Raw genomic sequence first — 144179 nt, 5'->3', positions numbered from 1 at the left:
GTGATAACAGAAAACATATAAAGAGCTATAACTAAGCCATAAATTAAGCTGTGAAAGTAAAATTTGGTACGACGGATCGCATTATGAAGGGGCATATTTGGATGTAATGTGAAATCGGGTTATAACCACGCTCACCTCCCATACAAAGGTTATGTTGAAAAGTACTGAAAATGTTTTATTTCAGTTATTTAAACCACCAGAAACCTTAAATTTCATTATAAATATGGTGCATAAGAGCTGCACTCACAATGGTATACCAAATTTTCAATAGGCGTGGTTCCGCCCACTTATGGGTCAAAAACCATGTCTCTTCGGTTCATAATATCTTCCTGGCTTCCCAATGATATGTTATGAAAATAGTCCAAATCCGTTCACAACTTCCCATATACCAGAACTTTGAAGACGTTCTGAATCGTTTATTTTACAATATATGAAGTAAGCACTAGTGAAAATATCGGACAATATCCTTGCACAAACTCTTCATTTATAGTGTGGCATCGCCCTTAAAAAAATCGCAGAAATCGGACCATAAGTATTCGAACATGAGGAGCTCAGACATTCGAATTAATTTTTACCGAAAATATGCAGATTCTGAGCTCAACATTGAAACAACTTGCGAAACATTCCTTTTTCCAGCCTTGTAAAGACTTACGCGCACCGCTACGATTAATTGGTCGTGCGAGGTTTTATCAACAACTGATGATTTTTTTTTGTTTGAGTCTTAGTACCGCACTATGAAAAAAAGCTCTTCAGGCAATACCATGATCCTATGAATCGTTTTCCACAACTCCACCAATTTACTAACAAGATTTCTTAATTGTTTTTCAATTATTTGGCATTGCTCTTCCATAAATTGTATGGGATCAATAACATTAGAAAATAGATGATTTTCAACAGCTGATAATTGTTTTGTTGGTACTAGTTCGCTGTGCCAGATTAAAAAAGGTGCGTTTCGACACTGACATTGTATTTAAAAACATACACAATTGATCATACTAACACACAAACTAAACACTAGGGTGAATCCGGTCGAATCCCACCAACTTTTATTTCAGCGAAAATTAGGTTACTTGTGCTAAAACACTTTAATTCAAAGCAAATGTTTACGGCTATTAAGCACTAAAACTAATAATCACAGATCACAACAAACATTTTTTTTTAATTTGTACATACCTAATTGTTTCAATTAGATCCAAATACAAAATTATCAAAATAATATTTTTTTGTGTAAACAAACTTTGCACTGAAAAAAGTGAGAAAAATTTGGTGCACTTACTGATATACAAGTTATGTTGGAAAGCTCACAGGAGGACAAATATTGGAGCAAAACAAAACAAAGAAAACCAGTAATCCATTGATTTGTTAGTTGTCTCAAAAAAAAAATTATGGGGATTCGAAAATTTAAAATTTTGCTAAAGACTGGCCATTTTTCCCACTGTGCAATGTTCGCACTTAAAAAACTGGCCTGTACTTTGATAATATCAAAAGTGTATTAAAAATTTTATTTGGCTATTTCGCACATATATAAATAATGAAGCAATAATCAACTATTTGGCGAGTAATACTTGGAAGCGAATCACTTTTATTAGTTCCCAATAATTTAGATAATTTCATAAAAAAATATATCTATTACTTAGCATCTAGTATTACATTGTACGAACTAGTAGGTCGATTACTGTTGAGATCATTGACGCCTTAAAGCTTCAAATATTGATCTTTTCACACCACCTTCTCTCGCTTTTATTCGGTTATTGCTTTTTTATACTCTCGCAACAAAGTTGCTAAGAGACACATAACGGTTGTTTGTAACACCCCAAGCTAAACGAGTTAGATATAGGGTTATATATACCAAAGCGATCAGGGTGAAGGGTGGAGTTCGAATCCGAATGTCTGTCTGTCCGACCGTCTGTCCGTGCAAGCTGTAACTTGAGTAAAAATTGAGATATCTTGAAGAAACTTGGTACACTCCCAAAAAATGGCGGAAACCGAAAACACATAAAGTGCCATAACTAAGCCATAAATAAAGCTATGGAAGTAAAATTTGGTACAAAGGATCACAGTATGAAGGGGCATATTTGGATGTATTTTTTTTGGAGAAGTGGGAGTGGCCCCGCCCCCTACTAAGATTTTTGTACATATCTCGTAAACTACTTAAGCTATATCAACCAAACTTTCTAGAGTCGTTTTTTTTAGGTACTGCCTTATACAGTCCGAAACTGGATTATCTGAATCGGATTATTACCACGCCCTCCTCCCATACAACGGTTATGTTGAAAACTAATGAAACTGCTTTAATTCAGTAGGGGAAAACACTAGATACCTTAAATTTCATTATAAAGAAGGTACGAAAGAGCTGCACTCAAATTGGCACACAAAATTTTAAATGGGTGTGGCTCCGCCCACTTATGGGACAAAAACCATCTCTCCGAAACTACTCGACCAATATCAATGAAATTTGGTTTGTAATATTTTCCTTGCATCCCAAGGCCCCATATATCGAACATGAGGACCTCAGTGCTTCTAATTTTGATTTACCGAAAATATAGATACACCTCTCAGATATTTCGAAGAAATTCAGAGGAAATATCTTTCTTTTAATAATATGTCTCCGTGCTTAAAATGCGTGAAATCGAGTCATAACTTCACCTAACTCACATATCCCTTATATTAGAGTTTCCAACCATATATATGACGAATATGTTAGTCAAATTGTGTGTTATATTAATGAAATTAAATAAATAAATTGCGAGAGTATAAAATGTTCGGTAACACACGAACTTAGCTCTTCCTTACTTGTTTCTTGTACCTATTTTACCCGCGAGCCACTGAAAGTGAATCCGCCCAAAGATTTTGATCGTCTGATAATGCGCGAATTGAAAAATGAACACGCTCCCATAATCATGTTAACACTTTGTCAGGCAGATAAAATCACAGATCAGTTACCGAATAAGTACCTGACATTAAATGGTATCTAAAACCGAATAAGTATCGTGGAGTGACTAAATAGAGATCCCCGCCGCTTCTATGGAAGTCAGATTAGATACATATGTACATATGTGCTTTTTTAACATCACCTTAAGTTTAAAAGATACTTTGCTAGCAACGTTACGGTATGCCCTATAACATCATTAAAATATGTTATATATTAGTTAAGAAGTTTGGATCATAGTATACGGTGGAACATATTTTGTATGGACTGAAGTATTGATATTGTTTTCACGAAAAACTTAGTAGTTGAATTTTGAAAACATCAGAAACATTAAATTTTACAGGAGAAGTGGCAGAAAGAAGCTACCAATTTGACGGTTTACAAAATGAAAAATGGGCGTGGCATCGCCCAATTATGGGTCAAAAACCACATATCTCAGGAACTACTCGACCGATTTCAATGAAATATAATATTTTCTTGACACCCTGATGACACCTGTGCAAAATTGATGAAATCGGTTCACAACCACGACAACTTCCCATATATTTATTATTTCTTCACTTTATAATATAGCGAAATAAAACTCTGCACAAATACTGTATATGATGGCATCACTTGTGGAAAAAAATTTCGAAATCGGACTATAACTTTTCAAAGTCACGGATTCGGTTAATTTTTCACCGAAAATATCGGTAAATCTCTCAGATATCTCAATTTAATTCAGAGGAAGTCATTTTCTTCTAATAGTGTGTCTCTGTACCAGGAATTGTTAAAATTGGGTCATAACTTCCCCTAGCTCTCATATACCTAATTATAGGATTTTCAAAAATACGATGGACTTAATAGTGTGGCAGCTTTATAAAATATGTAAATTATATATCTAAATAATGTGGCAGCTTTATAAAATATGTAAATTATATATCTAAATAATTAAAGATAAATAGTGGGTGGCAGCACGATCGGCGGCCATGTTGTAGAAAAAGTAAAGCGAGTGCGGAATCGTTTTGGGAGCGTCAAATATTGGTTAAAACATCAGAAGTGGCCGTGGTTTACCCAAAATGTCGTCAAGTGAGGATTTGTTAAACACTAAAACCGTTGAGCAACTGAAATCATGGTTGCGTATCCTCGGGCGCAAAACAACAGGCAATAAAGCCGAACTAATTGTTCGCTTACAACAAATTCCTGAGGAGCTTCGAGGAAATTTTCGGAATTCGACAGAAGACGTTGACGTTGACGCTGACGCCGACTTTACGCAAGCTACCATTCCTGACGAAATCAACGAAAGAGCGAGTAGTACAAACATCACCGGCGAGTGTGGTGAGTTTGACAATGGTGTTGTACCACAAAATGACGCAAATATTCAAACGAGTGCTGCCAAGAAACAAAAAGAGAGTGATACAAATGAGTGGCGACTTTTAAAAGTCGAATTGGAATTATTGAAGCGTGAAAATGAACTTCTAAAGAGAGACATTTCCAATAAGCAAAAGTTCACAGATGTGAAAGATCTTATTTCGGACTTTTCCGGTAGTGGTGAATGCTTTAAACTATGGCAAACACAACTAAAAAATATTCCGGGTGTTTACCAACTTAACGATAACAACACAAGAGCACTAATTGCAACTAAATTAAAAGGCAATGCGCTAAAGTGGTTGCATTCCCGAAGTGATTTGATTTTAATGCCTATAGACAAGTTTTTAATAGAAATGAGCTCCCTCTTTGAAGAAAAAACAAGCAATTTGATGCTAAAGAAAAAATTTGAAACCAGGCAGTGGTTGACTACCGAATCGTTTCGAGAATATTTCCATGAAAAGCTGATTCTGGCAAATAGAATTCTAATTGGAGAAGATGAACTGGTTGAATATCTAATTGAGGGTATTCCGGATAACACTTTACGTTCACAAGCTAAAATGCAACGATTTCTTGACAAATATGAATTGTTAGAAGCATTTAGAAATATTCAATTGCCACGGTACATATCAAAGAGAATTACAGCAGATAATCAACATGAGCAGTCGAATAATGGACAACAAACAACAAAAGTCGTGAGATGCTACAATTGTAACTCTGTTGGACATTTAGAGCTTGGTGCTTGCCATGTATGCACAGAAGTTGGCCATTTTGCAGCAAATTGTCCTCAAAGGAAGAGCCTCCCTGTACAACATGTTACCGAATTGACGGAAGACGATGAATTTGTAAGGTTTTTAAATTATTTGTTTATTAATTCAAAATTTAGTTATAAAACTTTATTATGATCGTTGATTGATACGGGAAGCCCCATTAGTTTTGTTCGCCAACAGTTCGTACCAGATGCTGTAATAAACAGAAAAAACAATGAATTCTTAAAATATAGTGGAATAAACAAAAGTCCATTATCTATTGTCGGAAATGTAAACAGTTTTATTTTATTCAAAAATAAAAAAAATTGAATTAACAATGTTAGTTGTAACAAATGAAACAATGACTTATCCAATCATTTTAGGAAGAGATTTTTTAAGTAAGTCTAATTTAAAATTAGAATGTAAAGTGGATGATTCGAATTTCAAAGTCGGAAATAATACATTTGATGAAGAATGTAAAAGATTAATGAAAATTGAATTTGATAATACAAAAATGTTTGTGAATTGCACTGAAGTAATGGAAATTAAAGCAAAAAACCCTAATGTTTATATAAAAAATGATAAAATAAGTGTCTATACAAAACAAAAATTTGTACAAATATTTCAAGATTATTATATGTGCTGTAAGCGTCCCGATACACCAAAAATTAGATGTGAGATGAAACTGTTGTTAAGTACAGAAAAACCTTTTAATTGTCCTCCGAGAAGACTGTCATACAGTGAAAAACAACAAGTCAGAGTTGTTTTAGATGACTTAATGCAAAATAAGATAATTAGGCCGAGTAAGTCAGAATATTCTTCCCCCATTGTTTTAGTAAGGAAAAAGACAGGTGATATACGGTTATGTGTAGATTTTCGTAGTTTGAATAAGATAACATTGAAAGATAACTATCCTTTGCCTCTTATTGATGATCTGCTAGACAGATTAGCAAATAAATGTATTTTTTCGTTATTAGATTTAAAGAGTGCGTTCTATCACGTAGACATGGTTGAAGAATCAATTAAATACACTTCTTTTGTGACACCAATGGGGCAGTACGAGTTTTTGAAAATGCCTTTCGGTCTGAAAAATGCCCCTTCAACTTTCCAGCGGTTTGTTAGCCATGTTTTCGATGATCTGATTCGGGCAGAGAAAATTGCTATTTATTTAGACGATATCATGATAGCTACAAGTAATGAAGAAGAGCATTTAAGTATTTTGCAGGAAGTTTTTGATAAGTTAGTACAAAACAAATTAGAATTGAGATTAGATAAATGTCATTTTATGGAGTCAGAAATACGCTATTTAGGATATAACATTTCGAGTGAAGGTATTCGACCGGATGAAAAGAATGTAGAAGCTATAGTGAACTTTCCTATACCAAGCAACACAAAAGCTGTACATAGTTTTTTGGGCTTATGCTCATACTTTAGAAGATTCGTTAAGGATTTTTCGCGAGAAGCTCAGCCTCTATACAAACTTATAAAAAAAATGTTAAATTTACATTTGGAGAAGACGAGTTACAGTGTTTTGAGAAACTTAAAAATAAATTAATTGGGTCTCCTATCTTAGCGATTTACGACCCAAGGGACGATACAGAGCTGCATTGTGATGCCAGATCTCGGGGATTTGGTGCAATATTATTACAAAAAAAGAGAGATGGCAAATTTCATTTATTTTTCTAAACGTACCAGCGAGCCTGAATCTAAATACCACAGCTTTGAGCTGGAAACACTTGCAATTATTTATGCACTTCGGAGATTTCGGGTATATCTGCAAGGATTGAAGTTTAAGATAGTCACTGATTGCAATTCACTCACATTAACTTTAAATAAGAAGGAAGTAAATCCTAGAATAGCCAGATGGGCACTTGAATTGCAAAATTTTCAATATGTTCTCGAACATCGTAATGGAGATAGAATGCTCCATGTGGACGCACTTAGTCGCACTTCAAATATCCTAGTTCTCGAAGAAAACACATTTGAGCAAAATCTGTCAATTTGCCAAAATCGGGATAAAAAAATTATTGAGATGCGGGGAGAGTTGAAAAATAAGGAACATGTTTTTTTTGAAATGCGGAATGGCTTAGTTTATAGAAAAAACGGGCAAAATATACTATTTTATATACCAAATGAGATGGAAGAACATTTATTGAGAAAGTATCACGATGAAATGGGTCACATGAGAAGTGACAAAGTTTTCAGTGCCATAATAAAATCATATTGGTTTCCCAAAATGAAGGAAAAAATTAAACAATATATCTCAAATTGCTTGAAGTGTATTGCATTTTCCCCGAAGAGTGAAAAACATGAGGGCCTCTTACATAATATACCCAAAGGAAACGTACCTTTCGAAACTATTCACGTGGATCACTTCGGTCCAGTGTCATTTAAACATTCAAAGAAAAAATATGTTTTTTTGATTATAGATGGGTTCACTAAGTTTGTTAAGTTGTATGCGGTGTGTTCAGCAGGCACGAGGGAGGTCCTGAGCTGTTTAAAATTGTATTTTAGTAGTGACAGTCGTCCAAGGGTATTGATATCTGATCGGGGCAGTGCGTTTACATCAAAAGATTTTGAAAATGTTTTGGAAAGAAATAACGTAAAACATGTAAAAATTGCGACAGGATCGCCACAAGCCAATGGACAGGTGGAGCGCGTTAATCGTAGTCTTGCACCAATGATAGCAAAACTAACTAGCGGTGGCTCTAATTTTAGCTTAGACAAAATTTTACCGGACATAGAGTATGCTTTAAACAATACGATACAACGTAGTATAGGCACAACTCCAAGCGAACTACTTTTCGGAGTTTCACAAAGGGGAACTGTCGTTGACTTTCTTAGAGAAAAACTAGAAGAATATGTATTGAACAAAAATGAACGTAACTTAGCAGAAATTAGATATAAGGCAGCAGAGAATATTTCAAAATCCCAAAATTATAATAAATTGCTGAAAGATAAAAACCGGACACAGAGAAAGTATATGGAAGGAGATTATGTCATGGTAAAAAATTATATAAGTACTCCAGGTGTATGTATGTAAAAAGATTGCCCCCAAGTTTAAAGGTCCCTATAGAGTTTGCAAAACACTTCCTAATGACAGGTATTTACTCAGAGACGTCGAGGGATTTCAACTTAGTCAAATTCCATATGAAAGAATATGGGAAGTAGCAAATATGAAGCCTTGGTTAAACCATAGTCTCTCTAATGAAAGCGTAATCGGGACGATTACAAGTCAGGATGGTCGAACTGTGGCAGCTTTATAAAATATGTAAATTATATATCTAAATAATGTGGCAGCTTTATAAAATATGTAAATTATATATCTAAATAATTAAAAATAAATAGTGGGTGGCAGCACGATCGGCGGCCATGTTGTAGAAAAAGTAAAGCGAGTGCGGAATCGTTTTGGGAGCGTTAATATGTGAAATATCTTAGCCAAATTAAGTAAGCATATACTCTCAGATATAGTGTATCTTGGTGGTGAAAATGAGTAAAATCGATTCAGAAATTACCTCAGCCTATATACTATATATGATGATTTTCGTTTTTCTATTGGATTAAATTGCTAAAAATATAGTAATAAATTGCGAGAGTATAAAATGTTCGGTTGCACCCGCCTTAGCCTTTCCTTACTTGTTTTAATATCAATTTTCGAGTACGATTTGTCTTTTGTTCCAAAATAAGTTTTAGTTCAGCGCTTTACTTTTGTTCAATATCTTCTTTCTAGTAAACATTATCTTGTGGTCTGAGAAAATGGGACTAATCCAGAGAAAACGTTGGTTGCAGAAGCATTTTGAAGACCAGTCTACTCGGCCTACTTAGCGTAGTATTCGCAACACCATCACCCATCATGTAACCCAGCATTCATTATTGGATAATATTCGGCCGAATAGACCACGTCCAGCAAGCAATGGAGAAAACATACATAGCAGTAGTAGCTGAGAGTGTACACGAAGACCGTAGAGAGTCAATTCGCAGTTCGCAGCAATACAAACTGAAAGCGTACCAAATACATCTTGTGCAAGAACAGAAGCCGCTCGACCTTCCCAAGTGTCATCGCTTCTCTCTATGGGCTCTTGAAAAGTAAGAAGTATTCAAGAGCTGCCATTTCATCCAGAAAAAACAACGGTTTGGTGTGGTTTGTGGGCCGGTGGAATCATTGGTCCATATTTCTTCAAAAATGATGCCGGTGAGAACGTAACCGTCAATGTCGAACATCGCGCCATGATAACCGACTGAAGCAACCAATATTTGAAAGCGATAATCCTACAAAAAAAAAATGTGCCAAATTATGTCCTTTCGAATGCTAAGAAAAATTCTCCATCAAATTAAAATTTTTTTCTTTTTTTTTTCTTTAAAAAAGTAGCTAACCTCGAAATGGATTACCATTTATTTCAAATCGGTAAAGCTATCTCATTTAATATCGCTCATAAAGTTTGTTGATCGAAAACCCGTTGTAAGCATTGTCGAATTTTCGGAGACATTCCCAAAATAATAAGTAAAGAACTTAGTATGTTAAGTTGATTACAGGCAGATTTCAGGCTTTACTTTAATAACCAAAGAACTTTTATACATCAATCTATATGGAATTTTAAAGTTATGACTCATAACGACTTTTTATATACATAAGTATTTATGTAGCTTCAACTGAAAAATTAACCATTAAACCAGCTAATTAAAATATGTGCCCCAATATGAACTTAGTCATAATTAACGAAATTCCGAAATTGCATGAATAACACATATCGATATAAACATATCTAGCCGATATTATGCAATCATCAATGATTTGCAGAAGCTAGCCAAGAATCATCCAAGGTCTTCGTGTATTTCACAAAATTGTATGTGACTCCCAGCAGAATAAGAAAATAAAAATTTTACCACTCACTTCGCAACGCTGTCCTTTAAATAAACAAATGAATTGCAAAAATAAGAGCAAAAAAAGAACTGAAGCAGAAAAGAATACACAACATCCATGCAGAAAAGCCGAAAGGGCGTTCAGTGACCCCAAACAAAAACAAACGAGATAAAAAGCAACAGTAGCAAATAAAAACAAGAAAAACCATAATGATAATACAACAACAAATTGAGAATGTCAGTGTCAACTTTGGTGGAAAAAATCCAACGCACCGCAAAAATTACAAACTTAAAACGGAAGTTGATGAATCAATAAAAACGCGACGGTATTTTGATTGAGTTTGAAAAATAAAAACCGAAGACTAAACAAATGAAAACAAAAGTACAAAAATACCTATTTAAGCCTTTAAAGATAAACAAGTCCGCGCTGTACGCAAGGTAAATAACTAAAGCTAGATTTTTGGACAGCAAAGTGATACTAAATTTATGTGTTGGCCATACACACCTGTACTAATGCATGCTTGTGCTATGTATGTGACAGTGACTTCAACCAAATTTCGTGCGACAAGTCATGTGCACACATACATACTTATGTATATAATACATACCTATGTATATACATTCAAATGTAGAATTATAGTAGTAACTATTTTTAAATACGGCATCAATTTTTATGTACATACACCTGAGTAGGGATGGCAACGATTAATCATTTGATTAAATTAATCGATTATTTTCATTTAATTTACGATTTAATTGCATCGAAACACCTTTTCAAATTACTCGACTATTACTCGAGTAATTGCAAAATAATCGCAAACAGCATTTTCAAATTTAATACATTTTATATTCATCTAAGTTAGCTTACAAGGGTCGAAATTGGTCACATCAGTCATTAATGAGTGCAAACGTTGTAAACATAGTTAAATTCTAATATGTCAACGTAGTTTAATATCAAAAAATGAATATCTGGTAACACTGCATTTACAGGTAAGTCAAACGCATTTTACGTTCAGTTGTTTGAAGTGCAATGGCGCCAGTTAAAAGCGAAGTATGGAAATTTTTTAATAAAATAAGCAATAACTACGTTAAATATCAACTCAAATATCAAAAGCGGGTGCAACTGCGACCGAAAAACGCAATCGTTTGACAACAAAACGTTTATCGAAATTGCTTTTTCTTCAAACTTGGTTGAACAGACTTCTAAATTTTCTTGACTTCATGAATATATTTTCCTTTTAAGACAAATGAATTTTTAATACGATATTTTAATTTTATTTACGTTTTTGTTTTTGTGTATATACCAACACAATTTGAATGTCTGAAATAAGAATATAGTCTCCTATTTACTGCTACTTTGGACTGAGTAGGCAATTGAAAAGTAAAGTCCTCTCTCGACGAACCAAAATCAAACTCTACAAGTCGCTTATCATTCCCGTCCTGCTTTATGGTGCAGAAGCTTGGACGATGTCAACATCAGATGAGACGACACTAGGAGTTTTCGAAAGGAATTTTGCGCAAGATTTACGGACCTCAGAACATTTGCAACGACGAATACCGCAGACGATTGGAAGAGTTCAGCGAATAAAAAGACAGCGGCTACGCTGGCTAGGTCATGTTGTCCGAATGGACGAAAACACTCCAGCTCTGAAAGTGTTCGATGCAGTACCCGCCGGAGGAAGCCGAGGAAGGAGAAGGCCTCCACTCCGTTGGAGGGACCAGGTGGAGAGTGACCTGGTTACACTTGGAATCTCCAACTGGCGCCGAACTTCGAAGGAAAGAGAGGAGTGGCGCTCATCTCATCGATTCGGCTATAACCGTCTAAACGGTTGAACGCCAATCACATACATACATACATATTTTATTGGTTTTATTTTTACGCAAAGTTGCAAAACATAGCCTTTCAAGCAAGAGGCAATTGTTTTACTTTAAGAATGCTGTGCATATTTTGAAAAATTTAATGTCATTGTGCTACTTAACTTCAAATGTAGGCCATTTTCTCTTTTTGGATATGTCTGGGACTCTGTGATAGAGCATTATAATACAAGATTCGGCGCTGAAACTGATGGTGGTCTTTATGCAATTTTGTATTATTTGAAAACATTGGAATTAATCGATTAATCGAGAACATTAATTGCAATTAATTGCAATTATTTTTTTATATCTTTCAATTAATCATTTGATTATTTAATCGATTAAAAAAAATTTTTTGCCATCCCTACACCTGAGCCTCATATTTATTTAACGATATCGGTGTCTAGTCGTACTTTGCTAGACGCCAGGTTTTGCGAAATTTATTGAATCATTTCTTCTTTTTAACAATCATGGAAAAAAACAACAATGATACAACAAAAACCGTAATTTTATTTATATGTATCGCAATTATTTGCTTAATTTTAATTTCATTTACTCATTACTCGAAAGGCATAAACATAATTGCATTGCCTTTAAGAGAGCCATTGAATAGAATTGAGGCATTGAAAAAATACTATGACGCCCAAGCGAGTAACATGTCAACGACTTGATAGAAAAAATGTGGCAGCAATCAACTCGACAAAAGCTCTGAAACTCAACAACAATTACGCCAAAAGCGAATTGTCTAATGTCAATTTAAACTCTATCAAATACTATTGGCAGCGCTCAGTAGTCGCAGTCACGCGTTAAACCTTGCCGGCGGTCAAGAATGTCGTACTCGTATAAGCACAAGCCATTTACGATGAGTGCATATACGAGTACAGCCGAAGACTGCGACGGAGGAAGTTCATTGCTAGCTACAGCTATGGTGAGAATTGAAGCACTATTGCTATATCTATCTGCGATTTTATATAGGCAATGTAGACAGGCTTTTGTTGTCTTAATAATTATACAAAAATCAATTTTTTAACTCGGTGGACACGATTTCTCGAAAAGTTATGAAGCGATTGTTCAAATTTTGCCCACGTCTTTGAAATAACATTATCGAGTTAATGAAATAAGGGTTTTTTGTATTATTATTACAACTATTTTTTCGAACCAATATATGAGGAAAATTTTACCAAAAAGTGATTTTTTTCTGCCAAAAATTCAAATTTCAATATATTATTTTTTCCTTCGTTCATTAACTCGATTACGTACTTTCTAAATATTTTTCGAGATGGGGTACAATTGTATGATTGTATATATCCATACAAAATTAAAAAAATACCCTTGTTTTCACCCCCTGAAATCCACTTAACACCTTCAATGATATAGAGCGATATTGACAAGTATATTTTCGAAATTATATTATCGTACCCATCGGAAGTTTGAGTTCGAGCGACTAACAAACCGCCGCAGTAATATTGAAGAAGCTACTGGCATAACTCGAGTCTCAAAAATCTCGTCGAATTTCGGATTCAGAATTCCATTGTTTTGGTGCCAATTTTTTTAACACAAGTGTATGGAAAAATGTATAACATAGCACAACCGCCTGTCTATATAAAATGTTTCATTTATAATTGAAACGCTAATTTCACAATTGTTTTGGGAATTTTCGCCACTATTTCGAATTCGAAAATGTAACAGTCGCCAGCAGAGGCACGTAGTTCCTCCGTTGCATTACTCCATATTCAAACACGCATATACATATGATCGCACTATTCCTATGTGAATATATAAAATACTTATACGCAACTGTTAGCTTCGGTGGCCCTCTGCGAGTGTCGGCTGCTTGCACGAATGCACGAAATTGGTTATTCACCTCATACACCAACAGTAGCTTGCGTATGTCAAATTGACCACCAATGAAACGCAACGTTCATTGGCGTGCATATGTGTGCTTGTGTGAATGACTAAATAATCATACTATTTGTATGGGCACAGTTCACTGGGTATCCGTGTGTCTCTCTGTCTGTTTGTCTGTCTGTACGTTTGGTGACCTTCAGCTTACGCTACACTTTACCACATCGGCCAATTGGCCACGCAAATTTTACCAATTCATGCGTATTAATTGCCAAAGCGCCATTGACTTCGCACACTATCAGCAAAAGAATGCAACAACAACAAATACGTTTCTACTTAAGTCTCATTAGGTATCAGATATTTATTAAACACATTTGTATTGCTTTGTTTTGTTGTGGTGTTGTGGATAGCATCAATTCAATTAATATGAATATTGTTTGTTGAGGAAACGTGAGCAGCAAAACAAACACACTTACATTCGTTGATACGTGGGCATATATGTACATATGTATGCACATATGTATATAGAAACATGGGTACATATCTTTGAATCCAAAATTTGCATTTCTATTACTTAAATCTATTAAACAACTTCTTATACTTGCTACAATGTGCTCAGTTTCAGTGAGGAAATTTTTCTTGCAATTCTCCAATTTCATTTAGTCGTATATCAAATCGCTTGATTATTCACCTTTACTAATAAAGGTATGTGAACAACCCATATTCAATGAGCCAAAAGTGGGTCTAACATCTCCCAAAACAAACTGGTTAAAATATAAAAAATATGTGAGTAGCCACAATAATATTCATTTAAAAATAGATACAGAAAGGATATTGATGAAAGTATAATAGAATATAATGATGTAATAACAAATGCTCCTGTCATAGCAACACCAAACTGAAACAATAAACCGATTAGCTGTAGAAAAATCACTAATAATGAAATAGAAAAGCTTGAAAATGAAAAAAGCGCTTTGACGCGAGGAAGAATACTAAACTCACAATTATATAAAGAAACTGTATCCAAATTCAGATAAACGAAACTCCCTTTGGAAAGGCTAAAAGTCAATGAAGCCTCCAGTCGACTCCAACTTGCCTATAAGAGGCTTGGGTGGAAACTGGGCACGAAGTGACGAGGATGAAGCAAATTGATATTCTAATCACCTAGAAAAGGTATTTCAATCTACTTGCCCAAAGGACAACTTTAAGCTGCCAATCATCCCCAATACCGCTAACAAGTCGTTGGGTCTATTCAGACTGCATCTTCTGAAATTATTAAAATCATAAAAGAGCTTAATACAAAGAAGTCATCAAGACACGATAATATTACGCCAAAAATGCTTATTGAGTTACCAAATATTGCTTTTGCAGTGCTCTCCTGTCTCTTTAACGCTATTCTCAGTTTTGGATAATATCCAATTTCATGGAAGAAGTCGCAGATCATAATGATAGACAAGCGTGGGAAAGACTTAACTCAGCCGTCTTCATACAGACCAATCAGTTTTCTACCCTGTCTTTCTAAAATATTTGAAAAAGTGTTACTATCACCAATTCGGTTTTCGTGCAAAACATGTAGAACAAGTAAATAGAATTACTAACGAAATCAGAAGAGCATTCGAGTATAGAGAGTACTGTTCTGCTATATTTCTAGATGTAAATCAGGCGTTCGATAAAGTGTGGCATGAAGGGCTTTTATACAAGATTAAAAAAAGTTTACCTCTCGAAATGCATTAAACCTTGGAATTTTATTTAAAAAATAGGAAATTTACTGTCAAAGTAGGAGACTTCATATCTGAAGAACGACCAAAGAGGGGTGGTGTACCGCAGGGCAGTGTTTTAGAGCAAACTCTATACATAATACAGTAGTTTTCCGAAATAACGAACAGATTAATTGTAAGGCCTATTCGTTACATCGATTTTTTTGTTAATTCAAGCTATGTTATTTCAATAAAACTTACTTAAATACGAGTTGTTCACTTTTCGTAGCGGCAGCTCATATTTTTCGAAAGGTTTGCCTTAATTTTTAATATATTCGAAACGGTAGACACTTAAAATTATTTTAATTTAATATTTTTCAATTTACACTTTTTGTTAAATTTTTTAATTTTTTTTTAAGTACAGGCATGTTACATGTTCCCTAAGACCAAAAAAGTGCTCAGCACTTAAAATGAACAATATTTTAGTACCCCAAGAGAATGAAGTAAAATATCTTGTTATTCACTTGAAGATCTCCATAACTTGAACTCTTGAAGAGGCAATAGAGAACGTTTGAATTGGCAATAGCGTTTAGAAGCCAATTTTCATACAAATTTCCTTCCTTAACTCGAAGTTCTCCATAACTCGAACTCTTGAAGAGGCAATAGAGTGCAACTTTCATACAAATTTCCTTCCATAAATCGAACTTTTTGGTCAGGACATAATACAAAATTTAAAATTTTACTATCGAGGCAGAATTTTAAAAGAGTCCCTCTATATTGTACGGAGGCGAACAAAAAATATAATATAACACTTATGGATTTCATAAATCGTGTAACAAAGGCATGAGATATAGATGTCAAGAGTCAAACAATAGCAAACTGCAACAAACAAAATTACAGAATACATGTTTTAACGCATATACATAAAACTTTATGCGAAGTCAATAAATAAAACAGTGAATAAATCTATATTTTACAGCTTTTTGAAAATTTATATGCTTTAATGAAAATTCTATAAATCGAAGTTTTTTTGTGGATTATGGTGATTCGAGTTAGAGAAGTTCCACTGTATATATGTATCTAAACTCCGAGATCACCCAAACCCATTGGCTAATGCTTTAGTTCATTCCTGTAATCAATCACGTCTTAAAAGAAGAGATATGCGTGCATACTAAAGAGCAACATTTCACCAAATCAACTCAATAACTCGGTTGAGCAGGTCTAGATTTAAGATTTAATTAGATTTCAAACTTATTGTTAGGCTTCGAAGAGCAGATTCAATAAATAAATAAATATTGAAGAAACAAGTAAGGAAGGGCTAAGTTCGGGTGTAACCGAACATTTTATACTCTCGCAATTTATTTATTTAACTTTATTTATATTATATAATACACAATTTGACTCACATATTCGTCATATATTTGGTATAAAATCCATTGAAAGTTGGAAACACTAATATTAGGTTAGAAGCACCGAGGTCCTCGTGTATATGGGGCCTTAAAAACCTATGGTCCGATTTCGGCGATTTTTAGAATGGGGCTACCACACTATTAACATAGTATTTATGCAAAGTTCTGCACCGATATCCTCACTAGTGCTTACTTTATATATTGTAAAGTAAACGATTCAGATCATCTTCAAAGTTCTGGTATATAGGAAGTAGGCGTGGTTGTGAAGCGATTTGGCCTATTTTCACAACATATCATGGGGATGTAAGGTAACTATTACGAACCAAGTTTCATTGAAATCGGTCGAGTAGTTCCTGAGATATGGTTTTTGACCCATAAGTGGTCGATGCCACGCTCATTTTCCATTTTGTAAAAAAATCTGAGTGCAGCTTTCATCTGCCATTTCTTATGTGAAATTTAGTGTTTCTGACGTTTTTCTTTAGTGAGTTTTCAACCTAAGTAATTTTCAACTTAACTTTTGTATGGGAGGTGGGCGTGGTTATAATCCGATTTCTTTCATTTTTAGACTGTATTAGGAAGTGGCTAAAAAGCGACTGCAGAAAGTTTGGTTTATATAGCTTTATTGGTTTGCGAGATATGTACAAAAAACTTAGTAGGGGGCGGGACCACGCCCACTTCAACAAAAAAAATTACATTCAAATATGCCCCTTCATAGAGCGATCCTTCATACCAAATTTTATTTCCATAGCTTTATTTATGGCTTAGTTATGGCACTTTATGTGTTTTCGGTTTTCGCCATTTTGAAAAGAAATAAGTGTGCCAAGTTTCATCAAGATATCTTAATTTTTACTCAAGTTACAGCTTGCACAGACGGACGGACGGACAGACAGACATTCGGATTTGAACTCCACTCTTCACCCTGATCACTTTGGTATATATAACCCTATATCTAACTCGTTTAGTTTTGGGTGTTACAAACAACCGTTATGTGAAAAAAAACTATAATACTCTCTTTAGCAACTTTTGTGGCGAGAGTATAAAAATATATATATATATCTATGTATATACTAAGATGTCACATATTTTTCTTATCTAGTTCATATGCATTATATGTGAATTGAGGAGGAAGTTAACACTACTGATGTTATTCTTCAGCATTATCGGATAAACAGGTATTACTTTTAAATATCAGAAGCATTATCATTGTATAAGCAACATAGCTAGAAAATTTAATGCAAGGAGAACTATTTATACGAGGCGATTCTTAGAGGCAAACCTTTTGAAGATTTTACATGGCCTCACCATTTTCGGTGTAACAAGACTTCAAACCAAACACTCTTGAAACAAATTCTTTGACTACATTCCTCTGACCGTATGCTACTGTACGAAACTCTTTTTCTAATATAACAACATCCATTTCCCATATAACGGTTTTATTTAAACCAAACGCTAATTCATCGAAAACCCGGGGTTTTTATGATAAATATTCACAATCTCGAAAAAATTCCGTCCAAGTCGATCAAAATTTGGACATTCCCTTATCACCTCTTAAAAATAGTTTCGAAATTAAAAAAAAAACACCTGCAACTACCATTAGGACTACCCTGCACTTTATAATGAAAACTTCCCAGAAATAAATATAAATATACATACTTAAAATTTCAACGCAGAATCACTCTTGCCAACAGGTGCTACTATGGACTAAGTAGGCAATTGAAAAGTAAAGTCCTCTCTCGACGAACAAAAACCTAACTCTACAAGTCTCTCATCATTTCCATCCTACTTTACGGTGCAGAAGCGTGGACGATGTCAACATCCGATGAGACGGCACTAGGAGTTTTCTAGAGAAAGGTTTTGCGGAAGATTTATGGTCCCTTAAACATTGGCAACGGCGAATACCGCAGACGATGGAACGATGAGCTGTATGTGTTACTCGACGACATAGGCATAGTCCAGCGAATAAAAAAACAGCGGCTACGCTGGCTAGGTCATGTTGTTCGAATGGATGAAAGTGCTTCAGCTCTGAAAGTATTCGATGCAGTACCCGCTGGTGGAAGCCGAGGAAGAGGGAGACCTCCACTCCGATGGAAGGACCAGGTGGAGAGGGTCCTGGCTTCGCTTGGTATAACCAATTGGCGTTAAACTACCAGAAGGAGGGATACGTGGCGCGCTGTTTTGGACTCGGCTATAACCGCGTAAGCGGTGTCTACTCCAGTCAAGAAGAAGAAGAAGTATGATGATTGGAGTTAGGGAGGTTATTTATAATAGATGTTTATATACATATTTGAAGGGTTGGACAAATATTTTTATTATCTTTACGTTTCTCTCACATACGTGTCATATTTTAGTTCATTTTGCTATCTAGCTTGTTTTGTCATATGTCGTGCCGAGTTGAGCGCAACTTTACGAATGTATCTAATAAACATAGCAACTTCAAACACCAAAATGTATTTAGGCAATTGTTCGGAAACTGCCATTTATAACATGGTCTACACTACACCTGTTGCAACATTTTTCATGTAGTAGTAACAGTGTTACGAGTTTAGAAGTACCATAAAACTATATTTTGTTACTTTTTTTCAATATTTGATGAATTATCTTCAGTGAATTGTGAACGTTTTTCTTTATTTGTAAAGGTTCCGCTGTCCATTAACAACGCCCCCAATAAAGGTCAAGCACATTTGCAAATATTAGCGTTTTGCATTTTGGCAAATTGATATAGATGTGTTTCTCTGTGCCTACTTACGAATATGCCTGTATTGTGTACCTTTCACCTTTTGTGATGTGTATATACTTCGCTGCCTAGATGGCAATAGACTAATTGCTGGTAAATAACAACATTTAGCCGAAAAGGTTAAATTGTTTGATGGTTCATACATGTTTTTAACACACACATATTAGAGTATGGTTCATGTATGAAGTTGCCTTTGATAGTATTGCTAAATTTTCTATAAACGCTTCGCAAAATGTGAGGGAATGGTTTTAAATAGTGGCAAGTACGCTCAAGTTTGATTTTAATGTCGTTTGTTTTAACAAATGCTTTTACATAAATATTTCGATGAATCTTCACCTCTCTCTGGCCTCAATATTTCTCTCCATACTCTTGCAAAAAATAGCACGTAAAGTAGTAAAAGAAGATTTCGTATTATAATTTCTTTCATTATAAGTTCATTATAATCTTTACATTAATTGATAATGACAGTGTTTTTATTTTATGATAGTTGTTTGTTCGATTCGCTAGTCTCCGAGCAGTTTCGTATAAAAAATATTAATTAATTCTAAAATTCATAGAATCTGTTTTTTCTTCCATTTAGAAATTTAAATATTGTCTTGAAAAAATATAATACCCTACAGTCAACAATACTCCTCACTACGGTTACACAATGTAAGTAATCCAAAGATTTTTGCATCCGGAAGTGTGGTTTCTTCTACACATGAACACACACACGGAAGAGATCCAAAAAAACGAGGAGTGGGCTACAACTCTAAAAGCTGCGTTTTGCAATGACTAACCAAATATTTTTAGCACACATTACACATATACATACTTGGATATGTATGTACTGCGCGTCGATAATCCATTCCACAGATTTTTTAATGGCGAAAAAACACTTTTCGAAAACTATTCGAATGAAGAATTCATTCACATTTTCTGTTTCGTTTGTTGTGATGTTAATTGATAGGGGTCTGTATAAATGTTTACCCAAAAAAAGCGCGAACTAGCGTTGTTATTTTGACGGTCTTTTCCTACAATTTGTTAAAGTAAAAACAAAAACAAAAGCAGTGTACATAAAAATGGTCTTGTAGTCATGATTTTTACATTCGTCTTATCCGCATAAGATCGTGTAATTGGTTGTGTATCGGCGGCACTAAGCCAAACAATCACAACACTTAATAACTTAATTCCACTTAAAGACAATGTTCAACAACAGCACTAACAACAACAACAAAAACATTAGTGCAAAAACAAAAGCGACTTAGCTGCAAACACTTGTTCCAAATTGAACTTGACTTATGAAAATATAGCGCCAACGGCAAAGAAAGCAACAACAACAGCAGAAGAAACAGTAAGAAGAAATACTCTCAAGCATACTACTGCCAACCTACTAATATGTATTTGAATACATGAGTTGCGCACGACTTGTTGCAAACAGTGCGTGCTGTAGCAATAGTAATATGTATAAGCAACTGCAAAGGAGCAACAAGAAGTGTAACCGATAATTATGAAATCTATTGGTAATTCAAAATCGCAAAGAAAATTATATTCAATACAAAATGTTTTAGTTGCGTTTTCGTGGACGTTTTGGATCACTTGAAAAGTTATTCCTCTTCCGATTTGGTAGAACGTCGGAATTTCAACTCACAACTGACTCATTCAATTGAATCTGGAGTTATATTAAAAAGTAGTGTCATATAGTGTCAATAATAACATTTTTAGTAGTAGCCGTATTCTTATTGAGCTCGTAGAAATCCCATTATGAAAATACCATTATTACAGAGAAATATTGGAAGAAGACTACTTAATTTTTATATTTATCCATCACATTAATGGCAATAAATCAATGACTGGCGTATCTAAATTTCCACAGCAAAGAATATCTGCGTACCTATGGTACTCCACCTCAGTCATGGTCTGACGCATCGTCTAGCCTGTCGCCGGCAATGACTCGGCGTAATCGTTAGCATATCATTTACATGAATTATTGTGTGAAAATATGCATATATTCCAGTATCTATTTACTTTTATTTATAATACGCGTGCATTCTAATTGAAAGGCGATTAGCAATTAACTGCGACTTATAAGGGCAGCGTAATTAAAGTGTTATCCATACCCAATGCCTGTCAACAACATTTCATCTTCGATATTTTCAACCACACACTCACCTACATGAATGTACTGTTAGTTTTCAGAAGACATCAGCACATACTTATTCTAATACCACTCGGTGCTCTTTTTAGATGTTTTCTACCAAAGCTTATGATGGTGGTTATGTTGTTGAATGAATTTATATCGTACAGACTATGCCTAAAAGCATATATGATTTTTAATGTGAAACATACATAACTTAAATCCATTTTGTATACTCTAGCGACAAAGTTGCTGAAGAGAGTAGTATAGTTTTGTTTACATAACGGTTGGTTGTAAGTTCTAAAATTAAACGAGTTAGATATGTACAGTATGTCAAGAAACAGTTTACACATAGAAAATAAATACACTTTTTCACTTTCCGCAGCCAAATTTTTTACTTTTTACTTCAATTCAACATATTTTTTGAATCAGGGATGGTTACTTACAGTATTTAAGCTGCGAAAGCAATGCAAAAACCAACCAAGAACAACAAAAAACAAAAATCATTCAATTTTGTTAGTGTCAAGAAAAACTTTACACACTTCGATTATTTGACTTGTTAAGCACGTGTTATACAGTTAACCGTACTTTACCGTTACCTATTCTTCGTAAAGGCATTTACAATGAATTTGTCAATTAGTTGGTGATTAATTTTTGCTTTTTTTCATATCTGAATTACCCATTATTGTCTTTTTAATATTTCATGCAAAGGGTTTAGTTTAAAGAGGTCCAACTATTGCCCCATAATCCCCAATGGGGTAAAAACGTTTGAGATCTAACAGCAATGTTTTCTTTAACCCTCTAAATAGTGTAAAACGGCTAAAATTGATCGGAAAATATGGAAATACAAGAACCAAAGCCAGAAAAAGGCCCTAAATTATAAATAAGTGGGCATGTACAGTGCTTAATGTCTCGAAAATTTGACCAAATTCCAAAAATTTCGATCAGTGTTCTTACGAAAGAGTTCTAGGAAGAGTTCAACATTCAGATTTCTCATGAAACTGCGCGACAAAACATGCTACGACATGCTACATATGTATCAAGATGTGCTATAAAAAATAATCGAAATGATGTTGTGTCTTTCTAATGAAAATAATGCCTTGTGTCGTACTCTAGTTAGCCAGTTGTTGAAATATAACATCTTCTTGTTCTCGTCCCATTATATGACATCATCCCAGTAGTTCCCAGGTTCAGAAATATACTTAATAATAGCAAACAAAAAACGTTTCTCTACATTTGGTGCATACAGCATTTTTTTTTTTGGCACATCTTCGTGCATGTTCATGTCGTAGCATGTTTTGTCGCGCAGTTTCATGAGAAATCTGAATGTTGCACTCTTCCTAGAACTCTTTCGTAAGAACACTGATCGAAATTTTTAGAATTTGGTCAAATTTTCGAGACATTAAGCACTGTACATGCCCACTTATTTATAATTTAGGGCCTTTTTCTGGCTTTGGTTCTTGTATTTCGATATTTTCCGATCAATTTTAGCCATTTTACACTATTTAGAGGTTTAAAGAAAACATTTCTGTTAGATCTCAAACGTTTTTACCCCATTGGGGATTATGGGGCAATAGTTGGACCTCTTCAAACTAAACCCTTTGCATGGAATATTAAAAAGACAATAATGGGTAATTCAGATATGAAAAAAAGCAAAAATTAATCACCAACTAATTGACAAATTCATTGTAAATGCCTTTACGAAGAATAGGTAACGGTAAAGTACGGTTAACTGTATAACACGTGCTTAACAAGTCAAATAATCGAAGTGTGTAAAGTTTTTCTTGACACTAACAAAATTGAATGATTTTTGTTTTTTGTTGTTCTTGGTTGGTTTTTGCATTGCTTTCGCAGCTTTTTTTGCATCACATCTCTTGAAATACTGTAAGTAACCATCCCTGATTCAAAAAATATGTTGAATTGAAGTAAAAAGTAAAAAATTTGGCTGCGGAAAGTGAAAAAGTGTATTTATTTTCTATGTGTAAACTGTTTCTTGACATACTGTATGTATGTGATTGCCGTTCAACCGTTTAGCCGGTTATAGCCGAATCGATGAGAGCGCGCCACTTCTCGCTTTCCTTCGCAGTTCGGCGCCAGTTTGAGATCCCAAGTGTAACCAGGTCGCTCTCCACCTGGTCCCTCCAACGGAGTGGAGGCCTTCCCCTTCCTCGGCTTCCTCCGACGGGTACTGCATCGAACACTTTCAGGGCTGGAGTGTTTTCGTCCATTCTACAACTTCGAAGTTATGACTGTCAACAGTGACGTGGGAGCTAAAACGCGAGTGCGCCGGCTTTTTGCTTGATGACAGGAGATATTTCGTCTTGTCCTCATTCACCTCCAGACCCATTCGCTTTGCCTCCTTATCCATGCGGGAAAAAGCAGAACAAACAGCGCGGTTGTTGCTTCCGATGATATCAATATCATCGGCATACGCCAGGAGATGTACACTCTTGTAGAAGATTGTACCTTCTCTATTTAGCTCTGCAACTCGTATTATTTTTTCCAACATCAAGTTAAAGAAGTCGCACGATAGTCACCTTGTCTGAAACCTCGTTTGGTAACGGCTCTGAGAGGTCCTTTTCAATCATGGCGAAGCTTTTGGTGTTGCTCAACGTCAACTTACACAACCGTATTAGTTTTGCGGGGATACCAAATTCGTACTGTCGAAAGCAGCTTTAAAATCGACAAAAAGGTGGTGTGTGTCGATCCTCTTTTCACGGGTCTTCTCCTAGATTTGGCGCATGGTGAATATCTGGTCCATGGTGGACTTTCCAGGTCTAAAGCCACACTGATAAGGTCCAATCAGTTTGTTGACGGTGCTTAAGTCTTTCACACAGTACGCTCGATAAAACCTTATAGGCGATATTTAGCAGGCTTATCCCACGGAAATTGGCACAGTTTGTGGGATCTCCTTTTTTATGGATTCGGCAGAACACACTGAGATTCCAATTGTCAGGCATGCTTTCTTCCGACCATATTTTGCAAAGAAGCTGATGCATGCACCTTATCAATTCTTCGCCGCCGTATTTGAATAGCTCAGCCGGTAATCTATCGGCCCCTGCCGCTTTTTTGTTCTTCAGGCGGGTAGGTAAACGAGTTAGATTAGGGTTATGTATATCAAAATGATCAGGGTGACGAGTAAAGTTCAAATCTGGATGTCTGTCTGTCCGTCTGTCCGTCCGTCCGTGCAAGCTGTAACTTGAGTAAAATATGAGATATCTTGAAGAAACTTGGTATACGTATTTTTTGGTGCCATAAGAAGGTTAAGTTCAAAGATGGGAATAATAGGATGACTGCCACGCCCACAAAATGGCAATTACCGAAAACATATAAAGAGCTATAACTAAACCATAAATTAAGCTATGGGAGTATAATGTGGTATGAAGGATCGCACTATGATAGGGCATTTGTGAATGTAATTTTTTTGGGGAAGTGGGCGTCCCCTACTAAGTTTTTTGTACATATGTCGTAAATTACTGAAGCTATATCAAGTCAACTTTCTAGAGTGCTTTCTTTTAGGTACTACGTTATACATTCTAAAAATGGAGGAAATCGGATTATAACCACTCCCACTTCCCATACAAAGGTTACTTTGAAAACTACTAAAAATGTTTTAATTCAGTAGGGAAAACCACCATAAACCTTAAATTTCATTATAAAGATGGTATAGAAGAACTTTACGTAAAATGTTATAGAGAATTTTAAATGGGCCGGAACCCCCTTGATATGTTATGAAAATAGTTCAAATCAGTTAACAACCACGCATACTTCCCATATACCAGAACTTTGTAAAAATACTGCATTCATAGTGATTTCACTCATTTCACTCATTATTATTAGAAAAAAAATTCCCTCCGAATTTCTTCAAAATATTTGAAAGACTTACTTATATTTTCTTTGAAAAATGTATTAGAAGCACTGAGATCCTGTTCGGTATATGGGGCCTTAAAAACTTATGGTTCCATTTCGACGATTTTTAGAAGGGCGATTCCAGGGCGAAAATTAAATCAAATTTACCTATCTCCCATATACCTAATGTTAGGGTTTCCAACTTTCAATGGACTTTGTACCATATATTATATATGACGAATACGTGGGTCAAATTGTGTGTTATATTAATAAAAAATAAATAAATAAATAGCGAGAGTATAAAATGTTCGGTTACACCCGAACTTAGGCCTTTCTTACTTGTTTAATTTGATTTTATACGCCACTCAATTCATGGTGCATATGAGTATATCAATCAAACGAAGCCACCACTCACAAAAAAACAATTTAATCTGGTATCATTTTTTATTGAACCACACGAATTATTTCGGCTATAACCGGCTAAACGGTTGCAACGCCAATCACATCACACACTAATTATTATTGGTTTTAAATCTAACTACCTTTTTATGGAGGATGGAATCATGTGTAGAAGTTCACGTAAGTGAGGAAAGTTTTTGATTGTCATTCACTTGGGAGTGGCCAGACACGATTCTTCTCCACATGATGGGTTTGGGACCCACCACATAAAAACGGAGTACCAATGAAAAATCGAAAAAGAAAGCCTTGGATGATACACCACCCTTTTGATGACGACCCCGGCAAACGTTTTAAGGATAATGATATAAGGGCATGCACCTGGAATGTCCGGACCCTTAATTGAGAAGGTGCCTCTGCCCAGCTGGTTGATGTCCTCATACGACTCAAGGCTGACATCACCGCCATCCAAGAAGTGCGATGGACGGGACAAGGACGGAAGAAGGTGGGTCCTTGTGACATCTACTACAGCGACCATATAAAGGAGCGCAAATTTGGTGTTGGATTTGTGGTGGGAGAGAGACTCCGTCGCAGAGTCCTGGCATACACCCCGGTGGATGAACGTCTTGCCACAATCCGCATCAAAGCGAGGTTCTTCAACATATCGCTGATTTGCGCCCACGCCCCAACGGAAGAGAAGGACGATGTGACCAAAGATGCTTTCTATGAGCGCCTAGAACGCACCTATGAGCGCTGCCCCCGCCACGATGTAAAAGTCGTGCTTGGCGATTTCAACGCCAGGGTGGGTAAAGAAGGTGTCTTTGGCACAACAGTCGGAAAATTCAGCCTCCATGACGAAACATCGCCAAACGGTCTGAGGCTGATCGACTTCGCTGGGGCCCGAAATATGGTCGTCTGTAGTACCAGATTCCAGCATAAGAAAATACATCAAGCTACTTGGCTGTCTCCTGATCGAAACACGCGGAACCAAATCGATCACGTTGTGATAGACGGAAGACATGTCTCCTGTGTTTTAGACGTGCGTACGCTCCGAGGACCAAATATAGACTCGGACCATTATCTGGTCGCAGCGAAGATACGCACCCGCCTCTGTGCAGCAAAGAATGCCCGTCAACAAACACAAGGAAGGTTCGACGTCGAAAAGCTGCAATCGCAACAAACAGCCACGAAATACTCTATTCGACTTGCACTCCTGCTCTCTGAGAGCACTCATCAGCATCTCGGTATAAGGGAACTGTGGAACGGCATCTCAAACTCACTGCGTACCGCTGCAGCCGAAACAATTGGATTTCGGCGACGACAAAAAACAAGCTGGTACGATGAGAAATGCCGTCTCGCAGCGGAGAGAAAACAGACTGCCTACCTCGCAACGTTGCAAACAACCACAACACGTGCGGGATGGGATAGATACCGAGAGCTGAAGAGGGAAGCGAGACGCATCTGCAGACAAAAAAAGAAAGAGTCCGAAATGCGTGAGTACGAAGAGCTTGAGAAGCTGGCAGACAGAGGTAATGCTCGAAAATTTTACGAAAAAAATTAAGCGACTTAACAAAGGTTTCAAGACCCGAGCATCCTCATGTAGAGACCAAGGAGCGAACACTTCTCCGACCTGCTGAATGGCAGTGAAAGTACAACACCAGGAGATGGCGAACCCGATTCCCCAATCGATGACGATGGAATAGATACTCCATTACCCGACCATGAAGAAATTCGAATAGCAATTACTCGCCTGAAGAACAACAAAGCAGCGGGGGCCGATAGATTATCGGCAGAACTATTCAAATACGGCGGCGAAGAACTGATGAGGTGCATGCATCAGCTTCTTTGCAGAATATGGTCGGAAGAAAGCATGCCTGACGATTGGAACCTCAGTGTGCTCTGCCCAATCCATAAAAAGGGAGATCCCACAATCTGCGCCAATTACCATTGGATCAGCCTCCTAAATATCGCATACAAGGTTCTATCGAGTGTACTGTGTGAAAGACTAAAGCCCACCGTTAACAAAATGATTGGACCTTATCAGTGTGGCTTTAGACAAAAAAAATCGACAACTGACCAGATATTCACCATGCGCCAAATCTTGGAGAAGACCCGTGAAAAGAGGATCGACACACATCACCTTTTTGTCGATTTTAAAGCTGCTTTCGACAGCACGAAAAGGTGCTGCCTTTACACCGCGATGTCTGAATTTGGTATCCTCGCAAAACTAATACGGCTGTGTAAGTTGACGTTGAGCAACACTAAAAGCTCCGTCATGATTGGGAAGGACCTCTCCGAGTCGTTCGATACCAGACGAGGTTTCAGACAAGGTGACTCACTATCGTGTGATTTCTTTAACCTGATGCTGGAAAAAATTATAAGAGCTGCAGAGCTAAATAGAGAAGGTACAATCTTCTACAAGAGTGTACAGCTCCTGGCGTATGCCGATGATATTGATATCATCGGAAGCAACAACCGCGCCGTTTGTTCTGCTTTTTCCCGCATGGATAAGGAGGCGAAGCGAATGGGTCTGGAGGTGAATGAGGACAAGACGAAATATCTCCTGTTATCAAGCAAACAGTCAGCGCATTCACGTCTTGGCTCCCACGTCACTGTTGACAGTCATAACTTCGAGGTCGTAGATAATTTCGTATACCTGGGAACCAGCATCAACAACACGAACACAGGTGTTACTTTGGACTGAGTAGGCAATTGAACAGTAAAGTCCTTTCTCGACGAACCAAAATCAAGTTCTACAAGCCGCTTATTATTCCCGTCCTGCTTTACGGTGCAGAAGCTTGGACGATGTCAACATCAGATGAGACGACAATACCCAGTAAAAAATCCGATCATCCAAAGATCATGGATTACTCCGCATTGCTCAGAGACCCACGCATTTATTACTCCTTTTTAACATAGCATGTCCTTACGAGGGATCACTCCTTTTAAACTCCAAATGGAGTACAAACCGAGCATTTTTTTAGCTCTTTTTGACCTCCGAAACGAGAGCAGAGGGAGTAATCATCTATGTCTCCAGAAAGAGTACGAAAAAGAGCAGAAATCCGACACACAAAAATATAAACAGTGTTGTAAATAGTTGAACATTTTTATTATTTTTTTTTTTTCATTTTTAAGATATAAGAAATAGTATTTCACTTAACAAAAATAGTTATGATAATTCAAAATAATGTTAATAGTGGGTAAATAGTAGACGTAATTTTAATATTTACGAAGAGTTGAAGTCGGAGCAGATTTTAGTGAATTTCACGGTTTCGATTTTAAAGTCCCCAAATGATGTAAAATTTTCTTTAACGGATTCTGCAAAATATGAAAAAGTTAGTTACTTAAACGAAATATAAACAACTCAGATCTTACCGAAAAACAAAAGTTTTTGTTTTTAATCAGCTCTTCTGGTAAGTAAAGCGCTTACGTCTGGAGGCTTTGATGGTCCAATATACTCAGTTTTAGCAGTATTATTATAAATTCAACTTTTTTATGTACAATTATTAAAAATAGGAGTTTCACTCTGATTTTTCAAATGCTTTAATATCACAATTTCTTTTTGCTTCAAAGCCTTTTCATAAGAAGCTTCTCTGGGTAACTGGTAGACTTCTTTTAAATTTATTTTTTCACTAATTGTCTTAAGAATAAATATATTCACACATTTTTTATAAATTATTACATACATTTATACTATAATTTATCACGATTTACGAATTCACGAATTTACGGATTCACGAATTTAAACGATTTTTGCAAAAACTAACGAAAATGGCTTTATTGCTCACTTAATGCTCGAAATGGATAAACAAGTCATTACTCCTTTATTACTCGATTTTGGTATTAATCCAAAGATTTTTTACTGGGTAGGAGTTTTCAAGAGGAAAATTTTGCGCAAGATTTATGGTCCTCAGAACATTGGCAACGGCGAATACCGCAGAAGATGGAACGATGTGCTGTACGAGTTATACGACGACATTGACATAGTTCAGCGAATAAAAAGACAGCGGCTACGCTGGCTAGGTCATGTTGTCCGAATGGAGGAAAACAATCCAGCCCTGAAAGTGTTCGATGCAGTACCCGCCGGAGGAAGCCGAGGAAGGGGAAGGCCTCCACTCCTTTGGAGGGACCAGGTGGAGAGCGACGCGCTCTCATCGATACGGCTATAACCGGCTAAAGGGTTGAACGCCAATAACATACATACATACCTTTTTATTAACTTCAATTCTATATACATTTTCTAATAATTTGAAGCAATAAAGCTGCTGAAAATCTATAAATCTGAGTGGCACTGCATTCTCATCCGTATTCCTTAGGTTATAAAGCAGCTACTGATTTCATTACATAAGTGGACGTTTGATCAACCCTGTACTTTCTTTCTTTCTGTACAATTTATATATCTTTTTTGTGCTAGAAATATATAGTGATTAGTTAGGTCATTATTATCAAGAAATCCCAAGCATTAATTCGGCTCGATTTATTTGCACTATATGTACTCCCATATCCAATCCATCACGTCTATAAATGGAACCCAGTATAAACACTACCAAATGAAATAAGCATTAAAAACGGTAAACATAAAATAAATTCCATACAATACATATATTTGGTGCTAATTAATTAATTAAACCCACTGCTTTCAATGTGAGTATCGCAAAACATCAAGTTTAATATTTTATTCCGATTTCGTAGAATAGAAAACTCATAAAACATTTCGTAATGCGTTGACTTTTTATTTAGATATTTCACTTTTTAGAAATTATTTATTGATTTCTATATGTCACCCATATTGATTAGCTTCTCTCAAAATAAAAGGGTTAATAACCTCAGTGTAAAATCATTAAGTTTTGTTTTAAGATTTTAAGTACCATAAAAATTAATGTAGCACAACACATATAATGAGATTCGTTTTTGTACCGTATGGTTTCTAAATAGAAATCAAATCTGCAGGATAAATATAACATCGCAGCGTAACAATAGAAATAAATATATTTGTAAGTTCTTTAAAATCTCTATACCTTATATCTGATAACACTAGACTTTTAATGGTGTAACTTCAAAACAGTGGTGGAAAATTTTTATAGGTAACTTTGTACTAAAGGGAATACTTCTTATAGAATATATTAAAAACGTTTATAAAAGGATAATAGTACGACGCTAATGCTTCACTATAATTACAGAATAGAAAATCTTACAAATAGTTTTTAAGTAATAAGTTTGGATTTTTTTTAAACAAAATGTATTGTTTGAAAAACTAAATAATCACGTAAAAATTTTACGATTTTTTGGATTTCTAGGTATGGAACATAACATTATTTACATTTATCACTAGCTGCTATCAATTGGTGAAGCCTTGGAGAATGACAAGTAGAAATTAAGTCTTTTGTATTAAATTTAACCGCGTATATTTTTAATATAACCTCACAAAAACTATGATGAGACTTCAAGCAATTATCTATATATGTTCCCAAAACGAGGTAAAATTTCTTAGTCGTCTGATAAGATCAATCGAGATCATAACCCTTCCTTACTTTTATCTACTTCAATATGATATAATTTCGAATAAAAACCGTTATTTGAAATGAATAAAGTTATACAGTAGTTTTCCGAAATAACGAATATTCGTTTTAACCGCTTATAACGAACAAGCAAATTTGTTACATTGAGTACCTTAAATAACGAATATCGGGGATTTGAAAGTACTGGGTTTAACGGAACGTAGAACGTAGATACGTAGGAACCTCTTTAATCGATTACATATTTACATAAATATGTAGGAAGATTTAAAAATCAAATAAAATCGAGGTAAAAAAATAATTAAAAATAAAATTGAAAAAATTCAAAAGAAATGTGCAAATTGAAAAATTTAGTACGAGAAAAATATTGAATTTGATAGAAAAGCTTAAAATTATTGATCAGCACCAAACAGAAGTATAAGTATCGGAATTGGCCCATTTTGGAAGTATTTAGCTGATAAAATATGTATATGTATACTCTGCGGAGCGCCTGGGGAAAAAATATCCAAGGAAGGAGTGGCTGTCCTCTTAAGCAGTAGCACAAAATATCTAAGAGCAGCAAAGAAGAACAAAATGAATTTCACAAAACTTATTGTATTGATTTAACTTCAGGAAGAAGCCATCAAATATAATATGCGTAAAAAAATGTTTGATATCGTATAACGTGAATTTGCTTTTTAAGCACAATACTGCATTTAAGACAGCATTTGAATTGTTCTGCAAAGTTTTTCTATTTTTTTAAATAATTTGATAAAACAAATTCTTAAACTTCATTTAACAAAAATTCGATGCAACAAACGAACAATTAATGTGTTCGTTATTTCGGAAAACTACTGTATATCTAAAATATTAATGTTATGAATGTTATAAAATCATAACAACTGATTAAACGTAAAATGAAAAACAATCACTAAATTTATATAATTTAGAGCAATTTAACCAAAAAAAATTACACATGCATACGTAGTCAGAAACACGTAATGCCTTAAAACACAAGCGATTATATTTACATATTTGCACAGACATGCTAATTTGACTGCTACATATTCACTGGAACATGTAGATATATTTGTAAATATGTATTGTTAGCTACCCACTTGCGAGTAATAAATTAGGGAACATTCTGAGCAAATTCTCGACGTGTTTACTCCGCTGTGCGACTTTTTATTAATTCCTTTTTTTGGCTTTGTGTTTTCGGGTTATGTAAATTTGACGTGTGTGTGGCGTTAGAATTCACGCACACTCTGTTGTTAGACGAGATCCGCTTTTGATGATAAAATCTGTCGCCAACAAGTGATGGCTTGATTTGAAATGAGAAATTAAATTTTCTTAGATTACAACTGGGAATAAAACGAAGTAATGAAAAAAAAAATTTGCATTTGATCATTAATGAAATGAGCCATATTCTGAGCAATATACTCGAACAAGTATAAATGCAACAAAGTTTAGAAAACATTTTTCTATTTAAAGCTAATTTTGCAAATATATATATATATTTGGCGTAGGAACCGCTTTAAGCGAGTATAGCCGAATCCACCAGAGCGCGCCACTCATTCCTCCTTTTTGCTTTTTGGCGCCAACTGGAAACACCAAGTGAAGCCAGGTCACTTTGCACTTGGTCTTTCCACCGGAGTGGAGGTCGTCCTCTTCCGCGGCTTCCTCCAGCGGGTACTGCATCGAATACTTTCAGAGCTGGAGTGTTTTCTTCCATCCGTACAACATGACCTAGCCATTGTAGCCGCTGTCTTTTTATTCGCTGAACTATGTCAATGTCGTCGTATAAATCGTACAGCTCATCGTTCCATCGTCTGCGGTATTCGCCGTTGCCAATGTTTAGAGGACCATAAATCTTGCGCAAAACCTTTCTCTCGAAAACCCCAAGAGTCGTCTCATCGGATGTTGTCATCGTCCACGCTTCAGCGCCATACATCAGGACGGGAATAATGAGCGACTTATAGAGTTTGATTTTGGTTCGTCGAGAGAGGACTTTACTTTTCAATTGCCTACTCAGTCCAAAGTAGCACCTGTTGGCAAGAGTGATTCTGCGTTGGATTTCAAGGCTGACATTGTTGGTGTTGTTAATGCTGGTTCCCAGATAAACGAAATTATCTACAACTTCAAAGTTATGACTGTCAACAGTGATTTGCAAATAGTTTATTTAAATAATATAATAATTCATTTCTATTAATTCAAATCCAGGGCCAAAATTATTTATGTAATCTGACATTTTGACATACAGAAAATAAATTAAAAATCAAAATTAATTGAAAACAAAAAAACAAAATTTGAAAAAATGATGTGAAAAATTTGTAATATGTAATATGTAATAATTATATTGGACAATAATATTTTAAGAATGCTTGAAGTTATAACTAAGTCAGGATCAAATTTTCTGCCTGTTATTCATAATTATATTTTGCTTGAATTTATTTGTATCAGCTGATGGATGTAAACATAGTACAATACTACATGTGTGTTACTATGCTGGTATATGGTTTCTTGAGCTTTTATTGTAGTACACATCGTAGTACAGAAACCTTATGTCTGTCTTAGGCATTACTAGCATTAAAGCAATTACATTTAAGTAAATAGTATATAGTAGATCTTGTCTCCATGGAATATATTACTTTTTGATCTCTTATACCTCTATTTTGAGGCTAGAATGGAAACAACAAATGTTAGAAGTACAAATCTACTAAATCTGTTAGACATATTGTAATGATATAAAAATAAGTATAAATAAATTGAAGGATTATTTGAATGAAACTGCTAAAAAATTCAATTTATTAACTTATACAATTTTTTCTCAATCTTTGAATAATTCGATTAATTTGCCAGTATCATCGTATCTGCGTATGCAACGAATTGGCTCAATGACCACCCAGATTTCTAAAAACTTATTGTATGGTTTGATACATGTATCTATGTCTATTACTCTTCTCTTTAAATAAAGCTTTTGTCTTCACTTAAAACCTATAGTAAATTATACACCAGTATCAACAATCGGGTATCTGAGGGAGACAAATGTCTAAAACAAACAATGTCTCCAAACAAATATGGCATAATTAATCAAAACATTTACAACATAAAAGCGCAACAAACCATAACAGCAACAAAACCAAGAATTAGGCAAACTAATTAAAAAGAACGGCAACAACAGTATACATACGAATATACTTTAACCGCTGACGTGACAACTGTAATTTACGTCTGATTGGATTTGTCGCCTACACAATTGAGAGAAATGTTAACACCGACCCGAACACATATACACACACACATGCAAACTATGGGCGAACGGTGCTGGGGAATTCCGTGCTTCGTCACAGATGCACAACAATGGCAGCAGCATCACAGCAGGGGGTGAGGGGACTGGGAATACAATGCGCATAAAAATTCACCCAATTGGCGTGAACACAAAAATTACCGCAAAATTAGTTGAGCTAATTTAGAAAAATACAAAATGACGACGCGGTAAAATCTTTGATTCAGTCTACACAGAACATTTGAAATCTAATTGTTGGACACAACTCGGATGAGATCATTAATGGAAAGGTAAAGCGACAACGGCTTGAAGCGACGCGCATATGAAAGAGCTTTTGCGTCGATTCGCTGAGAAAATAGCCAGGCGAAGATGGGCGATTGGCTGCGTGGAAATGCGTCATCAAATAAAGCAATAAATGTGCTAAGAATAAACTGTCAAGGTAGGCAGGTAGGCCAAGCTCCGCTTCACAAATTAACAAAAACTTTGGTCAAAGCAACAATAAACCTCACGTTGTTGTTGTGTATACTTATAAAGCTGAGCAAGAAACGTGTGCAGCGCAGCGTTCGGCACGCGGGACGTGCAGGAAGTGGTGCGCAACAAAGTTAACGAAGTAGAGGAAAAGCAAAACAAACGACTTAAGATACGAACTTGCCGTGGAGAACTAGAAGCTTTTGCAGCTGAGAGCACAGAGCATGGAGTAACACAGAAATTGAGATGGAAAGAATTGGCCGCGAAGCACAGCAAAAAGAAATATGACTGGAGCGTAAGCTGAGAGCTTTTGAGCTATAAACATTTGTACCAAACACTGTCGGTGTTATTACGATCAGCTGATTGCTGGGAACGATTGGAGAGCGCATGTTAGTGTTTATGATTTGAATGAGAAATAGCGCTGGACAAGCTTGGTACTTGCTGCCGCGCCAGCTCGCTCTCAACACTTCAACCTTCACACAGCTTCAACGACTCCACAACACACCAATGCGCAAATCAGAGTGCTCTGAATTCACCACAGCTGGCCTAATGATTGGGAGTTGCTTAGCGCGCTTTAGATTCTACGCGGATTTGTAAGTGGTGTCTTGATCGCGGACGCACCGTTACTTTGTTAGTTAATTTTGATAGCTGTTGGCGAGCGGTTGCGCGCGCTCCACACAGGTAACAACAAGATCAAAACTAAAACGACTTAGCTTCTGATTAGCAATTAACGTTGTAGACCCCGCCACGAGAAACTACTAACAGTGGGTGACAATTGAGCGAAAACAATAACCAAATCAAGCCGAAAATAAAAAAACAAAAACGCTAACACAATCTAAACAAATAAGTTTGCGCTAACTTACTGTAAACGCTTACGGGCGCTCAGTCGTAAAGGTGAAAAAAACTGTCGATTGCGAAACCGAAAATTATTTGTTATAATTGGAAAACACTGGAAAATTTCGCAGCTGTCACAAGAAAAAATCCAACGGTGTTTGTGCAAAAGTGAGTGTCAGTGATTTTCGCGAAATAACAGAAAAATAAAACAACAACAACAAAGTGCTGGCCAAGGTATGACGGAACGTTGTAGTGAAGTAAAGTGCTTTTCGCAATCAAAAAACGTCGCAATTTAGACACACAAAGTGACCACAATAATAAAATTAGACTGCAAGTGTGTGCAAACAGTGGACGTGAGTTTACAACTTCAAAGCAATATTTCGCAAATATTTGAAATTGGCATAGTGCAAAGTGCGCTGAGTACAAAATTTAACTAAATAATTGGCGGAAACTCTGCACCAAAAGTATACTCAATCATTTTTGCAAAGAAATCGCAAAAGTTCTGTGAGCATTGATTTATTAAACGGCTTAGCTAAGCGTTACGCGCCATCAAAAAAACAACAATCAGCACAAGTAAGTTTGACATCTTATAAGATATAGTTCTCTAGCATTAAAAAAAAATCGAAATAACTTTAATTTTTTATCATTTAAATAATTAATTTTGAATATTTTTTTATTTTTAATTCACAATATACTATTTTTTGTTCTTTTGTAACAATTTAAAAATACTGATCGCCTTAAAATATTTTTTCGATATTTCACAAAAAGACTAAGAAACTGATTTTTGATCATGTAACTTCGAAATTTGGGCGTTCTTTTCGACATTCAAAACTAAATGTAACAGAATATCACCCAAAGGCATGTATAAATATTATATATGTTAGCTTTTGAATCAATTCTATAAATTATATCAAATATTTTCGAATAATTCTACCAAGTCACGACCTTGGAATTTTTCAAATATTTTCTTGAACTAAAAAATAAATTTAATTTGCCATCTATAATAAACTCAAGCCAAAAAAATGTCTGGTTCATAAAACTTAAAAAATGAATATTTTTTATTTAAAAAAAATTCGTTAACCATTTGTAGAAAACTATCATTTTTTGCAAATTAATGGTTATTCCATTTTACATCACATTAATTGATTGATTTTTTTCTAAATTATATACAAATTTTTTTTATATAACTATTTGTTGTCTCTCGTTTTGTGCCAGTATTTTCTGATGCATATTAAGTTCAAGATTTTAACTTTTTTTCTGAGATTCAATATTCTAATATATTGTTTTCTTCTATAATCATGATTATTATATGCGTTGGATCGACTTTTTTCATGCAAATTTGTTACAAACTTTGTCTCCAATAAATAACCATTTTCAAAAATAAATAATCACTTTGAATCACCGGCAATTTGAAACGAACTACTTCATACGCAAATAAATATATAAGAATTTGCAATGATAATACCGTCAAAGAAAATCTACGCCCCAAGTAAGGTCAATTTTTCCCCTATTCCCTAGCGACACTAGCTGGAGAAGCTGCTTGGAGTAGGATGAGGTAGAATCTTACCAACCTTTTCGAAATCTATAAAGTTTATTGGATCTCAATGTTTTGTGCATCTTTGCGGATTAGCTGATTTAGAAGTAAAAACCCTATACAGCTTTGTGGTAGGTTCTAGGCGATTTGTCGTTTCTTCAATTTAAATAAAGAGATAAATTTGTTGGGCATCAAAAAGTAGACAGTCCTCAACAATGGCGGGCAACAGTCCTTGAACATAAGCTAACGTAACCTAACCAAAAAATAATAATTAGAATTCAAAAATATAAATCAAAACCTAAGAATTTAAACAATTCCAATATAATTACGATAATATTACTTCTCAAAATAGTATCGGCCCGCCTTCACATTAAATATTTAGCTGGAACACCTTTTCAAATTAAAGTCAGTAATAAGCTTTGAACAATTCTTGCTCTCTACCGAATGTAAATCCGAATTGTTTACACTTTTTCTTTTGATTGGAATCAGAGGGTTCGATTGAATTTGTTATTAAACGCTTCAACGCCACCAAGTGCCTTGTATTGTGTCACCTAAAAACCCAGTAAGCCATTGTATGTGCTTTGCATTTGATTAAGAAAAAAGAAGAAGAAGCAGCCAATAAAACACTGAAGAGTAAAGAAGGCAATGCATGCTAAACAAACGCTAACCGCAACTCAATTACAGCTATATTGCATGACTTTTGAGCTTTTGCTATGCTTTCAAAAAAAAAATAATAATTGTAAAATATGTTGGATAAATATGTATATTTTTGTTTAATTTATTTTTCATGCTTCTTACACATACACATACACACAAGTTATTTCACTTTTTATTTGTTTCGCTCGTTAGAGGAGACACTGTTAGGAGCGCACTTATGCCCGAGTGGTTAGTGTGCGGCGGTCAGCGCCAGCGACCTTGACTTTATGCGAAAAAGCGAAGAAGTAACAACAATAAACAAGCTTATTGATTTGCGCTTGTTAATTAAAAATTCTTAAACGATGAACAAATGGCTTGAATTTGCGCTATTTTTATCCAGACACTTCAATCAAATACTTACACTTGTATGAACATACCACACAAATACATGTGTATACAAAAAGTACTTCACACTGACGACCACAAATCGCAATTGCCAGTTATAAAAAGCAAAGCAATGTGGTATCGCACAAGTACAAATAAATAAATAAATTATTAGCAATAAATTAGCGGGCATTCATAACAGCTGCTTCGGCAGCGGGAAGAAGCGGCAACGCGTTTGATTTGATTTCATGTGTAAAAAGAAGATATTGAATCAGCTCTGCTTTGGCAGCGAGGCTGCGTCGCGTTTGTCGCTTAAATCTTTGGTTTTCGCATGCAAACCAGCTACATGAATGTGTACTCTTTGAACTAGCACAGCACTTGTTGTGTGTAATTAATTTGCTCGCATGCACACAATTAGTCGCTAATTCGCATTGAACGTGTTACCTGGCGTCCGTAGAATTTACATTGAAATTAAATTGAAGATCGGCATGTGCACGCCCACTTTAAATTGCGACCACTGATGGCACAGTTAGAGACAAGTTTTTCTGCTGGAGTTTCGATGATTTTACTGGCAAATGTTGCTTAATTGATGGCTGTGTGAATTGTGGGACTTAAACTTATACAAGATATCTGTTGAAATATGTTCTTGGGAAAATATGGCAACGCTTGACAATCATATTCGAATGACTACAGTTTTATTATTGTTCAAAAAGAAAAAGAATGATACAATTTACTAACACTAGAGTTAAAATAATCAATATATCTCGTCAAATTGTTAAAAAACATAGAGAAAAAAATTAAATTCATTAATATGATTTTTATATTATATATGGAACGTTTCAATACAAAGTTAGACATTTTTCAAAATCAGCTAAAAATATTTTACTGAATAAATCGCTCATTTACTTGAATAGTGTCACAACTCAAAAAAGTCGATTTTTCAGGAGAGCGATTTAAAGTTTTCAATTGCCTCTTATTTAGCAAATATAGAAAAATGCCATCAGTTTATTGACAAATCTAGTGGCCTGTAATATATTAAATACAATGTTGAGCATAAATGGACCAAATAGAGTATACTAAGGCTTTTTCTTGGGCATAAACGTGACCCATTTTGAATTGTGTCGTTATTTGTGAAAAAATAATTCAATTTCACCGTCATAAGTCAAATGTGTCGTTTTTGCTGAAAAAAATCAATACGAAAAATTTAATTACTTTTCACCAATATCGTTATAATACAAAATATGTCGTTCTTTCTGAAAAGGAAACCAAATTCACTCTATGACAATATGTGTTGTAACACAAAATATGCCTATCTTTCAGATAAAAGTCCATGCCTCATTCTGGCACAACTGAGAAGTGTCGTTATTGTGGTTAAAAAATAATGCAACATAACAAGTTTAATAACGGCACATTCTTATTTCACGGTTTATTTTTCTACACATCGGAATGAAATTTTTATACAATATGGACGCTGAAATTGCGCACATTTCTGCATACTCAACTTAAAAATCGTGTTTTTTGAGTTGTGACACTATTCAAGTAAATGAGCGAAATGTAAAACTATCATTTAAGCTTAAAAATTTATAAGTACTGTTTGAAGTTTAGTTCGCGATTTGTATGTTATATTTAGATTAAGTTTAATCCAAATATAAAATTCCTCCGAGCTTCACATGCTTAAACTATACGCCTTTTAACACTCAAAACCTATTGCCGATACCAATAACATATTCCAGACTTTTAACAACCACCTTACGATTTTGATGTTAATTCATTCGCTTCGTCACACTAAAATCGAAACACCATAAAATATTCAGCATGTCAATGCCAACGACTTACAACAGAGCAAAAAATCGAATTAAATTGAGTAAAAAAATCCAAATGGTCAAGTCTGACATTAAAGAACTGCCACGGCGAGCGTAAATTAGCAATAAAAATATGAAGCGAACGGAAACAAGGAGGACAAGAGGGAGCTTCCACAAATTTTGTATATTTTTTTCGTATATGTGCGTGTGCGAAGAGCTCAAACAAACCTGTAATCGAAATCTGAAATTTGAGGAGATAAAAATTATGAAAATAAAACATCAGACTTTGAAGATTTTGCAGTTACTTTAGTTAAATTAGTATTTTTATGAGATTATAAATGTAAAGCTAAATTTAAACTGAAACTTGATGCTCAAACAAAACTAAATAGTTAAACAAAGTAAATTTCACTAAGTGGTTGTTAATATTTTGAGTTTAAAGGTCCAACTCTGACAGTATGGTATTATACAAAACATCCCGAAACCCTCTCATGCCCGAATTAAAATGGACAGATATATATTAGTCTTAACTCAAATATGAATTGATAAAAATTTCAAAGTCCTTTGTATCCTGGATCATTAGTTATAGGGTGTTGCCTATAGGCCACAATTAAATTATTATAAATAAACTAAACACTTCTCTCATAACTATTTTTTTTAATACTCTCTTATCTATATTTATTATACTTTCGCAATAAAGTTGCTAAAGAGAGTATTATAGTTTTGTTCACATAACGGTTGGTTGTAAGTCCTAAAACTAAACGAGTTAGATATAGTATAGATATAGTGTTATATATATCAAAATGATCAGGGTGACGAGTAAAGTTTAAATCCGGATGTCCATCTGTCCGTCTGTCCGTCAGCCCACAAAATGGCGAAAACCGAAAACACATAAAGAGCTATAACTAAGCCATAAATTAAACTATTGAAGTAAAATTTGGTATGAAGGATCGCACTATGAAGGGGCAAATGTAATTGTTTAGGAAAGTGGGCGTGGGCCCGCCCCCTAATAAGTTTTTTGTACATATCTCGTAAACTACTAAAGATATATCAAGGAGTTTCTTCTAGATACTACCTTATACAGTCCAAATGGAAATCGGATTATAACCACTCCCACTTCCCATACAAAGGCTACGTTGAAAACTACTAAATATGTTTTAATTCAGTATGGAAAACCACCAGAAACCTTAAATTTCATTATAAAGATAGTACAGAAGAGCTGCACTCAAAATGGTATACAAACTTTCCGCCCACTTATGGGTCAAAAACCATATCTCCGAAAATACTCGACCAATTTCAATGAAATTCGGTTCATAATATCTTCCTAGCTTTCCAATGATATGTTGTGAAAATAGTCTAAATCGGTTCACACCACTTCCCATATACCAGAACTATGAAGTCGATCTGAATCGTTTACTTTACAATATATAAAGTAAGCCCTAGTGAAGATATCGGAACAGAACTTTGCAAAAATACTACATTTAAATTCTAAAAATCCATATGTTTTCAAGACCCTATATGTCGAATTTCAGTGCTTCTAACAAATTTTTTACCGAAAATATAGGTAAGTCTCTCAGATATTTTGAAGAAATTCAGAGGGAATATGTTTCTTCTAATAATATGTCTTCGTTCCAAAAATGAGTGAAATCGTGACATAACTTCCCTATCTCCCATATACTTAATATTAGGGTTTTCAAACTTTCAATGGAATTTATACCATATATATGCCAAATATGTGGTCAAATTGTTTGTTATATTAATAAAATTAAATAAATAAATTGCGAGAGTATAAAATGTAAGGTTACACACGAACTTAGCCATTCCTTACTTGTCTACATAAATCACTTTGTTTTTAAATAAAACAATTATTTTTATGTTTTTGAACACTTTTTGTATAACCACTTTAGTACAACTTTTTTCGCGAAACCGATTTTGACAATTTCACTCTGCGTAGAACTCGTACTGAATGAATAGGTGCACAGCTCATAACATAAAATGTAACTGTAAGCCTACACAACACATAAATCCACATAATTGAAAAAACCGCTGGGCAAAAAAATATAAATAACAAGAATTAGAAGCCGGTAAGTACAATGTTGTCTATAGGCAACATTGGGCATGAAAGGGTTAAGAAGCCAATTTCTATTTGAAACATACTCTTTACTTAACTTTCGTACTCGTGTGGGGTACTAATTCAAAAATTATTCATTAAAACGACAAACGAGTGCAAAGTTAACATGTTTATGTAATGCTAGAATTTTTTTTATAAACTTGCAACAAAAAATCGCAAAAACAAAGCTTTAAATGGCAACAGACACAAAAAACTATTTTATGTGACACACAAATAAAAAAAAAAATTACTGAAAGTAAAGCATCAAATAAGAATATAATTCATATATGCCTGTGATTCATTTCGCCAAAAACTACAAAAAGTAAAATTTATCTATGTTTTTAATTTGCATTCATTCAATTACTTATGCAAATTCTGACATTAGAAGTTTACATCAATTTCTTGTCAGAATCTATTTAGCATTATAAAAAAACTTTGAATGCCAATTAACTGTACTGCGCTTGAGGCCTCGACTCCACGGTGCGCCCGCTGACTCACACGCTCCTCGAATGACAGCCAAACGAAACGAAAATTTGGCACCAGTCACGTTTACCTACTTGCCTACGCCAATGTTTGTCAGCGCTTAGCAGTCACTTTTATCAGACAGTTTAATTTTTCCCGCAATAAAATCATTAGCCAAAGGTAAGCTAAGCCGTCACCGCCGTCGCAGCTGTCGCCGACTACAGCCATTAATGAATGACAGAAATGATGTACGCACTGTAATGTCAGGCCGCCACCGCTGCAGACAGCAACAACAACAATTAGTGGTGTAAGTCATGCCAACAATATGTGAATTCCCAGATTAATCTACATATGTATCTACCTGCTGCGAAACGCCAATCACCGTGGAAGGGCAGAGAAAATCAAACGCATGTACGCATTGCCACTCCACATACATAACTGAATATATGTAATATGCAGAAGACCGTAAAACACCGAAGGCACGCACAAAGACAGATTAAAAATAGAAGAAATCAAACGAATGTGAAAAATGCGCGAAAAAAGCGCAGAAAAACCGTCTCATTTTATATTGTCCATTATTTGGGGTCTTTGGCCCCACGCACAATAACAACAACAGCAAACAGTATCTGTGGATAGAAATAGTTAAATGATGAGATACTTTTGTTTTTAGTTTGGCTTTCTAATTTGCATTTCTTCGGCCAATTCGCACTGCTTTATATTTCGCTGTCTTCTTGTATTGTTTTTGTTTTCGCTTATAGCGCAAAGTGGCGTATATATGTACCTTCCGTTAGTCGCGTATTAATGCAGTCGATTCCATGACAGACACACACCCACACGTATCACACGTATAGAACACAAATGTGTAATAGCACCGCCCGCAGTTTGTTTTGCCTGGGAAAAAATATAACCGAGAGAAATTCAAATTCATGTCTTCCACCGCCAGAACATTCGCAGACATATATGTTTAGAAATTTTAGAGAATTCATAAATTCGACCATTATATTGCAGATAGGTGGGTTCACTGATTTATTGACGGTAGAAAAGAACTGCTATATGCTAAATGTGTATGTAGGTGTAACATAAATTAGTTAATTCATTTGAATATTAATTATGAAATATTAAGAAAGTAATCGACAGTTTTGGTTTGAGTTGGGTATTGAAACGCCTCTTGTCATTTGAGTTTTTCTCACGATTGTTTATTTATTTTCGGCCCATTTTTAAATTACTATCTTCCTCTTTTATTTTCCTTTTCTTCAATATAAAACAAATTTGATTATTTCCTCGACATTTTCATCCCTTTGACTCAATAACGGCGCTGGCTCAGCTAAACTCTTTTTAAAAAGTCATCAGGAGTAGTAGTAGGAGTGATCAGAAGTAAATACCTCTGCATTGACCCATCTTCCGATGCATTAATGCCCCAGTGGGTTTCAGAACATGAAAACAATAGCATTTTTAAAATTTTTTTAATATATACAACCATATATTTCATTTAAACAATACAAAAAAATTTTTTTCTAAAAAAAAAAAAAATTCTTCATTCATTAACTAGAGTGTTATTCCAAAGGTGTATGCAAAATCGCTTCATAAATTTCCGAGATATCGTGTCCACCGATTTAAAAAAAACGAGTTTATCTCAAATACATTCTCGTTTTATATTCATATTGACGTGGGCGGAACTTCTGAAGGGTATATCTTTTAGAATTTTAGTCGGATAGATCTGATATTTTTGGATAATATTTTAAGCATATTGTACTATTTAGTAAAAAAAATCAAAATTTTAAAACCCACTTTACCCCTTAATAGAATAGAAAAATGTTCTATATACTGCCCACCACTGACTTAGAGTATAATTTTCCCACACTTCTATAAATCCTTTCATCAGTGCTATCAGTAAACTAATTTTCAAAATAGTAATCAAAATAAGCAAATCGGATATTTCTAACGAACAGAAAGTAAGCTCATTATTTTCTCTAAATTTGTAAAAGTAAAGCAATGTCATTAAGAGCGAAACGAACGCTAATCATTGACATTACTTTCTGTAGAGCAGTGAATGCCAGCTGAATCGGTCAACGCGCTTAGACACAGTGGCTATATATGCAAGTAACTCAATTAGTGTGTACGACAATTTCATCAAGTAATTATGTATTGCTTTTTTGAATTAAAAATGAAGCAGTCGTTTGTGCCATTTCCTTTTCGTGTACTTGTCAAATTCCAGTCCCACTAACGCGATGGCAGCGAATGCAACCGTGCATTTATACATACATATATGCGTGAGTTTCGTAAAAAATATGCCACTCGCATATGTTTCAGTGGCTGTTTTTAAGCCGTTTATTACTAAGAGATTTATTACAGCGTAACAAAATATTTATTATTATGTACTTGCATTAATTTTCGTTTTTTTTTCCATTGGCGATTTTAATTTTCATCTTAATTTCATATAGGTGGGTGTGTGTATAACTATTTATTAGCCCATTTGCTTGAATGTCGACTTTTTATACCCGGTTTTCTTCGTTTTTTTATTAATTTACTTTTTTCTCACCAACAACAACAACACATTCGCATTTGATTCGGCACTAATTTCGAATTTCTCTTGCTTCTTTCTGCGCCGTCCTCTATTTCATGTCAGCGTTTATTATGTAATATTATAACTAAATAATAATGATAATTTGTGATTGCATACCGAAAAAAGTTGCTTGTAATGGTTGAAAAGTTTGTCAGGCGCGAAGTAGTAACTGTAATCGTCTGCACACGCACTTTAATACATGTATACAAGTATATCTTGTATAAGTGAGTTATATATTTAAATGAAAGGTGGTCGGTTTGGTTATACCGAATAACGTCTAAAATAAATAATTGAAATATTATTTTCCAATTTGATTATAATTTTTAAGTAAGGAAAGGCTAAGTTCGGGTGCATCCGAACATTTTATACTCTCGGAATTTATTGGTATTTTTATTAAGATAACACACAATTTGACCCATATATTCAGCATAAAGTCCAATAGAAAAACGAAAATCATATATAGTGTATAGACTGAGGTAATTCCTGAACCGATTTCACTCATTTTCATTGGCTATTTCAAATATTATTTCAAATATTAACCGATTTATAAGCTATTAAGCCATCGTATTTTTGAAAATCCTATAATTAGGTATATGAGAGCTAGGGGAAGTTGACCTAATTCTAACCATTTCTGGTACAGAGACACACTATAAGAAGAAAAAGATTTCCTCTGAATTTAATTAGGATGAGTTCTTCATATTCGATATCCGGGGCATTGAAAAGTTATAGTCCGATTTCGACAATTTTTTCACAAGTGAGGCCATCTTCATTAGTTCCTTATGTATATCTTATAAAGTGAAGGAATAAGTTGGAATTCAAAATTGAGTTATATGGGAAGTTGTCGTGGATGTGAACCGATTTCATCCATTTTAAACACGTGTCATCAGGGTGTAGTCGAGCAGTTCCTGAGATATGGTTTTTGACCCATAAGTGGACGATGCCACGCCCATTTTCCATTTTTTTAAATATCTGAGTGGAGCTTCCTTTTGCTATTTCTTCTGTAAAATTTAGTGTTTCTGTCGTTTATCATAGTGAGTCAACGCACTTTTAGTTATTTTCAACCTAACCTTTGTATGGGAGGTGGGGTGGTTATTATCTGATTTCAACTATTTACATGGTGTGTGGTGGGGTACGTAAGGGAAACGACTGCAGAAAGTTTGATTTATATAGCATTATTGGTTTGCGAGATATATACACTAAACCTATATGGCGATACAAGTGCGATCTTTTGTACCTTTTATAACTTTATTTATATCTTAATTATGACACTTTATGTGTTTTCGGTTTTCGTTATTTTGTGGGCGTTGCAGTGGTCTTCGAAACCAACCCTCTCATGGTCCCAAGCAACATGAGTACCAAGTTTCGTCAATATATCTCAATTTTTACTCAAGTTATCCGTTGCACGGACGGACGGGCAGACAGACAGACATTCGGATTTCAACTCGTCTCATCACCCTGATCATTTTAATATGTATAACCCTATATCTAACTCGTTTAGTTTCATGACTTACAAACAGCCGTTCTGTGAACAAAACTATTATACTCTCTTAGCAACTTTGTTGCGAGAGTATAAAAAAGTATGTTGAAATATGTATCTTTGATATTCCGAATTCTTTAAATGAAATATACATATGACAGCATACATTTAGGAATTTTTTTGTCAACCTCTGACCCTATTTTGACACATTTAATATGTAATAAAAAAAATTAAATGAATTACCATTTCTTCTTATCAATATTTTTATAGATAATTACATTATAACTAAAAGTCCACTGCATGCCCACCCTAGTAATAATTTGTATGTTTGTATTCTCTTGCAAATAAAAATAGTTCGAAATCAAAATTATTTCATAATGGCTTCAATTTAATAATAACACAAAGGAAATGAGTGAGTGGAGTTGATTGTGTTGATGACTTCAAGTGCACAGGTTTGTCGCTACAGTCTTTTGTTGTGAATGGTTTCAGACTCAGCGTAAATTTACAGAAGCGGCAAGCACGCCACTTAAACCTATAAAATTGTGTGTTAATATATATTTACATTTTCGCTTTGTCGATCGACATAAGTTGTGTCGTATTGTACGATGACCTGTACTGAGTTTTAAGTTATTATTTTATTTTTTGTTTTTCTATATATTTTTTATATTTTTTTTTTTTATTTTGAAATTTAGTTTTGTAATTTTTTTCGCTGTAGTACTAGTTTATTTAAATTTGTTTCACATTAGAATACCTTTGTTTATCTCCTTACCAAATAGTAACTTGATCAAAGGGGCGCTTTAGTTTTGTCCAATGGGCTTTTGAAGACTGTGGAATATTTTCGGTGAAACTTATTATTTTATTAAGAAACTCCTAAATGCCTAAATGAATGAGACACACCGTAAACACTGCGCGGCATCAATTCGGTCTAAAATCAAAAAATGGAAAAAAACATCAAAGCGACAGCGGTAAATCTGTCAGCAGACAGCATCACTCACTCAGCAATTATGAAGGTGCCAACACCGAAGGCAAATGACCATACAATCTCAATCAATAAATGGCGATTTCAGCGGCGGGAGATGAGTGTCAGCGTATACAAATTGATGCTGAACGTGCACACGTGACGCGCAAAAGTGTGAAGCTAACGAATCGAGCAAGCGATGAACCCGCAAATACTTTGACAGCACACCTCGAAGCGCTTCAAAGTGGCAAGCAAAGAAAAATCGACATTCCAATAAAAACAAAGCGATGCTAGCAATTAAAGTAAAGCGTGGAACGCAAAACACTCAGTCGCTCACTCGCTGCTACCATAAAAGTGAAGAAGCGGAAGTGTACGATATAACCATAAAAGTAACTCATACGCCCGGCTTGACGAGTGCCAACAGCCATACACATTTGCACCATTGCCCACATACATACTTACATATACTATACATAGGTGAATGTGTTGCACAGCTGTTTCGCGCTTGTCTCACATATGCCATTACTTTGTCCATTTTCCGTTAGATTAACTAGCTATAATAACAAAACAAGCTAAGTGTTGCAGCGAGGCCTAATTAATTTCCCCATGAGCTGAGAATTTGTGTTGGCTATCAGTCGTCAACCGTGCGCGTCTCCTCGCTTTAGCGCATCACATTGCAGTTTTCCAACGCTTGCGTGCTGGTTGCAAGTCGGTCTATTGGGGAGCAAACGCTACCTACAAGATTACGAACCAGCATACATTGCAGGCAAGCTGATGCAGATATTATTGCGAAATTTTTATTACCATACAAAAGCAAAAAGAGAGAAGCAAAGGCGTGCGCGCACTTTATTGCGCAACACACATACATGCGAGCGCGACTCATTTGGTGGCATTCATCCAATATAGTATATGTGTCTGCATGTGTGCAACTTGAAATTTTCTTGTGCTTAACTGCACGCTCGGCACCACAAATTTCGCTTCCTGTCAGCCTATAAATCCAAAGGCGTCTAAGCGAACGAAAACAAAAGTGGACACGGATAACAGTTCGTCGGTTGGTGTTTACATGCAGTTATGGTAATTTATTTATATGGATGAAGAAGTGTTTGGTACACACCAGTATTTGACATAGTTTCTGCAACTAAAATCAAACAGCAACACGTTTATATTTTACTCCACTTTTCACTGAGTTCGAGATATAGACGAGAAAAGTCTTTAGCAATTAGTGTCGCAGTTATTATTTATAACCTGGTGAAAAAAGGTTTTAAAATAATACTCCCTCTCATATGCCGTGGTAAAACAGTTAAGCAGTTATGTATTAATTAAAAATTCAATCAATACAGTTATTATACATAACATTGTTGATTTTACAATAATTTTTTTTTTGTAGGTTAGGTCAAGGGGTAGATCTCCGCAAATGCAGAGAGCTTAGAAAGCTTCGACTTTTCTTTGTGGCATCCACATACTCCCTAACGGATTCGACAAAACGCTTGGACTCTATTATCTAGTCGGCTATTTCAGTCACTTCGCTGGGTTCGCCGAAGGTTTGATTACCGTGGTGTTTTAACTTTTGTCTGGTGGTGTTTTGTGCTTGAGTGATTCATATTCGCCTTCCTTCAATTAGCTTTGGCAACTAGCATCTAGCTTGATCCCTAATCTCACCGCATGTGTACCTATTGGAGAGTGACCAGTAGAGTGTTGGTTGCTATTCAGCGTTTGGCGAGCTAATTCGAAGCCAGTGTGTCCAGCATTCTAGCACAAATGGACCACAGACTACCCACCCGCTTTCCCTCCGACGTCAATGTTTCTAGGTACCCTTTCTTGCAAGTTGGTCCGCTCTGCAGTTTCCAACGATTCCACACAAGTCAGATTACAAAGTAGTTCGAACCTACCAGTAGTATCTGAATCGTCTTAAAATTAACAAAATTAGATAATTTCTTATACATATATGTATTTATGAAAGACTTTGAAAATCTTATTAGGACTTTTGTTGCTTACAAGGACGTTTCTAAAAGCATAAACATTAAACGACCGAGGTCCATTCCCAAACAACCAATATAGCGGACAACTTTTGTAAAAATGCATCGGATTCACTCGATACTCGGGTTTTTCGGAGTCACGGTTTGCGAATATGGTGTCGGGTTTTTTTTTTTTCAAAATATAAAAATATTCATATTGGTCCACCACTTTGAATTTTTTAAAAGTAACGTCAATGATCTGATGGGATTAAATGGACATCGGATTCTTCAGCGACTCCAAAAACGTAAGGTAACATAGTAAGACCCCAAGGACAGAAAAAATTTGTTTTTGTGGTTGTGTAATTACGGTCTATAACTTATTTCGACAGTTTTATCAAAACAATTTGTTAATAATAAATTTACCCAATGAAAATTAAAAACATTCAAACACATATTAGTAATTTTGTTCATTCGGATAAATTTTTCGATCATTACTTTTTAATAAACTAGAAAGGACACACTGCAGATTTAAATAAATATCTACTCAAATAATCAGTAAATACTTTTTATAAATTATGTCATACATATCTTTCATGTCAATATTTGCAGGCAATATGATCCTAATTTTATGTAAACACTAACTAATTTCTATGTTATATTTTAGTAACGGATTTTAATTATTCATGGCCAAATAAGGGCAAAACACACCCAATAAGTTTGAGAGCATTGTCAGCTCGCTAAGCGATTTTTATATGTGAAGTGTTCACATTCGTACATACCTAAATACGAAGCTGCACACCATTCGTTTTCAATTAGAATCGCTTAAAAAAACAATTTTATTTTCAATTGATTGTTATATACCAACATTAATTGATATGTTTTTTTTTTCAAATACCGCTGTGTGCATAGTTTTCCAACAACTAAGCATTTACGCTGACTGTTTTTCGATTACTGCATTTACTGTGCAAATACTTGAAACAACCTCTACAACCATTGATATGAATAAAATAATTACAGGCAAATGTAATAAATGTACTTAATGCTTATAATTAGTATTGCGACCTTCACATATTCGCCTATATCATAGCGATATGCAGACTCCTTAATGATATTTTGTTAACATTCTGTTTTATTGTCTTTCATTCGCCACAGAATTGTTTAAGATTCAATTGCTTTGTGTTAAACAGATCTATTGGTTTGCACGTAAGCAATTTAGTTCAATATTTTCATAATACTTTTGTATTTGGCATTATTGAAGGTAATTGCGGTGCCTGCCACAGTATGTAACGGCAATCTGAACGTTCATTGAACAAATCAATTGCTCTACAGAGGCGGCGAGTGTTGTTGTTGTTGTTGTTGAGAGTTAATGACGTAAGCACGCACTCTTGGCACGCTCGGCCTATATGTTGGCGTTATTTCTGCCGCTGCTCTGCAAATATGCCTCTGATGCTATTTTATTTACATTTTCATAGAATTGCCGGATTTGTTTGGGGTTTATTGCATGTGTCATAAAGGTTTTGGGTTTGTGTGCCCTGAGGAAATTAAATCTATAACTATTCCGAAACAAAGATGGATTCTCAAAATATTTTCAAGATTTGAAAACAGTTTTCTACTTTACTTACTCAAATCAAAGTGCCGCCATAAACTCGAGTTTAGTCGTAAAACGCAAAATAATATGAATCTGAAGAACATGACTTCATGCATAACAAATATTAATTATAAATAATAGTTCTTATTCCACACTTTTAGTGTTGCATTTAGTGTTGCCATTAGTGTCATTATTACCACAAAAAGTGCTTTGGGTAAATAAATCATTTTGTTGCAGCATATTCAAATTAACAACACAGCGTTTGTGTGCCATATGCGAGTCTATAGCAGCCACCGTTCAGCTTAGTTGGCGCCGCCGTTGGCAGGGTGGGGAGCTGTCAAATGAGGTCGACTTAAAGCATTTGTATTATGTGCACTTTTGCATTGCTTGAATAGCTGCTGTAGAGTGATTTTTTCTGCTTCTAGTTGCCATGTTATGCGGACTTGTTGCTATTTCGTTTTGTTTGCACCAAAATAAGTTGTTCGCAAACTTTGTATTGCTTCTCCGCTGACGGTATGGTATTATCTTACAGGCTTACACATGTGACTATGACTACTTATAGTTGTAGAGCTAGTATTTGCATTTATATACAAACAAATAAATTAAATTTTATTTACAACCATGTACATGTGGTATGTATGGATGCGCTTATCAACTTCTGTATCTCAACAAGTATTATACATATGTAAGTAAGTAGTACGAGCATGGAATTTTTTTCGTGACTTACTTTTTCACTATTTTATTTTTGTTTTAATCGAATTTTTACTCCGGTGCTCAGTTGCAAAATTGCGACATTTGGCTTGCAATTCTTTTATTGTTTGTTATTTTATTCATTTTTTTTAAGATTTTCAAGATTTTCTTGGTTTTTAGAGCGCCGTCTAGCTTAAAGTTGCTGGAAAACAACACAAATATTTATTGCAAGCCACATGACGATGTTATTATTGTTTTTGTTGCTACTTGCTGGTCATTAAAATTTAAAATTTTATCAGTTCCATTCCATTATAATTAAAAATAACACAGTTTTTGTGTAAATTATTCATTTCATATTCATTCAGTACTTGCCACTGACTTTGGTATAATATATGCAAGTAATGTAATTGCAATTCAAATTTTACACCAATTTGATGATTCATTCCATGCCGAAATGAGAGCAAGTACCATGCATTATTAAATAATATATAATCGAGTAATTTTCAGTCCTTGAACTGCTATGAGCTCTTTTCAATTCCATATTTCATAAATGTGCATTGTATTGAAAATAAGTAACAAAATAATAATAATTTATGGCTAGTTGCCAAAACTGCTTGGCATTCGTCAGACTAAGGTTTAAACACTTCGGTAGGCACATCTTCGGTGAACCTAGAGAAGTGAATGGAATCGACATTAGCCAACTTAAGAATTTTATAATAGAGTCTAAGCGCTTTGTCGAAACATAAGGGTCTTGGTGATCCGTCAGGAGTATTTGGGTGTCACAAAGGACAGTCTAAGTAACACTCTCTGCAGTTGTGGAGATCTATCCCTTTGCAAGAAAAGAAGTGCGTTGCAAAAATCATTCCTAATGAGGCACTTAATCTCACATATTTTAAGCAATTTGCTAAATTCTAAGTAAATAGGAAAGTTGAATGATTAAACTGTGAACATATTTCATGTTCTACAGGTGTGTTATATACTTGCGAATTTATAAATTAAAAATTGAGTGTTCTTGGAGTGCTGCGCATGACCGTTTGTTACTGCCACTCATAAGCTAGTGCTGGCTGTCAGTTCGTCAAGTGTTGCGACAGACAGTTGTACAAATTGCTGTTTTCATTCCATTGACGAGTAAACGAAAGGTGATAAAATTAATTTAAATCACACTGTGGTTATGAAGGGCGCAAGAAAATTGCTGCAGCTTGCTAGTTTACTCTGCATTAAGAACACTCTTGTATAGTTATCTATTTATAAACATTGCTGTTGATCTTTGTGAACTCTGAAGGCTGTGAGCGTGTTTAAAAAAGAAATTGCTTTGTGAGAAATTTGAGACTTATGAAATGATCTTTACTTTTCTCTATTAACTATTTACTAATGTTTATGTAATGGCCATAACGCCTTTGCTAACCACTGGTCTACCGTTAAATCTCCTTCTTTTGTGGGCTTCTCTACTATGACAGCCGAACGTTTATGTATAATGTATTTATCTTTAGAAACCACATACTACTCACTACTTACACTCATATTACTCCTACTTATATACAGTTACTGAAAATACATACATACATGTCTACATATTGTTTACTCATTTTTCGCTTGCCATTAATATTGTGTATTTGCTTTGAGTTGGCGTAAGCGGATCTGTGCGGTTCTAATCCCATGAAACACATACTCTTTTCAAATTACATTGCTCAAATAGAACGTAATTTTTGAAAGCATGGCGTCTATTGGTAAATTGATACAAATAAGTACGTTATGACGCGTTAGGCATACACGCTCGTTATTCATAAAAATTGAGGTTAAAGGTTTACTTGCAAAATAAATTCGAGTATTGTATGTAGATATGTGTTTGAGGTCCGCCTTATGTTGAAAAACTGGTTCTAATGCTGTGTGTTTATGAATGTACATATGTTCGAGGTAAGGCCATATTTTTGGCGACTGGTGACTAAGGATTATTATTTCGTTTTGATTTTATGATTATTATTTTTGTTTTTTGCAATGGCTTGCGGTAAAATTGATTAACTCATTTAGCTTTAAGTGCTGAACAATTGTGCTTTTCATTGCTGTTGTTTTGTTACATTTGTGAGTAATGGTTTAAATGGATTTAATTTGATAACTTAATCTATGGCGGTTCTGTTGCCCTTAAAATCCATATACTTACAAATAAGTGAGGTCGAAATATCACGCGTGCCAGCTATTATGAAAGTTAATAACTTCAAATGGGCTACTAAAGTTTTATTGAACGTTTTACGGCTTAAGTGGAAGGCACCCGAGGGCTTTTAGGAACAGATTTCAAATAAATACCGAATAAAAGAAAATAAGGTAATGATTGTAAATATTATGGAAAGTATATTTTTTTACTGATAGCATTTTATTAAAACAGTCGAAGAATTCACATGATATTCCAAGGGTTAGAAGCTACTATTCATATACTTTAAGGATTTGTCAATACTAAGTGAAACTAAGCAAGTGATGAGGTGAAAAACTCTGCTAAGGAGTAAAAACGATTATACCGTGAGAGTCTTAAAATAGCTTAAAACATGTATGAAGGACACTAACCCACCTCAATTCGCCAACTAACATTATTCTGATTGTAATTCAAAATCAGCTAATATCTCGACGCTTGTAACTTATTATAGAATCCTTCGCTGAGTTTCCAGTATGTTTATACCGTGGTACTTTATGATTTTAATTCTTCTTTAAGGAATTATTAAATAAGAATATAATTTAGTTTAAATAGTCATTATACCGATTCTATACTATTTTTTTATATTCATGTAGTCTGCATTTCCATAATTGTAAAATATTAAACAATTTTCTTAGCGGCCAATTTAGATTTCCATCTTTTACTATTGTCATGAGAGACATCTTGTGATCACCTATTAAAAATCCATCAACACGTACAAGTCTCCAAACTGTATGCCAATCTCACACTGTTGATTCTATTTATAGACAAGGTTATGCTCGTAAACCTAGGTGGCCTGATGGGCAGAGTGCCAACAAATTCCATACGTCTACCCACTTACCCAGTTTTAATGCGATTTTTTTCCTCAATCTTAAGAATCGCCATTGTTGTATGGTTTACAGACCTGGCGAATTGTGATATCCATAAAATTAAAGTGGAATTAAAGTGTTTTGTGCTGCCACAACCGATTTCGTGGGAATATGATTTTGTTGTTTAAATTAAAGTTGTGGCCACTTTTAATCAACTAATTGACATGACTCAGCAGCAGCAGCAGCAGCAGAATAGCACGGGATACTACGCTTGTGTCAAATCGAAAGTCTGGCAGGCGTGACGATGGAGAATATTTAATCTGCGCATGCTCACTCCTCTTTAGTGCAATTCTCATCACCTGCCAACTGCCAAGTTATCCTACTGCCTGACGGTTGGCAATAAAAAAGAATAAGAACTGCCACAGAGTAGGTGCTAAGAAGAAATACATACAAACACATAAGTAGTGTGCCCGTATGCTCACCGTTAACTGTGTCAGTGCATAGCGGTTGAAATGAAAATGAAACTGTGGCGTAAGTGAATGAGGCAAACGTAAGCAAATTGAAAGAGAAAAAATTGTATAAAAAGCGAAAGGAATCTGTGTGCGTAAATAAACTGAGTTGGCATTTAACCATTCAACGACCTTGCTACAGCGCGCAAAGTGGTGTAAACAAGCGAAACACACTTGCTTCATAGTTGTTTTATGTCTGTGCTTATGTGCGGTAAATGAGTGCGGTCATTTGTAAGCACGGGTACATTTTAAGCTTGTGCGTAAAACAGCTGTTTTAACACATACAATTTTCGCACTCAATAGCTCCACTCAATAAACAATTCCCACATTCACCGAGTAGCGCATTGGTTAATAAAAGTCGATTGGTGCGCAAACGTTGTTAATTGAATTTTATACCTATCAAGGTTAAGCTTATCCGAAGTTAAACATTATTTAATTTTATTAATATAAACATCGCAGTTTTTCAAGAACTGAAAACTTTTGGTTTTAAAAATTATTGAACTATTTCTCTTTACTTGCGCTATTTTTAGCTAGTCCAACCATTCATACATATTTTCCCATATTAAAATGTCCACACTTCCAATAATATGTCCACTCCCTGCGACCTCATTGATGGCTGGTAAGACTTTGCGGCGACACTCAGGCATTCGACGTGTGTCGGCATAACTGCACATTGCGTGGCGAAACACGCGCCCAACCAACTCGTTCAGTTCAGCAACGGCATTGGTGACCAATAGCTACATATGTGGACTCACGCGCAAACGAGCGGCCGACTGGCCGACTGATGTAGCCACGCGAATTACTTGTACGAATATTATAGTGTTTAGCAGCGCAAATGAACGCATGAACGCAGACCAGCCGGTTCACCGCGAATCCAGCGTATACACGCATTATTGTACACATATAAGCACATGTTTGTTATGTGTAGCGCGGTATATTATTGCAACAACTCACTAACCTTGAAAAAGCTTATATAATTACACAAATATATAGCAGCCATAATAAGCTAGTGAGTGAAGGGAAAATTGACCTGAAACGAGGTAAAACTGCAACAAAATTCAAACATAAATCATGCAAGATATAGAAACATTGCAAAAAGGAAAAAATACTCACAAAAAAATCGCAATTAGTATATCACAATTTACATAGTATATACGAGTATTTGGGATTTTAAGGCATAAAATATAAATTGTTTAATCATGGACTTGTCTATATATAGTAGAGGAGTTACCACTTTTAGAAGTCAAGTTATCCGAACACACAGACTTGATCAAATCCACAACAATTTATCAACTTTTGAAAATCTTGTATTATTTTCAAAGGGCTACATCAGATGAGAATTTTATTACGGCTATAGATTTTCCTTTGTTTTTTCCTTTGTTCCGACTCAGATTTAAACTTAGAGTTCCCCTTCATTATAAACTTACTGACCCTTTTTCCTTGTACTCATTTTAAAATTCGTGCCACTTCGTCTTCTGTCTGCAGCTTTACCTCCCTCTTTCTCGGGCATCCTCTTGCGCCTGCGTCAGTAGCGGTACATTGACCTGAACTTACTACCAACAGTGACTTCCTGCATTCGATTGGTTTGTTTACTAAGCATGTTATTTGCTCTGTTAAAAATGCTTTCAGGAAAAAAATCAGGCAAAAATTGCGGACCATTGGTCCGCACTATATGCGTGCGTGTGTTGAGTTCGTAAGCAGCGCAAGGTCATTGGGCTAACCAACTGTCAGTGGTGAACAAAACGAACGTGAGCTGACAACACAAAACTCCACTTCATTTTCCATTTATTTTGCCCAACGAAACAAAAGACTGAAACTGTGCACTAAATATAGTTTTTATAATGTCATTGCATACGTGTAAAAGCTGTGCATCGGTGTGTCCGCGTGCATTCGCGCCCCTGAAACACCTGGCATTGCACAATGCATTTAAAGAAAACAAAAGAATTAAGCAGCAAACTTGAAGGCATTTTATACGATTTTAATGCAAGCATGTTATCCAGTTTTTAATTCACGAGTTCATTTAAGAACTAATACGTTTCCTGAATTCTCGCTTATCAGCCCCTAAAGTAAATTATGTGATAAAATCACTGTTTTGGTTAGTTGAAAAGACGATACATGTCGGGGATGACACATACTTGTATATGGAAAATAAATTAAAATTAAAAAAATACTATTTTTACTTAAGAAGTGTGCCATAAAAAATATAAATAAAAATACATGTTTTATAAATTTATGCATATACATATATTACATCTAGTATAAATATACATTCATAGAATCTATGGAAAATAAATTTTTATTTTATTAATTTTCATTCCATATACATACATACAAACTTATAAACAATCATTTTTTTCAACACTGACAACGAATTTTGGACTGTGTGAATTTTGTTTGCAACTTTTTTGAACGACTTTACTGCCGCTTTGCCACTTTTTTTTACTATTGTATGCAACGCTGTCATTAGTAAATTACAAAACGGCACTTAGCACTTAAATTGGTGTATGTACTTTCATTTTTTATGTACATGAGTTTTATTTCTTTTTTCATTCAAAAATTAACAAAAAATAATAATAAAAATAAAATTGTGTTGACATTTGTCATTTCAGTTTTTATACGCGTACTTTTCATACAACCCAATTATAGTATATTATAGTTGACCATGAGATTGATAAATATGAAAATCACTCACAACTTGAGTTGTTCACTGATCCTTAGACAGCAAAACTTTAGAAAATAAACCAAGTTTCTCCAAAAACATTAATGATTAACAATTATTTAATTTACAACAACAGGTTTTATTTTTGCAAAAATATGTATAATACACATATATATTATAAATATATATAAATTTCCAAAAAACTAATCCATTAAAGATCAAAAGTATCATTAAAGAGTTGAAATGCTAATCTGCTCTTGTGACCGATATATGTGTCTCTACTTTTTCTTTTTCGCCTGACAAAACACCATTAATTGAGAGCGGATAATGCGCTGTGTAATCATGTGTTTAGTTATGAATATGTATGTTTGCTTACATAATGCTTTATTTCCACTCATTCTGCCCATTCAATAATTCTACACCGCTCCGCATTCATAAAATTGCCGTTACAACTTCTGCTTAGTGCCATTGTTGGCAGTCACACGCTACTTCGCCCGGCCGTTACGATTACCAATTGGCGTTATTCATCTTTTGATTACTGCTCTCGCTTTTGGTTCGTTGGTGCCAACAGTTCACACCAAAATCCATAGCATCCATAACTTCTTCGTTTGTAATTATGTGTGCGTCTGTGTCGCTGTTGGTTAGTAAGCAAAAAAAAAACATTTGCTATTTTCACCATAGCACGCTCGGCCACACACACATAATGCTATTGTACACGAATTGTACACTAATAGAGTTATAGCAGAAATATGCTTGAGGCTAGTGAGAAGCTTGTAAACCAGCAGTCACATAAAAATCGTTAGTTTGTACTGCGTATTGCGAATAAATTATAACGAAATTCGCTATTTTTATTTATACATATATATTTTACTACATATGTGATGCCTTGTTCATACATGTATCTGCTTCACAGCATGCATTTCCTAGTCTCAAGTGTGGCATTTTTGCACACAAGTTACTAACGGTTCCACTATCCTTCAATACTACTCAGAAGTAAGATTTCAATCAGAAATAACTCAGAGTCTTGGTTGAAATGCCGTAAATATTTTATTTTTAATTTTCGAAATAGGCCATTAGTTAGCAACAACGATCTGGTACGAATCAAACTAGTTCCGAACTGCACTAACTAGACAATTAGCAGCTGGGCCGCTTCACAATTGTGGCACCATCACAACAACAAAAAATATTGTTATTGTAAACATAACCTCTGTAGGCTGAGCGCACTCACACACATTGATCACATTCGTGTTTAATGTATAATTGTAATTGAATATCGTAATTTGTAATTAATAATTGGTAAATTGTAATTGCGATTGTTCACCGTCATTCGGCATTGTAATTGGCATTAAGCAGTGCTAATTGTGCGCGTAGCGTCGATTTGCTACTGAGCCATTTGCTCTGTGCTTTCAATTGAATGTGTTTGAATGGCTCTGCCTTACAGCAGCATTAAAATGTACACACACGCACACTTGCGCACAACTGCATGGTCTTTAGTGATTATTCATTTATTTCTCATTTGTATGCTCTTTTTTCTGATTTACGCGTTTGCCAATGCTCTTGGCCACTCATCGCATTGGCACAATTACGAGCGTTGCACACACCTCACAGTACGCGATTTAAATTGGGACTGTGCACTGTTTTGATTCCTTGAATTGCTTGCCAATTTTCGTTGCTTAATTTATTGCTATTTACGCTAAGGCAAAGAATGCATACATGTGTTTACAGTGGCGCGGCTTAGCGAATACAAAATGTTTTAATTTTTTGGTAAAAAGTTGCAATCACCTTGAACGCGCACTGGGTAGCGTTAAAAAAGCTGTCTGATTGATATTAATGAGTGAGCACATATTTTTTGACTGATATGCATACATACATTCCTCAACATTATTTCCTCCACTCTTTATTTTATTTTATTTTATTTTATTTTATTTTATTTTATTTTATTTTATTTTATTTTATTTTATTTTATTTTATTTTATTTTATTTTATTTTATTTTATTTTATTTTATTTTATTTTATTTTATTTTATTTTATTTTATTTTATTTTATTTTATTTTATTTTATTTTATTTTATTTTATTTTATTTTATTTTATTTTATTTTATTTTATTTTATTTTATTTTATTTTATTTTATTTTATTTTATTTTATTTTATTTTATTTTATTTTATTTTATTTTATTTTATTTTATTTTATTTTATTTTATTTTATTTTATTTTATTTTATTTTATTTTATTTTATTTTATTTTATTTTGTTTTATTTTATTTTATTTTATTTTATTTTATTTTATTTTATTTTATTTTATTTTATTTTATTTTATTTTATTTTATTTTATTTTATTTTATTTTATTTTATTTTATTTTATTTTATTTTAACAATCTTAATCGCCTAAAAGTCTTAAAGAACACCAAAATATAATATTTAAATTAAAAAAGAAGCGACAAAGGCCAGCCACTTAATTTAATTTCAGCAGCGAGTTTAGTCGAAACGATCGCACTCTCTCTTCATAGGTGCGATTGTTGTTGTTGTGAAATGTTCGTTGCGCTTAGTCATCCTTTCGCAGATTCTAGTTGTTCGCTTGGGTTGTTGTTGTGTTAATCTGCACACCCACTCTACCGAAGAATGCGGTTAGTGCGAAATTTCAAATCATCATAGCTTTCGCCTAGAAATATCTAAAAGCATATTCTAAAATGTATCTAAAACCATTTTCGTCATTCTCTTATTTTATTATTATGTTAACTTAACTTATGTTGTAACTTAACTCTTTCATTTAAAGTATTTATTTATATAAGTTAAGTTATTTTTACCCCACCCAGAATGCTATCCGATAATACTGATACCTACATACATATATTCATCTTATGCATTTATTTATTTATTTTTTATGTGGAACACGTAGCATGGCACCCGTTGCCGCAAATATTATTCTTACATACTCGTATTTAGAACACTTTTGTGGAATCCATAAATGTTCTATATTTCCTTAAATTTGAAAATCATAAGTTCATTTTAATTAATAAAAATAAAAGAATGCGTCTCACAATAAAAAAAAATCTCACTTACGCATGCGCGGTTAAAGTCGCATTGCGCATGCGCCACACGATCTCCTCTTACAGCAGTGCATACAAATTTCCCGCCCAAGTTTTTGGTGCACCTTCACAAATTTGTCTGCCATTGTGGGAGTGTGACAACTAATCCCACAAAATCGCTATGCTCACTATGCGTTTTGTCAATGCTTGTAAGGTGTTTCTAATTCCTGTAATGTCTTGGGGCTACAAAGCATATGATTTCTTTTTGTCAATGTGTTTATGGAATTCGTGATTTGCGTGTTGAAATATACATATCTCTAATATACTATACATGGAATGCTGAATGTAACGGCAGGAACCGTTTGGGGAAATAGTCACTACATATTTTGGATATTCAGATGCGAAATGTGACTTTTTTTATGGAACTGTGGCAAAAATATCCAATTCAGTTTGAAAATGCATACCTCAATTTGTTTCGCTCGGTACACATAGGTGAATTGGCTTTGAATAAGATTTATATAAGATCGCCATTGACAATACTCATTAGTGGTGTGTTGCCTATCACAGATCCGACTTCCACTATACCTACTATCACAATAAAATTATACTCATAAACTTTTTAGTATGCAGAATTACTGGTCAATAATTTAAAGTCGATTGATTGCGATTATAAGCACTTTAACTTATACAATTTGGACGTACCACAATATATAAATATTTACATAGTAAAACACCTTGTTTGACAAGCTCAACTGAAAAACGAATAAGTTTGCGCTGGTATTTCTGATTTGTCCATTTACAAGTACAAAGTAGAAACTTGTCTTTGTTAGTCAGCTTATAGTGTAGTTGACAGCTTAGGAAGTGCTATGATTTCATCCCAATGACACACTTAAGCAGCTATTGAACTACTTACACAGTTACTTCTATACACATTGCTATTTACTTGCTATGGTTGAATGATTATAAACATTAATTACTTTTTACATGTAATGCTTGTAAATGAATTAATTAATTCACCGAACTAAAAAAAAAACAAAAAAAAATTGCAAAAATACTTTGAGGTTGTTACCGTTATAATATTTGTTGTTTCGTTGAAAAAATTTGCAAGTATCCAATCGAACAAACAACTAGTATAAATTACCTGTACTGGTATAATCAAATAGTCCACACAGAATAGTTTCTAGTTTTGACATGAAAGTTTCTTACAAGAAATTTGAACCGTAAAGTGGTGTAAAACAAACATAAAATATTCCGTAAATCAACAAGTACGCTTTGGCATTTCAATGCCACTTCGTTTGTATACCAGTAGAGCTACGGCATGCCGTTGCTTTCAAAGGGCCAGCCCACTGTACATACAACGTCCGCGACTTGGAAATGCCTTTGTCACAGAAAATTCAATTAAAAAGCCAACTATCTAATCTATTGGCGAGTTTATTTCCAGCGCTTAACAATCGCTGGTGACAAAGCCGAAATAAACCACGCACTTTTGCTCTGATTACGTGCGCTGCAAGCGAATTTTATGCACAAAACATTTCGATCGAAATTGTATTTCGTGTACGTGAATAAACTATTTTTGCTGTTGTTGGGTTGCGTAGCAAATCGCTATTCAATTGAAAGTACCTTTTGAAAAACGACACTTTGACACAATTAACAAAAAGTAGCGAAATCAACGAATTAACCACAAAACCAGATGCAGTTAGTTAGAGTTCAGGCTCTTTTAGAAACATGTTTATAAAAAAAAGTAGAAATAAAGTCTCCATGTAAAACTACGAATACTTTCCTTCAAATTAATATTCTGTTTGATTTTCAATGTTAAACACTCAAAAATTGTTAGAAATTTTATTTGTCTCGTGTTGGCGCACGATTTGTGCCAGAAATACGGCAAATTAGTTGAATGTTTAGGGAATTGTCGTGAGTTGTGTGGAATTTTGAGTTACTCGTATTTCTGAATTAAAGTTTAACACAAATTCTGATATTTGTGAGTCACAAGTTTAGCTCCTACGAAGCCATCTTATGCATTCTGAATTTAATTGATTTTTTTCGTTGCTATCACTTTTTATCATCTTCATTTAATTTTTAAAATTCAGTGCCCTTCGAGTTAATAGTATATATGAAAAATCTACTCACTTTTCATTACTAACGATTTCCGATCTTATTCCCATCGCTTTTCAATCCATACGAAATATCTTTTACCAAAATACTTGTATTCAAGAACTAATGATTAGTCCCAAACATTAACATATCGAAGTTTTTCACACGTAAAAATAGCCAAACTTTTAAGATAACTCAAAAACCGACTGCTTACGAATAGGCTGGCATAAATGCGTTTGCGTAAAAAGTGATTACGTCAAATAGCATGACGCTAAAGCCTACCCTAGAAGAATTAATATTTAATTTCAACATATTTGCATAGCGTTTATAATTTAAATTTATTCTGTTATTTTATAAACCCATTTTATACATTTTATGTCAAAAAAATATTGCCAAACTAGTCAAACTTGATGTGCAAATCTGAGAAGTATACTTATGCCACGCATTTGCACAACCAACTCGTTTTGGAAGTTATTGCGCAACCAGTTCTAACACAAGGTACCAATTATGGTTTGCCGTTGCAATTTGTATCGAACGTTAATTACTTGATTTATGACATTAAAATTGAAAAATTCAAGAAAGAAGTAAGGTATGTCAAATAGCTAATACTGATTAGTCCAAATATTAAAATCCATTGTCTTTTTATTATGATTTATTAAGATATTTTATAATTAGTTAGATATATTATTATAATATGGTTTATTCGTATCACAAGGAACAGTGCTCAAAACTGTCAAGTAAGATCTGCCTACTAACCTAACCTAACTTAGATATATCCAGCAATTGATATATTATTCACACAGGGAATAAAGAAAATTCAAACCCGATTTAATTCATTTTTGGCCACTCAAATTATTTTTAAGCAGCAATTATTCTAACAATTAGGTAGGTTCTGCTAGACTACAGAATCCATTTTATATTTAATTAAGCTGAACAAACTACTTAGCTACCAACATGGCTCCCATAATCTTCAACTCTAGTAATTCCTATATTTATTTCAACGAACGAAGAGTTTTTAAAAATATTATTATCTATGCAACATTTTGCAAATTAAAAAAAAATCAAAGATTTAAAATTATAGGTTTATAATACATTTTGTACTTTAATATGAAGACATAGACGTGAACGCCATCGTAAAGAAGAATGCGCGGCATAGAAGCGATAAACATGCAATGCAACTGAATGATTAGCAACGGCTGATGGGCTCTTAATTCTAAGCGCGTAGCTCGTGTGCAAATTAATTGTTGCACTGAGCTCCAAACTCGCACACATACACATACAGATAATTCAAAAAGGGGTTTGGAATTCCACAGCTGGGTTTTAATGCGAAAGCGTAAAGCGTTGTCTGAAACCAAAAACAATTTTATGAGCTTTACATTGCATTCTCTCCCATACACTTCGCCCTTCTGCAAGGAAGGGTATATGCATATACGAGTGTTTTTGTATTTATAGTGAGAAGTGACAATCTACAAACACCTTCTTCAGCAGCTGGCATTGTTTCATGCACCACTCGATGCATGATCAATATTCCGGCGCGTAAATGCCTGACAGGACTGTTACAATTCTCATGCCACAGTGCCCGGTGTGCGCCCGCAACAAAAGACTTAAGCGACAAACTGGCATAACTGTCTGCACACAATTCTGCACGTAATTTGTTATTTTTAGCATAAGCGTAAGATTTCGCTTTTTGTAGTGCCGGCCGTTTTTTGTCGCGGATATAATTTACAAACACAAAAAATAATCGAAATATCAATTCGAGTTCAATAACCCAAAATCGACAGCTGATTATTTGGTAGTCATAAGTTCTGTAATTTAATGCGTGTATGCCTTCGCCGCTGGCATGTTGCCACGAACGGACATTGATTGCTGCTTACTTTGTGGCGCTTTTTCCAAGTTGTTGTTATTTGTTAATATTGTCTTTTGCATTTGTCATTTGTGTTTACCTTGCTTTAATTATCATTTTTTGCTTTTGTTTCCCTTTGCTTATTTCGCCTTGATTCATTTGTGTGTAGGCGTTTTGCATGTAAAACTTTGCGGCTAATGCTTCTTGTTTTTGTACACATTTTCGGCTGAAACTGCCAATTTGTGTAAGTAATTATTTGTGTTTCGCAAATGAGTTCAACGCAGAAGAAATATGACCCCAATACACGTTTACATTCCTCTTTTGGATGTAGAACTTTCATTTGTCCTTAAAAAAGTGGGAATGGAAGTTTGAGTTAAATTTTAATAGTACTTACAGTTTGGTGGAATTTAATTAAGAATTTATGAAAATTTTGATAAAAGAATTTAATCGGACAAAAAATTAAATTTTAGTTGCTTTAACACACTGTGAGGATAATGGATATATTCAGTTTAAGTTATTGTAAGTAGAGTTTGAAAAATATGTATAACGAAATATTTTTTCATTCTAAGCACTTTACAGTTCCTATTTTCATTAGCTATCGACATCGTCGACTGAAATTTTATATACAAATTCGCCATGAGGTCATTTATTTGTATATCTTATAATATTATATTACTTATAATTCATATTTTATCAAGTATTTATTTTGTTGTGCCATAGTTTTTTATCCTTTGCATTTATTTATTTTTTAATATTATATATCATATAATTAAATAATAAATAATATATTATGGGATCTTAACTTCTGTACTTCTCTCTTTTCAGATATTTTGTGATTTAATTTACTCCTTTGATAAGACTGAAAAGCTTCGGCTTTCACAAACGGCCACAAAATACTGCCAACACGCAAACGTAGTTCACAACAACAAAGTGTTAACAAAATGATTTCGCGTCGAAAAATTATATCACGCTCCCTCGACAATCTAGATATGATACCAAATGTCGAAGAGGAAGAGGATGTGTGGTATAACAAGGAGAAACTCTTTAGGGTAAGAAAAAATGCATACAAATACTTACTTACATAGAAATTATTCCCATTAAAACAACAAATTACGTGCCTGGTATTGGTAGTGCTTTTACGTCTCACAAACCACTTGCAAATTCTCAAAGCTACTATTAATTTATTTTATTTTTTCAAAAATTATCTCGTAAACCACTTACTTTCTTAATCTATTCATTTAGGATCACATCAACGAAGTGCTCAGCAAATGGGAACAAATCGATGATGAGATTTGGGCGAAGATAATAGTATTCGAAAAGAATCGACGAGTGGCCAAAGCGTATGCCCGATCTTCGGTCATCACCATAAATGGAGGAAAGAATGGCTTTGACGGCGTGAGGTGAGTATTTTAAAATATTTTAGCAGTAAATGGCAATGAAAAACTAAACTATATACGAAAACTGCATTTCTTTTACTTTTTTAAGAATTGGGTTGAGCGGTTTCGAGAACCCCATGCGAGACGCGGATACAAAACTTGTAAAAAAATCGGTCGGTGAAGGTTTCAAAATTAAAATGGACGATATTGGAAACATACTGGTCAAGCGTTATGGCAAGAGTAATGTCTTCGTGCACAATACCTCAATGGTCAACGAGGAGACAGTCATTGGCGGCGACATACTTCAAATGCCGAATCTGGCGCTGACGGCAGGCACATCCGCTAAGGTAAAAAATCCGCTTAACCATTAATGAATGAAATGTAATTCTTATGACTGCTTTTGTTTGCAGCTTTTTGACATGCGCAAATATACAACCAACATAAATCGCGAGTTCTCACGTTCATATCCAGAGAGTAGACGTCTGGAACGTCAATGCTTGTCGGCCATATCATTAGTCAAATCGAATAACAATCTAATCAATAACCCGCTTTGGATTCTGGTCATAAATGTAGTCGCAATTGATATGCTGAAGAATCGTCTGCAGGCACTGCCCAAATCGGTGGATGCGGTGGGTACGCGTATACCAATAGCGGGCAGCGAAGATCCATATTCGACCATTGAGAGTCAGGTCGGCCTTATTTATCCCACTCCTGCCGCGTCCGATGACTCGAATAATTCGAATAACTCGAACAATTCAAGCCAGTCGAGCAAAGGACGCCGCAGCGTTTACAATACAGGATTCATTGATGACAGTCCATATGTGCCAAAGGTAATTTTAAAACAGATTTCCAGATTACTATTAACAAACTTCAATTGTGTGCTTTTTGAGGCAGGGCTTACATATTTTTAATTAAGCATTGTATATACAGACTCAAGGCAGTAAAGCGAGAACAAAACAGAACAAAAATTTGCAAACAAATCGCGTCATCAGGATAGCGCCCCCCAAATACAATGTTAATTATCTCGAAAAATGTGACAACCACAAGCAACAAATTTTTTTTGGTACTTAATTGATTAGTTTTCTTCGAAGTGTTGTAAAATATGGGAAGAAGAATTGTTTTATCTGTGGAGGAAAAATCGAAACAGTTCATGAATGTGGACTGTTTTTGCATAAAATTGCAGAAAAAGTGGAAAGTCATCAAAAAATAATTTTCAATTTTCTTCGTAATAAAGAAACATATGAAAAGAGCTTCAACTGTGGCAATAATCGTCGATTTACGGAAGCAGTCCGGCGGTGTATGCACAGAGAAGCTTGTAATTATGACAACTCCTCCGTCAAAATAAAAAAAATTAATAATACTATAGTAATCAAATCAACTACTAAAAGGGTTATTAAGGAAGGTGACTGTTTAATAAGGCAGAATCTAAAGATAAATCCGAATATTATATTGGCATCATCTCATATTTTCGGAAGAGAAAAAATTTATTTCCATGACGTGAGCCATGGATGGACCCCATTAGAATCGCAAATACCCTCGGATCAAAGGTGTAACGGAATAGGGAGCCATATGATATTATGGTACCCGCGAAATGTAGTTTTTAACACCAACTAAGAATGCAAATAAATATAATCGTTGCTAAGAGAGTATTCTAGTTTTGTTCACATAACGGTTGTTTGTAACACCTAAAACTTAAAAAGTTAGATATAAAGTCATATATACCAAAGTGATCAGGTTGACGAATAGATTTGAAATCCGGATGTCTGTCGGCATGTCCGTCTGTACAAGCTGTAACTTGAGTAAAAATTAAGATATCTTGACGAAACTTGGCACAAATATTCCTTGGGACCGTGAGAGGGTTGCTTTCGATGGGCGGCGAAATAGCACCATTGCCACGTCCACAAATGGCGAAAACCAAAAACACATAAAGTGTCATAACTAAGCCATAAATGAAGTTATAAAAGTAAAATTTGGAATAAAGGATCGCACTAGGAAGGGGCATATTTGGGTGTAATTTTTTTGAAATTTCAATGAAATTCGGTATATAATATTTTCTTGACACCCTGATAATACGAAATCGGTTCACAACCACGGGTGGGTAAATTTGTATGTTATCTTAATAAAATTTCTTCAATACATTGCGAGAGTATAAAATGTTCGGTTGCACCCGAACTTAACATTTCCTTACTTATTAAAAATATGTTTGGGAATCTAGAATGGTATTTACAGCACGACATCTGACATTTTGTACTGTTTTGGTTTTAAATTCATTAAAATTTTATAAATAATCGCATTGTGTCCTTTTATACCTCATTTTGAGGCAAATTGTTTCTAGTATGTTAGAAAAGAGTATATGGTTTCATTTTTGTTGCCGAGGAAAATACTAACTCGAAAGTCTCTGAAATAGACCATAGTCGTTTCGTCTTCAAAGAAATTCGCACATTTGCACAATTGAACCCATTAACTGCAATTGATAAGCTTTAAATCCCTCCTATTTGAAATTTTATGTATGCCATAGTTGCAGTTCGGCCGGTTTGTATGTGCGACTTATCGCATTGAAATCTTTTTTTTTTTTTAAGAATACACATTTCATTTAACAAATTATTTTATGTCTTTCCGGCACGCTCCAACTGCACTCTCGTCTCGCACACACACACTTATCTACACTACACACACACATATATACATACAGTATAAAGTTGCATATTGGGAAATCAAAAATGTACTCTCCGGTTAAGGTCAAGATTTGATTATCACAACTAATGCTAACAAAGGTGACACTTTACTTAACTCTATCTATATACCACATAAGTGTAATGTTATTAAATTTGTTTGCATTCCGACTTTCGTTGCAGCCCGATTATGAAGTATACAACCAATCAGTGCCAATGCTCACATCAAAACCGAAAAGCAAACCTGAACTACGTAAGAAACAAGATGACCCCTACTATTGCGGTTTGCTTGCCCGTATACCGAATTTTATCAAATCCTCAAAGAAGTGTCCCAATAAGAAGGAGGCGAAAATATCGCGTAAGATTTCTGCATCACAACAACAAATAGTCGAACCACAGCCAGCACAGCCGCTGCCCATTGCCACATTCCACCAGTATCCGGCTCACCAACCACCATATTACCCATACAAACTACTGCATGCGCGACATCATAGACTCTCCCAATCGCAGCTGTCATTGTGGGATGCGCGCAGCATGATTAGCGCACATGAGTAGGGATGGCAGTGCGCTGGCGCGAGGCGGACGCATTGGGATTATGGCAAATAAAACTGGGAAATTTGCGTCGTTACAACTTTCAACGAAAGCATTTTCTGTAGAGATGCATGTGATTTCTTCTTAAATCAGTAAACATAAGTAAATATGTATTTGTTAGTAATCAAGCAACGCCAGAACGGTTCCAATTTGTGATTACTTGTCTGCAGTCCCATTCTGTTGCATGCATGCTTGTTTATGTGTACACTACAAGCAATATTAGTAAAAGTTGCAAATTTATTTATTTATAAGAATCATTTTAGTGAAGCGGTTGCGTGGATGTGTAGCACCATACGATATTGCCATAATTGTTTGATTTTTTCTAGCCCTTGACATATCAAACCTCCTTACGTAACGTACATACATGCATATAGCATGAGTAGATATCTTTTTTCTAAAATGAAGACTGAAATATGTCCTAGCATTATTCACACTACAAATACAATGCAAAGTTCAATTTTATAATGTGTATGAAATGTATGAGTAATTGCATTATGATTAAATTCAAAGTACTCGTAATCAAACAAGTACGTTTATATAATTGTGTGAGACTCTATCAAAGTAATGAATATTTATGTTTAAGTTAAGATTACGTTCTTAGTATAACATTTAAGTATCCATACAAGTTGATATGTAGATGCATATAAATGTGTCATTTTTAAGTGTCAGTGGTAATTTAATATTAATTTCGTTGTATATATGGTATTTCCTAATCTATTTTCTAATGATATTTGAAATATTTTTAATTTATTGTTTAAGAACAGTTTCAATAAATTACAGAACATAATACTCCAATCGAATTTCACAAATATTATATTTTTATTTAATTTACCAAAAAACTGTATACTTAAATTTAAATAAAAGATATTCTGGAAGATAATTCCTAAAATTGAAATAAGCTTATTTTATGTTTTATAGCCACAAAGGCGGAGAAATATTTTCAGGTGTTAGCTAAGTTTTGTATTCAAAAATGTAGCAAATAATTCAATATTCGTTGTTTTCTCAGTTTATTGGTGACACATGGGGTTATATACATATGTATATGTATAAATGATCAGGATGACGAGTGGAGTTGAAATCCGGATGTCTCTCCGTGCAAGCGATAACTTGAGTAAAAATTAAGATATCTTGACGAAACTTGGCACAAATATTCCTTGGGACCATGAGAGGGTTGCTTTCGATGGGCGAAATAGCACCATTGCCACGCCCACAAAATGGCAAAAACCAAAAACACATAAAGTGTCATAACTAAGCCATAAACAAAGTTATAACAGTAAAATGTGGAATAAAGGAACGCACTAGAAAGAGGCATATTTGGATGTATTTTTTTTTTTTGGGAAGCTGGGCGTGGCCCCGCCCCATATGGGTTATTTGTATATATCTCGCAAACCAATTAAGCTATATAAACCAAACTTTCTGCAGTCGAGTTTCTTACGTACCCCACCACACACCATGAAAATAGTTGAAATCGGATAATAACCACGCCCACCTCCCATACAAAGGTTACATTGAAAATTACTAAAAGTAAGTTAACTCAATAACGAAAAACGTCAGAAACACTAAATTTTACAGAAGAAATAGCAGAAGGAAGCTGCATTCAGATTTTTTTACAAAATGGAAAATGGGCGTGGCATCGCCCACTTATGGGTCAAAAACCATATCTCAGGAAGTACTCGACAGATTTCAATGAAACTCGGTATATAATATTTTCTTGACACCCTGATGACACGTGTGGAAAATTGATGAAATCGGTTCACAACCACGACAACTTCCCATATAACTCAATTTTGAATTCCATCTGATTCCTTCACTCTGTAATATATACATAAGGAACCAATGAAGATAGCAAAATAAAACTTTACACATCGGACTCTAACTTTTCAAAGCCCCGGATATCGAATATGTTGAACTCAGCGCCTAAGGGTAAATTTTAAGCGAAAATATGGGTAAATCTCTTAGATAATTTAATGTAATTCAGAGAAAATTGTTTTCTTCTAATAGTGTTCTGTTCCAAAATGTATTAAAATAGGGTCATAATATCTCCTAGCTCCCATATACCTATTTATATGTTTATCAAAATTATCTTCTCCTAGCTCCCATATGCCTAATTATAGGTTTTTAAAAAATACGGTGGGCTTTATTCCGCATATGTGTATTGGTTAATATGTGAGATATCTTAGCAAAATTAAGTGAGCGTATAGTCTTGGATATAGTGTACCTTGCTGGCGAAAATGAATGAAATCGGTTCAGGAATTACCTCAGCCCTCATATACTATATATGACGATTACTTCTGAGGCATAGATATTAATATACAGATGTTGTAGTTCTTTTTTAGGTGCTGAAATGTGCACATGTATTCCATTCTTACATTGGATTACATCAGGAAATTCTGTTTGATTGCTTATTATTTATTATTTTATTATGTGGTCACTTATGTAAAAATCACAGACATCGTCGTTTTTAAGCTGTGGAATTCCGAAGTCATTTCCTTCACCTTTTTGATAGCTATCTTCAGGAAAGAATCGTAGCGCTGCTGAAATCTTCAGAATTGGAGAGACAGCAGTTGATCGGTTGATGGATTTAGAAATGCTTTGTTTGTGTTGTTTGTTGTTGTTTGTTCTATTTGAAAATATACAAAATATAGTAAACATAACAAATAATAACATTTTGCACAATTTGTTACTCACATTTGAACAATGCTGCCAAATACTTTCAAAATAATTGTCAAAAACGTAAACTCAGCAGGGCTTTTAACTGCTTATTATTGGCAACTGAAATAAATAGCTTATTGTAATAAAAAATCTAGTCTCAGTAGCCAAGGGTACTAAAATGGCGATTATTCGCCAGTAGCCTTACACTTTATCTCTGCTTACACAATTGAGGTGTAAGAAAAAAATCGCGCAAAAAATAGAAATCGTGTAAAAAAGATCTAATTTTACATGAAAATCTATCTATTCGTACAGTGAGAATTTACACTGTTATTGTTGTTTTATACTTTTCTGGTATTATATGTATGTATTTTTACATATTACTGTTAGAAAGAACAAACAACAACTAGTCTGGGAATAGTAAAAAAATAAAACACAAAAAAAAATCCGTGTAAAAAAAGTAAAGCTGTGTAAAAATGGTAACTGTGCAGTGTACAAAAACACCGTGTAAAAAAACCGTGTAAAAAGGAGATCAACTGTATGTCTAAAAACTCCCATTCTGAATTTTAAAACTGAAAATGTTTAATAATAAGATATATCATTGGTCAAAATAATAAGGATAAAATATTTGAGGGCATGCACCTGGAATGTCCGGACCCTTAATTGGGAAGTTGCCTCTGCCCAGCTGGTTGATGTCCTCATACAACTAAGGGCTGACATCACCGCCATCCAAGAAGTGCGATTGTGGTGGGAGAGAGACTCCGTCGCCGAGTTCTGGCATTCACCCCGTTGGATGAACCTCTTGTCACAATCCGCATCAAAGTGAGGTTCTTCAACATATGGCAAATTTGCGCCCACGCCTCAATGAAAGATAAGGACGATGTGACCAAAGATGCATTCTATGAGCGCCTAGAACACATCTATGAGCGCTGCCCCCGCCACGATGTCAAAATCGTGCTTGGCGATTTTAACGCCAGAGTGGGTAAAAAAGGTGTCTTTGGCACAACAGTCACATCGCCAAACGATCGACTTCGCTGAGGATCGAAATATGGTTGTCTGTAGTACCAGAATCCAGCACAAGAAAATTCATCAAGCAACGTGGCTGTCCCCTGATCGAAACACGCGCAATCAAATCGATCACGCTGTGTTAGATGGAAGACATTTCTCCTGTGTTTTAGACGTGCGTACGATGCGAGGACCAAATATTGACTCAGACCATTATCTAGTAGCTGCAAAGATACGCACTCGCCTCTGTACAAAAGAACGCTCGTCAACAAACACAAAACACACGTCGAAAAGCTGCAATCATAACCGAAAGCCAAACGATTTTCTACTTGACTTGCGCTCCTGCTCTCTGAGAGCACTCATCTGCATCTGTGGAGCTGTGAAACGGCATCTCAAACTCATTGCATACCGCTGCAGCCGAAAGATATGTAAAGATTTTTCTAAAATGGAAGTTCTAATAATAACGTATTTTTGTATATTTATTAGTAATTAGGGATTTTGTATTAATTGTGCGGGTAACAACCGCAATATTTGCTTTCTATCCAATTTTATTTTACCAAAATGAAAATATTATTGCCAATCAGCTGTTATGGGAGTTTATAACTCGCTTTGCTGTCGTCTGTCACCTACATATTTGGAACTGATTAAAAGCGCAGTTAATCCGAATTAACTATGCCGTCTGTCTATTCTATAACGCTCGAAAATTTTATAAAAAGAAAGCGATTTACAGAAGGTTTCAAGTCCGGAGCATTATCATGTAGGGATCGAGGAGGTAATCTGGTAACGGATGTCCAGAGCATACTGGGATTATGGAGTGAACACTTCTCCGAACTGCTAAATGGCAGTGAAAGTACAACACCAGGAGATGGCGTATCCGATTCCCCAATCGATGACGATGGAATAGATGTTCCATTATCCGACCATGAAGAAATTCGAATAGCAATTACCCGCTTGAAGAACAACAAAGCAGCGGGGGCCGATAGATTACCGGCCGAGCTATTCAAATACGGCGGCGAAGAACTGATAAGGTGCTTGCATCAGCTTCTTTGTAGAATATGGTCGGAAGAAAGCATGCCTGACGATTGGAATCTCAGTGTGCTCTGCCCAATCAGTAAAAAGGGAGACCCCACAATCTGCGCCAATTACCGTGGGATAAACCTCCACAACATTGCATACAAGGTCCTGTCGAGCGTATTGTGTGAAAGACTAAAGCCCACCGTCAACGAACTGTTGGGCCTTATCAGTGTGGCTTTAGACCTGGAAAATCCACCATGGACCAGATATTCACCATGCGCCAAATCTTGGAAAAGACCCGAGAGAGAAGAATCGACACTCACCACCTATTCATCGGTTTTAAAGCTGCCTTCGCCAGCATGAAAAGGAGCTGCCGCGATGTCTGAATTTGGTATCCCCTCAAAACTAATACGGCTATGTAAACTGACGTTGAACAACACCAAAAGCTTCGTTAGGATCGAGAAGGACTTCTCCGAGCCGTTCGATACCAAAAGAGGTTTAAGACAGGGTGACTCACTATCGTGCGACTTCTTCAATTTATTGCTGGAAAAATAATACGAGCTGCAGAGCTAAATAGAGAAGGTACAATCTTCTATAAGAGTGTATAGCTGCTGGCGTACGCCGATAATATTGATATCATCGGAAGCAACAACCGCGCCGTTTGTTCTGCTTTTCCAGACTTGATAAGGAAGCGAAGCGTATGGGTATGGTGGTGAATGAGAACAAGACGAAATATCTCCTGTCCTCAAACAAACAGTCAGCGCACTCGCGTCACTGTTGACAGTCATAACTTTGAAGTTGTAAATAATTTCGTATACCCAGGAACCAGCATCAACACCGATAATAATGTCAGCCTCGAAATCCAACGCAGAATCACTCTTGCCAACGGGTGCTACTTTGGACTGAGTAGACAATTGAAAAGTAAAGTCCTCTCTCGACGAACCAAAATCAAACTCTATAAGTCGCTCATTATTCCTCCTCGCTCATTAGTCCTGATGTATGGCGCTGAAGCTTGAACGATGACAACATCCGATGAGACGAATCTTGGGGTTGGTAACCGCGAATACCGCAGACGATGGAACGATGAGCTGTACGATTTATACGACGACATTGACATAGTTAATCGAATAAAAGGACAGCAGCTACGCTGGCTAGATCATGTTGTACGGATGGATGAAAACACTCCAGCTCTGAAAGTGTTCGATGCAGTACCCGTTGGAGGAAGCCACGGAAGAGGACGACCTCCAATCCGATGGAAGGATCAGATGGAAAGTGACCTGGCTTCACTTGGTATTTCCAGTTGGCGCCAAAAAGCAAAAAGGAGAAACGAGTGGCGTGCTCTGGTGGATTCAGCTATAATCGCTTAAAGCGGTTCCTACGCCAAATTTATATATATACATATATATATATCCTCCATAGTTTTATATTATTTCTCCAATTCTATTCTGCATGGATTGTATTAAGGGTTTCAATTGGAAGATTCCCACAGTTCCTAGTGGGATTGCACAACTTTGTGTGTTCAGCGACAATAACTTTCCTCTTCTGTATGTCGACTCTCCGTATAAGAGGAATTTTTCTGAACATGAGTCCCGCGTTAGACCCCGTACTAAATTTTAGTTTCAACTTCAGCGATTTGTCGTCAAGTCACAAAAGAGTCCTTTCTTCTTATGAGAAGTATGCGACGATCATAAATCAAACAAGTTTTTCTTATATGAGCCGAAAGTTTTTTCTAATATATTTGCTGTGGAGCATTAGTTACATGATTTTACGATCGCCCTAACATACTGGTAATTAATCTGTGGGTTTCCCTTCAACACCGAATTTTTTGATCAGCCGATGATGTCTACGACCAATTCAAAATAATTTCTGTGTTCAAAGCGAAATAAAATTGCGAATACTCCAATGATACATTGATATGAAAAAAATACTTCGAAATAACCATTTATTTTATACATAAATATTTTACTTGCAACTATTTTATTGGCCCCACTTATTTTATGAATCAATGATAACTTGTCCCTAAAATACAAAATTAAGAAATGAGTAGTGCAAGTTGTTTATACTACTACGCCTTTATCATAAAAACATATAGCTATAAACAAAATTAACATTTACAACCAGCTAAACGCACCATGATTATTTTGTCCGTAAATGTATATATACATATGTATATGTAAGTAGATATGTACATAGAGCCGATTGCTCAAAGGAAGACAACTCTTGATATCATACTTAACAATTTCACAAATTGAAGAAGTACCATACAACATTTAAATTCAGTGATATTGATTCTTCTCGTCCTTCTCGAATACCACGTGTCTAAAAAACACTAATTCAATTTATTTTTTTCTTTTTTAATACATTTTGTGTTATTCTCCAAATAATGCTAAAGGATATGAAATTATAGTATAAATAAGAAATAACACTACTTGGTTGAGTTCCTTGCGACTATTCATATTCTATATTGACATGGTCATCCAATTAGAAAGTCGGTATTTTAATGAAGTTGTGATTAAATAGTAAAGTAATATTATTATTAAAGCATATAATGTGATACAAAATGTTATAAGAAACGTGGTAGTTTAGGAAAAATTGGAAACTTATTTTTATTTAAATGTTTGTTTCTTAATATTCTTTCAATAATGAAAGTGTTTCATAATACAGTTAGTTCTAAAAAATTAACTTGGTGTATGAATAAATGTCCTCTCAAAGGAGATGTCTGTTAGGAGAGGTTTCACTGTATTCTATTGTGTGGAGAAATTGCGAAAATAAAGTAAGAGTTGATTGTGATAGAAAAATCATTTCTACATTTTGTGAAGTTTGCAATTTTGTTATCTATAAGAAGTTGAACGGATAAATTTAATGTTAGGTAAGAAATGCAACCCTGACACTTCAACCCATTTCCAAACATTTCCTATTGTGTACTTTCAGCCTGCACTCCACATTCCACTACCAACGAATGTCATTTTCAAAATGTTCATGAAATTGTACTGGTGCTTTTAAAATCTCATTTGTAGTATATTAAATTAAAATTTAGTTGGTTACTTCAAATCAATTACAACAATAAATTCTGTATAAATGGTTGTTGTTGAAATTTAGAGAATTTAATATGGATAAATTTGTTAATCGCGTGTCAACCTGGCAAACGGTAACCTACTCAAGTACGCTGCATCGCTCCAGAAAGGGTCCGCAAAATATAAATAAAATTGTAAAGAAGAAACCATTGTGTGAAAACCAACAACAAGGCGAAAGCGATTTAAATGCTCCTCTAAAAAATAATCGGCGATTAAGTATTCGAGACGAACAATTATTAAAAATCTTTGCCAGTAAACCTGATCAGCCCCTAGTACCTACAAATGAAGACAGTGGGTTGAGCAGTAGTTCGCATGGTTCTTTTGATAATTGCAATGACATAGTCAAACCTACTGATGACAATAAGTTATTGCTTATGGAAAAGCACAACTTGCGTAAGTACATTACAGTAAAAATAGATGTAAGCAATGATTTTGTTCTCAATATTCTGAAAATTAAGAAATTGACAAACTTATTTTTTCACACACAAAAAAATCTCAAAAAGCTTAAAAACCAAATTTCATGTGTACTAAATTATTTATAATAAATGGTAAGTTACGCGGTTTGTATTCCGTTTCATTATACGTTATCAAAGATGTTAAGCTTTTAATGGGTAACACTGCTGAAATTTCGCGCTGTCATTTTGTGACAACGCGAATGATAACAGAAAATGAAAAGAAAAAGTGAAAATATACTTAAAGTTCCTTAGTTTATTGATCTCATTAAGTGTTTGTAATATACATTTATCCTTTCTTTTGTTTCCTGTGCGCGCTCTTCAACATGCGCACGCATATTGTGGAATTTTAAACCGGCATACAGGCAAATTGAGCGACTATGTGAGCAGTCCTGATGCTATGCGTTCACAAGAAAGACTCCTTATTTCCCAATTGCCTCCAGTAACACTCAATGAAGTATTTTATGAAAATATCGAAAACAATCCCATAAAACCTACAGCTGATAACACTATTACTGCTCACTCAAATATTGAACACATAATCAACACGCAAATACACACTAATATCACCCCCACTAAAGAACCTGCCATACAAACAACACTAAGTAAAAATCCTCAAATGGCACGCATACAACGTGATCTCAACAGTCCATCAGCATCTTTACGTGTACGCGCGATCAGAGCTCTAAAGTAAATAATTCAAGAAAGAATTAACTTATATATATTTTAAACAATATTTATCTTTAGCAATCCTGTAAGTGGTGGCTACGCTAATTTTGACATCCCACATGAGGAACAAAACATTATCACCTTAGAAGAATACAATCCATCTCCACCACCATCAATAGAGGAACTCATGCACGACATTGTAGTATATGTTGAAGTACGTACTGGCGAAGATAATCGATCAGAAGGTGTGAAGAAGGTTATTTCACAACTAGGTGCACGCGTAAATGACAAATTACTAAGGTATTTATAAGTTGTTTTAGACTTATACGATTCTTTCAATTAGTGCAATCTTTCAATTTTTACAGAGGTACAACACATGTGATATTTAAAGATGGTTTGCTGTCCACTTACAAAAAAGCTAAAAACTGGAATATACCGGTTGTTTCGATTTTGTGGGTTGAAGCTTGCAAAAAAAAGCGGATGATATGTGATCCAAACGAGTTTCCAATATCAAATATAGATCGCTACGAAAATCCGGAACTTTACGAAAAAATGAAGGTAAGTTAATGTTTATTTCTCTAAACACTGAATATAAATGATTTAGTATTCAAGTAAATATGGTATTCATTTGTGGGGAATACTTTGTATAATAGGTTTAAGTGCAAACCGGTTTACTAGTATTAATTAAATGTATTAATAATCAGCTGTGAATAGTTGTTGCTACCGGTATCGGATTATGTGTAATTGCATTTAAATGTAATATGGAGAGGATTGGAAAAGCTATTAATTTGTTGAATTAGCATGAAAAGCATCACCGGGCACTAAAATGAATTGACTATGCTACAAACGTATTATTTTTCTCTAACCCGTTTCTAAAATTATCTAATTAGTTCTAATGCAATACGAGTATTGTGTGTGTATGTGAATATTTGTAAACTGTTCTTGAAAACATCAATTTACCACTTGTGATCTGTATATAATACTTTATACCGATGTCATTAAGAATATATTATATTAAAATCAATTTCTCATATTACAATATTATTTCCATGACCATCAAGTTTCATGTCAAGATAAGATATTTTGAAAATTTGGCCAACTTGAATACTGATATTATAACGTAACAGATTTTAAACTGTAACAAGTTAAAAATATTTGTTGTAAATGGTTTCGCGGCCTTGTACGTACATATTTCTTATACTATAATAACATAATTAAAAGCTGACAATGAAGTGTCAAAATGACAACATGTAAGCATAATTTAGCCATTCATATTTCGTAGCATTATATTTTAAAATAAATAAATTAATCTGCCTAAAATAATTCAAATAACTACTAACAGCATTGCTATATCAAAAATAGCTAAAGCACATTATTACAACAATATTAGTGGTTGTATAGTGTAATATTCGTAATTAGATATTTTATGGTGAAGCTATGGCAATTACATGTAACATGTACATTCATGGAAATAAAGAGAAAACCAAAAAGTAATAACGTGTAGTCCATTGGATTTCCTGAAACTAATAATACTAAATCAAATTTTTGACCGATATCATTAAGACTTACTAGCTCATTTCGCGAATAAGTAATAAGTTTCACGATATATATAACTTTTTATATAGATGATTGTCGTTCCAACTCAAACTCTTAAACACATTTAAATTTGTGCACTGATGTGTCTGTATGATGCTACTGTAAGTTGGTGATGCTTTAAACAGCTATAGTAAACAATTATACTAAGGTTACTTTTGTCTCGAGAAACTGCTTTACCAATAGACGTTGATTAATCTTCCAGAAAGAAAGAAAAGAAATGTGTGGGTAGTACTTTGTAAAGGTGTTAGTTGCCCTCTGCGAATAACGTCGACTGTCTGTTTGTAAGATTATTCGTTGTTTGTCGACTTAAGCACTACGGTGTATATCTACAATGCCCATTTGATTTACCCGATAGGATCTCTGTTTCTAGTTCTATCGTATTTCAATATTTAAAGCGCTGCTAAATAACTACGAACATTCTGGTGGTTTGTAATTGTAATAGTTCACGTTCATTCATTGGAAATCATATGGCATATTACAAATATCAATCAAACACATCAAAAATTTTATTATTTTGTCCCAATAATTATACCTACATATAATCGATAGTTCCAAGGGTTGACAAATTTCAAATATGAGACAAAAAATTGTGTCGTCAGAAAGCAATATTTAAATATAATACAATCGAATAATGTAATAAACAGTATCTAACATTCGGTTGAGGCCGAAGTTTGCACGTGTTCATTGCAAAATTCAGTATTTAACAATATTATTTTACTCTTTGCAACAAGTTGCGAGGGTATAACAAGTACGATGTTTATATCAGTTATTATTGCAACAGTTGCAGGGCAGCATTCCTGTTATCATGTTAACAATATGTTAACATTAAAATATACGTAAATGTTTATGGGGAAGAAATTCGCCTGGTACAACAACCAAATATATGTCTCTTTATAATTGTCCAAAAAGAGAATGAAATAATAGTCATTATGCTTATAATTTATCTTTTAAAGTATCAAATCTTGAAAGATAACAGTTAGACAGATTCATATATATTCAACTGAAAAGCATCTGCAATGTATTTTAAAGAAATTTGTATGAAATATAATTGAAGAAGCCCAATAACCATAAAATACTTTTAAAATACTAGAAACTGCAAAGAGATATACATATTCGTACGCAGGATTAGATAGATCTTGTGTAGTCACCGCAGTGTTCACACACGATAACTAGAAGCTTGTACACGTTTATTTATCTTTTTAAAGATACCTACATGCACGTATCTGTTGTTATTAGTGTACATCACAAATTATCGTGACATTTTATATTTATCAGAATTTAATTTAGCTATCTTAACTATTGTTGTTGTTATACGGAGCTAACGACTTGCGTATAGTAACCATTGAAAATGTGCTTTGATTGATTACCAACGTCTTGTTTGGCTACCTGCGGAAATTGTTTACTACAATATTTCATCGCTACTGTGTATACACTCACAAAATATTTACGCTCACAATTAAGTATGCCACCTTCACTTTAGTTAAATATTCATATATATTATTTTATTATTCATTAAATTATTTCGTTTTTTCTGTTCTCAAAACATAAAACATACTTAAAAACTAATTAAGTTATACTGTGTCTATTGATCAGTATTTAAATGAGATACATTAAAATATTCCATTTATGTAATATTATAGTATTCACAAATTTTTATGAAACGGCGGTTTCTAAAGGAGTAGTGTTTACAAAAATTCTTATTTTCCGTAAATATTTACAAAAGTAATACTCAATTGTCCGTGTTACGAGATTTTTAAAAAGTACAAATTATTAATGCGTTCACCTTTTTTGTGCTAAACTATCGTGCATATATCCAAACATAATCGCAATTTTCACATTTAAGTGGATTCGTTACAAACACTAAATACACGTTAAAGTACATATATCCAACAATTCACCTTTTCATACACATAATTTGTATGCACAATTACATCAGGACACACACATTTACTTCAGTAAATAGTAGTTAATCACTTAAACAAAACAGAATAGCTTTTGTACCAAATTTACGCGGCTGGTCAAGTGATCGTTGTAGCTTTGGAAACGCAAAATCTTATGCTTGTAGTTAATTATATAACAAATAAAACAATGGCAGTAGTTGTAACATCAAGATAGGGTAACTTCAAGGCACATCATTATAAGGAACCCCGCTACCGTGCCCCAAGTGGCAATCGTTCCATTGCCACTGGCATGAGCCTCTGGCAATATGTCATCCGCAACAATGTATATCATTGCGCCGGCCGCAAATGACAATGCATAAGGTAATATGAGATTGGCAAATGTCACTGCTACTGCACCCAGAATACCAAATATCGGTTCCACCATACCGGAGAGTTGACCATACCACAGTGCGCGTGCCACACTAAAACCAGCGGCATGTAAAGGCAGGCTTACCGCCAGGCCTTCTGGAAAATTTTGTATGCCAATACCAATTGCCAAATTTCGAGCAGCTTCAAATGTGGAAGATTCAGTGCTGCCTATAGCGCCGAAGCTGACACCGACCGCCAGACCCTCGGGAATGTTATGCACAGTTATTGCAACCACCAGTAACATAATACGTTTCCACTGTGCCACTGCGCTTTCAAGGTTTCGTTGACTATCAGTTATGTATGTACGCTGAGCTTCTAATTCGGCTGCACTGTGTTTTTTACGACGTCGCGGTTCAAGGTTGCCGTGCTGTGTACTCAAGCAATCAGAAAAGCTATCCATGCTTTTAGTTACTGTGCGATCTAAAACGCCTTGACTATTGCGTATATCATCGATAGCAATATCAGCCTTGTCTTTATTCGTTTGTGTCATCGAAATCATCATATTTGTGCTGTTGAGTCCAAGATACGACATAAGCCTATCACAACCATACACAAAGATGGCACCTAGCAGAAAACCACCCGACACTGGCATAAAGGCGTAAACACCATACAGATGTGAACTCTCTGCCATTTCTATGGCGGGATTTAAAAGAGACCAGAACGAAGCAGCAATCATGACACCAGCGGCGAAACCTAATGCAGCATCAAGTGACTTGCGCTGATTGCCCCGCACGAATATCACACAAGCTGCACCCGCAGCTGTTAGTCCCCAAGTAAACAGTGTGCCTAAAAGGGCCTGCATGACCGGTCCGTAGCCAGGAATCATTATGTCTTCTTGATATTGACCTCAGTTTTTCTCTCTATAACACCAATCAAATAACTATATACGCTGATCTTTTGCTTATCTATAAAAAGCGGAAAACAAAGTTTTTTAATTATTGCTTGTCAATGAAAAAAAAGATACTCACATACATACATATGTACGTGTTTATAAACAGTAAACATTTGATTAGTAATAGAAACATTCATATTGCTTACCGAACAGAATTCACACGTAAGCCAGATCACAACTTCTACTTAATGTTTACCTCCCTTGATTTCTATAGAAAATGCCACGTTCTAAGCGCTAATAGCCTTCAGAAGTAAATGCAGCTTTGGAAAATCACCAAATCGACGTTTTTGCAATGAACTCAGTGATTTATATTGAGATTTGCCCAGAATTGTAGCTAATAAATTTTGTATCTTTCTGTTGTACTATCGAATTCATTAAAGCATTTTGTTGTGCAAAAACAAAAACAGTTTGCCGATATGATACCAACGAGCGCTCCACAAATTGTTGCTCCAACTTCAAGCTACAACAATTGAATACAACACAAACCGAGAGCGTTGGCGATTGTCAACTGTCAGAAGTCAGCTTGTTCTCTTGCCGCTTTTTATTTCTGCTGCGTCCATATGCTGAAAGAGGCAGCAGATAAAACAGATCTACGCATGGTTGCATTTAAACGGCAACATATTTGGTATTCCTGCAATACATGTGTACCAGTAGAGAACAACAAATAATAATAACAGTTTTATGAAATCAAATCTATAATAATGGGGTTGGTCACTTATGTATACAAAAATCCATCGCGGGAGTATAACGGGAAGGGAAAATAGTATTAATGTTTTTTTAATTTGTTTAAAAAAGTCATTAAAGCTCAAATAATTTCCAATTTTTTTCCATTTTAATCAGTTTTTTTGCCTTCTTTTTTATTTATTTTTTTTTTTTATAGACATTTAACAAATGAATGCCTACAAACAAGAAAGATTTTCTATATTAGATTACACATATACATGATTCCAAATTTCAGCTAAGAAATATGTACAATTATGCATTCTTCACGGCAACCCCTACACACATCCGCAGCACAACGATGAATGGAGGCAAAACAAAGTAGAATATCTTACGCGTTATAACGATAAATAATTTAAATTTGATAATGTCACGCAAAACGGCTTGTACTGCACGTACTTATATGTAAATAAATACAAGCAAGAAGCGCTAGTTTGAATAGTACTTTTAAGATCCATGGGCATGAATCAAAGTTGGCAACAGAAATAACACCAACTTGACGAATTCTTAGGTTTAAAATATGACCATTAACAAAAAAGGAACAAGACTATTATATACTTAATACATAAGGTTTTATATATATGTATATGTTTGTATATGTATATGTATATCTTTTTGAAGTTATCTCATATAATGAGTAGCCCCGATATAAATAGCTACGAATACTTAAGTATCACGAGCATGAATCAAAGTTGACATAAGTGTAAAATATGACTCTCAATCTCCGTGGCTGGGCTTCCATTGAGCAAAGGAGTGTATACACACAGTGTTTGTTGTAGCAACCGCAAGCATACGTCATTGTAGAATTAAGTCGACTTCTTCAAAACCCATTACCATAATAACTGCACAAACCCTAATAATTCTTATGTAAGGAGCAAACTTATATAAGATTGGTTCATTTCCGCAATAATTTATCAATAAGTGAAAAATTTGTTGAAATTCCGCTTATTAGTTATATACAGTTCTCGATAACTCCGTACCATTGGGAATATAAGTCAAATTTAATACAAATTACCTTCCGTAACTCGAAGTTTTTTGTGGATTATGGTGATTCGAGTTAGGAAAGTTCAACTGAGTGTTTATTCAATACCTTTAGAAAATTAAATTTGATAAATTTGTGTAATTTTATCTGATAATAAAAAATTATTGGAAAATTTCTTAAATTCATCCAACATTTTTAAACTACATAAATATGTTGATTTGTGAAGTTCATTTATTATTATTATTATAATACTATATATGTATATATGTACATATATATCAACATAAAAGGACCACGAAAGTGTCAAGTGGTTAATGGTAATACGGACGGAGTTTTGCCATTGACTGTCGAAGGTCTATCGACATTAGAGAAAAATGTTTTATTGTCTATAACAACGTAGTCATAGACTTTTGATTAAACGCACTTTAATTTTTATACTCTCGCAACAAAAATTGCTAAGATAGTATTATAGTTTTGTTCACATAACGGTTGTTTGTAAGTCATAAAACTAAACGAGTTAGATATAGGGTTAGATATATCAAAATGATCAGGATGACGAGATGAATTGAAGTCCGTCTGTCCGTGCAGCGGATAACTTGAGTAAAAATTGAGATATCTTAAAGAAACTTGGAACACGTATTCCTTGGCACACTGGGGAGGTAAAATCGGTCCATTGCCACCCCCACAAATTGGCGAAAACCAAAAAGCTATAAAGTGTCATAACTAAGCCATAAATAAAGTTATAAAAGTCAAATATGGAATAAAGGATCGCACTAGGAAGGGACATATTTGGATGTATTTTTTTTTGGGGAAGTGGATGTGGCCTCACCCCAAAATCGGTTATTTGTATATATCTCGCAAACCAATGAAGCTATATAAACCAAACTTTCTGCAAAAAATTTTTGAAATCGGATAATAACAGAAGAAAGCTGCACTCAGATTTTTTTACAAAATGAAAAATGGGCGTGGCATCGCCCACTTATGGGTCAAAACCCATATCTCAGAAACTTCTCGACCGATCTCAATGAAATTCGGTATATAATATTTTCTTGACATCCTGATAACACGAATAAAAAATGATAACAAAAATAAAAAATAACGAAATTGGTTCACAACCACGACTACTTTCCTTATAATTCAATTTTGAATTCCATCTGATTCCTTCACTTTATAATGTATACATAAGGAACCAATGAATATAGCGGAATAAAACTTTACACAAGTAGTGCATATCATCTCTGACTTCACTTGTGAAAAAAATTGTCGAAAACAGACTATAACTTTTCAAGGCCCCAGATATCGAACATGTTGAACTCAGCGCCTAATGGTAAATTTTAACCGAAAATATGGGTAAATCTCTCAGATAATTTAATGTAATTCAGAGGAAATTGTTTTGTATGTATTGGTTAATATGTGAGATATCTTAGCAAAATTAAGAGAGCTTATAGTCCTGGATATAGTGTACCTTGCTGGTGAAAATGAATGAAATCGGTTCAGGAATTACCTCAGCCCTCATATCTACATATATATGGGCATTTCCGCCAGAAGGTCTACCACAGACAAAATATTAAACATTATTAGAATTACACAGTTTTTGCATATTTTCATAGGAAAATATCTAAATTTATTGATATTAAATTAATTTTAAATTAATTCATAACCAATTACGAGATATACGAAAGCCAAGTCGCATAGAAGCTACTTTTCTCATTTCGATTTTTCTACTGTATTTGTTTTTTCGTCAAAATTGTTAAAGAAACATATCATGTATAATTTTTTGTTTTGTGTAAAACCTTTATAAGGATACAAAGATCCAAATAAAATGCATAAGAAAGCATGCGATTGCAAATAACTGTAAATTTTTGCTTTCTTATTATCCTATATTTTAATGTCCCGTGCGACATCAAAAAACAACACTTGTTCCCACATCATCGCAAATAAAAGCAGCAAGCTCGCCAAATTTTGGGTATAAACAGTAAATTTTTATACAATTCAAAAAAAAAAAAACCTTGTTTAAAAATCAGAAGATTTGTGGTTTTGGTAACTACTTAAAATTGGTCCCGTGCGACATCGTAGGTGTGGAATTTAAAAATTTAAATTTATTTTTTGTCTTATAAAATTTACTTAAGTATGTAAATAGATACATTTACATTAATTATTTACATATGAGCAAAAACCGCACTGTAAATTCCACTGAAATAGCTATTCAATTAGATTTTGGCGAAAATTATAGACTTACAAATCAAAATAAGAGTGCTCATTTTAACAAGGTTGTCAGGAGAAAATCGTTTGCTTTTAAAAGTGGCAAGTTAACGCATGACATATTATTTTCTTGATAAATCTCTTAACTAAAATTAAGAAATCCTTTAGTTGCTTTTCTAAAATATTTATTTTTTTTAAGATAATTGCTCTCAGTTCAAAAACAAATTTATATTATCAAGCCTGGTCGATTTTATAAAATAATTAAAATACTCTTCATTAGAATAGAATTTTTTTGCAAGGAGCCGTCGATGGAGTGGGAGCAGTTATCAAAAGGAAAGTCTGGTAGATAACGAAATCCAAAAAATTTTATACCCGAAGACAGCATTTTCTGAAAAAAAAAATGTATTTCACATTCATAATACCATTTTCATTTCATACTATAGAATTTTTGTTGTGTTTCTCGTTGAATATTAGTTAAAATAAATGAATAAATACATTTACTACTTTTTTAAGCCATTTTATTGGACTTGTTGTTAAATAATTCCGTATTATAACAAAAAAAAACAACATAAATATTATGATGGAAAAAAATGTCCCGTGCGACATGTCCCGTGCGAATGTGATTAATAATTAATTAAAAATAAACTATAAATTATTTTTGGATGAAATTCATACCACCTATAAAGGCCATCAATGCTCAACATTTTACAATCATAAACATTTGAATATTGCCTCACAATTCGCTGAAATCGCTGTTTGAATCGTTGTTCCCAAAAACGACTTCCATTTTTTGTCTCGTGCGAATGCCTTGGTTTTTTGCAATTATCTTGAAAATGAAAACCGTTCCAAAATCAACCTTAACACTAAATGTAGAGCTAATGAAGGGCTATTAAAAAATTCTACTGTCAAAATTAAAAAACATTTTTGTTCATACTTTTTTTTAGTTGAAAGGTGTACGGGACAATCCGTTCGATATGGCGGAAATGCCCATATATATTTTCGTTATTCTATTAAACTTTATGACGAATTTATGGGTAAATTTTGTGTGTTATCTTAATAAAATTTCTTCAAATAATTGCAAGAGTATAAAATGTTGTTTGCACCCGAACTTAGCCTTTCCTTACTTGTTGTTATTATTTTTAAAATTTTCAATCTTCCATTAATTTTTTTTTTTAAGTAGCACTCAGAACTAATTTATAAATCATTTTAAAAATAGTTTTTTTGACATTTGACTTTTTGTAAAGAATGAGAATGGAAATTTATTTTTCTGCTGAATATTCAATAGTTTAATAATTAATTGCACTTCTTTGGATGTTTTGGGGTTTGTCTCTACCTATTTTGTAACGGCCACAGGGTCAATTACTATCCAGCAAGCTTTTATTCGTTTCTTAAGCTCAGACGCTGTTTTAAATTGCACACAATTTGCTCATACTTTTAATGCCAGTATCTCCCATAAATTTTCAATGGGATTACAATATGAACAACATGCGGGACTTATTTGTCTTGAAACCACTGTTTCGCTTGTTTCGACACATATATGGCGACATTGTCTTGCTGAAAATCGAATTCGGCCTTTACCATACAAGCTCAGCTTTTTATTACCTTGTGACTTTGGTCTCTTACCACAATATTTGCGTTTTTTTAACATATTTTCAACAACGATCTCCCAATTTTGAGTGCAATTTGTCGATTCGACAAGTGTTATTCGTTAAAAAAATTATTTTTTTACAATTTGCAAAAATTTTAAGTGCGTTTAATCAAATTGCTATGACTGTATAAATTGCGCATAATCAAGTGGACTAGCAAATAATTATGTTATTGTTTTTTAGTAGACTATCTTAAAGTATGCAACATTTCAAAATCATGGGAATATTTTATTTCAGCGCCACAAGTCGATGCAACCGGACTCAGAATGCAATAAACGTATTCGACTGAAACAGGGTACACCTAAAGACTCTACACCTAAGACTGTAACGCTTACCAAAACACCGTCAACTATAAACAATACGCCGAAATCTAGTAGAAAACAGGTAAAATACAATTAATTTATAGAAGCTATCCCATGTACTCTTCAATAAAGCAATGGTTAATTATTATTTAATGTTTGATTTCTTTTTGTTTATGTCATAACTCAACAGAGTGATATAAGTCAATACTTCCGAAAATTAACTAATGCTAACAACACACCCATGACTGATAACAATAGTTTACCTGGGTCAACAATATCGATAACGAAATCTGATATTCCTGAGTCACCTGCTACGCAACTATTAAATAGGTAAGTTTTATTGTTGCAATTTGTATATGTATTGTGTATGCATGTACACACCTGCTCAATATAATGGGTACACCAAACTTTTTCAATTAAAACACATCAAATCAAAATCATTTATTTTTGAGATATTTACAAGTATAATTAAAAAAATAAATAAATAAATAAAAAATGAGGATCCAAACATGTGTCATAGCCGAAATCACCAAAATAATAGGTACACTTTTGATGAGACATTTGCTATTTAAAAATAAATTATGATACAAATGTTTTCTTATACATTTAACATTATCTAGTTAATAGCCAGTATATCCACCATCATTCCGGATTGGTTTACATATTATTTTAGGGTGCTTTTCTGATTAGTTTTGAACATATTTTTTCTAAATCAAACTTTTCTAGCAATGGTAATCAAACAATTTCGTACTAAACGTACTTAAAGATTTTTAAACTTTACCATTCCATGTTTCCATTCTTTTTTTAATGTAACATAAACTTGTGAAAGAACTCGAACATGTTTGTAAAAGACAATCATGACCAAAAATATCATTAATTTTTTTTCAGGATCGAGAGCAACTCGTTTACACCACTCCAACCTAGAAAAGTTCAAAGTGCAGCCAACGCAACTTTAGAAGTTGCTATGCCATTAAAGCCGTCTTACAGCAATGATATAACGGAAGAACCTATAGTATCAGCTGAATGTCTAGAATTCACTCCTACTGGACAGAAGTCGGCTAAAAAAAAACCTGCCCCTTCGCCATCTTCAAAAAATCGTGTTCCTCAACGACGTACCAGTGTTCAGATGCCTGTAGCGCAAAGTACGAGTGCTTATACACTACAGTTAACTGAGACTGATACGCCCGGAACTGTTACGCGTCGTCGTCGGAGCTCAATCCATACAGTAGTTAACATGAGTCTAAGTACAATGGCTCCAAATACACCCGATTCACGATCGAATGTCAACCAAACAACATTTAGTCCAATACCGGAAGAGAATCGAGAAAGGACGTCTAAGCCAGCGGCTAATCAACAAAGTCCACGGGGTGAAAAAACTCGCCTAAAAGGACGACGCACAACATACGCCTATAAAACCCCTGAAATCTCCCCACAAAAGAAAACTAAAACGCCTAGTCGACGCACACTATATACACCGAAACCCGTAGAGGAATCCATTTCGGAAGTTTCGTTAACAAAAATAAATGAAACATCCAAAGTACTTGACGAAAACTTATTGCGATTCGCTCTAACGCCAACCACTCTATTAGACAACAAAGGGAGTTCACAAGAAAATGAACATAAAAACGATGAAGTTGGTTCATTACTAGAAGAACATTCATCTACAATGGTGTTCAGTTCTACGCGCCTGCCTAGCACTAGTCGAAGACGTACACTGTTCGACGTTTCCATGGACATAATACAACAACGATTGCACAACATAAATAATTCTGCAAGACGATCAGTGGCCAAGGAGTTGACTTACAATGATCAAAGTCCTAATGTAGTTGCCTCTAAAATTAATATTGATGCCTCGTTAGGAAAAAAATATAGTAGCATTGATGGCGAAAGCAATGTGGTAGTTACTCCAATAACTCATACGCCAGAAATCATACTTTCAACGCCCCAGACTGTTAAGAAACGCAAATTATTTGTGCCAAATGATACCTCTCTGATTTTATCAGCCACCCCTACAGGATCAGCAAAGAAGAGCTCAAATGAAGCAAGCGTAAAGCGTAGACGAACCATGACAACGCAACCGAAGGAAAAACGTGTAGTAACAAAGCCACGCAACAGTGTCAACATGAATACAAAGTCACGCTCAGAAGTTATTATCCCTCCATCAGCGTCACAACAAGTGCCAAATTTGACAAAGAGTGTACCAAAATCAGTGCCCATGTTAAGCAATGAGTTAGATAACAATGAAAAGGACGAAACACCAAAAAATTCGTCTACATCTCTATCTTCAACTATAGTAAACAACAAAAATGATGAATCATTAGCAAAATTAAAAGGATCGTTCATGAGCATAATTTCAAGTAATACATCTGACACCACGGTAAAGAAACAATTGCAACAAGACCTGGGAGTTGATGAAAACATCGCCATTAATACTCCATCCCTTACCACGGTACCATCACAAGCTTCCACTACGCCTTCCATATTGGCTGAAAATACGAAATTGCCATCTGCATCGGACTCAACACTGTCCTCAACGAGTCAAACAGCACCGAAAGTCGTTAAAAAGTCGCAAATGAGTGAAACCCCAGACAAAGCCAAGGATGCAGTGGTAGTGGGGTTATCAGGTTGTTCGCAAATATCAAAAAATGCACCCAGTGGCAATAAAAAATGGCCATATATTGTATGCACCAACATGCATCGGGAGCAGATCAAAGTGATGCGCGAGGTTCGTAAACAACGATAATTTTTTCTCAATTTTATTGCCAATTACCATTCCTCTTCCCATTGCGCTGGCGCTGGCGTATTTTTTGTATGATTTTTCCACATTTTATTTTGATTTTTATGCATTTGTTGTGTTTCTTTTTTTAAATTGTAGTTCATTATTTATAATTTGATTCCTATTTTTACTCTTCTAAGTTAACTAGTTCCTCTTATAATTTTATAATTTTACCTGTAACATGTTGAATTGGTTTTGCTCTGGAATAGTGGTTATGATTAGCTAAAAGTATCCTACAAAATTGTATAATTAATTTAGGCTATAGTTTTATCCATGCTGTAGTATACAGACGGTTGTACATTGACTGAAAGTACACAATTAAAACAAATATGAATTTTAAAATACCTACGATATTTGCAAAATAAATGAGATGTACAAGAAAATATTTTTACTATTTATATCATTATTATTATGTATGACTTGCTTAATTTAGAGCTGCATGTACCACATTAACTTCCATACTCATTTTAGTCTTCAATTAAGTCTATTACAAACGTATTTGTTATATGGCACTACTCACCAATGAAAGTTATCTTATACATAATTTCAATTCGAATGAAAAGAAATCACAAAACCAATTTTTTTTTTAAATTTCGAAATTCGTTATACATATCGCTCATTTACATGTATAGTGTCACAAGTCAAAAAGTCGATTTTTCAGGGGAGCGGTTTAAAGTTTTCAATTGTCTCTTATTTAACAAATATAGAAAAAGCAACATGAAAAATTTAAATTCCTTTTCACAAATTCTAATTCAAATATCGTTCTAACACAAAATGTGTCGTTCTTTCTGAAAAGAAAACCAAATTCACTCTATGACAATATGTGTTGTAACACAAAATATGTCTCTCTTTCTGAAAAAAACCATACCTAATTTTGGCACAACTGAGATGTGTCGTTGTTGGGGTTAAAAAATAATGCAACATAACAAGTTTAGTTCTTATTTCACGGTTTATTTTTTTACGCATCAGAATGAAATTTTTATACAATATGGACGAAGAAATTGCTAACATTTCTGCATACTCAACTCAACAATCGACATGAGCGAGTATAAGATCTCTGAAGTAATTCATAAACCCATTCCACTCAATCTAACCACCTAGCTGCTCTATATCCGAGATTATACGCTCACTTAATTTTGCTAAGGTATCTCACATATTAACCCATAAATACTGTATAAAGCCAACCGAAAATTTTAAAATCATAATATTAGAGGAAGTGATTAACCGATTTTAGATAAAAATTATAAAAAAGCAGAGAACTATAGACAATAAGTGGCCTTGAAAATGAATAGTACGTCCACTTTTCCAAAAAAAAACAAATCAGTAATATACAGGTACGGACAAGGTTTGCCGCACAATTAGAAATATGCTGTTACCGTTAAGAGAGCGATATTTTCATAATTTTTTATTAGTAGATCAATACTACTTCTCATATTTAATAAAAAATTATTACCAACAAACCGTTGTCATTTCCCCACAGGTATTTTTAATTTGTTTTGTTAAGTTTCGCCGGAAATGCATTGGACATTGATTTACCACACTTATAGTTTTCAGTTATTAGTTGTATTCAAAAAATCGTAAAGCGACACCTTACAAAACCAACTCCCAGTAGGATTAAATAATTGTCAAAGCTTATCCCTTTAAATCCTCACGCTCAATAATGGTCGCACTGAACGCAGAATTGAGCATAAACATGTTAATTAGACTAGTGCGGATACGTCAAAATGAAAATTAGTGGTCCGCAATTCGCTCATAGTTATAGGTGACAAAATCAATCCCCACAACAGCCGGTTCTCCTGCTGTTATTTCGGTGACCCAGACCTGTCTGGATTGGTAAGTTCTACTCTAAAATTGTCATCAATTGAGCAATACCTTCCAGCAGGGTTGCTCTCCATTCTTTTGATCCGCGAGCTGGCGTTGAGCCAAACCCGGGTCTCCTGCGTATGCGCCAAAAGTCTCTATCCAAACTCCACCTCGGTTAGGTGTAATACATGCAATGGATGGAGTGGACCACAAGTTATGTGGCCCCATGCTGCTAACGCACAACCGCCTCTACGGCAGTGCAATTAGCACCAAGTTTATGCACTGCGTCGCCACCCATAGCGAGTGGCCAAGACAGGTCCTTAACGGTCGTCCGGAGCTCCAGGCAGCATGACTCCCAGTCTGATCAGACCCATCCCCAACCTTCATCCCGCTCCAATCCTCGTACGAGGACCACAACGCAACTCCTGGTCCCACGTACCGTCTGAACGTCACATTAGTTAAGTGCAATTCCTACTCTGGCTGGTGTTATTTTCCGACGTGTTCCGGTGTTCCGGCAAGCGCACCATCCGTGAGTGGGTGAGACAATCGTTGTCCCATGCTGCAGGAGTCTGCCCCCGCAACAACCTCAATATTTAATATATACATCCCCGCAATTACATGTATCCCAACAGGATATCACCCGAACATCGGTGCGCTGCTTCGTGGTGAAAAACGGTTGGTACTTGGCGACTTTAACGCGCATCACGATTTTTGGCATTCTTGCCTGCCAAATGATCGGAGAGGGATGGAGCTGGCAGAACAGATTGACGTTTCGACATTCTGCACAATGAAGGACAAGGCCCCCACCAGAATTATGAGCACCTGTAATAGCTCCCCTGATATTACAATCGCTAGCGGTGGTCTGATAAATAGCATAACCTGGCGATCTATACTAACTCTCGCATCAGATTATCTGCCTATAATTGTCTCGATCGAAAAACATCCTCACTTTATTTCTGTGGACGACCGTATCTTCGTTAACTTCAAAAAAGCTAACTGTGTCGGCTTCACATAATTTACCGAGAGCACCTTCAACGAACTGCCCATTCCTACGGACGTATTCGTGCGTCATTTCCGTAAGGCGATCGCAGCTGCTACTGCTTGCTTCATTTCTGCTGGACGCATTGCGGACTTCCGGTCAAACTTCTCAGCAGAAGCAGCAGTTTTAGCCAACGAGCGCAATGCCTAACGCCGTGTCGATCCCTGTGATCCCCGTATAAGGGATCTCAATTTGGAGATTCGACGAACGGTAAATCAATAGGTTAGTGTTGTAATCTTTCCACTGGTGTGGGTAAGCTCTGCACTACTGTCAAATCCCTATCCACCCCGAGAAGGCATGATGACCGAATTGAAATTTAATTCGCTGGTCATGCCTCCTCGGACCCGAAAAAGTGCGCGAGCTATTTTAGCCGGCAATTTACACTGTACCCTTGGCGAAAAGATGTGTTACCCGGCGGTTGCGAAAAAAGCCAAAAGTCTGCGCACCACTTACATTCACCAGCGGCGAGGTTGCAGATGTCATCAAAAAGGCCAAAACGTCCAAATCCATTGGCCCTGACGGTATTACCATGCTGATGCTTAAACACCTTGGCTCGGCGGGAGTAAACTATCTCACTAAGATTAATCTGTCTATGACCACTCGTAACATACCCGACTCGTGGAAAACCGGAAGAGTTGTCCCACTCTGATAACTCTTCTTTCCCCAGTAGTGAAGACACTTGTGGCCTTGTTACTCCCGACCAACACCCACCATCTGATCCTAGCGCAGCATCAACATGGATTTGGTAAAGTGCACCACAGCACTTAGCGTCATAAACGCCCAGGTAATTATTGGCCTTATTAAAAAACCTCCCTGCAAGTGGACGGTCCTGGTAGCGCTGGACTTGTTAAAACCTTTTGACAGAGTCAATCACACAACGCTACTAGAAGATATCGAACAATCGCCCCTATCTCCAGGGCTGAAGATGTGGACCATGAATTATGTGAGCGGTCGTCAATCATGCGTAACATTTCGAGGTTAAACATTCAAGCAAAAAAGAATCACCTTCTCAACCACCAGAAGGAGTCTCATTTACCTCTTACGCTGGTGATTGTACAGTATTGTAATATTGTCTTCAGTCTAGTCCTGAACATTTCAGTCGATGGTATTAAAATTCCGACGGTTAATAACCCCAAAATTGGGTGTTACATTGGATGCCTGTACTCCTTCACCCCCCACACGACCGCGATTGTAACTGAGGTACAGAAAGATTTTAAAAAGTCTAGTGGTCATGACTGAACTGAAACTGCGGTGTATACTATACACAAGAAAAATCCCCTTATTGATTAACTAACGCAAAGTTTTGATCTATACCCGATTGAGAACTTGTGCAAAGATGTCGGGGTAATCATCAGGCAAAGATATTTTAACATTTGCGACAAGCTAGGGAAGAAGTACAGGAAAGGTGGACACCTATGCCTTTACACAGATGCCATTGGTTAATATAGAGTTTGTGAAGCAAATGTGAAGGAGATATTAAGAATAACAATTATTACACAAAGTGTTACATCATCTAGTTTATAATATAAGAGAATTTCACACTTCTTATTAATAATACATATTTAGTATTCCGGGCAGATATTTTAGAGTGTCCAAACCCGAACTTTGGATTTACAATAAGAAACTGTGCTCTTTTGAATTATTTTAGTTTTTAGTGAAGTAATAAAAAGTTTGACAGAGTATAAAAACAGGGCCGGACTTGAATTCTTTGTAAATTACTTCTTCCGTAAATTCAATTCTTTAAATATGATTTATGAAACGGTAAAAACTTAAAATTTAAATAGTAATTGACATTTTCAAAGCGTATTGCAGAAGCCAAAACAATTATTTCCGTTTAGAAATGTCTAGTAATTTTGAAGTAACAGGTTTTGCATATTTTAAATTCAAAAAAATTAATGAAACCTTTTGTATTGCTTATTGACATTTTTATAAAATAGAATTCACTTTAGTCTTGGCCAATTCAGTTTAATTTGTAGCAAATTCGGCAAATTTCATAAGAATTTATATGCGATCCAAGAAACAACACTCAACTCAGCAACACTCCAGGATATTATTTGGAAACCTTCCCTACCAGTACAATAACTAAAAAATTGCTTTAGACCAACTCAACTCAACTCTTAGTAAATAGTGTAGTAAGAACTGTTAAATAGGGTCTGAATTATTCATGTAAAGAACGCCATGAATAAGCACGAATATAATATAAACACCATCAAAACAAATAAATACGTACATATCACATCAGTTAATTACACAATTATTATTATGTATTACTACGATGAGAGACAATTTATTTCGTTTCGTGCTTATGAGCGATTAGTAAGTATACAAAATAAGATGCTTTCGTAGATACATATTTGTGAATATAATTTTGAATTGTTATTTCAGTGACAAAAATTTTAGCTATAAATCATTAATTTATAGAGGAAAATGGTTATAAAAAATATTCTCAAATTCATACATACATACATACATAAATATGTACACACCCGCTTGTGTTATTTATTCATCAATAATTGAAATTTCCTCATTTGGTTATATTCATACCTTACATCCACAAATAGGCAATTGATACACTTGGTGGCCTACAACTGAATCACTGCGTCAACGATGATACTACACATGTGGTCAGTTATGAGCCGCGTAGGACGCTGAATTTATTGAGAGGACTGATACGTGGTCTCTGGATACTAGACTATAAATGGATACTAGACTCACTGAAAGCTGGCTATTGGTTGAATGAGGAAGACTATGAGTTAAGAGTGTTTTCACGCGCCATTGAGGTAAATGCAAGGGGTTCAAGCAAATAACAAAATTATTACAATAAAAACATTTATACTCGCAGATATGTCGTACTGAACGACAGGCTTTTGGCAGCACATATAAATGTGAACTATTTGCGGATTTGGGTACCTTTTATATATCTTCACGTTGTGGCCCGATATCAAAAGAAAATCTAAAGGAATTAATTGAACTATGCGGCGGCAAGGTGGTTGATCATCGCAAACGCGCCAGGTACATACTCGGTGATCCACACAAAACATTGGAAGATAAAGTCTATGTAACGCCATTTTGGGTATTGGATAGCATTACACATATGCAAGTGATGCGCCAACAAAAATATGCCTATGTGACCAACAATGTTGTAAAACCTCAGCCACCAGATCCACAAATAAATCCTGAGACTCTTGTTTCTACGCCACCTGTTGTATCGGGCTGAGCATTTACAAATAATATATTGATGTGACAATTTAATATTTACCCCTTTCCATCGGGAAATTGTAAAGCATGGAATTTTAATGGATAGTGTTTTTCATATTGCAATCATAGCACATAGTATTTTAGTCAATAAAATAAGTAAATTAAAAAATTAATTAGATTTTATATAAATTTTGCTTGTTTTAACTTTTAATTAAATAAAATTGTAATTTATATGTAAATATTTTGACTCAACCACTCCACAGTGCACACTGGAAGCAATTAATTTTTCACTATTCAGCCGTAAAAACTGTCCCCTACTTTCTATATATCCCATAATAACTATCACGCCGAGTTCATACCCAATTTAATTAACTAAAATAATTTAAACGTTAATTTATTGACTATTGTAGCTGAATGAGCCGATACATACTCCGTTCTAACAGTTATTTAATTCTTAAATTACTTGACGCAAATGGACATCCAATATTTTATACATGCGTTTGAAACATTTACTTTATTTACCACAGTACCACCGATTCGACTACAATGGCACCGATCCTCATTGGCTGTCATTTCAATTATTAAACACTCTTACTCCACAGTAAAACCTTTGATTTTTCTTATTTATCAAATCTGTATCAAAATCCGCATAAAAATCGGGGAAACAGTTGATCGTACAGCAACCAAATATCAGATACAAAATGAATTCGACCCTTTCCAAACCATGTATACAAGTTCTTTATTTTTACCATCCATCATAGTGGGATGTTATTAACCTTTATTTAATTTTGTTAGGTAAATGTTTACAATACTTTTAGTGGTGGGTATTGTTTTATCTGTTTTGTGGCCGTTGGTTGCAAGGTGTTTCGTTTCATATAAAACTGCGTCATCTACGTATTTGTACTTTATGTTACTGTTAAAATGTCTGAATATTGTACTGTTAAAATTAAATGCAATGTATTGTGCAGTCACTGAATAAACAAAAAAAAACGAGAAGCACAAACTAAATAGACGAGCTGAAAAACTGAAATAAAAAAATATCGAAATGAAAGTTAACAAATGTATATTCCAATTCCCTTCACTGTATAAATAGAATACAATCCAATTTATTTTTTTGTTTTTTTTTTCTTTATAAAAAAAGAATACAAAAATGTGTTTTTATTTTTTTAAATAGTGGTTCATTTTATATTATGCTTTTGAATGTTCTTGATAAAAGCAATAGTAGTATTGTGCTTTAAACGCTACAGAGAAGAGATAGAGGAATGAATTCCAACAAATAATTAAACATTAAAAGTAATTATAAAACTAAAGATACAAATGCTTTGCTTAAAAAGATGTTTCGTGTTTATGCTGTCTTGTATTGGTAATGGCTATTGTGCATGTTTATGTGTATGTGCCTACCACATTGTATATACTTTGACAGCGCCGAAGGCACACATTCCTTTCCTACGAAACTCTTTGCGATGGAAGCAATGGAACTTTTGATTAATCATTAATGTTAAATTCAGTTGGAACACCGCTCCGTTTTCCTTACTGTTGCTGATTGTTTGACTATTGTTACTATCGTACTTGGAATATGTCAAGCTGTTGTTGTTGCTATTGATTTTATTTATTAATAACTGTTGGTCTTTATAGTCGTTAGAACGCAGCTACTTCTTGCCCTTGGTGGCCTTTTCGGCGGCCTTGGTTACTTTGCCACCGGAGGCATCCTTGAAGTTCACACTCTTGATGACACCGACAGCAACAGTTTGTCTCATATCACGCACAGCGAAACGACCCAATGGGGGGAATTCTTGGAAAGATTCAACGCACAAAGGCTTGGAGGGCACCAAATTTACGATAGCAGCATCACCAGACTTGATGAATTTGGGGTTCTCTTCGGTGGTCTTACCGGAACGACGATCAACTTTCTCCTTGATTTCAGCGAACTTGCAGGCAATGTGAGCGGTGTGGCAATCCAACACGGGAGTGTAACCGTTGGCAATTTGACCAGGGTGGTTCAACACAATAACCTGGGCGGTGAAGTCAGCAGCACCCTTGGGTGGGTTTGCCTTGGAATCACCAGCGACGTAACCACGACGCAATTCCTTGACGGAAACGTTCTTAACGTTGAAACCAACGTTGTCACCGGGAACAGCCTCTGGCAAAGCTTCGTGGTGCATTTCAACGGACTTAACTTCAGTGGTGATGTTAGCTGGGGCGAAAACGACGACCATACCGGGTTTCAAAACACCAGTTTCAACACGACCGACTGGTACTGTTCCAATACCGCCAATTTTGTACACATCCTGGAGTGGCAGACGGAGGGCTTTGTCGGTTGGGCGAGATGGGGGCAAAATAGCATCGAGGGCATCGATGAGGGTCTTGCCTTCAGCATTACCTTCCTTACGTTCGACCTTCCATCCCTTGAACCATGGCATGTTGGTGGATGCTTCCAACATGTTATCACCATGCCAGCCGGAGATTGGCACGAAAGCAACAGCAGCTGGATTGTAACCGATCTTCTTGATGTATGAGGAGACTTCCTTCTTGATTTCCTCATAACGAGCCTCGCTGTATGGTGGTTCAGACGAATCCATCTTGTTAACACCAACAATCAGTTGTTTCACACCAAGGGTGAAAGCAAGGAGAGCATGCTCACGAGTCTGACCGTTCTTGGAGATACCGGCTTCGAATTCACCAGTACCAGCGGCGACAATCAACACAGCACAATCAGCCTGTGAGGTGCCAGTGATCATGTTCTTAATGAAATCTCTGTGGCCAGGGGCGTCGATGATGGTGACGTAGTATTTGGCAGTTTCAAACTTCCACAAGGCGATATCGATGGTGATACCACGCTCACGTTCGGCCTTCAATTTATCCAAAACCCAGGCGTACTTGAAGGAACCCTTACCCATTTCTTGAGCTTCCTTCTCGAACTTCTCAATTGTACGCTTGTCGATACCACCGCATTTGTAGATCAAGTGACCAGTGGTGGTGGACTTTCCAGAATCGACGTGTCCAATGACGACGATATTAATATGAACCTTCTCCTTACCCATTTTCCTGTTTTATGAGCTAATGCAACATAAAAACACAGGGAAGTGTGGATTGTTACATTCGTGGTTGGGTGTTTCATTGGATGATAAACAGGTTTCAGGTGAAAAGGATGAAAATAAAATTTGGGGGAAAACATAATTCGTTAGCAAAGTGTATGGGTAATTTGAAGCTAATTTTTAAATATTTTTTGTAGTAAAGAAAATATTTTATATTTTATTATTAAAACGCAATTTGCAAATTTGACAAGTTTTCAATTTAAAATTTAAATTTTACTACATAAAATATAGGACATATGTGAATCAGAATTACCGATTTAAGGTTAGCAACAGCACAACGAAAGTAATTGCGTAGAAAAAACTACAACAATAAGTTTCCGGCGTCAGCACGAATGCTTTCGTTTTACTGTATAACGTAACCTCAAACGAACAACGTGGTTGCACACATGTTACTACATTCTCTGGAAATTGAGGTTAATTTTACCATGCTTGCTTCGGTATTCTGAATACAACACCGAATTGGAATAGTGTATGATAGGACAAACATGCAACAATTATAGAACTTTAGTTACAAAATTTTGCAAATTGATTTGTTTTAATAGTATGTATTCGCTTTTCAGTCTTTTTTTATCAGTGGTTTTGGTATTTTTTTTATCGTCAAATATACTCAGTAGCAGAACTGTTTGAAGTCATCATAAAAGACTATAAAACGAATACATTTTTATATACTATCTAAAGTCGAAGTACTTGGTCGATTAACAAAACGTGCATCGGGAAGCATTTGAATTTATAATAAAAAAAACTGAATTATGTGCTTCATTTCCTAAAAAAAATCATACAATATAAAAACCGGACAATGCCGGTATCTTATAAACTTGAGGTTGTATAGAAATGGCGTCCTCGTATTGCTACTGCTTCGGCTCGACAGAAATTTCCAGTAATCCACACGATTACAATCGGAATCTTCACATCGGCCATCTTGAAAAATCTTCGTTGCACTTTACGAATCCCCAAACCGGCTTTCAAACCCATCTTTTGTTTCAATTTCTTTCATGCCTCAGTTTTTAAGCCAAAATTATTCAAGTACCTAATTGTAATTTAGTATGAAATATGATACATTTCATATTTAAGCAAATAATAACCCCAGCCTCAAAGACTTCGACGGTCGCCATTTTGAAATTTTCAGCAATAGAGAAAATATGTACGAACTCCCAACCCTCACCAAAATTTTAAAAGGTATATATATGTGAGCCACGCTATAAGATTACTAAGCGCATTTGATTTTCACAATTACTTCACCTCTTAAAACACCTATATAATATAAAATGGGCGTTGTCGGTGACAAAGTAGTGGTTGAATTTCACAATTTCAGTAAAACATATTGCAGCACACTTAATGCCACGTGTTTTAAAAGAAATTTTACCCACTTTAGCTTCACTACTTTCGACATATGCACTCACTTTGTTGCTATGTCATCCTATTGCACACCGACTTATACTTCCCAATTTTGAAAGTGTACAATTATTCTTTGTTTACTAATAAACAATCAAATTTTTTGCACTATCCATCAATCCAGATACACATTTTGTTAACTACAATGCACTTCACTTTCTTCATTATCATCAAAATTATAACTTACTTTTCAAATAAACTGAATCGAGAAATCACTGAAGTCTATGCTGATCCGCCAACAGACTTGAACAAAGTGAACGAGAAACTCGTCGTGAACGAAAGATATGCCTCGCTTCGTCTTTCCAGTGCCACGTTGATGACAGGGTTGATTTGGTACTTTCATATTCCATAATTTCCGTATTATTTTAAGTAGGAGATGGGACCGATAATTTAGAATTTATTATTATAACTTTATATAATATTTATAGGAGGCCCAATTTTTGTTTAATAAATTACAAATTACATAATAAAAAAAATATTTATGAGTAAAGACATTTAAAGGAGGCGAATTTAAATGTTTGGTAGGCGGTAGAACAAATTAAACAAGACTATTGAAGATCTTTGCTTAATTTAGGCGTCATAAAAAAAAATATTAATTATTCACCTCTAATGATAGATATATTTGTAAGAATACTAAAACGCATACCTTCTGTGAAAGCTTAAGAACTACATAACAGACATACATATGTAACAAATAACATATTCAACCAATCATTATTTCATTTCACAGAGGAAGATAAATAATATTTACAAGCAAAATCTAAATGAATGCTATTGTATTGTGGCGAACTATCGCCCGTAAAAGGTGGGCAATCGATAGCAACAGTGAGTTTGATACATTTTCCCTTGGAAAATTTACAGACCTTATTGTGCAATTCTGGGAATAAATTTCCGGTATTCCAGTTGTTTACAGGGACTCCAAATTAGGGATGCAAATAATGGTAGTGTAATCGAAAGGCAATGTTCTTTCTATGGCATTCACATACCATTGTGAATTATTTTGTAGCGTGGATGATAAAACTATTTTTTTCGGAAATAAACGGAAATTTACTGCTTCGACCCTCAAAAAATACCTTATATTTAATTGAAACAAAACAATGAATTTATGCGTACTGAATGAAACGACCCTTCTACTGAAAAACTATCTATCCATCTAGCTGATCTCATGCGCTTACATATACTATAATTGTACTAAAAATCTGAAATCAAGTTTTATTTACAATTCGGAACAGTAAGAAATTGACAATGAATAATAAATGCATATAATGAATTGCTGTGGAGGCAAGAACAAGAGCAAAACATGATTTTCTTCGGTTTTCTTCCGACATTTAAAAAAAAAATTTTCGAAAAAGTAAACATATTTTTTCTTTTGAAAACACTATTAGCATCGTATAAATATTAATGTAATATATATTGAACGTGTATCAGTCGGTATTCACTCGCAATCCATCAATATCCAATATAGATCGCAAAACAAATATCACGATAAATATTGAAGCCTTAGGTTATAGGGCCCCTACACCACACAAAATCATTGCACAATAACAGACTTGTCTCGGTTGGTCCACTTTCACACGGGCAACTTTTGTTGCTAATTCTCGGGCGATTCTCTTTTGCTGTCGCCCCTTGCGTTCACACGAGCAATTCTTGTTCGACAACTCTGTTCGGGTTTTTCTGTCATTCTCTTTCATATAATTTTCTCAACTTCTTGTACGCATCGTTTCCAAGCAAAAAAATATATTTCATTAAGTAACACAAAGCGTGTTGCCTGAACACAGCAGACTCGGCGCGATTCTCCTCTCCTCGTCGCCCCCTCTCCTATAAAACTAAGAATTGCCGCGACAAAAATTGACCGTGTGAAAGGGGTCTTGTTTGTGTGGCGTATGGGGGTATTTGTGCAAAATTGCGCAGTTGTTGTGCTAAAATCAAAATCAGTTTGATATTTTACACAAGTCTGAACTATTGCACAATGAATTTGTGTGACGTATGGCGATAACAGCGCAAATTTCAGTTCAGTTTTGGCACTGTGATGTGAACATACTACTGCGAATAATGTCAAATACCACAGAAAAGTATAAAACATTGTGGACGGAGTCTTTTGTTTGTTATGAAAATCAAACTTTTCGAACTAACTATAGGTCGGAGTTGAAGTACAAAATCGAATCAAAAAAATTGAGTTTTAAAATTCGTTATCAAAATATACAAAGCACATTCGCAATCCGAGCACATATTTACGCGAGGAACGCCTACTTCAAAATAATTTTTGCGCAGTTTTATTGTGTAGTAATTCGCACAATATTGACTTGCACAAGTCTCGTTTTGTACAATGCTTTTGTGTGGTGTAGGTACCCTATTAATCTTTTGGTTAATACATATGTGCAAAATTAGTTGCCATGGAAATAATTTTTATTTTTCGAGCAGTGGTGACTTACCGTCAGTATTCACGAAAAATATATTGAATATTTCTCAAAGTAAGAATATATCGAACACAAAAAACCTTGATTTAAATGCTTAAGGGGCTATACCAATGTGACGTTTTCAAAAAATAAATTTTTTTTTCATTTTTTGCTTATTCGATAGATTATACTTTCAAGCGAAAGCGGAAAGGTCGTATCTCGAATAGTTTTTGAATGACAGCGTTCTAAAGAGCGACCGCTCGCAGGTATTAGCAGCTATTGTCGAAACTTTAAACGTGTTTTTCTCGAAACGACATTTCTTGAATATATTTACTACACAATGGCCTACGATCTTTCTGATTTGTTGAAAACTGTCAATTTTGATTTGTTGAACAAATTAAAAAACTACCTTATTTTTACGAAAAAAAAACGAAATTTTTTTTCAGAATTTTGATAATTTTTGATACATCACTTATTCGGCCGGTATCATGTCAGTAGTTGGGGAACTTTTTTTAGCACCTCCGAAGACAGCAATAATTTCAATATTTTTGAAAAAAAAAATTAATATAGTTGAAAATATAATTATGTGCAAAAAACTTCGAAGCAATCAATCGAGTACTTTCTTTTAAAAAATTACCAAAATCGCCTAATTTTTCATTATTCAAACATTACGTACATTAGGTACATTACGTACCTATACAAATTTTATTTTTAGTGATAAAAGGTGCAAAATATATACACAGATTTCATTAACTTTTCATTTTAAATTATTGCACGTGTTTTTAACTTTATCCAGAATTGGAGAGAACATTTGAAGAACATTCATAAGTAAATTTAATAAAATGCTTTTTCGGTAGAGTTTATATAACTTTATCGGTTAATATGTGAGACATCTCTGAAATCTGAAGTGAACGTATAAAATTAGATACAGTGTAGTTTGGTTCTGAAAATAGGTGAAATTGGTCCGGGAATTACCCTATATGTATTATTCTAATGGTTTTTATGCCGCTTGTTGTATGTTGTCATAATCCAATTTTGTGGAAACAGTACAATACCTAAAAATAATTATATACATTTGAGCCATGCAATTGCAAGAGTACATAATGTTCGGTTACCCAAACTTAGCCCTACTTTTTATGTATGCCTTAGCCCATTATATATGAAATCGGTCAAAATTACATCACTTTCCAAAACGTTTCATGAATAACTTATGACACTAAAGGGCACAATTCCGATTTCTTTGGCGCCGCGATCTGAAAGTACCGTTGGAAAGAGGAGGCCCTCCTGATTAAAAAATATACGGGTACCGCAGACGCCTAGTTTACGAGATATTCGACTTTAAAGATCAAATAATCAAAAATTTTCAACAAGCAATTTCATGCACTTTAACATATTATACACCTTTTTCACTTCAAATATTTGAAATTACAATGCTAACATTTATTTAAAGTTTTTTAAGTAAAAATTACTTATTTTAAAAATCACTTTTCACTCTAATGATTTCCAGGATTTACCCGTTGCGGACGGAGCGCTGCCACATTGTGGGTACCATATATGAGGAATTTCGCAAAAAGGAGTTCTACCCGAAAAAACTTCGGACAGCCCTGGTTTGGGCTCGACCATGGTTATTTTTTCAAAGCGCGGAAAGGAGTTCCACATAATTGTAAACACATAAACCTTTTCAGCTATTAGTGTGTTAAGTGATTTTTAAAATAAGTAATTTATTTATTTTCAAATAAATTTGAATGTTAATAGTGTAAGTTTTGAATATGTGAAGTGAAAAATGTGATAAAATTGCGTTAAAGTGTGTGAAATACTGTGTGTTACTTATAGAAAAATTTTGACTTTTAAATACAAATATTTCAAAAACTAAGTCCGATCAACAATATTTACATATATTCCTCCTCTGGAGAGCCTCCTCTTTCACCCGGAATTCGTTGTCAAACCCCGACCGCCAAAGTAATCGGTAAAATATAATGTCGCCATTATACAAAACAATTTTAATGATTTATAATCCGTGATAGTTTTCAACACACCTTTTATTAAAATACAAATTAATAATATTGAAGACTAAAAAATTAAAGAAGTTACATCGTTTCCAAATAGTAATTTCCATGACACTGGAATAATTAGCTTTATTGTTTTATTCTCTTCTTCTAGTTGCAAAAAGGTTGAACATAAATCGTTTAGTTCCCGGATTATAAGTGTAGCATCCGTCGAATTATCGCCTTCCAGAACATAACGAAATAACAACATTACGGGCACTTTGTTCTCTTCTAATAAGCGGAACAGTTGTAAGCCGTTGCCTCCCCCAAACACTGTATCTCCTTTAAATTCCATCCATTTTACATTAGATAATTGAGTTTTATGATTCTCGCGAAAGCTATCAGAAACACAGAATTCATATGGAGAAGTACCGATTTCACGTTTCTCAAAACCGAAGCTTGCACTGAGTATTATCACCCTTTCAGCAGGACGAACTAGCTCCGCTAGGTAATTATGTAGACTCTGTGAATGACGGGATATCAGAGGAGTTCGAAATTGTAAAACGACCAATTTATTGTCAGTACATTCATGTATTTCACAAGCAGCGACTCTTTCTTGTGGATCATGTTGATAAGCTGACGGCCCAAAAATAGGAATCAATGCTGGATGCATGAGATTTCCCACACGACTCATTTTTTTCGATGCTATCAATAAATCGCAAGCTAGCTGTGCTGCATTTCCCACACATATACTAGGTATTATTACCGTGTACCCTTCCAGGTTCAAGGAGTCTCTATTCTTCAATTGCAGCATATTTAAAATAATAACAATTCCACAAATATATTTCGACAATTAAATCAACTTCAAAAATGATAGTAATGCAGGTATGTTCGATTTGTTAAAATTGAAAAACAATTTTTTAGAGATGCCACAACACTTTTATATCTTATATATTGTCTTATCTTTTAAAAGCTTTAATTGCATTGCTTGTCATAATAACTTCATATTTTGATAATTGTTTCTTTATGGCAAAATGCTAAATTTGTAGTAAAAAACAAGTAAGGAAAGGCTAAGTTCGGGTGCAACCGAACATTTTATACTCTCGCAATTTATTGAAGAAATTTAACCAATACATATATGCGCAATAAAGCTCACCGTATTTTTGAAAAACTTATAATTAGGTAAATGGGTGCTAGGAGAAGATACTTTTGAAAAACCTACAATGAGGTATATGGAAATGTTATGACCCGATTTTAATAATTTTTGGAACAGAGACACACAATTAGAAGAAAACAATTTCCTCTGAATTAAATTTAGATATCTGAGAGATTTACCCATATTTTCGGTTAAAATGTATCCTTAGGGGCTGAGTTCAACATGTTCGATATCTGGGGCCTTGAAAAGTTATGGTCCGTTTTCGACAATTTTTTCACAAGTGAAGCCAGAGATGATATGCACTAACTGTGTAAAGTTTTATTCTGTTATCTTCATTGGTTCCTTATGTTTACATTATAAAGTGAAGGAATAAGATGGATTTCAAAATTGAGTTACATGTGAAGTTGTCGTGGTTGTGAACCGATTTCATCTATTTTCCACACGTGTCATCAGGGTGTCAAGAAAATATTATATACCGAATTTCATTCAAATCGGTCGAGTAGTTCCTGAGATATGGTTTTTGACCCATAAGTGGACGATGCCATGCCCATTTTCCATTTTGTAAAAAAATCTGAGTACAGCTTCCTTCTGCTATTTCTTCTGCAAAATTTAGTGTTTCTGACGTTTTTCGTTAGTTAGTTAACCCACTTTTAGTAATTTTCAACCTAACCTTTGTATGGGAGGTGGGCGTGGTTATTATCCGATTTTAACTATTTTCATGCTGTGTGGTGGGATATGTAAGAGAACCGACTGCAGAAAGTTTGGTTTATATAGCTTTATTAGTTGGCGAGTTAAATACAAATAACCGATTTGTGGGCGGGGCCACGCCCACTTCCCCAAAAAAATTACATTCAAATATGTCCCCTCCTAGTGAGATCCTTTATTCCAAATTTTACTTTTATATCTTCATTTATGGCTTAGTTATGACACTTTATGTGTTTTTGGTTTTCGCCATTTTGTGGGCGTGGCAATGGTCCGCTTCCGCCCATTTTCGAACATGATCTTCTTATGGTGCAAAGGAATATTTGTGCCAAGTTTCGTCAAGATATCTTTTACTCAAGTTACAGCTTGCACGGACGGACAGACGGACGGACGGACAGACATCCGGATTTCAAATCTACTCGTCACCCTGATCACTTTGGTATATATGACTCTATATCTAACTCTTTTAGTTTTAGGTGTTACAAACAACCGTTAGGTGAACAAAACTATAATACTCTCGTAGCAACTTTTGTTGCGAGAGTATAAAAAATATACACAATGCACAAATGAAAGTTTTGAAATACTTCAGAACAGCGCACAGCAAGCCGCTTTCTTACCCTGCATATCAGGTACCGGCGAACCTTGGCTTTTCTGCGGTACTATAGTATATTTATATATTTATGAGCGGTACAATCCTCAAAAAAATTGGCTTTTCTGCGGTACTATAGTATATTTATATATTTATGAGCGGTACAATCCTCAAAAAAATTTGGAATGTATCTATTGCTTGTAATATATACAAAATTAAATTGAAAAATTACTTCGTTCTTATACAACATTTGATTTAAAATAAACGGTTTTACTATTTCAACTAAAAAAAATTATTTCAGTTTGCAATAAATTGGATATATTTTTTACCAACTTGTAATTATAAACGAAAACAAATTAAGTTAAAAACTTGAAAGTAAAAATTTTCAAGCTGTGGTAGATATGGTATAAGCTCTAAAAGACTGCTATGTAGTAGAAGTCCGCGCACTGACAATGCCTATAGCTGCCAGACTACCCAAAACGAAAACGTGTTAGCATACATTCCTTGGAGCAAGCAAGCTTTACATTACGTCGTTCACGTAAGGGTGTTACCTTAGTAATTCCATGTTCACTTTTTGATGTTCGTTATTATTATTATTTCTCGAGTTTCGGAAATACATAATTGCAAATTTTAACTTATAGATCACATATCGGGAGTATTTTTTTAATTCTTAAAATAAAAAAAAATACGAATTAATCCACCACGGTGCCGGTCGATACTATGTATTTGCATCGGTTTCACGTTCCTACTATTTATCCATCATATCCATATCTCCAACCCTACACTTTTATTTTGATATTCTTGTAGATACATAATAATCAAATAAGATTAATAATAAATACAGTAGGGAGCATTTTTCACTTGGAAAGTAGAAATTAACGATTTGTTAAAACTATTTAAATTAATGTATCGTAAATTTACCAAATAGTGTACTTGTTTAAGATATATTACAGTGTAACTTCCATAACTCGAACTTCTATAACTCGAAGATCTCCATAACTCGAACACTTGAATTGGCAATAGCGTTTAGAGGCCAAATTTCATACAAATTTCCTTCCCTAACTCGAATTTCTATAACTCGAAGTTCTCCATAACTCGAACTTTTGAAGAGGCAACTTTCATACCAATTTCCTTCCATAAATCGAACTTTTTGGTCAGGACATAATACAAAATTTAAAATTTTACCATCGAGGCAGAATTTTAAAAGAGTCCCTCCATATTGTACGGAGGCGAACAAAAAATATAATATAACACTTATGGATTGCATAAATCATCTAACAAAGGCATGAGATATAGACGTCGAGAACCAATAATAGCAAAATTCATCAAATAAAATTACAGAATACATTTTATGCGAAGTAAATAAATAAGGCTGGGTATAAACCTACATTTTATAGCTTTATGATTTTTCATCTTTGTATGAAATTTGGCTTCTAAACGCTATTGGCATTCTAGTGTTCGGAAATCTTCGAATTATAGAAGTTCGAGTTATGGAAGTTCGACTGTATTGTAATTTTGCAATATAAATACAAATTTCTCTACAAAGCTCCAGCCAATCAGGGCTGGCCAACACAAATCAATCAAAATGAAGTTGCCATATAAGTAAAAAGTAAACTTTTCCAAATAAACTACTTAACGTTACTACAGTTAAAAGGTTTTAAAACAATAAAATAAACGGGTTTTAGTACAATTACGAATTGTGATATGCCACGAAAAGTTTATTTTCGTTAAAATCTAGATTTATACTTTAAAGAGGATTATATGGCAGCACCTTATGTGTAGATATGTATAGATAACTCTACACAGCCAAAGAAATCAATTAATTTGCATTCATCATCCGAAGCCGGTAGATGATTTTGTGGTTGACCGTATTAGAAAAAAGTATTATTTTACCAAGTCGGAGAAGCAAATTCAAGACTCATTAAAAGTTGTGATTCCATTTATTATAAACTAGCGACCGTTTATAAAAGTTTTGCAATGCATCGATTACTAGTGATTCTTTGCATTTCTGTGGCACTAGTTGCTGGCGCTGAGCAAGATGTGCTGGATTTGACGGATGACAATTTCAATTCTGTGTTAAAGCAACATGAAACTACATTGGTTATGTTTTATGCACCATGGTAAGTTACTAGTTTTAGAAATAATAGGATATATATTTGATATATATTTGATATATATTTGATATATATTTGATATATATTTGATATTTAAACTGCCAAGATAATAATAACACGTCATCGTTATCGGAAGCCATTTTTTTTTTTTTGCTCCCAAATATGTTTCCTCTCACTCCGACTTTCTTCAATAAATGAAAAAGAATAAGTGTATTTTAAGCCACGTTGATTGATTAGAACTTGAAAACTTGGATTAGAATATACATACTATATGGTATATTTAATTCACTTAAAGCAATATTTTAGAATTTGGGCGTGTCATGATTCTTTTGTTTGACGACCATTTATTAGCTTTTATGAAGGTGTATAAAAATTCGTAACCCGACTTAGAAAAATCTGCCAATCAGCTTATAGAATTTGTATTTGTTGTAATATCGAAATTATGACATATGTAAATAAATGTAATAATTGGAATGAAAACATAAAAATAATATATAAGAGTGAATGGTTTCCATATTGCCGGTTTTTCTAAAGCATCTTTAGAAAAATCGGTCTAAATAATTTATATATGAAAGCTAATGTTGTAGGAGAATCTTTTTATTCGTTCACCACATCATTTGCGTCCACGTTACGAGAACAGGCTAAAATTTATATCCGACCCAATTAACAAGTTGTCGCTTTCATACCTTTAACACCAAACAATATCTTTACAAAGCTGCGAAGCGAATTTGGTGTGTTAAGAGTAAGATCTAAAGATGTCATACTGTGAATCTCATTACAAAAAAGTACCACATTTTAAAGCGATAAGAGGTACATGTCGCGATAAGGCTTTCATTAAATTTTAACTGAGCTAAAGACTTTAAAACATGTTAAAAATTTCTGATAAGATATTTTTTTATTGTTTGAAAGCGCTTATATATTTTTTTTTTTAAGGAAGTGATGATAATATATGTACATGTTTGATATTTTGTATTAATTTTAGGTGTGGACATTGCAAGAGATTGAAACCCGAGTATGCCAAAGCTGCAGAAATTATGAAGGGTGACGAGCCTCCAATTACATTGGCAAAGGTATGTTTGGAGAAAAACTAATTTAACAATATTATTTCGGGTTCATATTTAGTCTCGATTCTTTAGGTTGATTGTACAGAAGCTGGTAAAGAAACTTGCGGCAAATTCTCGGTAAGTGGCTACCCGACCCTTAAGATTTTCCGTGGCGATTCAGTTTCACAGGACTATAGTGGCCCTCGCGAAGCAAATGGTATTGTAAAATACATGAGAGCTCAAGTTGGACCAGCCTCAAGGAATATCAAATCTGTTGTTGATTTTAACAAATTCCTCGATACTAAGGACACCACAATATTTGGCTTCTTCGAAGATCCAGATGTAGCCCTTGCTAAGCTATTCCTCAAATTCGCCGATAAGAATAGAGAGAAGTATCGTTTTGGTCACAGTAATGACGCTGATGTACTTGCTAAATACGGAGAAACGTAAGTGAAACCACGAAAAAGAATATTCTAGAATGAAGACTAATCTTACTTAGAAGACTCATTCAAGACTAACTTAATGCTTAATATAACTTTTGAATAAAATGTATATATTTTGTAAATCTTGTAAATAATAAACTTATTTATTTCTACTTCCTTGATTTAAACGAAATATTTAAACTTTTTCTTTTATATATTTAATGTGCAGTGAAAAGATTGTGCTAATCCGTGCACCACATTTGGCCAACAAATTTGAGGAAGCAAATGTAAAATTCGAAGGATCATCAGAGTCTGAATTGGATACATTCGTGAAGCAGAATTTGTGAGTTGTATATTGGATTTATAATTATTAAAAAACAATTGATTGTGACTCAAAATTCTTCCTACAGTCATGGTTTGGTAGGACAGCGTACACAGGATACCATTCGCGATTTTAAAAATCCACTTATTGTTGCATACTATTCAGTTGACTATGTGAAAAATCCTAAAGGCACAAATTATTGGCGTAATCGTGTTCTCAAAGTGGCAAAGGAATTTACTAACAAAGCAACATTCGCAATCAGCGCAAAGGATGATTTCCAACATGAACTTAATGAATATGGTTATGATTTTGTTGGAGACAAGCCAGTCATCTTAGCGCGTGATGAAAAGAATCTCAAATATGCACTGAAGGAAGAATTTTCCGTTGAAAATTTGCGAGGCTTTGTTGAAAAATTACTTGATGGTGAACTGGAACCCTACGTAAAATCGGAGCCCATTCCAGAAAACAATAATGCCCCTGTTAAAGTTGCCGTTGCGAAAAATTTCGATGAAGTAGTCATTAATAACAACAAAGATACATTGGTTGAATTTTACGCACCTTGGTGTGGACATTGCAAGAAATTGGCACCAATATTTGATGAAGTTGCCGAGAAATTGCAAAATGAAGATGTAGAACTTGTGAAAATGGATGCCACTGCCAATGATGTGCCACCAGAGTTCAACGTTCGTGGATTCCCAACACTTTTCTGGTTGCCCAAAAATGAGAAGGACAAGCCCGTCGCTTACAATGAAGGTCGTGAGGCCGATGACTTCATTAAGTACATCGCCAAACACGCTACCGAAGAGCTCAATGGATTTGACCGTAGTGGCAAGCCGAAGAAAACAGAACTTTAAGTATATGCAGTTGAAATATCAATCTGAGAGCATATTTAAAATGGTGACTAGTTCAAAAATTTCCATTACATAAATTAAACATTCTCATGTTAAGTTCAGCATATGTAACGCTTGAAAATTTATAATCTTTCGATAAAGCGTTTAACAAATAGTGATAAAATTAACTTTTTTATTTGAATAAAACATACTGATAGGAATGATATAAAATTAGTTTTATTTTTTATGAAAAATATTTACTTGAATTCAATTCACATATATATAAATTTTTATATACATACTCTTTAAGCCTAACAAATAAGTTTTCCTTTATTGTGGTTGTTTCTTTGCTGGATTCATTAACTCAATATAGTAGTCAGGAAGAAATGAATATTCGCTCTTTCCTCTTATGCATTCATACGTTATAGTACCGCGTTTGGAGTCGAAGTAAAAGTCATAAACGGTATACGGACAATTTACTTCTGACATTAGCGATTTTACGTAATTCAAGAAATCAATCAAAAACGCTGCACATACATTTGGTGTCCATTGGTTCTTATAAATATAAAAGGCTTTTAAAATCTTTAATTAAATATTTAATACTTGATACTTACTATTCCTTGCTTTGGTAGCGAGCGAACTTCAACATGTTCGATGCGGTCAACTTGTCCTCGCTCATTCCGTAGGCCCATATAAATGTCTTGAATACCTACCAAAAATGATTGGCACCACCAATTCCGAGTTTTATGACGTTTGTAAGACTGCATTTGATTTCTGTTCAGATTTCCTTGACGTACTTTTACTTCAACAAATTTTAAATTTTCTAAAGATGTTGGGTTATCATCACTAAAATCGTATGTAGATAATGCACGTACGAACAACTTTATTAAAAAGGCTACTTACAGCAATACCGGTTGCTCACTTACAACGCCATCCATTTCAGCACCGTACAGTACATCCAGACCGCCAATTTTTGTTGAAAAAACACAAGAAAATTCGCTGCATTCATCAACTGGTGCACTGGTGTCCGGCTCCAGAAATGGCGATTCTAAAATTAAAGTTATTGGATTTTACCCCCTTACTGCTTGGCTACATACATACCTGTCAGACAGTATTGCTCAAATTTAAAACCCCATGAAGCAAATGTACGTTGTTGTTCCGTCTCTTGAGCGCGCTGCATCTTATCATAGTCCGTGTCACGTTTCCAAAGGTAAAATGTACCATTGAATCGTGTTATAACTATTGACCAATCACTTCGATATTCATATGGAGTGCACATCAATAATCGTAAGAGTCCTCGCCAGCAAACAAATTCGGCGATAAGGCGTTTTCTGTGTTCGCTACCCAACAAAGGCCTAGTTAACCGATCACGATTATCAAAAATAAATTTAAATAAGTGATCAAGTCCCTCCTCTTGTACGGCTTCTGGTTTTTTAATGGCTAATCTGAGTCCTTCATTTAAATCAAGAGGAAATTTCTTAGATGATGGAGGTCTGTAGTAACGTAGTTGTTGAGCACTAGCCTCATATTCTCGCAAAACTCCGCCTACTATGCTAAAATATCCTATCGACCTGGGTTTTTCGAAATGAGGGAAAGGTATAATTTCGCCACGATTAGGTCTCACACTCAAGCCAGCATTTGACTTGGAAAACATGTTTTCGCAGTTTTAAGAAGAAACAAATTACCTCACGTCAATTTTAAAATTACTCGCGAAAACACAGTCAACAAAGTATCAAAGATAAACAGAGTATAACAATTTAATATTTATGTGCACATAGTTGCCAGCTTGTGGTTTTCGAAAATACCATAAAAAACACATATGTGTTTTAGAAGAGAGCGTCAGCTGATCGAGTTGTTTGTTTCTACAGGTGGAATTTTATTATTAATTATACGTTCTTTGCAAGAAGGGTTATTATCAGCTAACATGTTACCTATTTGTTACCGTTAAGATGTTTGTTTTAGCAAAATTGGTCTTCCTATGATCACGCTACTTCTCGTAGCGTTTTTCGTTTTATAGCTTTTTTATTGACGAATTTATAGAACTTTATAGCTTTTCGGTTAACTTAATAGGCATGGCAATGGCCCGAGTTCGCCTATCTGCAATATATCCAGAGACAAAGTCCCGCTTGGTTAAAGACTGCGTGATAAGCTGAACTATGTAATGTGGGCTCAACACTCTATCAATGCAAAGCAGTGTTCACCTAATCGTGTCGCTTCTGTGACTTGACAGCTGAAACTCTCCTACATCTGCTATTAGAATGTGTAGCACTTCACAGAAGTAGGAGTAAATTGTTGGGTCTCAGCAACCCAATTGAGGAACGCATCGACTCCCTCACTCACAGTACCATTCTTGAATTTATAAGAGTGCTGGGACTGATATAGCTGTTGCAGATTTAGGGAGGTCGTAGTGCAGACCTTTAAACTTCTATTCTAATTCCAGATTTCAACTCATCTCGTCATCATGATTACTTTGGTATATATAACTATGATTTTGAGATAAAGGGGTTTCATTATCAACAATTTTTTTATTTTATGGATTTCTTGAAAGGTCATAAGTACATTTATCTTACTTTCACATCAAAAATATGAACATAATACTAAAAATATTTACAGACTTTGCACATATCGCCGTGCAATCTTTGTTTTGTGTATACATATGTATCTTATAATAAATAAAATAAGAATCACACTGGCTGCATATCCTACCACAAGGGCAGCACGCTTACGTCTACGCCATCTTTGGTAATCTTGCCAGGTTGTGAATCGATTCCTGTATTCGAACTGTAACTCATAACTACTACGCCGAGGAAAAAATGAAAGATAGAAGTCTTCTAATAAGTGACGTATTAGTTCATTATCTTCGGCTAGGAGGGGCTCCAAATTATCATTAATGCAATTAAATTTTCTAAAAAAAAAGTCGTATTTATCTTATCTTATTCAAAAGAAACTAGATTTTTTTTTAACTTACCGTGGATTTCGACGTATTTTGTCAAAACCATCCACTACATCTGTTATGTTAGATGTCAACATCATAAAATTGTTGTGGATAGCTCTTTTAGGATTTATATTATATTTATATTTAGTTCTGGTAGCAAAATTCGTTTCTAACGCTTCCGCCAGCAAACGACATTGTGCGACCAACTGACGAGTTATAGTCGGCTAAAGTATGTATGGATCATTATTGTTTGAAATTTGTATATCGTTTTATTTATACTAACCACATTTGAATCTTCGTAACGTTCATACACCAAAGTAGTATATTCATAATAGCCATTGCGTGAAGGCATATCCAAATCACGAGAGCAGTTACTTACAACTTCTTCGAAAAAACGTACTGCAGACCAGTCCAGAGGCAGAGGGTACATGCGGGCCAAAAATGTTCGCACTTCGCGATCGGACCATGTATGTGAGTCATCAGTATCGAACTCGTCAAACACTTCTTCCACTGTTAAAGTAGATCTTTCGCTCATAAGGAACGAGTAATATATAAAAGCAAATTGTAAGTCATTTGTTGAGCGAAACCGATTAGATATCGTAACGTCTATCCCTTTAGAAAATTTTTGCTGCATGTCATTTATTATATTGCGATCGAGCAGGAATCCAACATGCGCCAATACGTTGCGGGCTTTGAATCCATAGAAACGATTTAACAGCATGTTCGTATTTATTAAGGAATGGGAATATATATCCTTACTGGATTCGTTTTTTGATGTTTTTTCCATGCCTTCCTCGAATCGTTTCATAATTTGATCTGAAGCCTGTGTGGATAGTACAGATTCCTTGGTCTGACTATTTGACTTTAGTTGGTTATTATAGTTATCGACAATATGCCTTAGCTCTGCAAGTGTGCTCAAATTTTTATGAAGCACTAGCTCTCGGAAGTGTGATCCGTTACGTTGGGTAGAATGTTTTTTATTACGAAATTTTTTTCGTAATGGAAAATGCCTTATTTCTACGTGTCTGGTTGAATTTAGAGGCGATGGTGTAATTATTTTGACGCTCTTATTTTCATTTACATTGTGCTCCATTATATTTTCCTCGCTTTTGTCTGAACCGAAAGAGTTACAGTCACCTCCGTCATACTGACATTTGGCAATATTACAATGACGGTCACATGCTCCATCGCCGATGTATGTCCAAGGGCAATCATCGGCGCAATCTGGTACCATCCAAGCTTGATAGATGCGCACACCTTCAGAGTGTGTATATAGGTCTTCTGGATATAGTGGAGCACCAAGGAATATATCGTCATTCAAATAGAGAAATCGTTGCGAGAGATTTGGTATACGGTGAATAAATGTTTCAATAGCAGAACTTGAAAATGTAGGTAGTAATTCGGGTTTTGGAGTAAGTAATTCGTGCGGCACTACTGTAACCTTTTCAAAACTAAGATCTAACCAATGCGGAATTTGTCCATTAGTTACGATGTAAACGTGACGCACCCAAGGTGCATACTTCTCGAGAGATCGCAATGAATAGCGAAGTTCATTTTTATCGTCGAATCTTGCCGGATCATAATTAGGATTATATCGCCTTGCCGATTCAATAAATAAAGGATCAGAACCATTAACCCAAGTATAAACTACGTCTATGGGTTCACAATACGATTGTTTCATACCCAAGTTTTTTCTCTGGAAATAAAACGTGTTTATGGCGTACTAATTTGAAGTAAATTTTATATGCTTACTGTAACTAGAAAAATCGAAGAAAGTACTACTATTCCAAACACAATCAGCAATCGTCTCCGGCGTAATCTTTTCCAATTATTTTTTAACATTCTACCCCACTTCCTCTGGATGCGCATTTCGGATTTTAAAAATATTTAGATTTCAAAACATTGTATTTATTATTATTTGTTTACAGCAACTATTTATGGGATTATATACAATTAAATTTAAAAGTTCTCTTTTCGAATTTTGCTGATTCTGCTTTCATTCAATAATCAGAGAATAAACGAATACATATGTATTCAACACACTCTGCTACGGCTGATAACAAATGAAGTTGCCAGAACTTTGTAAAATATATGTTTTTTTAAGTAGATAGAAATTTTTTATTCAACATTTGCCAATCTCACTAGAAAATTGATTCAGAAGAGAAATGGAAATAAGAATTGAAGTGTTCAATAGGCAACTTATCCTTATATGTCTAGTTAACTTTAGGTTTTTGATAATGTATAATATAAATAATCTAAAATAATTTTTATTAATATCACATCGATGTTGTGAATCGAGGCTGCATAGATCCATGACATCCTGATTTAAGGAGAATTAATTTCAAAAATATAAATAAATTGGCTTGGGGATATCAATATATTTTATTTATTCGAAGAAAAGTTAACTTATACTTCTCTTCATCATCTCGCTGTGTCTTATTCAAAACAGTGCGAAAAGATAAAATTCAACAATTCAGAAAAAGTTAAATTCAATATGAAGAGCATTCTTTACATAAGTAGTCGGTTATTTACTTAAATGGGATTTCGTGCGACTCTGCCTGTCACGAGTTCGAGTATCGTTTCGAAATTTGGAAATTCGAAAGTATATTTCATTCGAATTTATCACATGACTGTCATACGCAGCTACCAAGAATTTGCATTTTGACAGGGCGAATTTTCATGGGAAGGTGAAAACTGTTAAATTTTTGCCATTATTTCCCTTTAATTTCGTTAAGTTTCGGTTAAATTGCATTTTAATTTAATATAAATTGCATTATCATTGTTTTCGCGTACCAAGTATCCGAAAAAAACGAAACGAAAATGAAAATTGCTTTTTTAACACTGTTGGTGATTGGTGTTGCAGCAGCATCGGAATCCATTGTTTTAGTTTTGGCACCAGTGTATGAATTTAAAATATTTCCAAAATATTGCTCCGATTAACCGTATTATTTCTTATAGTGAACCAATTCCGGCACTTTCGAAAGTAGATAATGAAAGTTTCAATCGCATTGCAAAACCACTTGTTAAGGACCACATGATAGCTGTTTTTCAAGAAGATGATGTAAGTGTCCTAATATAACATATTTTTAATAAATTTTAATGAATTATATATACTTTAGTTATCATTCAGTGATTTTCAATGTAAGAGTAATCGAACGGGACAACAGTCGTGTTACTCCCACTTACAAACCATCAAGCCCAGCACTTTTTATATGAGGGTTGATAGTCCAGAAAATGTCCTGGAAAAGCTAGATCCTAACTATGAGGTAATTACCATCTCCAAAAATGGAAAGCTTGAAACACCACTCAAATGCAAAACGGGAAAAGTTGTTTTCTTGCGATTCAGTGAGGGAACTGGTTTAAGTCGCGAAGATACTTTGGAGGCACATGGTATGTTTTACCTTTTGTTTTGTTAAACATTTATCTATAGAGTTTTATTTCTTTTGCAGATATTGCCATTTCGAATGTAATGAAACAAGTATCTTGCCCAACCGTATTCATGTATACATCTACTCCTGCAAAAGATTTCGAAGCTAAAAAACGTTCACGTCGTGCACTTTCTGTTTGGGAGACTGCAGCACCAAAAGGTGGTATTATATTCACTGATCCCAAATTCCAAATTTTCTTTACAACGTTGGCAGTAAAAATTGGTAGTGCCGCACCCAAAGCAATTACTATAAGCAACATGAAAATCGATGACCACAACACCACCGACTTTAGTGTTACACTCAGTAGCAGTGATGCCGCTGATGTTATCACATTTGTCATTGAGTTAAAGAAGGGTTACTACTACATGAAACAGTTGACATACAATAAGGATACACAATTCCGCTCAAACGACATAAATGCACCTCCAGCCTTCTCCTACTTTTGTGGTAATTTAACTGTTTATTCACCAAATGGTAATCAACTCCTCTGGAACTCGGTACAGTTTCAAGCACCATTCGGTAGTAAAGTTAAGACTGTAAACGAAAAGTATTTTGAATTTGGTGAATCTTGGAATTGTGTCGGTTTTGTTACACATCCAATTCTTGCTGGTCTATTTGTGTCTGCAATTTTGCTTGCGATACTTTTCGTCGGTATTTGCTGGATGATGGATATCAACACCATGGATAGATTTGATGATCCTAAAGGCAAAACGATCACAATAAACGCCAGTGAGTAGTTAACATCAACAATTGTTAACTCGCTGATCTGCTACTGTCAACAGTTACTTTTGCACAGTCAGTTGCGCACACTTCATTCCCCTTTATTCTGTTATTAATATTTTATAGCAAATTATTGCCCACAGTCTTTGCTTACAATGTATTTTTGAATACTGTATTACTTTAATCAAACTTAAAGAAATTCTTTCATTACAATACCGATAAATATGGAAAGTAGAATTACACTAATAACAAAGTTATTCTCTACAGTAGCATTATAATATTGGTTTGACATCCTTACAAAAAGTCATGAGGATTAGCACAGTGCATCTACAAGTTTCCTTCGCAATTTCCATTTAATTTACTTCATCATTTGACTCAGCATCAACCACATTTGATTTCGAACATGTGGGTTTATGGGAATTGTGGATGAAACTTGGATCTCCAATGTGCACAAACACATATATATATATACATATATACATATATTTATTTATACAAATATTCGATTTCTCTTTGAGGGACATTAAGTGTTTACGTATGTGCCTTAATCTAATTTTGCGAATAAGTGCTGTGTGGTGCAAACATAACAAGTGTGTGGATATGTTTGCTCCTTTATATATCAATGCCGTGGTGTGTTTTCGATTAAGAATGTATATATACACATATAATATTATATTTTAAAGTTCATGTATTATACGTTAAGCACAAAGCGGAAATGTTCAATAATATAGTAAAATATAATAAAGTTGTTCTCTTTGTTGATAATTATGTACAATTCTTTTGACCGTTGGATACGTGTGTAGGCACAATGATATTAATAATTATGGGTTTAACTTGGGCAAAATTGAATATTTCTTTAGGAATAACTGATGAATTGCAAACCACTATCACCGTGGTGTGCATTTATTCTAGGCTATGGGCTTACCCTTTCATCAAGATAAATGAGATATTTATAAAGTAACTTTATAATTCTCCCTCAGTACAATACAATTGGTTCACATACTTATTTTACACACATTTCTAAAAGTAAATGGGAGAATCAAGCGGTAATTACTATACATCGGAGTTTAATAATTATCTTCGATTATAAATATCTTGACCAACTGCCACTTTGTGTGCGGCTTGAAAATTTGAATGTACAAAAATATACATACAGAGGAACTTCTCTAACTCGAATCACCATAATCAACCAGAAAACTTTGAGTTAGAGAGACTTCGAGCAATAGAATTTTCATTGTAACATAAATATTTTTAAAAAGCTTTAAAATATAGATTTATACATAGGTTTATGTATTTACTTCGCATAAAGTTTTATGTGCATACGTTAAAACATGTATTCTGTAATTTTGTTCGTTGTAGTTTGTTATTGTTTGTCCCCTGGTCGAAAAGTTCGATTTATGGAATGAATTTTGTATGCAATTTTATTTCTATTGCCAATTCAAGAGTTCGAGTTATGGAAAACTTCGAGTTAAAGAAGTTTGAGTTATGGGAGAAAATTTGTATGAAATTTGATTTCTAAACGCTATTGCCAATCCAAAAGTTCGAGTTATGGCGATCTTCGACTTATAGAAGTTCGAGTTATGGAAGTTCCACTGTATTTAATGTATAAATGTACATCTTCAATATATGTTCTGCATGCAAATAATCCCCGCATGACACTAATCATGTTCAATTAACCCCACCCATCTAACACCCATTTCCTTTGGTGCGACCACGTCGAAACAATTCGTTTCTTGGGCATCCCATTAGATGACTTCGTTGACAAGTGATTCATACATGCCAGTTCATGCAGGGCTAAATAATCGCTACAACAACAAATAATACATACAATCTCAGAAACTACTTAGTCTGAGTCAACTTAACCGTAGAAGCATTGTGTTTACTATATCATGCTATAGGAAGAAAATGAGCGAAATTTTATTATAAGCATGGCAGCTCCTATGTATGTATGTATGTACGTTGATAAAACGTGATAGCTGTTATATAGTATATCGCACAATTTGATGACCGATTTGAACCAACATTATCCCGTTCGAGACATGGTTTTAAGAAGATGTGATATTTCAAAAACTGAAAAAAACATGTGAACAAGAGATATTGATCTTGAGCTACCTGCTGGAAAGGCAAGTAAAATGATAGCGGTAAAAATAATGTTGTATTTAAAATATGCGTATTTTACAATTTAAAACTGTGTCAACTACTATTCTTTCAACTCTCAATTTTTCCAACGTTACTGAGGAGTTTGTATAACGAAGGAATGTTAGCCGATGTCGCGTACTTTAAAGACGCATTCTAAGTACTCCTCGTCAATAGCTTAGCACTCGTACTTACAATAGTATTCAGCTTAGAGCTTTTATTTGGAATTTAATTAAATAAAAGCCTTGGTTATTTAATGATATTTCAGGGATAATATTCATAAGATTTAAAAAATTAAATAATATTGAGAGTTTTCACACATTTTCTTAGAGCAGATTTTCTGGAGGATGGAGTCATATGTATAAGTTCACGTAAGTGAGGAAAGTTTCTGACTGCCATTCACTTGGGAGTGGCCAGGAACGATTCTTTTGCAAGTGGCTCAAGCAGCTCACGACTTCCGGTCTTAGACCAAGTATCCTCTGGGTAGCCAACAGACATCCGTCTGGAAGCGAGCTAAAGTGAGAATGCGAATCCCGCTTATGCGGTTGTGCGTAGGGTTTGGGACCCACCACATAAAAACGAATAACCAATGAATAACAAGCAACAGCCTCGGATGAGACACCCCCCTTTTGATGACGACCACAGCAAACGTATAAAGGACCATGATTTAAGGGCATGTACCTGGAATGTGCGGACCCTTAATTGGAAAGGTGCTGGTTGATGTCCTCGTAAGAGTAAAGGCTGACATCACCGCAATCCGACGGGACATGGACGGAAGGTCCTTGTGACATCTACTACAGCGGCCATATAAAGGAGCGCAAATTCGGTGTGGGATTCGTGGTGGAAGAGAGACTCCGTTGTCGTGTTCTGGCATTCACTCCGGTGGATGAACGTCTAGCCACAATCCGCATCAAAGCGAGGCTCTTCATAAAAACGAGTAACCAATGAATAACAAGCAACAGCCTCGGATGAGACACCCCCCTTTTGATGACGACCACAGCAAACGTATAAAGGGCCATGATTTAAGGGCATGTACCTGGAATGTCCGGACCCTTAATTGGAAAGGTGCTGGTTGATGTCCTCGTAAGAGTAAAGGCTGACATCACCGCAATCCGACGGGACATGGACGGAAGGTCCTTGTGACATCTATTACAGCGGCCATATAAAGGAGCGCAAATTCGGTGTGGGATTCGTGGTGGAAGAGAGACTCCGTCGTCGTGTTCTGGCATTCACTCCGGTGGATGAACGTCTAGCCACAATCCGCATCAAAGCGAGGCTCTTCAACATATCTTGCGCCCACGCCCCGACGGAATAGAAGGACGAAGTGATCAAAGATACCTTTTATGAGCGCCTAGAACGTAGAGAAGCAATGAGAAGCTGCAATCACAACCGACAGCCGAACGATTTTCTTCTCGACTTGCACTCTCTGAGAGCACTCATTAGCATCTCGGTATATGGGAGACGGCATATCAAACTCTTTACGAACAGCTGCAACCGAAACCAGTGGCTTTCGGAAAAGTAAAAAAACAGCTGGTATGATAGGGATTGTCGTCTCGCCGTGGAGAGAAAACAGACTGCAATGTTGCGATCGACCGCAACACGAGCGGGATGGGAAAGATACCGAGATCTGAAGAGGGAAGCGAGACGCATTTGCAGACAAAAAAAGAAAGAGGCCGAAATGCGTTAGTATGAAGAACTTGACAAGCTGACCGATAGGGGTAATGCTCGAAAATTTTACGAAAAGATCCGGCGACTAACTGAAGGTTTCAAGACCGGAGCACACTCCTGTAGGACCCCCAGAGGTGATCTAGTTGTTGATGACCAGAGTATACTGTGTTTGTGGAGGGAACACTTCTCTAGCCTGCTGAATGGCAGTGAAAGTACAACACCAAGAAATGGCGAACCCGATTCCCCAATCGACGACGATGGAACAGATGTTCCATTGCCCGACCGTGAAGAAATTAGAATAGCAATTACCCGCTTGAAAAACAACAAGGCGGCGGGGGCCGATGGATTGCCGGCCGAGCTATTCAAATACGGCGGCGAGGAGCTGATAAGGTGCATGCATCAGCTTCTTTGCGGAATATGGTCGGAATAAAGCATGCCCGACGATTGGAATCTCAGTGTACTCTGCCCAATCCACAAAAAGGAAGACCCCACAATCTGCGCCAACTATTGTAGGATAAGCCTACTTAACATCGCTTATGACGTTCTATCGAGCGTGCTGTGTGAAAGACTAAAGCCCACCGTCAATGAACTGATTGGGCCTTATCAGTGTGGCTTTAGACCTGAAAAATCCACCATGGACCAGATATTCACCATGCGCCAAATCTTGGAAAAGACCCGTGAAAAGAGGATCGACATACACCATCTATATGTCGACTTTAAAGCTGCTTTCGACAGCACGAAAAGGAGCTGCCTTTATGCCGTGATGTCTGAATTTGGTATCCCCGCAAAACTAATACGGCTGTGTAAGCTGACGTTGAGCAACACCAAAAGCTACGTCAGGATCGGGAAGGACCTCTCCGAGCCGTTCGATACCAAACGAGGTTTCAGACAAGGTGACTTGCTATCGTGTGACTTCTTTAATCTGATGCTGGAAAAAATAGTTCGAGCCGCAGAGCTAAACAGAGAAGGTACAATTTTTTATAAGAGTGTACAGCTACTGGCGTACGCCGATGATATCGATATCATTGGTAACAACACCCGCGCCGTTAGTTCTGCTTTTTCCCGCCTGGATAAGGAAGCGAATGGGTCTGGTGGTGAACGAGGACAAGACGGAATATCTCCTGCCATCAAACAAAAAGTCAGCGCATTCGCTCCCACGTCACTGTTGGCAGTCATAACTTTGAAGTTGTAGATAATTTCGTATACCTAGGAACCAGCATTAACACCGTTAATAATGTCAGCCTTGAAATCCAACGCAGAATCACTCTTTCCAACAGGTGCTACTATGGATTGAGTAAGCAATTGAAAAGTAAAGTCCTCTCTCGATGAATAAAAACTAAACTCTACAAGTCCCTCATCATTCCCGTCCTACTTTATGGGCCAGAAGCGAGGACGGTGTCAACATCCGATGAGACGGTACTAGGAGTTTTCGAGAGAAAGGTTTTGCGGAAGATTTATGGTCTCTTAAACATTGGAAACGGCGAATACCGCAGAAGATGGAATGATGAGCTGTATGTGTTGTTCGACGCATAGACATAGTCCAGCGAATAAAAAGACAGCTACGCTATCTGGGTCATGTTGTTCGAATGGACGAAAGTGCCCCAGCTGTGAAAGTTTTCGATGCAGTACCCGCTGGTGGAAGCCGAGGAAGAGGGAGACCTCCACTCCGATGGAAGAACCAGGTGGAGAAGGACCTGTCTTCACTTGGTATTACCAATTGGCGCCAAACTGCCAAAATGAGAGATGCGTGGCGCGCTGTTGTGGACTCGGCTATAACCGCATAAGCGGTTTCTACGCCAGTCAAGAAGAATAAGAAGATTAAAATAAGGCCTTATATTCTTGGTCACTAGTATTTAATTCTTTGTAAGAAAAACTTTTATTTTTAGTAAGTGGAAAAATTATACTTATTAGGATAAAAAAAATCGGTAATGTGTACTGCTGCTTTGTTTGTAATAACTTCATATATCCGTTCTGTGCTAGAATGATAGAGGGAGTTTATATAATGTAGCGAAATATCGCTCTAAGCAAGTGTAACGCTCCAATTGAAGTTTCTTTATCTTCGTATTCATTCAGTACTCAGTACTGTGGTATTTCATTCCTTATAAACTTTCCATTTTAAAGCATTATCTTATTGTAAAATCTATGGGATAGGTCTGAGAGGATCTGATATTCTGAAAAACTGACTCCAAGCTGAACCTTTAAATGGTTTACGTTTACTCCGGCTAATTTCTTGATCTTAGAGTCCGACTTAGTAGATTTGGAAGCAATTCTAACAATGTCATGATCCGAACGCTAAGTTCGTGCTGTTTTTCGTCTTTTAAATTTTTTTCCATAAGCCTCTTAATCTTTTAAATATATATCAACAGATGTGGATCAGCGCTTGTTTGGCAACATTTAAATTCAGTTCACTCACTAGAGTGAAAAAAGTCTATTTTCAGGGGTTTCAATGCTCAAAACATTAGTTTTTTCTACTTTTGATTCAAATATTGTTAAAAAAAATTATTTCCTTATATTAAGTTTCTATTAATAAAAATAATTACTCTTTTTACACAAGATAAATTATCGTGAAGGGCGTCTAATACAATGACCAACTGATAACCAACTATTAGCAGTTTTATTTATTGGACATGGTTCCAACTGTCAGCAGTATAAAAAAGGTTTAGGTCAACTAAAACTTATGGACAAAGTGGGTGAATCTTCTTAACTTTGTGAGTCATAGCAACCAGCTAGCAATATTTAGAGACAATATCAGTGAAAGGGCTGTGAAAGTGCGTTTTTCATACCGTCTGTATTTACACTTTGCAAGTCCATAAAATTATAAGCGAACTGTAATTATTGTTGGTCGGTGAAGGTGACAATGTTAGCGCAGGCTTAGTTAAATTCCATTTCGACAGTCTGTCGCACTGCGCCAGTTGAAGTCATTAGGCACCGGAAATAGAAACCGCTGTGTTGTGGCGATGTGGTTGAGTATGTATATAGCTTGATCCAGTGGCGGATTTAGAAATTTGCCGCCAGTAGGCTATTCAATTTTTGCCGCCCCTATTGACCTCATGCGCTAGTTTAGTTCACAATCATTATTAATTACATTTATTGTGTTAATGAAATTGCAACATTATGATTTGTCCTCTATCGTCCTCATTACATCGTTTTTTTCGTTATTAGGATGATTTTGAACTAGGGAATAGTTGTGTCAGTTTCTAGATTATTTTTACAACCCACGATTTAGTGAAGAGTGTTTAGTGTTGAGCTACAACACTATATAAAAGCACAGCTTATATAAAATAATGTGTAGTCGGTAAACGTTTAATTGTTAAATATTTTTTATTCCACTTACAATATAAAAACAACACGAACAATATCTATTAAATAATCTGTTAACAATCAGGTTAATAGTGACAATGAGATCAATTAAGTTTTACATTAACTTTTTGCGAGATTTTAAATTCGCAAAATTATTAATTATATCGTCGTATGAGATCTTGTTCATTAGTTCTGACTCTATGCACAAAAGAGATAAGGCGTTAAGCTTTTCTTGACTTAAAGTAGATCGTAGATAGTTTTTTACTCGCTTTAAGCAAGAAAAGCTTCTCTCACCTGAACAATTTGTCACTGGTGTACATAGAGCCATACGAAGTGCTATATCCAAGTTTGGATAAATGTTCTCCAAATTCTGTTTTCGTAGAAACAAAGATAGACTTTTCAATGATCCAGAATCTGGTTTTATCAAAATTCTTTCAGAAGAAATGTGACATTGAAAGTGTACGCATTCCTGAACTAAATCAGTTTCTAAATCATTGGGATATATTTTTTCCAAGGAAAGAGCTTTTTCCGTCAGGGTCGTGGGTGTCAACTCACTCATTTTGGTTAGAAATGAAAACTTCTCGTTAAAATCGTTGTAGGCGTTTTGCCGTTTTTCTAACTCGGTCACCAGTCTATCTACGAGGACGAGAAACGTGTTAACTCTGAAACTTTCACTCGCAGTCATTGTAATAACTTCTTCTGATGTTTCATCAAATCTTTTTTTTCTTTTCGGTTGCCTTTTTCCGATTTCTGTTGTGTACTGTTTCGATACGTTTATCTCCATCGCCTTTTCTTCGAAATACTTGAAATTATCTCGTTCAGCTACGAAAAACTTACGAAGTGATTCGTAAAGATCGGCAACGGTGATCAAATCTACGGCGGAAGCCTGAATTTGAACATTCACTTTGTTTATTCTTTCCAAAAAAACATTCCACACAACAACCATTACCGCCGTTTCCAGTTTCTCCAAATTCAAGAGTATTCCCGCCGCTTCTTGTCGCGTTACAGGCTTTTCGGTACAATCGTCTTTGATTGATTCCAAAGTCTTAAGAACTTCGTGCCAAGAATCTCTCAAGCTTTTACACGCGTCCTCCCTCGCTGACCAACGTGTCAGATTCACTCTTTTCAGGGTTTTGCCTTTCCCGATTTCAGTCATTAATTTAAGCCAGCGTTGTGTCGAGCTTACAAAAAAAACATAAATTTCCTGTAGCGTCATAAAAAAGCGACATGCTTCTATACACGATTCAGCAGCGGCAGTTGCCACTAAATTCAAAGAATGGGCAGAGCAAGGCACGTAAAATGCGAAAGGTGCTTGATTTCGAATTTTTGCCTGCAAGCCATTGTACATGCCAGACATGTTCGCGGCATTATCATATGACTGCCCACGACAGTCTTCAATATTTATGCCCAGTGTTTCGAGCTCCGAAATAATGACAGAAAACATTTCTTCAGCTTTATGTCCCACCGACGGCAAAAACTTAACAAATCTTTCACACGGTTCGCCTGATTCTAAAACGTATCTAATAACAAGAGTAAGTTGATCTACGTGTGCTATATCTGGTGTTGAATCTATGATTAGAGAAAAATATTTCGCCCTTCGTATCTCGTCTCCAATCTGTTTTGAGACTTTATGGCCCATCAAGAGGATAAACTCATCGCAAACGGTCTTTGATAAATAACTGGTACTGCCTGATCCTTGATTCCCAAATCGTTCAATATGACTGGCTAAAAAGGATCGAATTCCGCTAACAGTTCCAAAATCATACAGTAATTACCGTTATGTGGATCACCGAACTTTTCATTTTTGCCTCTGAAAGCAAGGCCTCTTGAACACAGTCGCTTCACTACCGCAACAACTCTCTTCAGAACATTTCTCCAATATATAATTTCTTCATCAATTTGGACCTGTAGCAAATTGTCGAGTCGGCCATCAATCGCACTCCTAGCTTTCAAACTAAGAATACTAGATTTATGACGTGCAGAGTTTTCATGCTGAGCTACTCGGTGTTCTGCGTTTTTCCAGTCATTAAATCCTTCGTTCTCGAACTGGGTCTTATACTCCAATGGACCGAATGCTAAACAGGGTCCGCAATATATAGATCTTTTTGTTTCAGAATAAACAAGCCAATTTCGGTCTTTCACTTCATGATTTTTCATTTTTCTTTGGAAGATACCTACTGGCAAGAAACGACGTTGATCGGCATATATTTTTTCACTTTGAGAGAAGTCACAATATTTGTTTTGATCGAAGCCGGACCTTGCGATATTCTCCCTTAAAGTATCGTTAATTTCCCATAAAGCTGGATCCTTGTTTACATTTTCCGTTGTTAGCACTTGGTCATTTCTTGCACTTGACGTCTGATTTGGGGACGCATCTTCAACTGTAATACTTATTGATGATTCATCTACCGCCTCCTTATCAAAAACATAATTATCCGTTTTTTCGAAAGCAGATTGTTCAACAGGCGACAGTTGTTGTTGGGCCACAGAGCTCAAATCCGTTTCATTTTTTTCAGATTGGATTGTATCAATGCATGTGGTTGAATTTCCTGGTCTAACAACACTGCTTTTACTGTCACTTGTAAGAAAACTGTCAATTTTTATGGTTTTACAGATAATCCGTTCTTGTTCTTTTTTTTTAATTTTGGCCTTTTTTTTATACTCAGCTCCACTAAGTCGCTTTCTTCCATCACTCATTCTAACAATTTTTTTCTTCAAGAACTGAAACAAAAAAAAAACATTGGGAGTTTTATTTCTTGTGCGTAAATAAAGTCCTTTGTTCGGATTTCAGACCACGACTACTTACCTAATATTATAAGCAAAGGAAATAGGTATATAACCGTTTTGTTTCGTAGATAGCAGTGTTTGGTACTTAACCATCGACATTTAAGTATAATAAAACAAAAAATGTGAATTTCCATGCAAACCTTCCAAAACAGAATCATGTTGAATTACTGATTCGTTGCTGAAGATTTATTGTAATACATTAGAATTTCTTACCTTACTGCACTGGTGATGTGATGTTTTAAAAATTATCTATTCATACAATCCACTAAACAGTCTGAAAAATGAAAGCACACAACCACAGAAAAATGTGAATAACGGTTAATACGTAAGAAGTTATTAGAAACTGTAGGACGCAATCGACCAATGTCACTTTTGTTTTGCTTTTGTTTTGAAGAAAATCCCCGTTTGTATTGCCGCTCTATATCTATCTCTCTCGTTCTCGAACTCAATGCCTATGCTGCCATAGATAACTTGATACGAAACTCTTGGGTTCGAGAGAGAGCTGTCAAAACTTTCATAACATTTGTCAATGATGCCACTGCTGAAAAATATTAGCTTGGGAATTTAATAAATTATACAACACACTAAATTAAACACTTTGAAAATGCATACATATATAAATTCTACAATGCAAAATCATTAATTAATTTACATAAACATTTATTTTGCCAAAATATGTTCGCACAGTTCATTTCACCCTAATTTCGTCAAGTAATTATAACGCTGTTCTTCTGGCATCCCATCTTTTTCACTAACTGCTGGTTGACAGCACCCTGATTGTGTTTTGTTGCCAGCTCAGAAAACAGATCCGCCCGCACGCGGCAACACGATCGCGACGCGAACCGCTCACACACCACCTGAACCTAGCTAAATATCAACATGGTTTCCGTAAAGTGCACAGTACCACCACAGCACTTAGCGTCATAAACGCCCATATAGTTCATGGTCTTTATCAAAAACTACCCTGTAAGAGAACCGTCCTAGTAGTGTTGGACCTGTCAAAAGCTTTTGACACGGTCAACTTAACAACGCTACTGGAAGACATCGAACAAACAACACTTTCTGCGGGACTGAAGAGATGGATTATGAACTACGTGAGCGGTCGACAATCATCTGTATTATTTCGAAGTAAAACATCGAAACTTAGGAAAATTAAACAAGGGGTTCCACAGGGCGGTGTCCTCTCCCCATTACTGTTTAATTTCTATATCTGCAAACTTCCTCAACCACCAGAGGGAATTTCTGTTACCTCCTACGCAGACGATTGTACGATAATGACGTCGGGCACTGGCATCGATGACATGTGTTCGAAAGTGAACAGCTACCTCCCCGAACTTTCTCGCTTCTTCTCTGCAAGGAGCCTGGCACTCGCACCCACTAAATCCACGGCGACCCTTTTTACCAATTGGACGAAGGAGTACAGACTAAGTATTAACATTCACGTCGATGGCACACCAATTCCGACAGTAAACAATCCCAAGATTTTGGGAGCCACATTTGACAGTCTGCACTCCTTCACTCCACACACGACTGCGATAGTCACTAAAGTACAGAGCCGCAAGAAAATCCTCAAGTCGTTAGCCGGTAGCACTTGGGGAAAGGACAAAGAAACGTTGCTGGCCAATTACAAGGCTATCGGACGGCCGGTCGTAAATTACGCAGCACCGGTATGGTCGCCTGGATGCAGTGACAGGCAGTAGAGGAAGCTACAGACGTGCCAAAACACCGCACTCCGAACAGCAACAGGATGTCTCTTGATGTCACCAATGACACACCTTCACAGTGAGGCCATTATGCTGCCTATTAAGGAGCATAACGAACTGCTTACCAAGCAGTTTCTACTTGGGTGTTTTCGTAGAAATCATCAAGAGAAATGCATCAAGAGATCATTCCTACAACACGTCGACGAACTCAATCCATATACCGACCAGACTGCGGACGCAAACAGTTTTAGACACGCTCTAAATGCCATTCACAGTGGAGCTATCAACACCTTCATTGACTCCCTTTCAGTGAATGGCGTCCTTGGAACCAAACCAGCACCTATAGCAGACGAAGAGCTCGAGTTGCCACGTGAAACCAGAGTGACCCTTGCGCAACTTCGATCTGGATATTGTAGCAGGTTAAACTCCTACTTATCCAGACTGAACCCCGACATACAAAATACATGTCCCGCATGCAACGAGTCCCCGCATGATTCTAACCACCTCTTTGCATGCCTCATCTAACACCCCTTTGGTCCAACCCTGTCGAAACAGCACGTTTCCTGGGCCTCCCGTTAGATGATTTCGACGACAACTAGATTTGTGCTCTTCTTTTCAGGCAGGGATAGATAACCGCTACAACAACAACGATTTAGGCCGGTCGATCGGCCACCAAGGTCGTGTGATACCGTTAGACTTTTTCCTGTGGGGATATGTTAAGTTTAAAGTAAACAGTAATTTTTACAGTTGTGAATTAACGTTATAAGTCGTACGTCAAGACCGTACCTTAACCCAGAAAACAAAATTAAAAAAACTCTAGAACTTGTTATAATAGTTTTGTAATCTTTTCTAGTATAGATAAAATTAATTATTCATTGCATATCAAAGGTACGTAATTTCTCATTCAAAAGGTACGTAATTTCTCACTCATTTGAAAACAACTTCCGCTTTCGGTTAAGTCATCGCTTGCTGCTTCTCCTCTGCAAATCACTTCACGGATGTAAATTTGTTTCAAAGTGTGAGCAGGCCCTCTATTTTGTCTTGGGTGTCCACTGCGCTTCATTTTCACCTTACTTTCGAATTTAAATATTTTTCGGGCCGTTTCATTTGTCCGTCGTTTGCTCTTATCGTTCTGAAAAGTTTTCCGGTTTCCGGTTGTGAACCCTTTTCATTTGCGCCTTCATCTTAAGTCTGTCAGTTTGTAGTCTTGCAATGACATGTCTTTATCGCTGCGTTGTCACAAACACTCTCGAATACTCGCACACACGAACAGACGAACAGACGAGGCTGATATTTGGAACATTTCATCTCGGTAGTACTGCATAGTGTAGCATTTCATACGTAACAGCCACTCACATTAGCCATGCTAAAATTATAAAATGGGGAATTTCCGATTATTCTATTGAAATTAATATAGTTAACGGTGCTGCGTTTGTCCACTCGGGACAATAACCGTTTTTACACTTTTTAGTAGTAATTTTATTTTAAATAGTTATATTTAACTTTTTTTCTGTAATCTTCTTGGAGTAGAACCGTCTTCCAAGAGCATCTAAAGGGCATTCTCAGACTTCAGATGCAGACAATTTCAAACTCTCTTCCAGTGGATGGCAATCTTAGAGTCAAACCCATCAACACCTATTGCCGACGACGAGTTTAAGTTGTCCTTATGCTGAGCCTTCAATCAGGGTCTAGGTAATAGTTATAAGAACAACAAGAACAAAACATAGATCAATGAATATCCACCATGGCAAAGCACCGACTACCATCTCCCCCGTCTTCATGGCCAATTTGGCAGGATTAGGCTAGGATCTGTTGCCTCAACCATCGTATTCTCTTGTTTTGACCCCGTTCGACTTCCTCTTGCACTGGATCACTGTTTTGTTTTTGCAGGCTAATTATTTATCGGGCGTTCCTTTAGTTCATAAATTCATGGTTTTTGGATTCAACATGTCTTTTCAATAAAATACAATAATGTAACTAATGGAAAACTAAAATTGTTTTATCAAAACTTGAGGCCACTTGCGTAACACTGTGCGGTGCTGGCAGTATGATTAACACGATAACAATTGTCAAAGGGAGAGTTGAATAAAGAAATGCCCTCAAGGAAATGTACTCTTTAACATCCCTGTAATTCGGTACCATCGGAGAAGAGCTAACGATATAACTAATTCCGAATCATTAGGACCGGTCCCAGCCCGATTACATGCAATGTTATTTGACTAACGATTTTTACATTGCAATGTCCTACGAGAGTAATAGAGCCAGAGTCGCACCGCATTACCAGTCATTGGTGAAAGGACTAGTTCCAAAATCGTTAGTGAATCGCTAGTACAGAATCACTAGCGTTTTCGTTAATTCAAAATGGCTAGTGATTTGACTAATTCGAACACGCTAGAGGTTTCATTAATTCAAAATCGCTAGCGATTCTACTGGTCCATTAACGCTTGTGGTTGTACGCCTGAGAAAAACTTTTGAAAACAACACTTTTACAAAAAATAAAACAAATGTTTACGAAATACAAAGAAATGTATTTATTTAATTCATGTACAAATATTTATTTTCTACTATTCTTATATTTTATCTCCTCCCTTTTTTCGTCGTTAGAAATTATCTTACATTATATTATTCATTTTTACTAATTATTTATTTTCTTTATTAATATTACTTTTTTATTATTAGCTATTTTAATTAATTTTTATTTATTATTTAATACACATACATGAGTGTACAAAATAAAAAATATTATTAGTTTTTAGTATTATAATGTTGTAATAATAAGTTTTCAATTATATTAAGTATATAACCTGATCTATGGATGGATAATCCCGCGATGGTTCTATGGGTTGTAGAGTTTGGGTGATCTGCGGTGATTTTGTTGTTGTTTGTGATGATCCGGTGTTGGCGCCTCCGTCCGTGGTTGTTTTTGCGTTCTTCTTGTGTTGCGTTCTTATTCTTATTTTATTATTATATTTATTCACTTATTAAATTAATTTTCACTTTTTTGCACAATACTTTTTCACTATATGTAAAAATATTCTATAATTTCCCGTACGCAAATTACACATCTTCCTCTTAGTCGGAAAAATGTGAAATGACGCGTCAAATTTTTGGAAAAAAATTGTGTGACAAAAGAGACGAGAGAGAGAGCGCGAAATGAAAAAACAAGAGTACTGTTTTTAGGGGTGGGTTTTGCCAATTCATTTTTCGAGTAATGCCTTGTTGCATTACAAATCATTAGCGAAAAGACTAATTACTAGTAATGCATGAAATCGCTAGTAGATTTAGCGCTCTAGTAATCGCTTGACACCAGCCGAACTACTGGGATGCATAAGCTGATATGTAAATATGCATAAGTTTGTTTGTATAAAGACCTTTTCCTTGAACTAGCTTGTAAAACAAGTGGAATAAGCGTTCGAACACTTAATCGACCAACTGTCAACTTACGTGACTTCCACATACACATAGACACTTTTGAATAAATAATTGAGTAAATGAAGAAATGGTTAAAATGTTCGATATTCAGAAACGTCATTAATCATCTGTGGTTATATATGTAATACCATTATTACATAACGGTTTTTAGTTCTTTTTCTATTTTGCATATCTTGCACATTGACAAAACTCGGGCTGCGATGAGATTGACAAATGACCTTCGAAAGCGGCTGTGTGGTAAATATATCCTCCAAAACCATACTTAAAACGGACATGACGGGATATGGCTTCGTGTTTACATTTTAAATAATGTGTGCGTAGATTTAATGTTGTCAAACATACCAATGAAACCCAAATTATCCATTTAAAAAGCCTCCTTGCATACTCATTAATTTTCCGGCAATTTTGGTCAGTGCCCGTTACCTTGATTTATCTGTATTAAATAGTTTAATGTGGTTACAAATATTGTTGGTAATTTAAATGCTTTAGATATATTAAGATTCTTTGCAAGCAGTACATTATTTTCATGTTGGGTTAAAGTAAGCAGTTTCATACCGTTTTTTGTGTTTTTTGTGCTATAATTGCTTACAGATTTAAGTGTATACCTAACCCCGGTTTTGAAAGGAGTTTCAATAATTCAGTTCCGTTTATTTGCCAACCGGGATAACTATTAGGTTGAAAATTTTGAGTTATGTTATGGTCAAGAATTTAGTTTTAATTAAAAAATACGAGTTTGGTAATATAAATATATTTTATAAATGATTTCGGCCAAGTGACCGCCGCAGCTGACTTTTGCGAACAGACAACGAACACATTGGCAGGATTGCTGCTCTTTAAGGACAGCCCTTTGTAACGGCAAAAATTAGACTCGTTGCATGTTCACTAGCTTTTTTTTGTATGTCTTAGTTTAAGCTAGGTTTCACTTAATGGCATTTTGCGCGAGTAGCCATTGACCGATTTTGTCACCTACAATCTCCTCAAGGCGCCAAGTAATACCTGCTTCAAGTTTCATTAAAATTTCGCAATTTTTATGTTCGTCAGACAGATAACCGGAATTCAACTAGTCTCGTCATCCTGACCAATTTGATATACACAGACATTCATACATTTGTACACATATATACAACATCTCTACCTCGTTTAGTTGTAGGTGTTAATAAAAATCATTAGGTGAACAAAACTATTATAATTGGAGCAAACTAGTACGAGAGTATTAAAATAAAACATATATTTGTAAATTTTTGTTTTGAAATATTTTATTTTTTTAATTATTTGAAAGCTGTTATTCATTTATATTTTGGAATGAAAACGTAAACGAAAATGAACAAATTTCTCGTTTTTCAAAACTCGAAAATCAAATTCGATCGTTTTTGTATTCATCACTCGAATTGCAGAACCTGCCTGAATATTCTTATTTTTGCTGAAACCTAAATGTGAATACAACGTGATTACATGTTATTTATTAAATTAAATTTGTGAATTCTGAGTTCAAGAAACCATGTAAAATGAGTCTCGTACACTTTGGTATAACTGGCATTCTGAAAAATACAATAAAAAATGTAGGACATCTCTTTTTATTTACATTTATTAGTTATTCTGCTTGTGCTGTTGTTATCACCTTTTCTCCGCAGATATTTTTCATATTCAGCTACAGCATAACTTTCCCACCCTTGATTGTCTGGCAACAAATTCGCTACAAACTCTCTGACAAAAGTAAAACTACGACAATGAAAGATATGAAGAAAACAATAAACATCCAACAATATTTGAATGCATACACGCAACACACTGCAGTCAAATACAATTTAAATATCAAACGTAAATTGTTACATAATACTATGTTCGGACCGACATTGAAATCATGTTTTCATAGCAAAAATGGTTTTCGTTCTAAAAGTTGTGTTTTCATCCATGCAAAATCTGTCAAACGAAATCACAGTTTTTCACAAAACTACTTAAAAACTTACATTCCACTCTTTATAATAGATGCCTGCTATAGTTTAGTTGATATAATTGGAAAACATATTTTGCCATCCCCAAATTGTGAGTTAATTTTTGTTTACATTTTCAAAAGAATGGAGAAAAAACAAAAGTACAAAAAAAATCGTGGTTTGAGAGGGAGGAAGCATTCCTAATTGAATTGTGGCTAAATATGGTGTTCATGCCAGATGAACACAACCCTGCATTGTCCTGTAATGCGAATTAAAGGTAAGAATGCGAATGCGAATACAGTAAGAACAATAACCTAAAAGAAGAAGAAGAAGCAAGAAAAACACACGGACGGACGAAAAGGCGCCAACACCGGATCAACCCAACACAACAGAGGATCATCAATTCATTGCGGGATTACCCACCCAAATAAAAGGTTGTATTTATAACTACTGTTTACAATTAATTCCTAATTGCAAATTGTATGATCTAATATCTTTAAAACCCACTCATTTGTATCACTAATACACACACACATACATTGTATATCATATACCCCACTCACCCAAATACACAAAATTATTTTATATAAAAAACTAATCATCTTATTTTATTTGGCACACCGGAAACTCAACGTCAACATACATATGGTATGTGCGACCGAAATTGTTAGGTCTACAACTTAGCTTCCGCCGTTTTTTTTGTAAATTTAAGTTTTTTGTGTATTAAAACGGTTACAAATGTCGATGAGCCTCACGCGAACTTTTCTTGGAATTAAAAAAGAAAAGCAAAATTTTCCGCAAATGTCGAGAGTTCGGCTCAAAAAGTGACATTTTCAGTTGGGAATAAGTTTGGGATGCAAACAGATCTCTACAAATATTTTGCTGGGTTAATGTTGACACAAATATCCAAGATCGATATAAAAAAAAAATCGATTTAATCGACCAGTGCTTGACCCTAGAGACATCTATTGGAAAACGGTGGATGCAAAGTTTGTAGAAGCCGAATGATGTCGCATAATTTTTTAAATGAACGAAAGTTTTTTTTTTAAAACACAGATCCATTTCGTTGGCAATCATGTTCCCCAAAATTATTCTTACGTTGCTGGAACTAATGATATTTAATTGAAAACTTTTGCATCAGTAGAAACTTATACAAACTTTTGTCCAACATGATTTAATCGGCGACCCAAGTTCATTTATTATACCTAATATAAGTAAACGTTGTTTTTTTCAACTTTTTTATCTTTTTTGCAAGGCCAAGGTGCTGGGTAGTAAGAGTATCGATCAATTCTCTTGAAGAATCATCGATGCGCAAGATATTTATCTAGCTTTTCAAAGCCAATACCTTCATTATTAAAATTTTCTTGTCGTGATTCTATCTTGTATTAATAATAATTACAAGCAAATATGTATTAAAGGTTCTAAAACATATCATTCTCTATGTCAAAATTTAAACAAACAAATAAATTTGTCAACTGTCAATGAAAACGCATCGAAAACACATGATGTCAGTCATAACGACTTTGGTTCCACAATCCACAACTTGTGTTTTCAAGATGTTTTCAATGTCGGTCCGAACGTAGTATAAGATGCCATCTCCATGTCATCACTTTCGGCGAATATTTTTGGTGACTGTTGGGTGATACTGTCAAATCGAAAGCCAACTAATAAAAATGTCTAAATGCTGTGGCTGTAATTATCCAATAACCAATGCGAAATTTTTAGTTCTCACGAGTTCATATTGTTTTGCGACTGTAAACATCGGGATCCATTGTATACATATGTATGTACATGTATATTACATTATCTGGGAATTCGAACCTCATGGAGCATTTATATATGAAGCATATATTCAGCTATTATTCCCTCATTGGTGTTACGAATCTCTAGAACTCTGTGTAATATTGTATTACGAAATTTAAAATAACTTGCAAATTACATATTATGTATTTCATAGTACTGTCATGTTCCAAGTAGCATCTATAACTGTATTACATTCCAGAATTACATTCCATTTTATTATATAATAATAACAGCATGGCACATGCAATTCCAGCTTGCGTAAATTATGGTTCTAGGGTTAAATTGTCATATTAATAATATTATATTATTGGTGATCATTATAATAGGTTTACCGAAGCTTTAACCGATTTTTGTGTTTGCCCAATATTATGCCTAGGAACCACTGAATTTCATTATAAAGTCAACCAAAAGGTAGAGAAGGTGGCATATAATTTTGTTCGAATTGGTCAAATAGCTTAAAAGTGGTCGCCACCACACCCGTTGTCGAATCACGCTCACATAAGAATCCTATGCTTACATGGGTGATGGACGTGTATTCCTTCTGGTTACCATTATATACCCACTGCATAATGAAGTCTTTTTTAGGTATTACAACAACCAGAAAGATAACGAAACTTGTATACTCTTGGCAACACGTTGCGAAAGCATGGAAATATATGTAGTTTCTTAAAAAAGGCAAATCATTCGCATATTCTCTTGCTGTACGGTATGTACTCATCATCACGTGCCAACATTCCTCCTCTGTTACCTTTGACTTGTGTCTAATCACAGACAAAGCTTAACCACCTGAATGATGGGTGTGTGGAGACCACTATTTGGTATGATAAAGATGTCAACACCTTGGATTAACATATCATCTTGGCGTCGAGTGCGAATAATTGTGCGTGGTTATGAATATTTTGCGTGTGTGAGTGTTAATTGTGATTTCACGCGTCACTCTAAGTGTGGGTGAATGCGCGCATAAAATGTCAAGCACGTCAACGAACAGGTGTGTGCTAATTGGCACATACTCCTTTGCACATCTGTGGATAGATGTCTACACTCCGGTATATGAATGATTGTAGGTTACATAAAGTGAAAAGTTTTGAAGTATTTCCGTATGTCTTGCAACGATTACCATGGAGGGGGATGAGAAGTTATATGGGCGCATTAATAAAATGAAAAAGTAAAGTGTTATCTGCACATCCTATCCATTCACACACTTACTTACTTATCTTTAAATATATGTACATACATACGAGTATGTAGATAGTAGAAAGATTTTTGTAAGTACAGGAACTAGATTGAGACTGATATTAAATTTGTAGATATCAAGTTTAATGACCTTAGGTAGGCGGGTAGGTAAAGTGGATGTCTCACGACGCACTTAGGCCTGTTGGAAGCCCATTGTGACTCCACCGGGACTATAATCTCACACTACCATGTCCTCTCTGAACTATCCTGTGGTCTTGATAAACTTACTCAATTCAACAAGTTTTATAACTGCAACATCGGAGACATCGTCGAGAAAATCATATCCGATCCTTGTTTTTATTTTCCTGTGCAAGGCCTGGCATCCACATAAAATATGTTCTATTGTCTCCTCCTCTTCTACTTCTTGGCAGCTTCTACAATAGTCACTGTATGGTGTCCCAAGTATACTGGCATGTTAATAGAGTCCTTGGCATCGGCATCGGCCACAAAATTCAGCATCGGCATCGTCCATATTTGGCCGATTTTTTCTACTTCTTTTCAATTAGACTTACATTAATTTTTATACTCTCGCAACAAAAGTTGCTAAAGAGAGTATTATAGTTAGTTTTGTTCACATATCGGTTGTTTGTAGCACCCAAAACTAAACGAGTTAGATATAGGGTTATATATACCAAAGTGATCAGGATGAAGAGTGGAGTTCAAATCCGAATGTCTGTCTGTCCGTCCGTCTGCGCAAGCTGTAACTTGAGTAAAAATTAAGATATCTTGATGAAACTTGGCACACTTATTTCTTGGCACCATAGGAAGGTTGCTTTCGAAAATGAGCAAAATCGGACCACTGCCACGCCCACAAAATGGCGAAAATCGAAAACACATAAAGTGCCATAAATAAAGCTATGGAAATAAAATTTGGTATGAAGGATCGCACTATGAAGGGGCATATGAAAGAAATCGTATAATAACCACGCCCACCTCGCATACAAAAATTAGGTTGAAAATTACTAAAAGTGGGTTGACTCAATAACGAAAAACGTCGGAAACACTAAATTTCACATAAGAAATGGCAGATGAAAGCTGCACTTAGATTTTTTACTAAATGGAAAATGGGCGTGGCGTCGCCCACTTATGGGTCAAAAACCATATCTCAGGAACTACTCGACCGATTTCAATGAAACTTGATTTGTAATAGTTTCCTTACATCCCAATAATATGTTGTGAAAATAGGCCAAATTGCTTTACAACCACGCCTACTTCCTATATACCAGAATGGTGGATTCGGCTATAATCGCTTAAAGCGGTTCCTACGCCAAATATATATATATGTATGTAGAAATCTCCAGGCGTGGGGATCGGAAGAGGTTGGAAATGGTCTAACTAACTCGATGTGAATGTGTGTAAAACGTTGAGTCGGAGATTTCTGACGTTGAAATAGACTACGGTTACGTCGAATAGTTTTATTCTGCTGACACTGCAGACAGCAACTAGCTCAATTTCTGCTATCTCTTTGGATACCAGACCAAACGAAGCGTTCAGTTGCTAATCGAGTTGCACCTTTTATGCCTCGGTGAGACAGATTGTGAATTGATCATAGAAACGTATCTCTAAACTTTTTGGTTATAAACGGTCGGATGCGTCCAGTTGAGGTATCGCAGTATAAACTTTTGGAGCTGAAAGGTAGAACGAAACTTTGTAGATTAAGTGAATGATTTATGTTACCACTTAATAGTTCCGAAGCTCCTCATTGTTGGATTGATCGTCAGCCAAATCGTTATAATTCAAACATTCCGCGGAAAGAGCATTTATGCGTGAAAGCAGGTCTACTGTTACGTTATCTTCACCACTTACATGACGAATGCCTGTGGTGATCTGTGCTATGAAGTCGAGTTGACGGATCTGTCGAGCTTTTGCTGAAAATCGTAAATAAGCGGTTTGTGATCGGTGTTTGACATCGGCGACCATCGACCATGTATCGAAAGTGTCGTAATGCGGATGTCAGCTCAATGTCGTAAGTGCTATATCTCTTTTCAGCACTAGTGAATTTACGAGAGAAAAATCCTAAAGATTGTAGGGCACCATTCACGAGTTGATTTAATACAGCGCCAGCAGCGAAATCTGACGCGTCTACCCATAAGGAAAGCTCCGTATTGTGTAGTGGATGAGCGAGTAATGTAGCGAGTTGGCTAGTTGTTCCTTACATGCTGTAAATCTGTCCAACGTTTCTGCTGACCATGTAAGCGGTGTGGTGTCGTTACGACGATTACTACGTACCATGTCGAAAAGAGGGCCTTGGTTCTTCAGTGCGTTCGGTATGAAGCGACGATAGAAATTGAGCATTGCTAGAAAACGCTTCAATTGCTTGATAATTTTCGGTTGTTTAAAATTTCGTAGGGGCTCAACGCGTTCTGGTAATGGTCGAATACCATCTTTGGTAATAGAGAGTCCGAGAAATCGTAGTTCCGAGACGCCGAGTTCGGATTAGCTAACGTTGATAGTAAGGTTGGTCTCTCTTAATCGTTGAAAAACTTGACGAAGGTGATTTTGATGATCTTCTTCCGATCGGGATGCAATACAAGCATCATCGAGATAAACGAAGACAAAGTTTAAACCACGAGGAACTTCATTTATAAACCTTTGAAAAGTTTGTGCTGCATTGCGCAAATCGAAGGTCATATGTGTAAATTCGTAGAGTCCGAAGGCTGTTGTTATAGCCGTTTTACAGATGTCTTCTTTATTAATAGGCACTTGATGAAAGACTTTCTTCAAATCGATTTTTGAAAGGACGCGTTTTCCGGTCAAGATGTTGGAGAAGTCGTGGAGAAATTGTAACGGGTATCTATCTGTTAATGCGTTCAGGGCTCTATAATCCCCACTTGGCCTCAATATTCCATCAGTTTTGTGTACCATGTGCAATGGGCGGCGAATGCCCAGTTTCAGTAAAGCATCAAATTCTTCTTTAACAGCTTTCAGCTTTTCGGGTGAGAGGCGTC

At 35.2% G+C, this 144179-nt stretch overlaps 11 protein-coding genes, 2 long non-coding RNA genes and 1 other non-coding gene across 15 annotated transcripts; 6 read left to right on the top strand and 8 right to left on the bottom strand.

The window, feature by feature from the left end:
• The first annotated feature begins 3877 nt into the window (after positions 1-3877).
• Positions 3878-6613, top strand: LOC128922742 (uncharacterized). Its single transcript, XM_054234351.1, has one exon. It carries the CDS (start codon positions 3988-3990, stop codon positions 5179-5181), a length of 1194 nt encoding a protein of 397 aa, XP_054090326.1. The 5' UTR covers positions 3878-3987; the 3' UTR covers positions 5182-6613.
• Positions 6614-35612: 28999 nt separating this feature from the next.
• LOC105219759 (uncharacterized) lies at positions 35613-70397 on the top strand. Its single transcript, XM_011196064.3, has 6 exons — positions 35613-36441; positions 65968-66191; positions 66385-66542; positions 66628-66865; positions 66929-67348; positions 69374-70397. Exons 2-6 carry the CDS (start codon positions 66084-66086, stop codon positions 69743-69745), a joined length of 1296 nt encoding a protein of 431 aa, XP_011194366.1. The 5' UTR covers positions 35613-36441; positions 65968-66083; the 3' UTR covers positions 69746-70397.
• A 7020-nt stretch (positions 70398-77417) lies between these two features.
• LOC105219756 (mucin-2) lies at positions 77418-99845 on the top strand. 2 transcript variants are annotated; one of them, XM_011196060.3, is made up of 9 exons: positions 77418-77916; positions 78341-78665; positions 78723-78944; positions 79010-79202; positions 89229-89375; positions 89484-89623; positions 90182-92018; positions 97473-97691; positions 97754-99845. In XM_011196060.3, exons 1-9 carry the CDS (start codon positions 77559-77561, stop codon positions 98126-98128), a joined length of 3816 nt encoding a protein of 1271 aa, XP_011194362.2. In that variant the 5' UTR covers positions 77418-77558; the 3' UTR covers positions 98129-99845. The 2 variants fall into 2 exon arrangements, with proteins under 2 accessions (XP_011194362.2, XP_011194363.2); XM_011196061.3 differs by lacking the exon at positions 77418-77916 and adding an exon at positions 77930-78071.
• Positions 78792-83940, bottom strand: LOC105219755 (zinc transporter ZIP11). The gene is made up of 2 exons (XM_011196059.3): positions 83588-83940; positions 78792-83454 (listed from the first exon to the last, which is right to left on the bottom strand). The coding sequence occupies exon 2, from the start codon at positions 83373-83375 to the stop codon at positions 82347-82349; it is 1029 nt and encodes a 342-aa protein (XP_011194361.1). The 5' UTR covers positions 83376-83454; positions 83588-83940; the 3' UTR covers positions 78792-82346.
• On the bottom strand, positions 99653-102932 carry LOC105219758 (elongation factor 1-alpha 1). The gene is made up of 2 exons (XM_011196063.3): positions 102784-102932; positions 99653-101166 (listed from the first exon to the last, which is right to left on the bottom strand). The coding sequence occupies exon 2, from the start codon at positions 101148-101150 to the stop codon at positions 99759-99761; it is 1392 nt and encodes a 463-aa protein (XP_011194365.1). The 5' UTR covers positions 101151-101166; positions 102784-102932; the 3' UTR covers positions 99653-99758.
• LOC114804997 (small nucleolar RNA snR61/Z1/Z11) lies at positions 101772-101845 on the bottom strand. Its single transcript, XR_003753095.2, has one exon. It is a non-coding gene; the product is annotated as a small nucleolar RNA snR61/Z1/Z11 (small nucleolar RNA).
• Positions 102933-103816: 884 nt separating the features above from the next.
• LOC128922713 (uncharacterized) lies at positions 103817-106868 on the top strand. Its single transcript, XR_008471888.1, has 2 exons — positions 103817-105067; positions 106500-106868. It is a non-coding gene; the product is annotated as an uncharacterized LOC128922713 (long non-coding RNA).
• A 122-nt stretch (positions 106869-106990) lies between these two features.
• Positions 106991-107892, bottom strand: LOC105219754 (proteasome assembly chaperone 2). Its single transcript, XM_054234192.1, has one exon. It carries the CDS (start codon positions 107789-107791, stop codon positions 107063-107065), a length of 729 nt encoding a protein of 242 aa, XP_054090167.1. The 5' UTR covers positions 107792-107892; the 3' UTR covers positions 106991-107062.
• A 3347-nt stretch (positions 107893-111239) lies between these two features.
• Positions 111240-114386, top strand: LOC105219753 (protein disulfide-isomerase A3). The gene is made up of 5 exons (XM_011196057.3): positions 111240-111544; positions 112521-112608; positions 112675-113027; positions 113233-113346; positions 113414-114386. The coding sequence occupies exons 1-5, from the start codon at positions 111402-111404 to the stop codon at positions 114177-114179; spliced, it is 1464 nt and encodes a 487-aa protein (XP_011194359.1). The 5' UTR covers positions 111240-111401; the 3' UTR covers positions 114180-114386.
• On the bottom strand, positions 111346-111969 carry LOC128922714 (uncharacterized). Its single transcript, XR_008471889.1, has 2 exons — positions 111807-111969; positions 111346-111723 (listed from the first exon to the last, which is right to left on the bottom strand). It is a non-coding gene; the product is annotated as an uncharacterized LOC128922714 (long non-coding RNA).
• LOC105219752 (decapping nuclease DXO homolog) lies at positions 114371-115918 on the bottom strand. The gene is made up of 4 exons (XM_029045292.2): positions 115257-115918; positions 115059-115203; positions 114770-115001; positions 114371-114710 (listed from the first exon to the last, which is right to left on the bottom strand). Exons 1-4 carry the CDS (start codon positions 115807-115809, stop codon positions 114486-114488), a joined length of 1155 nt encoding a protein of 384 aa, XP_028901125.1. The 5' UTR covers positions 115810-115918; the 3' UTR covers positions 114371-114485.
• A 742-nt stretch (positions 115919-116660) lies between these two features.
• LOC105219751 (N-acetylglucosamine-1-phosphotransferase subunits alpha/beta) lies at positions 116661-119186 on the bottom strand. Its single transcript, XM_011196054.3, has 4 exons — positions 118843-119186; positions 117374-118786; positions 117124-117314; positions 116661-117060 (listed from the first exon to the last, which is right to left on the bottom strand). Exons 1-4 carry the CDS (start codon positions 118957-118959, stop codon positions 116763-116765), a joined length of 2019 nt encoding a protein of 672 aa, XP_011194356.2. The 5' UTR covers positions 118960-119186; the 3' UTR covers positions 116661-116762.
• A 530-nt stretch (positions 119187-119716) lies between these two features.
• On the top strand, positions 119717-122006 carry Atp6ap1_2 (V-type proton ATPase subunit S1). Its single transcript, XM_011196052.3, has 4 exons — positions 119717-119990; positions 120049-120151; positions 120210-120480; positions 120540-122006. Exons 1-4 carry the CDS (start codon positions 119911-119913, stop codon positions 121253-121255), a joined length of 1170 nt encoding a protein of 389 aa, XP_011194354.2. The 5' UTR covers positions 119717-119910; the 3' UTR covers positions 121256-122006.
• Positions 122007-128457: 6451 nt separating this feature from the next.
• LOC128922712 (zinc finger MYM-type protein 1-like) lies at positions 128458-129981 on the bottom strand. Its single transcript, XM_054234191.1, has 2 exons — positions 129292-129981; positions 128458-129228 (listed from the first exon to the last, which is right to left on the bottom strand). The coding sequence occupies exons 1-2, from the start codon at positions 129979-129981 to the stop codon at positions 128458-128460; spliced, it is 1461 nt and encodes a 486-aa protein (XP_054090166.1).
• Between the last annotated feature and the right edge of the window lie 14198 nt (positions 129982-144179).

This window comes from Zeugodacus cucurbitae, chromosome 6, assembly GCF_028554725.1.
Source record: "Zeugodacus cucurbitae isolate PBARC_wt_2022May chromosome 6, idZeuCucr1.2, whole genome shotgun sequence".
In the NCBI taxonomy this organism is placed as follows: domain Eukaryota; kingdom Metazoa; phylum Arthropoda; class Insecta; order Diptera; family Tephritidae; genus Zeugodacus; species Zeugodacus cucurbitae.
Note: the sequence above shows the minus strand (reverse complement) of the source record. Positions and strands in the feature narration are given on the sequence as shown.

Coding starts and splice junctions, on each gene's coding strand:
- LOC128922742 (XM_054234351.1), top strand. CDS start 3,988: ATGTCGTCAAGTGAGGATTTGTTAAACACTAAAACCGTTGAGCAACTG.
- LOC105219752 (XM_029045292.2), bottom strand. CDS start 115,809: ATGTTTTCCAAGTCAAATGCTGGCTTGAGTGTGAGACCTAATCGTGGC. Junction 115,002..115,058: donor AGTGAGCAACCGGTATTGCT/GTAAGTAGCCTT, acceptor ATACGATTTTAG/TGATGATAACCCAACATCTT. Junction 114,711..114,769: donor CGCTACCAAAGCAAGGAATA/GTAAGTATCAAG, acceptor TATATTTATAAG/AACCAATGGACACCAAATGT.
- LOC105219759 (XM_011196064.3), top strand. CDS start 66,084: ATGATTTCGCGTCGAAAAATTATATCACGCTCCCTCGACAATCTAGAT. Junction 66,543..66,627: donor AATGGCTTTGACGGCGTGAG/GTGAGTATTTTA, acceptor TACTTTTTTAAG/AATTGGGTTGAGCGGTTTCG. Junction 66,866..66,928: donor CGGCAGGCACATCCGCTAAG/GTAAAAAATCCG, acceptor TTTTGTTTGCAG/CTTTTTGACATGCGCAAATA.
- Atp6ap1_2 (XM_011196052.3), top strand. CDS start 119,911: ATGAAAATTGCTTTTTTAACACTGTTGGTGATTGGTGTTGCAGCAGCA. Junction 120,152..120,209: donor CTGTTTTTCAAGAAGATGAT/GTAAGTGTCCTA, acceptor TATATACTTTAG/TTATCATTCAGTGATTTTCA. Junction 120,481..120,539: donor AGATACTTTGGAGGCACATG/GTATGTTTTACC, acceptor TTTCTTTTGCAG/ATATTGCCATTTCGAATGTA.
- LOC105219753 (XM_011196057.3), top strand. CDS start 111,402: ATGCATCGATTACTAGTGATTCTTTGCATTTCTGTGGCACTAGTTGCT. Junction 112,609..112,674: donor CTCCAATTACATTGGCAAAG/GTATGTTTGGAG, acceptor TCGATTCTTTAG/GTTGATTGTACAGAAGCTGG. Junction 113,028..113,232: donor CTTGCTAAATACGGAGAAAC/GTAAGTGAAACC, acceptor TTTAATGTGCAG/TGAAAAGATTGTGCTAATCC.
- LOC105219755 (XM_011196059.3), bottom strand. CDS start 83,375: ATGATTCCTGGCTACGGACCGGTCATGCAGGCCCTTTTAGGCACACTG.
- LOC105219754 (XM_054234192.1), bottom strand. CDS start 107,791: ATGCTGCAATTGAAGAATAGAGACTCCTTGAACCTGGAAGGGTACACG.
- LOC128922712 (XM_054234191.1), bottom strand. CDS start 129,981: ATGGGCCATAAAGTCTCAAAACAGATTGGAGACGAGATACGAAGGGCG. Junction 129,229..129,291: donor TGGAGAAACTGGAAACGGCG/GTAATGGTTGTT, acceptor GTTCAAATTCAG/GCTTCCGCCGTAGATTTGAT.
- LOC105219756 (XM_011196060.3), top strand. CDS start 77,559: ATGGATAAATTTGTTAATCGCGTGTCAACCTGGCAAACGGTAACCTAC. Junction 89,376..89,483: donor CGAAATCTAGTAGAAAACAG/GTAAAATACAAT, acceptor ATAACTCAACAG/AGTGATATAAGTCAATACTT. Junction 89,624..90,181: donor GCTACGCAACTATTAAATAG/GTAAGTTTTATT, acceptor ATTTTTTTTCAG/GATCGAGAGCAACTCGTTTA.
- LOC105219751 (XM_011196054.3), bottom strand. CDS start 118,959: ATGCGCATCCAGAGGAAGTGGGGTAGAATGTTAAAAAATAATTGGAAA. Junction 117,315..117,373: donor GTTACGAAGATTCAAATGTG/GTTAGTATAAAT, acceptor TACATACTTTAG/CCGACTATAACTCGTCAGTT. Junction 117,061..117,123: donor AAAATACGTCGAAATCCACG/GTAAGTTAAAAA, acceptor CTTTTTTTTTAG/AAAATTTAATTGCATTAATG.
- LOC105219758 (XM_011196063.3), bottom strand. CDS start 101,150: ATGGGTAAGGAGAAGGTTCATATTAATATCGTCGTCATTGGACACGTC.